This window comes from Cervus elaphus, chromosome 24 (genome assembly GCF_910594005.1).
Source record: "Cervus elaphus chromosome 24, mCerEla1.1, whole genome shotgun sequence".
NCBI classification, from domain to species: Eukaryota; Metazoa; Chordata; class Mammalia; order Artiodactyla; family Cervidae; genus Cervus; species Cervus elaphus.
The window spans coordinates 20,016,280-20,139,531 of NC_057838.1; the positions used below are offsets into that span (position 1 = coordinate 20,016,280).

A 123,252-nucleotide genomic window follows, 5' to 3' on the forward strand; every position below is an offset into this window, starting at 1 on the left:
AAGTGAAGATTAAAAAAAGATGGCCAAGCAATATGGACCATGGTAGAATGTCTTGTAAAAACTGGAATATCTGATATTCAGTACAATTAAGCTTATGCTATTACTCTGTAGACCGCCCCCACCCCTGTCTCTTTAAGCTTCTGTAAAGTTCTAAAGATGAAAGGGCCAATGTGGGTGAGGTTTTTGTGAAACTCAAGGGACTCAGTTCCACATTTGAGTCAAGATACTGCAAGAAAGTATGTGGGACGGTGAGCTCCTTCATGACTTGAACTCATTCAGCGGAGGCACAATGTCTAGCCAGAGGAAATGATGAGAAGGAAGCCCTCCAGGGGTTCACAGAAATCCTGGGAAGGTTTTAAAAACAAATTTTTCTAGATTTTCAAAGAGAAGGAAACCTCAGCTGACATCTGGTAGACATGGCTAAAGGAGTGCTAAAAACACATGGACCCACTCCCAATCTGTGAGTATAGACATAGAAGTTTTTTGGGGTTTTTTTTTTTGCATTCAGGAAACATTGATGGACAACTTACTTTGGGCTAGATGTGCTGAACTGGGTACCAAGGACACAAGAATGAAAATCACATGGTAGTTGTCACGAAGGCTCTCTGGTCAGTGGCGAACAAATAACTACAGTTTTATGAGCTAAGTGCCATAGAGGGGAATGTGACCTGAGAAAGGGTTAACAGTCCCTCCACTGACAAATATCAGGGGAACCTGGCTCTTCCATTTCCTCATCTGCTCCCGAGGCTCACAGAATGTTTTGCCAAACTGGCCCTAATCCACATGTTTGAATTTCTGACACAGTGCCCTGGATATTTGCTTATGTGTCCTTTGCCTAATTAAATGATGGAAGTTTCTCTTCTTTTTTGATTGTTATCATCATTCACTGCTGGTTCATGAGTATAGAACAACTGCAGAATCTCCATGGTGATCCCATGTTGTAGTTGAGCTGATGGGAGAACAAGTGTCACCAAAACAGGAAATTGCCCATCATCTCAAAAGCCTTTGGGTGAGATAATTGCCTTGATGTCCATAGTTAGCATGGGGTTGGGGGAGGCATTTGTCCCAAAGAGACTGATGAGATTCTTAGCACATTTAGCTTGAAGACGGAGAGATTTTATGAGACATGCTAGAGAGGGAGGGATTGTGTGGGACATGCTTTCTTTAGGTGGGAATGGAAAAGAAGAATTCTCCCCTCCCATTTTCCATAATAACACCAATCAAAAAAAGGAAGAAAGAAAGAAAATAAATTTTCTAAGTGTCAAGAGTTGAGGAGGAAAGTAAGTTCTTGTATTCCAGACTCTGCAACAGAGGGATTCATGGGACCCTGATAGAAACATGTTAACTAAAATTTTAGAAACCAATGCCTGATTGAAATAAAAAGGTGTCTATTTGGGGTTTGTTAGGTCTGTAGCCTGGGAGACACAGACTCGAGAAACACCAGAGTTTGTTCTGCTGGACTACAAAATGAGAGAGGCTGATAAAGGCAAAACCCACAGGGTTACAGTCAGTTTCAGGAGGTATTTATCAAGCCTTAGAACTGGAGCTGGGGAGAAGCAAGGGAACTCGTTGAGGAGGACTGGCTGGGGTCTGAATATTTCTGGAATTCTCTGTTGTCTTTCTGGATCTCTGCAGTTGCTGCGTCCTCCCCGAGGTGCCTTCTGTTCTCGTCATTCCTGTTCCTCCCTCCTTCTCTTATTCTCCATGTGTCTCACTCCAGGAGGGTCACCCTGACCAGCCCTGCTCTGCGTCAGGTCCAGGTCTACAGCCTGGCATGCTCACAGCATACTGTTCTTCTCCTTGAAATGGCCTTCCCCACAAACACTGCCTCATCCATTCGCATACAACTGTGATCCTCGAGGGGCAAGAAACATGTCCTACTCAGTCACATGGGCTTCAGAGTAAGTACTGAATGAATGTCTATTGTGTAGGTGAAGACACTCTGCTCATAGTTAAAGGTGAGGGGCACACCGACCCTCAAAGGGACAGGATCTGATCGCCCCCAGGAGTCCTCTCTGGCACTTCTTGGAACACTTAATGTCTTTAAAGGTGTGGAAAAGAGGACAGGTGAGCCAGAATGGCCTAATTACCTGGATAAAGATCCTATTGCCTAGTAAAAATTAAAGCCAAGGTGAAGTAAATTGGACAGACTGCACATCTTGCCTTATGGCACCACCCATATGGCAGAAAGCGAAGAGGAACTAAAGAGCCTCTTGATGAAAGTGAAAGAGGAGAGTGCAAAGGCTGGCTTAAAACTCAGCGTTCAAAAAACTAAGATCATGGCATCTGGTCCATCACTTCATGGCAACTAGATGGGGAAACAATGGAAATTGTGAGAGACTTTATTTTCTTGGGCTCCAAAACCACTGCAGATGGTGACTGCAGCCATGAAATTAAAAGATGCTTGCTCCTTGGAAGAAAAGCTATGACAAACCTATATAGCATATTGAAAAGCAGAGACATTACTTTGCTGACAAAGGTCCATCTAGTCAAAGCTATGGTTTTTCCAGTAGTCATGTATGGATGTGAGAGTTGAACCATAAAGAAAGCCGAGCATCAAAGAATTGATGCTTTTTGAACTGTGGGATTGGAGAAGACTCTTGAGAGTCCCTTGGACAACAAGGAGATCAAACCAGTCAATCCTAAAGGAAATCAGTCCTGAATATTCATTGGAAGGACTGATGCTGAAGCTGAAACTCCAATACTTTGGCCACCTGATGCGAAGAACTGACTCATTGGAAAAGACCCTGATGCTGGGAAAGATTGATGACAGGAGGAGAAGGGGACGACAGAGGATGAGATGGTTGGATGGCATCACTGACTTGATGGACATGAGTTTGAGCAAGCTCTGGGAGTTGGTGATGGACAGGGAAGCCCTGGCGTGCTGCAGTCCATGGGGTCGCAAAGAGTTAGACACGACTGAGCGACTGAATTGAACTGAACTGAACATCTTGCTCAGAAATCTAAATCCAAAGGTTTTGCCAAAGATAAAACAGGAAACCAAACTGAGTTTTAAGTGCAGGACGCACTCCTGTCATCTGACCTCACTATATACTCTGCCTGGTGAGGCCTGTGTTCAGAGTCACAATTCCCATGTGGTTAATACCTGGCAGGACCACCAAAGGCCAGTAATCTGCAAAAGTGACAAAGGAATCCAGCTCATTAACACAGGCGAAACATACCTACTATGGAACAAGCACAGTGCTCTGCCAACGAAACCTTGCGCCAAGGGTGAAAGGACCCGATTCATGCTCACCAGGTTCTCAGACTTGAGTGGGAAGAATGGAAATACATATAACACTCCAGAATTTCCTCCTGGAACACACCCTCTGGAACCTGGCTACCAGGCTGTAAGAAGTCCTAGTCCCAGCAAAGGCCATGGGTGGAAGCTTTGGTTGACAATCCCAGCTGAGCTCAGCCTTCAGACACACCAGCCCAAAGGCCATCTGGAGTGAAGGAACCGCCAGGCGATTCTAGGACCCGGCAGAGGTCGCGGTGTCATGACACCGACAAGCCGTCCTGCAGAGTCTGAATTCCTGATCCATGGAATCACACGCATCACAAGATAGTTTTTTTAGGCCACTTATGCAAATGTATTGAAGTGCTTGGATGTGTAGCAACAGCCTAGGAGCAGCAGGCACATAGTGATGAGAAGTGCCCTTCGGATTAGTAATTCAGGTGTTGGCACCAGAGAGTTGCTTAAGTTTTGAGAACAGGTGAACAGAGGCTTTATAGGAATGGAGGACCGTTTAGTCCTCCTGAGGTTTCTGACGTCCACGCTGGATTTCAAGTGTTTCCTGTCGGCATAGGTGGCCCCCCAGCAAGGTCAGGCTAGTGCTGGAGGGTCCTGAGGGATGAAGCACCTCCCCCTTCTGTGCAGCCTCTGCCCTCCCCTTTTCTGGTCTGTGTCCATATTCGAAACCAAACTGTCTCCTTGGCTTTGCGTCCTTCAGTCAAGCACGGTGTCCAGTCAGAAGAGCCCAGTTGTTGAACTGAACACAAGGGGTTAAAGGAAAGGACAGTGTCTCCTGGTGGTTTTTCTCCTCAGTCTGTCCCTCAGGTTTCCAGATGACCCTTTACCTGCTTCTGTGGGGGAATGTGATGGGAAAGCACCCAAGTAGCCTTCAGGAAAGCCTTTCTCCATGGCAAGTGACCTGGGAGGTACTTTTATGATTATTGCCTTTGATGTAAAAACTCCACAAGTGGAGGCCCCCTTAGGAGAAATGAGGGCTTCATCAGTGAATTACTTGCTTAAGATCATATCGATGGTGAGTGATGAGCGGGGAGCACCCACCCTGTGTTTTCGCACCACCCCTCCGCCCCCAGCCTGTCCTATTTCACCGGGGAGACAGTGGTGCTGGCCTGGGGGCTTACGAGCCTGGGGCTCCTAGGGGACTTCCTTACACATGGAAAGCCCCTGGGGGTACAAAGAGAGCAGCTGTCTGCTGGGGAATCAGTTGAGATTCATCACAGATGGCTGTTGGGTGTCTAGTTAGCAAACCTCAGGACCCAAAGGCTGGAAGGCAGGGGACAACCCGGGAGCACGTTCAGTTAGGTCAAGAGCAGAGGCTGGGCTGAACCCAGAACCCCTCACCCTGAGCATCTGGACCCTGACCAGACTCTCCCCACAGCCCACGAGTGGCTGGGCCACACCAGCCGTCTCCTCTACCACAGACCAGACAGAATCCCTCAGAGTACGGACTGAAAAAGCAATTTCAGGAAATGACTTTTTTTTTATGATCATAAGGCAAGAAACAAAGACCACACGAGATTATTTCCTATGTGTGTCATCCGCCAGAAGACCTAGCGCTTGGTGGGGAAACAGTGAAAAAAAACCCAAACTCAGATGAACACGAAACAATTTCATTCTGAATAAACTGGATTTGCTGAGAAATAACAACGGACAGGCTGACAGATAAAAAAGAGAGAGAGACAGTGACTGGCCTGACACAGAGCAAGGCAAAGAGACAGAGGGAGGTGGGAGGGGCGTGAGTACTCTTCTTCATTCCCTCCTCGGCTCAAGTAAGATCTTCTGAAATTGTCTGGTAGTTTATTAAAAAGTTAAACATACACTTGTCATATGACTAAAGAATTCCACTCCTAGGTGCCTACTCAAGGGAAAGGAAAACTGTTGATCACACAAAGAATTGTGCACAGATGTTCAGATCAGCATTATTTGTAAGAGTCCCAAGCTGGAAACAGTCTGATTGCCCATCAACTGACAAATGGATGTTCACACTGGGAACACTCCTCAGCAGGAAAACGGAGAACATTCCGCATCGTGCTGCGGCACGAATGAACCTCAAACACATGATGCTGAGTGAAAGAAGTCAGACACAGAAGACTTCATATTCCTAGGCCTACGAAATCCCAACAGAAGGCAAAACTACAGAGATGGAAAATGTTAGTGGTCACCCGATGTGGGGTGGAAATGAAGACTTCCTGATCGAGAGAGTCTTCTGAGTGAAAACCGTGTCCTAAAACTGGATTGTGGTGGTGGATTTACACCTGAATAAATTTAGTAATGGACTTCCCCAGTGGCTCAGCTGGTAAAGAACTCATCCACCAATGCGGGAGACAAAAAGAGATGCTGGTTTGATCCCTGGGTCAGGAAGATCCCCTGAAGGGAATGGCTACCCACTCCAGTGTTCTTGCCTGGAAAATCCCATGGACAGAGGAGCCTGGCAGGCTACAGTCCATGGGATTGCAAATGGTCAGACATGACTGAGCACCACACCCCTCCCCCCACACACACGTTTAGTAAAACCCATCAAAGTGTACCCTAATATGAGTGAATTTTATGGTATGTATATTATACTTCAACAACACTTTTCCAAATAAGATGATCTGCTGGTTGTGCAAATCTAGGCCAAGGATGCCAAGGGAAAAGCCCTGCTGTTGACAAGGATGGCAGAAAATACAGTAATGTTCTGGGAACATCAGTGTTACGGATGGGTTAGTTCAGGCCTGCTCAGAAAGCTTTGACATATTAAAAAAAATTATTTATTTGGCTGCACCAGGTCTTCATTGCAGCACATGGGATCTTTAGTTGCAACATGTGGGATCTAGTTCCCTGACCAGGGATCAAACCCAGGCCCCTTGCATTGGCAATGTGTAGTCTTAGGCACTGGACAACCAGGGAAGTCCCCATAAAGCTTTGACATATTAAAAATCAGCTTAAGATAAATTTAATATAAAAGGTTTGCACATCAGTCAATAAAGGTGTTGTCCCTATTATTTCCAGAGGCTCATCGAGTTTTATGAATGACATTGTAGAAGGTGAAATGTATGCCCCTGAGAGACAACCAAAGAGTTGGATGAGTTTGGGTAGAGTCCAGGGTAGGGTAACTTGTGTATTAAGTTACTGTTTTCCACAGTATGGAAGTTCCTTAAAAAACTAAAAACAGAACTACCATATGACTCTTGTAATCCCACTCTCGGGCATATACCTGGAAAAAACCATAATTCAAAAAGATATGTGTTTCTCAATATTCATTGCAGCACTGTTTACAATAGCCAAGACAAGGAAGCAACCTAAATATCCATTAACAAATGAATGGATAAAGATATACTACATAAATACAATGGACTACTTACTCAGTCATCAAAAGAAATGAAATCATGCAATTTGCAGTGACTTTGATGGACCTATGGCAACCCACTCCAGTACTCTTGCCTGGAAAATTCTATGGATGGAGGAGCCTGGTGGGCTGCAGTCCATGGGGTCGCGAAGAGTCTGACACGACTGAGCGACTTCACTTTCAATTTTCGCTTTCATGCATTGGAGAAGGAAATGGCAACCCATTTCAGTGTTCTTGCCTGGAGAATCCCGGGGATGGGGGAGCCTGGTGAGCTGCCGTCTATGGGGTCGCGCAGAGTCAGACACAACTGACACGACTTAGCAGCAGTAGCAGCAGCAGAGACTGTCATTCGGAGTGAAGTAAGTCAGAAAAACAAATGTAGTATAATGTTGCTTATTTGTGGAATCTAGAAAAAATGGTACAGATGAACCTATTGGCAAAGCAGAAATAGAGACACAGATATAGAGAACAGACGTTTGGATACCAGAGGTAAGGGGGAAGGAAGGCAGTGGGATGAATTGGGAGATTGGGATTGACATATATATTTTTGATACTATGTATGAAATACTTAAGTAATGAGAATCTACGTACAGCACAGGGAAGTCTAGTCAAAGCTCTCAGTTCAGTCAGTTCAGTTCAGTCGCTCAGTCGTGTCTGACTCTTTGCGACCCCATGAACTGCAGCACGCTAGGCCTCCCTGTCCATCACCAACTCCCGGAGTTTACTCAAACCCATGTCCATTGAGTCGGTGATGCCATCCAGCCATCTCATCCTCTGTCGTCCCCTTCTCCTCCTGCCCGCAATCCCTCCCAGCATCAGGGTCTTTTCCAATGAGTCAACTCTTCGCATGAGATGGCCAAAGTACTGAAGTTTCAGCTTCAGCATCAGTCCTTCCAGTGAACACCCAGGACTGATCTCCTTTAGGATGGACTGGTTGGATCTCCTTGCAGTCCAAGGGACTCTCAAGAGTCTTCTCCAACACCACAGTTCAAAAGCATCAATTCTTCAGCACTCAGCTTTCTTCATAGTCCAACTCTCACATCCATACATGACTGCTGGAAAAACCATAGCCTTGACTAGATGGACCTTTGTTGGCAAAGTAATGTCTCTGCTTTTTAATATGCTATCTAGGTTGGTCATAACTTTTCTTCCAAGGAGCAAGAGTCTTTTAATTTCATGGCTGCAATCACCATCTGCAGTGATTTTGGAGCCCCCCAAAAATAAAGTCTGACACTGTTTACACTGTCTCCCCATCTATTTCCCAAAGCTCTAGGGTGACCTAAATGGGACAGAAATCTGAAAAAGAGGGGATATATGTACAGCTAATTCACTTTACAGCAGAAACTAACACAGCATTGTAAAGCAACTATACTCCAATAAAAATTAATTTAAAATTATAAAAAGACTTTTCCAGAATATAGCACCCTGGACGAGGGGGAGAACCCCAAAAGACTCCCTCACACAAACAAAGAAAACACTCTGACTTTGGGTGGAGACAGACCAGGCTGGAATCCAGTTCCACCCCTCCCTGAGGTTGAAACGTTTTCATCTGTGAAGCGGGCTCACCACTGCCACTTGTGGGGTGCAGTTCTGAAGGCTGAATGGGTGGATCCAGGGAAGGCAATGGAGGGGGAACACTCTGCCGAGGCAGTTTCACTCCAGGGCCTGAGCCTCTGGCGATGCCCCAACAGGAATCCCTGGGACAGGGGATGTGCAGTGGACCAACGCACGTAAGGCTTTAGTCTCTCATCTTCCCAGAGCATATCACAAGGCACAGCTCTTGAGTATCATTTTCTCAATTTTCAGGAACTTAGTGGAAGAAAGAGTGATGCACTGAGACTTAGGTGCAGGGAGCACCTAAGCCTTCACCCCGTGGTCTGCCCAACACCCAAAGGATGCAGGACATCCAGCAGAAGATGCTACGGAAGACGTTCCTCAGTCCAGTTCGGGTCTATTTATTTCCGCACGTACATGCCTCCTGCAGAGTTTCCAGACTCCCAGTCATCACTGATGTCTAGGAGACAGAGAAACACACTCCTGTAAAAAGATGCTGTCAATCAGCAACAGACATCTTTCTTCCTCTCTTAAGAAAATGTACATCATCTCTGCACAGAATCTAAAATACAGGTAAGCAAAAAAGAAACTGTAAACAACCTCTCAAACACCCACCACCCAGATATGTGCATATATTTTTAAAATTTTTTATTCATTTATTTGATTTTTGGCTGTGCTGGTCTTCGTTGCTGGGTCTTCGTTGCTGCGCGCAGGCTCTCTTCAGTTGTGAGCGGGGTCTCCTCTCTAGTGTGGTGGACGGGCTTCTCACTGCAGCAGCTTCTCTTGACGTGGAGCACAGGCTCTAGGCTGTGTGGGCTTCAGCACTTGTGCGTGAGCTCAGTAGTCGCTCCGTGGCATGTGGAATCTTCCCAGACAGGGATCTAACCTGTGTCCCCTGCCCCAGATATGCTCATGTCAACATTTCCGTTCATGTCACTGTAGTCCTCTCCTCTGGGAACATGGGCACGTGTCAATATGTGACAGAAGCCGCACCAGAGCCAGAGGACTGGGGTTCAAACCACGTCTCATGACGTGAACGTGTTAATCGCTCAGTCACGTCCAACTCTTTGAGAGCCCATGAACTGTAGCCTGCCAGGCTCCTCCATCTATGGGATTGTCCAGACAAGAATACTGGAGTGGGTTGCCATTTGCTTCTCCAGAGGATTTTCCCTACCCGGGAATCAAACCTGGCTCTCCCACATTGCAGGCAGACTCTTTACCGCCTGAGCTACCAGGGAAGCCCAACGTGTAGACTTGTGGCCCGGAAAATCAGGGAAGATGACAGGATGTTCCTCTGAGTTCTGGTGAAGGACGAGTGGGTTAAATACACAGTATGCTCAAAACTGGACATGGCGGAGGACAGTGCTTACGGTGTGAGATCAGGACGCCTGAGGCAGGAAGGGCATCTCCCACAGTTGCTGGGGTCTGCATGTCCACGTGTGTGCACCTGTCTGTTGATGGGTGAACAGGCCTGGACTGACTGTGTGCACATGTGCAGCTCTTATGTCCAAACCGACAACACAGGATCCAACTTAAGGCAACATGCTTTTTTCACACCACTTACCATGAAAATATTTTAAGTAAATAAACACAGACCTGCATCTGCATCTTAGTGGCTCTGGTGCCTCCCACTGTATAGATGCACCATCCTATCTGTGCTCTCCAACTGCTGATGGTCTGCATAATCATTTGGAGTTGTGTTTATGAGCTCTCCTGGTAGGCATCACAGAAATTCAAAAGGAAGTCAAAGATCAGAAAAGCAATGGTCCACTAGATCAAAACAAGACAATTTTCCACTCCTTTGAACCAACCTCAACTTAGTGAAGTGGCTTATTCAGCCCACTCAAGTCTAGTTATGATTTAAATCAGAAGCTATAATTTAATACCTGCTCAACATTAAAAACAGTAAGGTCATTTGAATACAAATTTTATTTAATAAAAAGTCTACATGATTCTTAACAGAAGAAAAATCAGAAAAACTTCAAACGCTTCCCTTCCAACCCTGTGGATGCCTCTGTGTTGCTGGGCTACCAGCCCCACCCCATGACCACGCAGCCTGGACGGGTGCGTCAGGCACCGCCGGGCACCAGGGAAACCTAGGTTAGAAGACGCCTAACCCATCTTCCAACCAGAAGTGAACGCTGGCCTTCCGAGCGGCAGGTGAGGTATGTGCAAGGCTAGAATTCTGAAGGGTCACAGTCTTCCTCACAGGGAGTCAGCCATGAGTCCTGCTCCTAGTTTGCATGTCTGTCGGCCTGAACTGTGCGAAAAACCGGCTTGTCCACGAACTCCACGGTGCACAGCTCCGGGCCACTGTCCTGGCAGGGAGCACGCTCCAGCTCCAGCACCACGACGGTGTTCGGGGTCGAGGTCACCAGGATGTGCAGAGGCACGAACAGGGTCATCTGGGGGCCCCGAACTGGCCAGTAGCGGCCGAGGTTAAAGCCGTTGATCCACACCTGACCCTGGAGAGAGAGAAAACCATCAACCGAGCGTGCTGACCCTGCTGAGGGGCGTGAGAACCTTGGTGCGGGGGGGTGGGGTGGGAGGCAGGCGGTGTCCCCAGGAAGACGCTCAAGTCAGGGAGGAGCTGGGTGGGAGAAGCCACTCATCCCGGGACCCACCCTGCTTCAGGAGGAGACATGTTTGGTCCCTCCTGTGGCTTCAGCAGGTCAGCTCTGGATGACGCTGCAGCACATTCACCAAATTTCTGAATTTTGTCCTGGGTCCGGCGCGACGTGGGGGTGGGGTGCCTGTCTGCACACACCCGCCTCTGCCCGAGGTAAGCAGGAGCCCAGCAGCCCAGACACACGTGCCCTCTAGAAGGATGGGGGGGGGGCGTCGAGGAGTGAGAGGCTGGCTGCCCAGGTGGGCGTCTACCTTCTTGCTGCCTTTTGATGGTTTTCACACCAGCATAAGAGTGAGAGGTGGGGACTTGCTTCAAGGAGCACAGAGGATCCTATAAGCTGCGAGGACTTCTAGGAGTAGGAAAAGCTGCTTCCACCACAAAACCCAGAAGCAGGAAAAAAGTTCTCAGGAATGGGGCCCAGGCCCCGGTGTGTCTGCACAGCATGACCACAGGAGCTAGAATCTGCTGTCAGGTGGGACTTAGCAGTTGATGGAATAGGTGGAACATTCTGTCACAGAGAAAGCAAGGGAGCGAAGGAGAGGAGGTCACACACAAGAGGGAGACAGAATACCTGGGAGAGGATGGGAGGAAAGAAGAAGGGAGGAGGAGGGGTGGGAGGAAGAAGCACCAAAACTGGCCCCACCGTGGCCCTGATGTGTTGGGGGAACATCCTGTAGAGGGCCCGCCCTGGTTGCCCCCTGCAGCCCTGACCCTGAACCCAGCTCTGGGTGCTCACCCTGGAGCTAGCTCCTCAGTTCTCACCTTTGGGTAATTTTCAGCCCCCAGGGGGCCCCTGGATGTGAGCTTCCCAGCTGGCTTCAAACCTTATTCCTGTCGCCTCCTGCCTGTGTGACTCTGGGCAGGTCCCCACTCCCACTGGTACCTGGGGACGGGGCAGGAGGAGGAAGCCGTGCGTGGCCAGCATGGCGTGGCTGCACCCCTCACGCCACCCAGTGAAAAGACCTTGGCCTCCACGGCCCCGTGAAAAGAAGCCAGTGATGGAAAGCCACCTGTCTGTTGGGATAAGTCATTTAGAAAAAGGGTGACAGTTTCAGACTTCTCAGAATTATTTTACTCTTGTTTTTACCACGGGATATGCTATCTTGATCCATCCTGAAGGTACACACAACGACAGCTTCACCAGGGTTTATCACATTGAAGATCTGGTGGCGCCCCGTTTCCGCAGTATTAGAGAACAGCAGAGCCCGTCTCTCTGCGGTCGGCGGGGGGAGACGGGCTCCAAGGGGAAGAGAGGGAGAGCGCTGTGAGCAGCACGTGTGGGCGACCCCGGCTCCACACTGTGTCCGGGCCACACTGAGGACCAGTCCCTCCCGAGATGCTGCCCCTCCAATACCTCTCCAGCTGCACGAAGCAGGTCTCCTGTGTTGGTTATTGGGACTGGGGACCTGGGTGAGAAAAGGCTCGCCCCAGCTCCTTCCAGGGTTAGGGGGTGCAATTCACCTGGCGAAGGAGATGGGGTGCGGCGGGCTGGGGCCCCAGAGCATCTTGCTTGACACTGGAAGGTGGCAGCCCCCACAGAGCTGGGCCACTGTCGGGGGCTTGCCCGGGTAGACGAGGGGCTGGCACCTATGGGCTCAGCTCGCCGCTGGTCCCCCCACAACTCCAGGCCTAGCTTGTCCTCCTAAATGCTGCCCTGCTCACAAATAGTGTGGTAGCTGCATGAGACAATAGCCGTAAAGACCGCCCCCCCCGTCATGAGCCTCCAGGGGTACCTCTTGCTCCTGGGAGCCCCTCGAGGTGCCGACTGGACCAGCCCGAGAGGAAGATGAGCATTTCCACCTTTGATTTTCCAGTCCCTCTTCCAACTTTTGCTTCCCCAGCTGCCCCCACATTTCTGGAAGGTTTAGCTCCCGCCAGTGAACACCCAGGTGGCCCCTTCCCAGACTGCTCTGTGACTGACAGACGTAACCCCTAACAGTTGCTCCTGCTTGCTCATCAAAGTAGATGTAATTTTTCTTCTGACCCTCCTGGCTTTGCATCCTCTGTTTGTTATCTTTTCTCTCCCCAGTTATCACCTGTTTGGAGCCTTCAGCTCCCATCTGGATTCTGCCTCCTAACTCACCTAAATGACTCTAATATGTAGATATCGTGCCTGGCACCTTCTCTCCAACCTTCCCCAAACTCAGGATTACGGTATCTCTGTTGCTGATGGTTAGTCGCTAAGTCGTGTCCAACTGTTTTGTGACCCCACGCTGTAGGGGTCATTCTGTAGCCCACCAGGCTTCTCCATGGAATTCTCCAGGCAAGAAGACTGCAGTGGATTACCATTTCCTTCTCCAGGGGATCTTCCTGACCCAGGAATCGAACCTGTGTCTCCTACATTGCAGGCGAGTTCTTTGATTTTGGTTAATTCTCAAAAGCAAGGAAAGTCGCCAGGCCAGTTTCCCTCCACTCTCCGTCCCGGGGCGTTCAGTGATGCCTCTGACAGTTGGGTTGCCCTTCCAGCCCAGAGGAATGAAGGATTCCGAGAGCAAGGTCATGGTACCTAGTTCTGAGGCCCTGCTGGTCAAGAGAACTGTCCACAGAGATGAGGGCTTGGCGCTGCCCCACAGGATAGCTACCTGCACTTACCAGCGGCTGGTGGGCTGGTGGGAGGGAGGAACTAAATTTTCACTTTGAATCAGTTCAAAGGTGAATGTAAAACAGCCAGGTGGCCGGTGACTGTTGAGCTCAGCAGAGGTGTGGTGAATGCCCACCACTCCATCATCGGACCAATCTCCCTGCTCCTCTCTACTTTTATACCCAGTTCTTCAGACACATTCCGGCAGTGTTGGCTCAGGCGTCTGGAGCCACCCCCCGCCCCAACCCGGGCAGGTCCCCCTAGTTCCTCTAGCTCTAGATCCCAGGCTCCACACAGCAGCTGCATGAACATCAGACAGTTCTCATGAGGTCCTGCTTCTAAGCCCCGTATGTGGCCCATGGGCACACACCTTGGTCCTCTTGCCCTTGTGGTCAGCTCCCCGCTTTCCTCCTGCCCACACCAAGCTCGCTCACCTGTGCACCATGCTTCACCCCGAGCCTGCAGGGCTATCCCCCACACTCCAAGCCTTCAGATCCCTCAAGTGTCCACCCCATCACCACCTCCACAGAGAGAAGGTCATGTCACCCTCCTCAGTCCTGGGCCTTCCATCCCAAGTCACTCGCTTGCCCTTTAATATCGTTCTTCTCGTTATTGTCATTGTTTGCACACGTAGTCACTTGTTTCACTACTGGTTTATCAGCTATTTCCAGCAGAGGCTCCATGAAGAGGAAGGCTGAGTCCATCTTGTTGAGGGAGAGCTTCTCAGCACCCAGCAGAGAGACATACGATATACACCCACGGCACCCAGGAGGTAAGACTGGTGGACAATTCTGCCCGGGCAAATACCCAGCCCTGCTTCAAGAATACTCCTGTCCCTCGCATCCCAGCTTAAGAATTTTAGGGACTACTGTTCACTGGAAGAACAATGCAGCATTTGCCTACTCCCTTGATTAACACTGTGATTTTTTAAAACACAATTTTTTAAGGCACTAAAAAAATCAGTTTAGGACTTCCCTGGTGGTCCAGTGATTAAGAATCTGCCTGCCAATGCAGAAGGCATGGGTTCAATCCCGGGTCCAGGAAGATCCCGCATGCTGTGAGCAACTAAGCCCGTGTACCACAGCTTCTGAAGCCCACGCTCTAGAGCCTGTGCTCTTCAACAAGAGGAGTCACCGCAATGAGAAGCCGGCGCAGTGAGTGGCCCTCGATTGCGCAACTAGAGAAAGCCTACGCATGGTAACTAAGACCCAGCGCAGCCAAAAAAAAAAAAAAAGAAAAATCACTTTAAAAGAGTCAAACTGAAAAAAAAAATCTATTACAAAAATATATATACATTCTGATTCTTGTTTCTCTTTAAAAAAAATTATCCTGAAATTATTGGTGGGGGGACAGTAGGCCCATGTGATCTAAAAACAGACATATAACTCTTTTTTTTCCCTTTTGTTCTAGCCATGTGGCCTGTGGATCTTAGTTCCCCGCCCAGGGATAGAACCTGTGCCCCCTGAGGCGCAAGCTCGGAGTCCCAACCATTGGACCTCCAGGAAAGTTCCTAAAAGTAGACACACTCTTATTAATCAACACAGTTAAGTATTAATACATACTAAGGCCGAGCATCTGTAGAGCGAACACCGATGGCTTCAGAGTTTCCCTGGGTTGTCCCAGCTGAAACATCTCCATGACAAATGCTGACTTTCTCTGACTGTGGCTTGACCCCTGACAGACTCCCCGCTCTCCGCTAAATATTACCACCAAGATGGTAATAGTTCCAGAGAAGGACAGGTTCCTGGCAGTGACTGACTTGCTTCTGTGTTAATCAGACAGACATGTGTCTGTCTGTTTTCAATTCTCCAGATAAATAGAACTCTCTGAGAAGAATGTAAAGCAAAAGATTCAATCCTGGTTTAACTCATAGCTTCAACATTTTCAAATATGGTCAGGAGTTCCTTTAACAACACCAAACTTGGGTTGAACGTTGACTCTGTTCTACTCTGGAAGAAGACATTTAGACACTTGGAGGACTTAAAGGTCCATTTCTCAAGGTTAAACGGTTCTCACATACATGATTCATGAGTATTTATCGGGCTAACTTGGGAGGAAAAAGCAAAGAAAGAAAAAGTAAAACAGTGAGAGATAAGATGTTAAATAAACCTCCACACAGGAGAAAACCAAAATCTCCCCTTCCTTCAGACCCTAAATCTGTAGCTGATGCAAATCCTTTCCTTCCTCCTTTGTCTTAGAGTAAAAAGTTTACGATTCTCTGTATTTTAGGACAGACCCAGATAGAATCGAAGCCACGAAAACGCAGAATATTAACATAAAAGATGAGTCACTTCCTGCTCTCAGCAAACCCCAAAAGATAAATTCCTTCCTTTTCAACTCCCCCAGGGTGCCACCATTGCTTGATCTTTTTATGGAGCATCTCCCTTATGACTGTCTTCATGTGTCCTCACACTCCTGGAATGAAGCTAAGAACTGGTAAGTGAAAACCACCTCTAGGCAGCCATATATTATTTGTTGCAGAGTCCATGCACTAAAATTTGTAGGAGATTCTCCTTTACTCAGAGCCCATTTACTCCTGTTGGCATACAATTCTTACAAGCCTTGTTACTACATTAATATACATTTGGGCAAAGGTGTCTGTCTAGTTTCCAAGTTCACAGGACTTGTGATTAGGAACAATGAATGAAGTGGAAATAGTAAACTTTGTTGGGGGTAGGATAACTGTAAATCAGGCCAAAAAGAGTTGAAAAAGCATATCAAATTCAGAATGAAAGTAGGGTCACACAGGGCTAAGACTTCACGGCAGGCTGCAGAAATGCCCAGTTCTTCACAGCATATGCACTCAGGAAGTAGAATCTTGGATGGGGCTGGTCGAGTGTTGGGCAAAGAACATGGAAGAAGTGACATGTGAATTCTGACTTGGGTCTTAAGAATCCTTGCACATCTGCAGTTTTTTCTTTGAACACTGCCAGTCATCATATGAGCAAGCCCAGGTTGGCTTGCTAGATGATGACAGAGACATAGACTGATCTGTATGGTCTCAGCCAAACCCCAGGAGGAGGGCCTCCTCGCCTACTGGAAGGGCTTACCCGGCCAAGACCAGCAGAACCACAACCCAGTCTGCCAACACTCTAAATCAGGAGCTAAATACAGGTTTGCTGTTTGAAACCACTAAGTTTGGGGTGGCTTTTTAGACAGTGAAAGCTAACTGATACACCACTCCATGGCATCAATGTACAGCAGAATGCTACTTTTCAGTAAAGTAAATGATGTCATTGAACCCAATTTCACAAGAGTAGGGTTATCCTCTACTAGTCAGTTCCTCTTTCACTAATTAGCCTCTAAACGCCATCTTCAAGTCCCCACCTCTGTCGTATCTGTACCTCTCCCAGGGTGGTTGTAAGAAAGTGAGAGGGCTCAGGTGAGCACTCTGCTGGTGGCTGGTGTGCAAGGAGCTCTCCACGACAAGACTGCTGGTATTGTTTCCCATAGCTGGGCCCCTTTTTCATCCTCTCTGCTGCACTAAAGGCCAGCTTCCTCCCTTGTCCCTGTCTTCTCCTGCAGAAGAGCAAGCTTTGGGGGAATGAGGAGGAATGGTCTGTCTTATACGTATCAGACGAGAGGTGCCTCTGAGGCATCCAGTGGTCAGTCCACCCTGGTTCTGATGTGGTATTCCCCGCTCTCAAAAATGACGCGCTGGAGCTGGAAACCGGGGTGTTACATCTGTGGGGATGAGCGCCCCTAAAAGTGTAAGCAGCGGGCCCTGAATCAAGTCCCAAGAACTGAAACACAGAGAAAGCAAAGCCGGAGAAGGAATGAAGACAGGGCAGGAAACCAGAAGTTGGGTCACAGGCATCAGGAGAGCTTCAAGGGAGGGAGTGGCTACCTGTGTCAGACATTACTTGCCAAGGAGTTAAGTGAGAAATGTCTGGGGAGCATGTCACCAGGGGGGTGCTGGTGGTCTCAACAGGGACAGCTTCCAAGGAGCATGGGAGCAGAGTTCCTCCGCATCGCCCTCCACTCTACAGACTGAGTCCGTGCCTGACAGGCGCCTTTCTGCTGCATTCCCATAAATGCTGAAGTCTCCCCTTTAACTTGCATCATACAGCCCAGCCCCCGCAACCTGCACAGAATTATCCATACAGACTCAAGACTGACAGGCCATCTAGAAGACGGCCATCAGGTCTGGAAACAGAGATGACACAATTTCATTATGCTGAATGCAGTTTTCCTTTTTTTGCTGTGTTCCAGACTTCATGGCCACCCCCTGTGATGACCAAGAGTGGACAGCTCTTCCTGAATGAGCAGGAAGTACCTGAGTGGCCTCTGGCCCCCACCGTACTCCTGGGTCATCCCCCTCAGAGGCTGACAACACCATACCTCCAGTTGTGTAGGCTCCAAACTCTGGAGTCCTAGTTCTGAACAACCAGTTGGGAGTTGGGGATTCCCAAGAGCCCCTCCTCAGATTCAATAATATCCTAGAATGGCTCACAGAATGCAGAAAAACACTGTACTGATATTTATGGGGTTATTATAAAGGACATAACTCAGAAATGGCCAGATGAAAAAGAGTCACAGGTCAAGGTATTAGGGGTGCAGGGCTGAGCTGCTGGCCGTCTCCATGTGCACCTCCTGCCCAGGTGTAAGCTCTCAGCATCTGGAAGTGTTCACCAACCCAAAAGCTCCTTGAATCTTGTTGTTCTAAAGTTTTTTTTTTATAGAATTCCATTTCCAGGCCCTGACCCTAACTCCAGAGGTTGAGGAGGGATGGGCTGGAAGTTCCAACGTCTAATCACATTGTCTTTCTGGTGACTAGGCCTCAGTATAGGACTGATCACCAGAAAGACCAAATGATTAGAGAGCTGGAAATTTCAAAAGCAAGATTCAAAAAAAGAGTCTCCAAATAGAAGATATTTATCAACGCTTCATTATAAATTCTTTTATCCATGGTTCTTTTACAGCTTCTTGCTTTTCCTCTGTATTCAATGTTGATTTTTTTTGGTCACCAGCATGTGGGATCCTAGTTCCCTGACCAGGGATCGAACCTGTGTCCCTGGCAGTAAAGCTTGGAGTTCTAACCACTGGACCACCAGGGAGGTCCCTCTATGTTGCTTCTTAATGTTCAAAGCTTAATTCTGGTAGAGGAAAAGCCGAAGTTATCCCACCCCTCTCACCCCCATGCTCTGCTAGGCACCCAGACCAACTCAAAGTGGTAAAAAATGCAGGAAGTCTACAGAGGATATTCATGTGGTGTCATCCACATGCATCTGAAGGAGAGATAAACAGCACATTCGTCACTGCAGACAGAGTAAGGGTTTTAGGTCTGGCCCATATGACAAGCTGGAGCACTGAAGAACAATGCTCACTGTGGTGAGTTTGTGGTTGGACGAGAGTTCTACACAGACAAAGCGCTGGCCTGTGTCTCTTGGATGAAGCAAAACATGTCAGACAACTTCCCAAAGAAATCCCAGTTGACGTTTGGGCATTTAACCAGAAAGCCACATCCGGCTCAAGTACGGCCGATTAATCAGAAGTGACTTTTTTTTTTAATCTCCTGAATCTCCTTATCAGTGACTTCATTCACCCCATCAAGGTAGTTTCTCTATAACAAGTGAATGGCAGAAGTCAAAGGGTCAGAACAGGGGCCTGGATGGGGCCTCCCGGCTGGAGGATAGAGCAGGTTTGGTGCCCAGGGCAGAGTCTTAGAAATCACCCACGCTTTGGGTGGTCCATCCCCTCTGCATCCCCCTGAACTGCTAAGTGCGCATCCTCCCACACTCAGAACTCGGTGCCCTGCGGGGGGAGGTGTGTGATCTGTCTGCAGTGCATCTGCCCATCACTCAGAACCTCAGGAGCTGGCCTGGACGGTCCACGGCAACAGGGACCACCATTCGCAGGAACAGAATAGAAAACGCGCATGCTCTGTCCTAGGCATGATAAACGTGTGTTCTCTGACCTTCAGACCTAGGCAACCCAGGCTCGCAAATCTCATGTGTGTGTGTGTGTGTGTGTGTGTGTGTGTGTGTAAAGCTTTACTGAGATGTAATTCACATACTACACAACTCCCTCATTTCAAGTATACAACTCAGTGGTTATTAGTTTACTAATGAGAAATCCAACCATCACCCCAAAGAAAAACTCTTCAGTCTTTAGTATCTGCAACCCCCCCCCCCCGCCGGCATTTTCCCTCAATACCCCCTTTTCCCTGCTCTAGGCAACCACTAATTTTCCTGTGTCTATAGATCTGCCTGTTCCAGACATTTCACATACATGGTATCACATGGTATATATGGTTTGTGACTAGTGTCTTTCATGGAACATGTTTTCAAGGTTCATCCATGTCGTTCATTTATCTTTTTTTTTTTTAAAGATTTTTATTTATAAACTTAGTTTTGGCTGTGCTGGGTCTTCATTGCTGTGTGGACTGTTCTCTAGTTGTGGTGAGCAGGGGCTACTTTCCAGCTGTGGTGTGTAGGCTTCTCACTGTGGTGACTTCTCTTGTGGAGCAAAGGGCTCGAGGGCGCACAGGCTTCAGTAATCGTGGTGCATGGGCTTAGCTGCTCTGAAGCATGTGGGATCTTCCCGGATCAGGGATCGAACCCGTGTCTCTTGCACTGGCAGGTGGATTCTTTACCACTGAACCACCAGGAAAGTCCTGTTCGTTTGTTTATACTGCCAAATAATTTTCCATTAAACGGGCAGACCATAGTTTGTTTATTCACTATTAGTTGAGGGGCACTTGGGTTTTTTGACCTTTTAGTTGATTTTGGATAATTCTGGGTAATGCTGCTGTGTAGATTTGTGTACCAGTTTTTACATTTATTTTTGGCTGAACCATGCAGCATGTGGGATCTTAGTTCCCCTGCATGCTAGTTTTTGATCAGACATATGAATTAGATGAGTTTCTTGGGTTCTAAACACCCTGACACATTCATAAATATTGTGTGCACATGTACTTTAACATTAATTTCTTTTTTTTTTTTTTACTTTTGACTGTGCTGGCTCCTGGTTGCTTTGTGCGGGCTTTCTCTAGTTGTGGCGAGGGGGGCTGTGGGGGCTACTTTTAGTTACTGTCCAGGAGCTTCTCACTGTAGTGGCTTCTCTTGCTTTGGAGCACAGAGGCCTCTAGAGTGCAGGCTCAGTAGTTGTGGCTCACAGGCTTAGTTGCTCCATGGCACACAGAATCTTCCCAGGGATGAAACACGTGTCCCCTGCATTGGCAAGAGGATTCTTACCCACTGCACCACCAGTTGAGTCCTGTACATGAACTTTTCAAGCATAAAGGTGCAGAAAACCCATCAGACTAAGTGAAGAGCTTTTGCCTGGATCATTAGTACAAGCTCCCCCTGGCCTTCGAGGCCCTGTACGTGCTGCTGGCCTTTTCACTTGGGCCTCCAAGTCAGACAGACCTAGGGCTGGGGAGCCTTTCCACCAGCATGTCTGTACCTCACACCAGATACTCAGGTCTCTGAGCCTCTATCTGCTCATCTGCAAACTGGAGACACTACCAGGACATCCTACCACACGGGGCTCCTTTGATGATTATAAAGATAGTGTCTCTTAAGTGCTGAGCAAAATGCCTGGGTCAGTAACTTTTGGGTGTGACATTTCCATGACCTGGCCAAGGTGAACCCTTTTGACCTCCCAAAACATGTTATGCTTTTCCATTTACTTTTTCCTTTGTATCTAGTATTCTTTCACTTGAAGCTCCCTCCCTGACATAACCTCTGATTCTGATGAAGGACTATCCATCCTTTGCGTGTATGTCAAGCTCCATCTGAACCCCCAGCCCTGCTCATAACTCCTGGGAAAGATAATGCTGTCTTTATGCCTTGCATCTCTTGAAAGTTCTTTCTCCAAGCCACGGAACTGATACCACCTGGTAAGCCACCGTTTGTGTTGGGTCTTCTCGTGGGCCTTGGTCCCATACCCCCAGCAACAGCCAAGCCTCTCTTCACCAACGGGACCCTCGCAAGGCCTGCACTCCACTCACCTCCAAACTCACCTCCAAGAGGTTTCTTGCAAGGGACCCAGCAACATAAGCAATTTCCCTCTTCCACCTGAAGGCAGTAACAGAGCAACCAGGCCCAGGGAGGAGGCCAAATAAACCAGGCACTTAAAAAAAATGCCCCTGCTGAAACTTATGGCTCAGCAGGTGAAACTGGGGAGACAGCTTGAGTGATGAAGTGTCACGGGTGCCGAGTCCAGACTAGGCTCTAGGGGGATCAAGGGGGACAGAGGGTCTAGGAAGGTTTCAGAGAGGAGTTAATGCCAGTCTTGAAGTTGTGAAGACCCAGTGGGCACAGAGAGAGAATGAAAAAGTGTGAACAGAGGACACCAAGAGGGAGAAGAGGAGGACCGGGTGGAAGGGCGGGGTCAGGAAGAGGGAGGGAGAGAAGAATGAGCATGCGCAATCCACTGGGAAGATCCGGGGAAGGCTATAGTTTGTTTCCGGGTCAGGCTATACTTTCTTTCCGGGTCCCAGCGTCCCTAGATATTGTTTCTGGGCTGCATGCAACAGGGAGTTGGAGAGAAGACGGAAAAGCTGACAAAATGCTGGAGGAGGAAGAGAGAGAAGAGGATCTCGGCCTGGAGGAAGACGGTGGGGAGGGGTTTGGAGCTTACACTTCCTTCTAGAGGCCACTGGGCAGGAAGTGAGGGTGGAGGCAGAGAGATAAGTCTGACAGGAAGCTGAGGAACAAAGGATCTCACTTGATAGCGTCAAGTAGGGTGAGTCCTCAGTGGAGGAGGTGGGGAGGAGGTAGGTGGTTTAGGGGAGGTGGTTAGAGTTACAGGCCAGCTGGGGATAGGGAAGACAGAGGCCAAGGACTGCTGGGCAGCTTGGGGACCTCCAGAGTTTGGAGACATGAAGGGACGAATATGCCGGAGAGGCCACACCAGGGGTCCTCAGTTACCGATGAACTAGCAGAGGCCAGTGGTGAACCCAGTCCCAGGGAGGGTGAACAAGGAGTGGAAGGGCAAGGGGGCCAGTGGATTGACGGCTCCTAAGGGGGAAAAAAAATGGTGATGTCGTCTAGGCAGGATAGGGAAGAACTGTGGCCCTGATGGTGGAGTTTCAAGTCATCCACAAGATCCAAGAGTAGACCTGGGAGCCTTGAGAGTTTTGACGGACAGAAACATATGGCCAGAGAGAGGATCATAGAGCTTAAAATTATAGAAGTATGTTCACCAGGAAATATATGCTTGGGCGATAAACCAAGTCTCAATAAATTTAAGAAGATTTTGCAACCATCACCACAATTTAATCTGGGGACAATTCCATCACCCCAAAAAGAAACCCCATACCCATTTGCAGTCACTCTGTATTCCCACCCTAAGTCCTAGTTAGCCATTCATTTACTTTCTGGCTGTATAGATTGGCCTTTTCTGGATAATTCAGACAAATGGGATCACACAATATGTGGTCTTTTATGACTGGCTGCTTTTACTTAGCATAATGTTTTTCAGATTTATCCATGTTGTAGCCTGTATCAGTAGTCTGCCCTTTTTTATTGTAGAATATCATTCCATTGCATGGATATTCCATAGTTTCTCTCTCCATTTATCAGTTGATGGACATTTTGAATTATTTCCAACTCTTGGTTACTTTGATAATGCTACTATGGATATTTGCATGTAAGTCTTTGTGTAGACACATGTTTTCATTTCTCTTGGAAACAGCTGGGAGTAGAATTGAAGAATCCTATGGTAATTTTAGGAGAAATTGAAGAAACTGCCCAACTGTGTTCCAAGGTGTTTGTATCATTTTACATTTCCACTAGCAATGTAGGAGGGTTCCCATTTCTCCACATCCTTGCCAACATTTGTTCTTGTCCATCTTTTAATATTACAGCCATTCTAGTGGGTGTGAAGTGGTATTTCATTGTGGTTGATTTGCACTTCCTTAATGATGTTGAGCATTAAGCATCTTTTCATGTACTTATCTTCTTTGGTGAAATGTCCATGCAAGTCCTTTGCCCATTTTTTGAGTGGGTTGGTTATCTTTCTATTACTGAGTTATAAGAATTCTTTATATATTCTAGAACCAAGTCCTTTGTCAGATATATGAGTTGAAAACATTTTCTGCCAATCTGTAGTTTGGATATTCATTTTCTTAATAATGTCTTTTGAAGGGAAAATATTTTCAATTTTGATAAAGTCTAATTCATCAATTTTTTCCTTTAAGGATTATGTATTAGGTGTCAAGTCTAAGAAGTCTTTGCCTAACCCAAGATCAGGAAGATTTTTCTCCTTCTTCCATAAGTTTTATAGAAGAATTAAGTTAGAAATAAAAAAAAATAAATGCTTCTAAAACAAAAACAAAAACACAGAGAATTCCTTGGTGATCCAGTTCTTAGGACTGTGTGCTTTCAATGCTGAGGGGCTGGGTTCAGTCCCTGGTCAGGGAACTAAGATCCCACAAGCTGTGCAGTATGGCCAAAAAAAAAAAAAAAAATGAAAATTAAACAATGCATATTTAAATAACTTATGGTTCAAAGAAGAGATATTAAGGGAAATTAGAAAATATTTCAGACAGAATGATAATGAAAACATATTTCCATAAACATGTAAAAATCAAACATTATAAAAGGGCACTTATTAAACACATGCCACGTGCATCTTCGGCTTCCCTGGTAGCTCAGCTGGTAAATAATCTGCCTGCAATGCAGGAGACCTGGGTTGGATCCCTGGGTTGGGACGATCCCTTGGAGAAGGGAATGGCTACCCACTTCAGTATTCTGGCAAAGAGTTGGACATGACTGAGCAACATTCACTTTCACTTTCACATGTGCATCTTCTCTTGCAGCTTTTTTCCTGGTATTTTTTGCCTCTTCTCCTTCAGATTCAAACTTCTCAAGAAGAATGTTTATCTTCAAGTATCTGTATTTTTCATGTGTTCATCTCCTCCCCCTACAGTCCTCAATAGAAGGCTGTTTGGCTTGCAGTGTTCGCTCCACTGGCTTAGCCCTTACTGAGGGTCTCTGTGACCCCTGGTGCTAAATCCAGCAGAGATGCTTCAGTCTTCATCTCACTTGCCTCTTGGCAGCACAAATGCTGTTCTCTTCCCATTTGTTTGGTCTCTCCTCACTCTCCATCATGTTTGTGTCTCTCAAAGATCAGCTCAATGTCTTCCTTTCTTCCTTCTGCATCCCCTCTCCTTAGAGGAACTTGTCTACTCCATGTCTTCAATGACAATCCGTATACAAATGATCTCTTACATATATTCCCAGCCCAGATCCCTCCAACTCTGAATACCCACCCATAAATCTAACAGCCTCCTCGAGAACCTTCTCTCCGCTATTCCCCATGGCCTAACTCAACTGTCCACATCCAAACTCATGATCATGCTCTTCTAGCACAAATCCTCTTTTGAAATTCCTTCTTTCAGTAAATGGTGTCATCTTCCTAGCAGCAAGCCTAGAACCTGAGAGTCACCTGATATGTCCTTCTCTTTAAATACCTATATCCAATCTATCACTACCTCTTTATGGATTTAACTACAAACATCTCTCAAATAGTGTGTCATTACCATCTTGTCTCCCACCAACCCAGTCTGGTCCAGCCTCCCAGACAGTTTCCCTGAGCCCAGTCCATCCTGGGGTCACAGAAACTCATTACATCACGACCCATACCATGTCACTCTGTTTTGGTGGCTCTCCAAAGAAAGATAAAACTGTAATGTGGTTTAATACCCTGTCCCGATCTAATCTCTACCCACTTTCTAGCTTCTTCTCTGAAGCACACTCCCTCCTCTCTGTGTTCCATACAGTTGAGTTCTCTCTAAGTGTCTCATTCTGGCCACTTTTCCCTCTAACCACATAACTTTTGCATATGCTTTCTCCTCTGCCTGGCGTATGTTTCCCTCCCCTTTCTGCCATGTTAAGTCCTATTCAACCCCTCTATCTCTGTCAAGCATCATGTCCACATGTCCATCATGTTCCCTGACCTCCTTAACATGGTCAAATGCCCAATTGTCAGCTTCCATATCTCTTAGCATCCATTGCATCTGCAATTTTATCAATTTAATTTGAACAATGATATGATTTGGGTATGCCAGACTTTAAGTTCCATGAGAGCCAGAGGGCTTCCCTTGTGGCTCAGATGGTAAAGAATCTGCCTGCAATGCAGGAGACCTGGGTTTGATCCCTCGGTTGGGAAGATCCCCCGAAGAAGGGAATGGCAACCCACTCCAGTATTCTTGCCTGGAGAATCCCATGGAGAAGACCCTGGTGGTCTACAGTCTGTGGGGTCACAGAGTTGGACACAACTGAGTGACTAGCACACACCCAGACTTTTAAGTTCCAAGACAGCAAGAACCATATCCTGTTCTCTTCATTTTTGGATCCTTAGTGCCTGGCACAAAGTTTGGGCACATAGTAGTGAAAAGGAGCAGGACCCTATAGTCCTTCCCCCCACCATGTTCCCTGCCTGCCTTTTGTCTGTAGAAAACCTTTAGCCAAAGGATAAGTTTAATCAGAGAACTGAGAAAATACAGAAGCAAAGGAAAACAATCAAATAGGATAAAATAATAATAACTTAAGTCAGTAAGCAAAGTTAAGGATCTTTAGTTTCTTTTCAAGGACTTTAGATAATATTCGAGTCATATCCTTGGAGCTGTCTTGTAGATACTGAAACCTGTAGATACAGGTGGAAGAAGTTAACTACATGAAGACCAGACTGTAGCCATGACATAAGGTGCCACAATTCCAAGAACTGGCCCCAGGGAAATGGGAGCAAATTGACCCCGGATCTGAAGATTAATTGTACTTAAAATAATCAAGATGGCACTGGTCAGGGACTTCTTGGCGGCCCAGTGGTTAGGACTCCACACTTCCACTACAGGGAACCCATGCTCAATCGCTGGTCAGGGAACTAAGATCCCAAAAGCTGTGCAGTGCAGCAAAACAAACACCCAAAATGCTGCATGATCAATTTCAAGGTGACTGTGAGAGCTGACTGTAGCCCCCTCCCTAATACCTGTACAACCCTGAAGATCCCCTTTAAAAGCTCTTGCTCACTGCTTGTCAGTGGGAGGAGGATAAGTTGGCCTTTGGACAGGAGTCTGCCCTCCCTTTGGTTGCATACATCTGAAAAAAAGCCAACTTTCCTTTCCACTGACCTTGCCTCTTATTGGGCTTGAGCTCCGAGCACCTGGACCCACTTTCGCTAACAGATTTTGATGCAACGTGAGACTGAGCTCTCGCGATACCTGCCTGCTGGGGGTTTTCCTGAAAGGAAGCCGCCACCATGAAGACGCGCCAGGAAGGCTTCAAGGAGCCATTGCTCATGGCTCTCAGGCCCTGGGAGGTTTGGGGGACATTCCTACCAGCTGCCGAAACCATTTGTTTCGGGGATCCTCCCTGTTTCTTCCCTGGTCGGCACTGGCCGCCAACATGTGCTTTCTTGGTGGAACGGAAGGACGCCTCAGGACGAGTTGAGGAGCTCCCAGACCCAGTAAGTCCACGGGTGTGCACCCAGATAACTTCTCTTTTGAGCTTGAAGTGCTATTTGGGCATTTTTGCCAACTGGTTCTGATGTATGTATGATGTTGAGGACTGTTTGTGTTGGAAAGTGTTTCTTTGGGACTCCATATCCGTCATCCTTTCAGGGGATTTATGACAGTTCTTTCTTCTGGTGTGTGAGTGTGTATTCTGTTTGTGTGATTGGTATTCTTGTCTTTTGTAAAGTGGAAAATTCAGGTTCAATTCATTAGAAAGATTTTAGCTATGAAACTATGACTACAGAAAAAAAAAATTTTTTTGAACACTGGGTGGCCACCAAGTGTTCTTCAAACTCCAAAAAAATTGGTTATGATGACAGTCATTTATTTTTGCATATGCAGTTAGAGAAAACATACTTTTTTTTTTTTTTTTCCCTTCACAATTCTGACCCTGAGAGAAACAAAAATATGCTTAGGAGAAAGCTTGAAGTTAACTCTTGTCCTTGATATACAAACACAGCTCACAATGAGACTTCAGACTTGGGTTATTCAGTACAATTTTAAACAAAAAGAGAAAAGGAAAGAGGGCTTAGGTTTAAACACAATAAATGCATATTATTAAATACACATATTGTACCACATTAAAGAGAAATTGTGCTATGAAAAAAATGTATGTTTTTAGAGGTTATGGAATATGTTCTTAAGTTTGCCAATCAGAAATGCTGGTATAACAGTTCAACTACTTGTTTCTTGGTTTTGTTAAGGCTTTAAAAGGGTTGAAAATTGTAATATGTAAAAACGATAAGGGATACATTTTAGTATATAAAGCAAGTAGGATATGTGTTGTCTGCCAGAGAAAATATAAAGGATGGAGATTTTGTTTTTTTTTCCTTTGGCCCCACCGTGTGGCATGCGGGATCTTAGTTTTCACCAAGGACCAACCCTGTGCCCCTGCAGTGGAAGCTCGAAGTCCTAACCACTGCACCTCCAGGGAATTCCCTGGAGATATTTTTGTTGAAGGATAAAAGGAGAATAACTTTTGGGTGGGAAAAAATTAGTGAGAAACTAAAATGGATATAGAAAGTATCCTTTTTTGTAAAGAAAAACAAAGTACTATGAGAAAGGAATTTTGGACACTTAAGATTGATTAAAATTAGATTGAATTTAATAAGGTAAATGAATTTTAATGGTAAGCTGATACAGGGCAGCAATTTGGTTTTCTCTCTGTTACGAGACCATTTTTTGGAATATTGTGCTGCTTTTGATAACAGATTATAAGTTTCTTTATCTAGGTAACTTTGAGTTTTCCAGAGGGCCCCTGAGGAATCTCAGAGAAAAATACTGTTAAGAAATTGACAGAATTCTAATGGAAAGCTGTTGTGTTTCTTCTAATCATACTTTTGACCCCAATGTTCAGAATGGAAAAAATTGTTTAATGAAGTTATCACAGAGTATAACTACTCATGATGTGTATCATTGCTGCCTTTAAGTTTACTACTTAAAACACATGTATAATGTGTAAAGATTGGGTATAATCAATAAAATGTATGACCTATAAAATGCTTCCCTGTCAGCATACTTTGCTATGCTTGTTATGTTTAATTAATTTTCTCCCAGTGTGGATGACTAGATAAATATATAAACAAGAAGTCGGCCTAGCACCGACGGACATTAATGGATCCAGAGCAGGCAAAAACTGAGCCACTCTGGCAACAGTGGAAAAACATGTTGATTATCAGTGCTTTTTATGGGAAGATTTACAATTGAAAGGGGAAAATGGTAGAAGAAGTTTTCACATAATGAGGTATGGGGGTCATTCTGGCTTATACATGATTTAATTTGAACTTTAGGCTAACCAGGGCTTCCCTGGTGTCTCAGATGGTAAAGAATCCACCTGCAATGTGGGAGACCTGGGTTCGATCCCTGGGTGGGAGGATCTCTTGGGGAAGGAAATGGCAGCCCACTCCAGTATTCCAAATAGCCGGCTTATGGCCTATTAGATATACATTGTACATCTGCTTTAACCCTTAAGAAGAAAATACATTCAGGGAATAATTCAAAGATGCATTTTGATTTTTATCCTCATCCGTAATATGTCTGCTAATTTTTAAGCATTTATCCAGGTGCTGTGACAAGACAATCAGACAGAGGTCATGTTTTCACTATACAAAATACTGATGCTAAACTTGAGACTTGAGATTATTTCCAACTCTGTGTCCATTCCCCAAATTAGGCAGGACTGCACCCCATTTCAGCAAAAAGGAACCAGAGAAGTCAGCACCCCACTGCCTCAAAGAATTGGGGAATACTGGAAGAGAAATGGAACTAAAACCAAGTTCCTCTGCCAACTTTATTATTAACTTTATTCTCTATTCAAAACTTTTATTCCGTTTCTTGCTCTGTATCTGTCTCTCCTTAATCTTGAAGAGTGTCAAAAAGGGGTGGATTGAAAGGGAACAAGACCCTATGGTCCCCAACCCCACACGTCCTCTGCCTGCCTTTTGTCTGTAGAAAACTTTAACCAGTTTAATCAGAGAATTGGGACAATACAGAAGCAAAGGAAAACAATCAAACAGGACAAAATGATAATGGTTTAGCCAGTAAGCAAAGTTAAAGACCTTTAGTTTCTTCTCAATGGTTATAGGTAGTATTCTGAGCCACATCCTTGGAGCTGTGCTGTAGACACTGAAACTCCCACCAGATGGAAGAATTTAATTACATGAGGACCAGACTGCAGCCATGACATAAGGCGCCACAATTCTGAGAACTGGCCCCAGGGAAATGGGAACAAACCGACCCTGGAGCTGAAGATTAACTGTACTTAAGACAATCAAGATGACACTGCTCAGACCACTGCATGACCAATTTCAAGAGGACTGTCAGAGCTGACTGTGCTGTTTCTGCATGTAGCTCCTCCCTCCACCTAGAAAAGCTCTTGCCCACTGATTGTCAGTGGTGGGGGAGTCGGCCTGTGGACAGGACTCTGCCCTCCCCCAGTGTTGCCAGCCTCTGAAATAAATAAAGCAAACTTGCCTTTCCAGCAACCTGACCTCTTTATTGGCTTTAGGGTGGCGAGCAGCTGGACCCAGTCTCAGTAACAGAAACCACTAAAATATTTGTTGAATGAATAACTTGAGTCATGATAAGGTCGTCTAGGATGAAAATAGGACTTGAAGTAGAGAAGACAATGGTGAAAGAATAAAGGAGAATGAACAGGCAGTAAAGTGGCCAGGGGGAAGCTGAGGATCCCACAGACAGGGGTGGATGCACCCCGGGCATGGGAGCATCCCCATACAGAGGTGGGGTGGTCTGGAGAGTATAGAGTTAGGTGTGAACAAGAGAAAACAGACTTCCCAGAGATCTGCCCCTTTGCCTGGGTCAGATTTTCTTCAGTATGAACAAGAAATGCTCTTCCTAGTCAGTTTTCAAAGAAGGTATGATTTTTCTTAGGGGAAGGAGGAAGTTGCTAAAGAAAGTTGTCAATGAAAATGGGCTAGATGGTGTACCTTCAGGCTGACCACAGCATTTTTGAAGATCTGCTATGGCCCTGCTCCTGAGAAATGGATAAATTTCCACAGAAAACCCTCCACTCCCCTGAGTCTCATGCAGCACACCGTTAGCAGTCTTTTTGATGCTGTGTCAGACACAGAAAAGAAGACATCTGAGGCCTAAATGCAAATACTTTCCATGAAGACACATACCTTGGTCCATCCAGGAAACTGGATGAAGGTGTCCTGAGGCAAGTCTGAGATCCCGCTGGGAATAGTGAAGTTACCCACATAAAAGGTCGGGAGTGTGTAGGTAGGTGGGCTGTGTGCACGGGCTTTAGTGTGGTAGCCGCTGTCACGGCCATCCCAGGTCCCCAGGTGACTGCGTACTGCGTCCTCCATGTCCAGCGGGAAGATCTCCCAGTCGGTGAGGATTTCGGAATCAAGGGTCAGGTTAGAAACAAGACCCTGTAGAAGAGAAACAGAGTGATGAGCTGGCGGGTAAAGATGGGGGTGGAGAGAGGCTTCACGTGACTCTGTGTTCCAGCCCTGAATTCCTGGGAAAAGCACACTGGGATATGAAACACCAACAGCACATGAAACTCAAACTGTGTGTACATCAGAGTGACACAGATCTGGCTCGAGGCCAGAGCTTTAGACCCCAAATCCCCAGTCTTCAGTGTTTGGTTCAGAGACATGGCCAGAAGAGAGGAAATGATGGTTTTGAGGATGGGAGAGTGAATGGAGGTGGGGGGAGAATGCAAAGGAACACTTGGCCCACTGTGAAAGGATAGAAGGGTCTGTGACAATGATGGGGAGCCTGAGACCCACATTCTGAAGTGCTCTATTTGTCCGGTGGGGGCAAGGGCTTGGGGTGTCCGTGGCACCAGACACTGCATGGAAGCCTTTGTCCATGGCTCATCTGGCTTCCTCTTCACAGCCTTTCATGAGGGGAACTTTTTCATCCCAGTGGGATCCCACATTTGTTCTCCGACACCTCTCAATACCATGCCTCAGTGGCTCAATCAGTAATTCAATAAGCGTTAACCACACAGCTGTGTGCCAGGCTCTTTGCTGGGTCCTGGGGACCAAGACACTTCCCAAGAGTCCCTGTCACTCTGTGGGTCAGTGTGGCCTATGATAGCCAAGCAGGACGGCCATTAATTAGTCTGACCACAGGACGGTAACAGGGACATTTCTTTTATACTGGAGACAAAAGTGGCCCCTGCATGACTGTTCTCTACGAGTGTCACTGCTTTGCTTCAGAGAGGCCACCAGGAGGGTCAGGAGATAGCCCCAGACACCTGTCCTGTCGTGGGTGTTGCCGTCATTCCTGAGGTGCAGCCTTCCCTCCTCTAGCACGTGGTGAGCTACCCGAGAGGCAGCCTGTATCTCAACATCCTTGCCTTCCCCCAAAAGCACCGCATGGAGCACACACACACAGTATGAGCATAACAAACATTTACTGAACAGTGCTCTCAAAATGTACATCAGAAAAACATATTTGGACTAGACGCCTAGGCACAGACTAACCAAGAGAGGTGAGAGCAGTGCGCAGAGGGAAAGGCTTTCTAAAATTCAAGAGTTTGTCCACACCCAGAAAACAGCAGAACAAATGCTAAGTTGGCTTTGTTAGCAAAGGAGTGCCTTTTGCAGGCTCGGTGGGTTTTTTAAGCAAAGGAAAAGCATGGTGCGGTGGCTTCCTCCTCCTGTTTCTTGCTAAAGGATGACTGAACTCAAATGCAAGGGTTCTGTTTGCAAAGCTCAACTTTCTCATCATCTACAGAGGAAAACAGATCTTCAAAATAACCCAACTTCTAGGTTGCAAAACAAATCAGGTAAATTTACTCATCAAATTTGGCAAAGGGGGGGGTGGGCTTTTAAAAATTACTTCTATGTGGATTCCCTGGTGGTACAGTGGATATGAATCAGCCTGCCAGTGCCGGGGACACGGGTTCAATCCCTGGTCCAGGAAGATTCCACAAGCCTCGGAGCAACCAAGCCCATGAGCCACGACTTCTGGAGCCCCTGTACTCTAGAGCCCACAAGCTGCAACTACTGAAGCTCATAATTCTTAGAGCCTGTGGCTCCACCAACAAGAGAAGCCACCGCAACGAGAAGCCCATGCGCTGCAACAAGAGCGTTGTCCCAACTAGAGAAAGCCTGTGCGCAGCAGCAAAGGCCCAGCACAACCAAAACAGAAAATTACTTCTATGTGAACAGGGCTGGAAGGAAAGAGTGTATGCAGGAGAGTCTTTATGTGGATTTACAGAAACTTCCCCAGTGACTTAGGCACAGTTCTGTCACCCTTTGAGTCTTACTCCCAACAGGGAGGCTGGGCCTACCTTGAAATCGTTGATAGACGGGCCATAGTTCACACGCCCCATATTCTCCACCAGGAGGTCCAAGGTGGCTCCAGCTTTCCCTGTTATGTTCAGGGTGAGCACAGATTCTCGTTCAAGGACTCCCTGGGCGACCTGTGAGTTCAATACCAGATGAGAATTAACCAGGGTGGGAGGGTCAGCAGAGGCAGCCTGCTCAGTCAGTTCCACACTCATTTTCCTACCCTGAAGTGTCAGCAGACTTGGGACAGAAATGCTCTGATGGCTCCTTTGCCCAAGTCCTCAGCCAGATGCCCAGGCTCCTGCAACCACTGCGTTCTACATAGGTGGATTGCCAGACTCAGCTCCCAGCAGGGAAGGGCTGAGGCTGATTTCCTTAGCTCTGGGATATTTTCCTGTATGTCTATTTCAATTTTTTTTAATTTTGTATTTATTATTATTTAAATGTTATTCATTAATTTTTAATTTTTGGCCATGCCTCAGAGTACACAAGATCTTAGTTCCCCAGCCAGGCATTAAACCTGCACTCCTTGCAGTGGAGTCACAGAGTATTAAACACTGAACTTCCAGGGAAGTCCCTTAGTTTTTAAATTTAATTTTTATTTTATATTGGGGTATAGTTGATTTACAATGTGTTCATTACAGGTGTACAGCTAAGTGGTCCAGTTATATGTATACATATCAATATATGAATTCTTTTTCAGATTCCTTTCCCATATAGGTTATTACAGAGTACTGAGTAGGCTGTGCATCTATATTTAATAGGGGATGGAGGCAGAAATTCCAGGGGAAGATTTCTAATACAGGAATGTCTTCGTGTGCTCATAGCAAAAAAAAGGTAGTAATAAAAAATAGCTTTTAAACAGCATGGAGACGGGACAAAATAAGACAAACGAGATAAAATCAGAGAGTTAGGTGGAGTAGTTTTACTTCAAAATACCTGATATGATACATTAACCACAAAGATGAAATAATAGAATGAGGGGAAATAGCAGGTATTTTAGCAGCAACATATTCCTAACTTTTTAAAATGCAAGATTCTTTAAAAAAAAAAAAAAAAAAGACTGTAAATCACTAAAATAACCCTCAAATTGGAATTTTAGAAATCGTTGCCATCAGTATACATACTCATAGTATTTTAGACATTTGCTGCCACTCAAATTAAAACCACTCATGACAAGAGAATGGAAATATTTTCATTTAAAATTGTCTCTCACCTGAAACTACCACAACATTGTTAACTGGCTAGACCCCAATACAAAGTAAAAAGTTTGGGAGACATGGGAGATTGCTGTGGAGAAATAGAAGAAGCAGAGATACAAAGTAAAAAGTTTGGGAGACATGGGAGATTGCTGTGGAGAAATAGAAGAAGCAGAGAACTAGTTCTGATACTTACTTGAATAACCTTGGGTGAATCAGTTCACTTCTCTGACCCTCAATTTCTTTCCTTTTGTGTTGTTTTTGAAGCATAGTCGATTTACAATGTTGTGTTAGCTTAAGGTGTCCAGCAAAGTGATTTCATTTTACATATTCTTTTCCATTATAGGTTATTGTAAGATATTGAATATAGTTCCCTGTGCTATAGAGTAGGACCTTGTTTGCCCATTTCATCTATTAAAATCACTTCATCCTTTTTAAGAAAAATTAAAAAAAAATTTTTTTTTCTCAACAAACTTTCTTGGTTAGGAAAAATCTTTCACGTGTTTATTTCACATGATTGTTTCAGTGAGAGGAATGGAAATCCTATAACTTTATGTTTACTTTGTATGAAACCAAAGCGTTTGTATCTCTTAGCTCTAATTATCATGAACAGCCCTTCAGAATATAACTTCTCATGTAGGATGAAGACCCTAAGTTAAATGACTCATCTGGTGTGTACGAAACAGACCCTGCCATCCAGGAGCAAAGAAGACATGAATGACACGCAGTGTCAGTCAAAGGGGATGGCCCTGGACTAGGGGGGTGGCCAGGAAGTTCGGACGGATGAGGGGGTGTATACCTCAGGTGGGTGGCATGCAGGTGAGGCTACATCAGCCAGCAAGGGGAACAGCTCAGGAGCATCGCGAGGAGGGTGGAGGCTGAGGATGGGAAGGCAGCAATGGCCCTGACTGTCATGTTACTGAGGTAGGAGATAGATGGGCCCTTGGGTTGGACATCTGGTGTTTGTCAAGTGGGGTCAAACTGAAGACACTCCGAGGACAAAGCTAGTGGCAGAAGCCGACCTCTGCTGAAGAGAAGAGATAAGGTGGCCACTCTTGAGGTCAGGGAGAACCTCCCTGTCAGTACCTGTAAAGGCAGGCTCCTTGGGGGCCACAACATGCCCCACCATGACAAGTGAGGACGTGCACCCAGAGGCCTCTGCAGTGGGATCCATTTTAGCAAAAAGTTAGCATGCATGTTGGGGAAGGCCCGAGGACAGGTCAAGTGTGAAAAATGAAACAATAATCACCTCTTTACTACACCCCTCATTCAGGACACCTGCTGTCCTCTCCAGGTGTGTATTTCTGCCTCGCTTCAGTCTTCTATTTGTGTTTGTTTGTTTATTTTTGTATTTTGGTCCTGCTGTGTGGCATGCAAGACAGTTCCTGGATCAGGGCTCAGACCCAGGCCCTGGCAGTGAAATGCTGACTCCTAACCACCAGGCAACCAGGGAACTTGGATAAACATGCTGTTTCTCTGTGTGCTGTCCCACTTGCTGTGCTATGTCCCTAAGAATAAATTTGCTACCTGTTTTTACAGTTTTTGCCCCCTTGAAACATTCTTGCTTTCAAACAGGGGAAAGAGCCAGGAGAACTTTGCCCGTAGCCCCTGGTGGCCTAGCGGCTAAGATTTCTGCTTTTCATCCAGGCTACCCAGGTCCAGTTCCTGTGCAAGGAATAAGATCTCTCCTCAGGACTGCTTACTGCTGTCTCTCTGAGATCATTACCAAGTGCAACCCACAACTCTCCTCCCCCGTAGGGGCCGATACACAAGTTCAGAGAGAATTCTTACCCCATTCACAGAGACATAGGCCCGGTCATGGACGCCATTGGATGGTGAAGAGAGGGGTGTAGGGTTGCTGCAGTCTTCAGGGAGTGTTGTTCGGTACAGCACAAATCCAAAGTACTGGTTAGAGAAGGATGCACAAAAAAGACATCACTCTTGCAGTTCATCTTAGGAGAACTGGGTCACCCTCCATTTGCGTGAAAGCAATGTTTCTAAAACTACAAGAATGAAATGCTTCCCCAGCCTCGGCAAATATTCTGTCTGAAAGAAGAGAACTGGCTTCAGTTTTCAGATCACAGAATAACCATCACAGCAGCAAACTGCAAGGAAGCCTGGAGGCCTTTGTCAAACATCCCCTCCCCTCCCACAAGAAGGAACCAGACTCTGGAACACATTAGGTGATGTGCCAGAATCACCTGGGCGGGGGGGGTCCCGTCACAGATCAAAAGGTTACTGCTGTTGTTACCTCAAACCAAAACCAAAGACAACAAAAACAAACGGTAAACAGCAACAGAGTGCTCCGTAAAACATTCTCCAGCTTCTTGGGCTAAATCTGCTCTAACATACAAAACAAGAGTCAATCAGAAACTATTTCAAGTGGAGGCGAAGGGGAAACAGGCGGCGAGAGACAGATGGAGGTGGGGGTGAAATGTGTCTCTAAATGTGCCTCAGAAAGTACTTTGAGATGCTGGGACCCCTGGTCGGAAAGGAAGCCTCCAAACACCAGCCTGGGTGAATGGCTTCCTGGGTAGTCATTAGCTGGGAGAGCTGGACAAATCAAGTCATACAGGAGAATCCAAATGGAAACCCAGCAGAAAACAAAGTTTCCCACTCCTCAGCCCTGAATGCAAGAAAGTGCAGCCCAGCAAAGGGGAGAGGTGATATGCAGGAGCGGAAGGAAAACACTAACCCATGTTCCTGTGTTGCAGGAAAGTGCTGAACTCAAGAAATGCCACTGTCATCACCCAAACCTTCAAGCACAAGGATGCCTCCCTTCCAGACCCCCAAATCCCCATCTCTTGTTTCTTTTTTTCTTTTGAATGGAGCAGAGTGGTGAGTCCTAGCTCAGAGACTCGGGGTTTCCAGGAGGGGAGCAGAAGGTGAGATGCTCCCTGCAATGGCAAAGTAGAGGACTCCAGGGATGGGGCGGATGGGGGAGGCAGCTGCAAGGGTACCAAAGCTGCACCCCATGCCCTGCATCTGTGCCCGCCGAGAGGTTTGCTGGAAGTAAATCTACGGCCTGTCCCAGATCTGAAGCAGTCAGGGCCCAGGAGCCACGCCTCATCTGAGAGCACTGCCTTGGCCAAAGGTGAGACAGCAGAAAGGGTCTGAGAGAAAGCAAGGACACTAACCTGGGATCCACTTCCCAGCTTCCCACTGCTCTGAGTTGTGTCTTACTTGATGCCCTCCGACCCTACTCGGAGAGGACAGGTAGATGGAGACATGGATGTACAACCAGTGTGTGTTAGAGCCAGAGAAAGAACACTACCCAACGCTCTTAAAAAAGCGACGGGGAGCTGAATTAAGCACTTTTATTTATCACAAAGCAGTACTGCTGGAGTGAAATCACAAACATAACAACAGTAACTGGAAGCAAAATAAGCTAAAGCAAGATCAAATGTGCTATTATTATATCACCCTCCAGAAGGTGATCTCCTCAGACAGTCAGAAAGGAGCCCCTAGATAATTTTCCATTTCAAAACCCAGAGCTGAGATCTTAACTAAGTGATCAAACAGAACGCTGAACTAAAGGCACCAAGTGATCCTACGACAGTACCCCGAGAAGAACACACCACTGCTGTTGTGCATGCGCCAAAAATGTTTCACTGAATCTAACCAGTGAGGCGTGGGCTACAAAACTCAGAAACTGTCTGAACTCTTCAGACATGACCATGTCACTAGAGAGAGAGGGAAAACAGACTCAGGAACTGTTGCAGATGAAAGCAGACTAAATGCATTGTGTGATCATGGACTGGCAACTGGACTGAAAAGAGATAAGCTAAAAAGGACATTACTGGAATAAACTGGGATACCTGATTGCAGAATGTATATTAGATAATAGGACTGTATCCCTGCGAGATTTCTTAAGGGTGATCATTATTTGTGATCATGTAGGATAATGTCCTTCTTAAAAATATATGCTCTAATATTTAAGAGTGGAAGTGTCATGATGTTGACAACTACCTCAAATGCTTAAAAAAAAAACAAAAAGCAGCTGATTCTGAACCATACACACGAGAAAGAGAACGCAAATGAAGCAGCTGTTAACACTTGATGGATCTAGGTTAAAGCTCTATGGGTGCTGCACTATTCTTGCAAGTTTTCTAACATAAAAAGTTGGGGAAATTTTACAATAAAGATGGAGCTGTGCCTGGAGATTACACACACACACACACAACCATGCACTCTGTTCTTTTTCTCTGCAAAGGCAGGAAAAAGAATCTCTAATAACCTAATTAATCTATCAAGAACACAGTCCCTATATCTTGGAACTGAGAACAAACAACTGTCTTTTTTTGAGTAATAAAACAGTGGTTTTACTCTGATACCTAATCAGATGAATTATATCAGACTTATACTCCATGTATAACCTGCAGAGAATTGTGCTAAAGCAGGTTATTACCTGTCTGATAAGAAATGGGGGTGGGGAGAACAGGAAAGGTCAGCCACTTGCAGCAGGCAGAGCTAGAGCCTGGAGGTCCGAGGTGACTTCACGTGGTGTCTGATGTATCTGCCTACCATTTTGGTCCCTGTGTTCAGAACAGGCAGTGTAGAAAGCACGTATTTTTGAGGGTAGAAAAAAGGTTAAAGCATTACCTCTGAAGCCCTACCTGTTTCACATCGATGAATGTCAAGGGATAAACACTTTTTATGGGTCCAGAGGGACACAGGATATTGAGAGCATCCTCCACTGTCTTTAACTGAAAAGAAACAAAAACAGCATTCACTCACTGTCACCCCTCACTTAATCACAGTAGAAATAATGTCATCATCAGAGACAGCAGATTTGACCAAGCCCCTAAATAAAATGAAATGGTTTGAATTCCACCCAGGGCTGTCCCACAGTCACCTTCAATCAGTTCTATCCAGTCCCTAACTCTGGATGAAAAATAACAGATGACATTGTAAAAAGAGTTTCAAACATACCTATTCACAATCACAACCTCCTGTATAGAAAAGGCCCATAAGATGCATGAAAACCAAGACTCTGTAAAGCCTTCCCACCACCTCCAAGTAAAGCAGCCCCAACTGTGCCCTCCTCTGAGCTTGTCAGCAGCACATTGCCCACGCATGTATCACCTCCCACTTGTTTACCCCACTGCACTCCTTGTGGACCATCAGCTTCTTTTTTTTTTTTTTTCCAGTACTTTATTTCTGTACGTGCTCACCGCCAATGTCCAGCATATAGTAGACACCCAATTAACACTTTTTATATTCAGCCTAAATGACTGTGTTTTCTTGTAGCCCATGATGTTTACTCTGATGCACAGAACAACCCTGGGTGCCTCGCCAAACTCTCGGAGAGACCTCCCTGTACCCACACACCTCACTGAGTCCTCACAAAACCGGGCAAGGAAGGCAATACTGTCCCTTGTTAGGGAGGAGGGACTGGGGACTCAGAGGAGTCCACTGGAGTCACGGCCCAGACGGGATTTGTAGTTAGGTTTGGCTTCAAACCCAGGGCTTTCCCCAACATGAAACTGGTTAGGAATTTTATAAACGCTTTTTAGGGCTACCTCACCGATAGGTAGCATGGAAGAAAAAAAAAACCCACTCGGACAACTCAAGGAGCTCATGGTGAAAGCTTTTATCCTATATAACTATGATCTACATAAACATCATTCACTATTTTAAAAAATTAATTATTCATTTATTTGGCTGCACTGGGTCTTAGTTGCAGCATGTGGGATCTAGTTCCCTGACCAGGGATCAAACCTTGGGCCCCCCACATTGGAAGCATAGAGTCTTAGACACTGGACCACAAGGGAACTCCCAAACTTTACAGTTTTATGTCAATTTGCTGTCTTCAATTGTATATATTTAGTTTCTGGTCTCACAATTCTTCCTGGTAAACAGAATGTGCTTTGGTACTAAGGTGGCTTTGTTTTAGCAATACTGTTTAAAACATTTGCAGTTATTTTCTGTTGCATAAAAATAAACTTTTCACAGCTTAAAAAGACACAAACCAAACTCTTCCTTAAGTAGCAGTAGCAATGAACGAGTAGAAGGTACTCCCTTTACAAATGTGATTAAAGTCTGATTAATCTAAAGCAAGATTCCTATCAGGCAGAGAAACCGCATTCTTTGTAGAATGTAACACACATATCTGACACTAGGTGGAAAATGTTACAAGAGCTCAACCAAACATCAAAGGGCTTCACGAGTGGAAACATTATACAATCATGTTTGGCATTTTGCTTAAAGATAAAAACTTATGATGCTATTTTAGCATATCAAGATTCTTAAGAAACGTGTAATTTTTTTTTCTTGTTAGTTAACCCAGGTAGGAGTTAGGGATTATCAGAGGGGAAAACCTGAAGATGGTCAAAACAAATTGCCTTGGGCTTACGTCACTCCTGACTATCAAATGAAGCCTCTCCTCTTTTTCTCTTTCCCTAGAAGAAAAAGTTCTTCGCTAATATTTATGAATCATTTCTAGCTTTCCCACTCGATGTCCCAATTACCATACAAGCCACAAGCCATGAGGACATGATTTTTCTTTTTTTCCTGAAGACGTGGTTTTGAGATGGAGGGGAGTGTATCATTTAGAGTTAATGTTTGTGGCTTTTGAGAACTCCTTTTAGAAAGGGAGAATTACAGAAATGAATGTCACTAGCCATAACAATAAGGTTGCCTGTTATTCCTGCAAGGGTTCCTAACACTGGTTTTGACACTGATGATGGAAACAAAATGATCTACGAATGCCCGCTCACACCTGATGCACTCACCCTGTCAGCATCACACACGGCATTTCACGGCCTGTGTCCCCGTTTTCCCAGAAACATCACCCACCCCATCAGTCTCACAGAAAACAAGTTCACAAAAAAATAAGGAACCGATTGCCGGCCTAACACTTTGACTCATGACTGCTGAATTCCACTTCCTTACTCTCAATGTTTCTGTCAGTTTTTTTTCTTACCTTTTTCAGAGCAACTTTTCCATATGCAAACTTTGGTGTGGATGGGGGGATAGGACCTTCCGGTATTTTTGCAAACTATAAACCACAGTGGAAAAAAGAAAAGAAAAACGGCTGTTAAACTCTCAGAAACACATCTCTACAATTCATGTTTCAAAAGAATGATCAAAGGTTCAAACAGTGCCAGTGATTTTTGGAAAGGCAAAGGAACCAAAAACTCCCTCCAAAACAGAATTCTAAGCATGCGTCTGTGTATGTCTGTGCTTTAAGCTCCAGGAATCATTCAAATAATTATAGAACAAAACACCTGAAAACAGAAAGTGGAAACAAGTAGACTAACATGACATTGTAAATCAACTATCAGTTCAGTTCATTCGCTCAGTGGTGTCTGACTCTTTGCGACCCCATGGACTGCAGCACGCCACGCCTCCATGTCCATCACCAACTCCTAGAGCTTACTCAAACTCATGTCCATTGAGTCGGTGATGCCATCCAACCACCTAATCCTCTGTTGTCCCCTTCTCCTCCCGCCTTCATTCTTTCCCAGCATCAGGGTCTTTTCCAATGAGTCAGCTCTTCACCTCAGGTGGCCAAAGTATTGGAGTTTCAGCTTCAGCGTCAGTCCTTCCAATGAATATTCAGGACTGATCTCCTTTAGGATGGACTGGTTGGATCTCCTTGCAGTCCAAGGGATTCTCAAGAGTCTTCTTCAACACCACAGTTCAAAAGCATCAATTCCTCGGCTCTCAGCTTTCTTTATGGTCCAGTTCTCACATCCATCTATGACTACTGGAAAAACCATAGCTTTAACTAGATAGATCTTTGTTGGCAAAGTAATATCTCTGCCTTTTAATATGCTAAGTTGGTCATAACTTTTCTTCCAAGGAGCAAGCATCTTAATTTCATGGCTGCAGTCACCATCTGCAGTGATTTTGCAGCCCCCCAAAATAAAGTCTGTCACTCTTTTCATTGCTTCCCCATCTATTTGCCATGAAGTGATGGGACCAGATGCCATGATCTTAGTTTTCTGAATGTTGAGTTTTAAGCCAACACTTTCACTCTCCTCTTTCACTTTCATCAAGAGGCTCTTTAGTTCTTCGATTTCTCCATAAGGGTGGTGTCACATCCTGGAATGCGAAGTTAAGTGGGCCTTAGGAAGCATCACTACAAACAAAGCTAGTGGAGGTGATGGAATTCCAGTTGAGCTGGAATTCCTAAAAGATGCTGCTGCAAAAGTGCTGCACGCAATATGCCAATGAATTTGGAAAACTCAGCAGTGGCCAAAGGACGGGAAAAGGTCAGTTTTCATTCCAATCCCAAAGAAAGGCAAGGCCAAAGAATGCTCAAACTACTGCACAATTGCACTTGTCTCACACACTAGCAAAGTAATGCTCAAAATTCTCCAAGCCAGGCTTCAACAGTACGTGAACTGTGAACTTGCAGATGTTCAAGCTGGATTTAGAAAAGGCAAAGGAACCAGAGCTCAAATTGCTAACATCCATTGGAACATCAAAAAAGCAAGTGAGTTCCAGAAAAACAACTACTTCTGCTTTATTGACTATGCCAAAGCCTTTGACTGTGTGGATCACAACAAACTGTGGAAAATTCTTCAAGAGATGGGAATACCAGACCACCTGACCTGAGAAATCTGTATGCAGGTCAGGAAGCAACAGTTAGAACTGGACACAGAACAGACTGGTTCCAAATCGGGAAAGGAGTACGTCAAGGCTGTATATTGTCACCCTGCTTATTTAACTTATATGCAGAGTACATCATGAGAAACGCAGGGCTGGATGAGGCAAAAGGTAGAATCAAGACTGCCAGGAGAAATAAACTATACACCAATGAAAAAAATTTTTAAATGCTACCATTAAAAACAACGACAACGGGGGCTTCCCTCGTGGTCCAGTGGTAAGGAATCTGCCTGCCAATGCAGGAGACAATGGGTTTGATCCCTGTGGTCTGGGAGGGTCCCACATGTCGCAAAGCAAACAAGCCCATGCACCCCAGGTATTTGAGCCAGTGCTCTAGAGCCCAGGAGCCACAACTACTGAACCCACGTGCTGCAACTACTGAGGACCATGCTCCCGAGAACAAGTCTCCGTGAGAGAAGCCCACATACCACAACTACAGGATCGCCCCTGCTCTAGAGAAAAGCCCATGCAGCAAAGAGGATCCAGCACAGCCAAAAATAGATAAGATTATTTTTAAAAACAACGACAAAAACTGAGACCTGAATTAGGAAGGGGGTGAAACAAAAAAGCAAAAGCAAGTAGAGAGGATGAAAGTGGCAGCAGAAGACTGGGGTGGGGAGGGGAAAAAAAAGGTACATGGCAAAACTGACTCTGAAGGGAGGGAGTCTACGGTAGGAAAAGATGCTGTTTGCAAATTAAATCTTATGCGTAGATTAAAGTTTGTGTCAATGTTAAATTTGCTGTGGTTATATAAGAGCATATTCTTGCCTATTCTTAAACAATATACACTGAAGTATGTAGGGGTCAAGGGTCTTGATGTCTAAAACCCTCCAGAGGTTTAGAGAACGTATGGGCTCGGCGAGGGGCAGATGGTGATACAACTGTAGTGAAATATTCACACGGGTGAATCTGGGTGTAGAATACACAAGTGTTTGTCCTGCTATTCTTATTCTTGAAACATTTCTGTAAGTTTGAAATTATTTTTAAATAAAAACAAAACCTTATTAAATACATACACACATAATTTATATTAATGTCAGAAGATATGGGTGTAATTCCCAGGTCTTAAAAAAAGTCTATGTCCATCTGGAATCTCCAAGTATTAATAGGTTGTATTATGATCTGTCAGGGCTCTTAGCTCTTTCCTTCTTTCCCCGCCTGCCCCCCACCCCCTGCTGCCTCTCAGCTTCCCTTTTTAAAAGTAATTTTAAAAAGCATAGTAAAAAGCAGTGGTTTCCTGCAATATTCTTTTAGTTCTGTTCTTCAGAGGAAACCATTTTAAAATCATTTCACTGTTTCGATTTTTGCTTCTTTTAGTCTCTAAATTTATCTGCTACTTCTTGTTTGAGCAACTTAAAGCATGATCATTTATTTCTTTAATACATGGGATTTAGCTCAGTTGTGCTCTTCAGATATCACCCTTTCTTGCCAAAGTGGTTACGTCACCATTTTTACTTTCTCTACTGGTTATCTTTGTAGCTTTAAATAATACCCTATACCTTTATTTCTTAGTTCTTACAGACTAGGACACTATCCGTTGTCTCCACACATTTAAAGATAAGGCTGTCTGCATCCTTCCCCTTAGCTCTCCTCTCCACTCTCATCTCCAAACCATCAGCTGTGCTTTTTACAATGTCAAGGTTAAAAGTCTATCCTATAGTCACAAGTCCTCCCTTCAAGTGTGCATTGACATTAAATTAAAAATTAATCACTTGTGCTCACATTATTACAATTATATAAATATTGCTCTCTGCACAGCTAAATGGTGGATATGTATCAGGATGGCATATTCTCTCTCCTTGCAGACGTTATTTTTCTTTTCTCTTCCCTAGGGTTTCTAATTGCCTTTCTTTTTTCCTCTCTGCTGTTCGGTTAACATGGTGGTTAGATGGTTCCAAACTTCCAAAGACAGTATCAAGTTTCTTCCAACACTCTTTTCTCTCCTAGAAAACTTCCTACTGGGACTCTCAGTCTTCTGCTCCAAGGGTTGAGAGTCCATGATTATTTTAGAAAAACTTTCGTATTTCCTTTATTTATGGCCCTGCTGCACCGCTGGTGGGATCCCCATTCCCTGACAGGGATCAAACTCATGCTCCCTGCATCGGGAGTGTGGAGTCTTAACTGCCTGACCATCAGGAAAGTCCCCAGGCTTTATCATTATTCTGGCTTTTCCCTCCTGTTTCTAGAATCTCGTGATTTCATTTCACTAGAGCAATCTCAAGTAACTTCCTAAGAACTGGTACATGGGAGGGAAACTTCCTGAATCTTTGCATGTCTGAGTATGTCATATTTAGTTAGCAATTTGAATAGGTATAGAATTCTATGTTGAAATTTCATCTTCAGGACTTCCCTGGTGGTCCAGAGGCTAAGACTCCCAATGCAGGGGCCCCAGGTTCAATCCGTAGCCAGGGAACCAGATCCCACATGCCTCAACTAAGAGTTTACATGCTGCAACTAAGACCCAATGCAGCCAAATAAATATTTTTTTTAAAAAAACATCTTCCCTCAGAATGACCAGGGTGCTGTTTAGTGTCCTCTGTCCCCTGGTGTGGCTCATGCCAAGCACATTCCTGAAAAAGGTGACCAGCTTTTTCTCTCTAGAAGCTTGTAGGTTCTTTATTCCCAATATCCTAAATTTATGTAAAGATTCATCTGGACACACATGGTTTTTACATTCATTGTTCTAGGCAACTCAGATATTCTTTTCTATTTTGGAAAAAGTTCTGTGTTATTTCTTTGATGTTTTCTTTTGCTCCATTTCTTCCCTTCCTTTTAAGTAACCTGCACCTCCCAGATTATTCTTCTATGTGTCTCATCTTTTCTCTCCTGTTTCCATCTGTCTTCTCACTCTAATTTCTAGGAAATTTTTTAAATTTCCAATAACTCTTTCTTGGTTTCCTTTATCAAAGTATTCTGTTCATATTTTATCAATGCAGTATCTTCTCAAATATCTCTGAAGGATATAAATTTGAGAAGGTTTGCTTTGTTTAAGATCTGTCCTCTTGCCTTTAGGGTTATCTTTTTGTTTATTTCATCTTGGTCTTTCTCCTCCTGGTTGCAGTTTTTATGGGTTTGCACAAACATCTGGCCATCATCCTTAGTTGTCTATTCACATCTAATGGTAATGCAGACGAATGCACTAGCATTTGCACACTCAGCTTCTATGTGCCAGTCCTGTTATGTGTACAGGAGCCAGGCTTGTCCAGTGGGGAGCTTTGTTTTAGGATAACTTTGCAGGAAATCAGATATAATATGTGGGGTCTTTGCTCTGGGGCTATGCACTTTCTGTTTTTTTTAAATCCTCCAATTTTCTGGCTGCTAGAGAGATGCTTCCCTGATGGACAGTTTATTGGAAAGTGGGGTGAAGGAGTGAAGGATCTGACGGGAAATACGTAGAGTTTCATCAGCCTTCCCACCCTGCCACCCCTGCTTTTTAAAAACCTTTTGGCCAGGATACACAGCATGTGGGATCTTGGATCTTTGTTCCCTGACTAGGGATCGAACACCTACTCCCTGCATAAGAAGTGCAGAATCTTAACCACTGGACCACCCAGATCTTCCATTTTCAGCTTTCATTTCCATCCTTTGTCTTACTTGCATTTCCAAGACCCCAGCTCTTCTTGATTCTGTAAGGTCAGTATACTCCCTGTTCCCTGTTCCTATAACCCTCTTCCATGCTCACTGGGAACCTAGATTTCCTTATCTTACTTTTTCAGTCACCACTGTTCCATCTCTTTTTGTTTCCCAGAAATTGGCTGGAATCTCTCATGCATGGACAGCTCCCTTCTTGTTGGCTTCATTTAGAAAAAAATCTTTTTTTTTTTTTTTTTATTATTAGTCACATTTTGGAAGGAAGAAGAGATAGATACTTAGACACGCAGCCATCTGGAAGTGGGAGTCCTTGGTATTTCTAATATTCTATGAGTCTATATTTCTGTGAAATTTAAAAGATCATGTTAAAATGAACTTTATGACTCACAGTAACACAAAGGAGGCCAGAGTTACTCCTGATCTTAAATCAAGATGCAAGGTCTCTCTTCCCAACTTTCCCTGAAGTCTAGATCACATTCTTTCTCTTTTGCCAGGAGACATACCCCATTCTCCCCCCAACCCCCAACATTCTGGCCAATAACAGCAGTCAGCACAGATCCACAGAGGAGACCTTACAGCAGTCTGTAAATGGGGGAGATCCCCCATTTACTTGTACGTGGGAGGGGGCCACGACCCACCTAATTTCTAAAGTCAAGGTGTGGCCAGGACTGCAACCTCTCTACCACACTGGATGAAAAAGTCAACTGCACAGACACCTTTATTCAACCTACACTCAGCTAACTTTGATGTGCCAGTTCTGTCATCTTATTTACTCCTTACATAGGCCCTCAGAGCTGGTTATTATATTTCCTCTTTAGAGATGAGACCAAGGAACGTGCTCAAGATTTTGAAAAGGGGCAAGGGTGGGAGCTGGGACTTTGACTCCAAGTTTAGTGTTGTTCCTCTGGCTCTGTCTTTTTTGTTTTGGCTATTTTAATTTATTTATTTATTTGGCTGCACTGGGTCTTAGTGGTGGCACACAAGAATCTTTGTTGAGGCTTTCAGAACCTTTAGTTGCAGCACGTGGGATCCAGCTTCCTGGCCAGGGATCAAACCCAGGCTCCTTGCATTGGGAGCTCCGAGTCTTAGCCACTGGACCACCAGGTAAGTCCCATCTGCAGCTCCATCTTGCCTCCTTTTTTGCCAATTGCAATAATTTTGCCAATTATTGCCAATAATAATACAGTAGAAGGTATCTTCCCCACCCCACAAAACCATCTCTCTCGCGTAGTTTTCCTCCTATACCCCCTCTATTTATGCACACGTAAAGACGAGATAATTTTATAATTTACTCCTGCCACTTACCAAAAGCACTTTTGGCATGGACCAAATAGTAACAACAATTTTACTTACTTGCATATTATATTCAAACAGATATAACAGAATTTATATAACCATCACTTTTCAATATTAGGCATTGAATCATTTCCAGTTTTTGATACTATAAATACTATTGCAATGAACACTTCTTGTCTATAACATTCTCCATGTTCAGAATTTTTAAAATAAAGTTACAAGTGAGGGGAGTGCATGTGAAGCCACTTCATTCATGTCCGACTGTTTGCGACTCCGGGTACTGTAGCCTCTGTCCATGGGATTCTCCAGGCAAGAATACTGGAGTGGGTTGCCGTGCCCTCCTCCAGTCAAGTGAGGGGTCATTAGGTCAAATGATATAAGCATTTTATATGATTCTTAATATAAGGTATGCCAAAGTTTTCACTAGAGGTCTATACTTGTTTATGTCTTTCACCCAGTTATCTATTTGGATCTTGATTTTTTAAATCAGTAGTATGAGCTCATTATATTCTCCATATTAAGCCTCCATCTGTCTATCACATTTGCCATAACCTTTAAAAAAATTATTATAGTGAGTTTTCAGGGTTTGATCCCTGGGTCGGGAAGATCCCCTGGAGAAGGAAATGGCAACCCACTCCAGTACTCTTGCCTGGAAAATCCCATGGACTGAGGATCCTGGTAGGCTACAGTCCATGGGGTCGTAAAGAGTCGGACACGACTGAGCGACTTCACTTCACTTCACTTCACTGATTATCATATAGCAAAATTCTAATCTTCTGTCCAAGTAACCAATGTGTCAGAAAAGAAATAGGCAAACATAGCAAAATAAACTTCTGAACCTTTATGTCTCCATAGTAATTTGTACTTTAATCATAGTTTTCAGACTTGTCATTGCTTCTTATCCTACTTATTTAGAGGGACAAACTCAATGTGGGAAGCTGCTCTTTTCCTAGTAGAATCCAACAGATACAACGGTGACCAACTATTCTCTCCCCAAGACCTCTAACGTTTTTGTTCATTTATCTAATAAACTCTTATTAAGAAAGCAATTGGGGAATCCACTGGTAGTCCAGTGTTTAGGACTCTGCACTTTTACTTATGGGGCCAGGTTCAATTCCTGGCCAGGAAACTAAGATCTGGCAAGCCACGTGGCACAGAAAAAAAAAATAGAAGAAAGTACTTTGTGTCAGGTCCTGTGCTTGGTACTAAGGATAATAACAGCCCCAAGTCTAGAGTGACAGTGTGTATAAACAAGTTATATTAACACTAGGAGAAGTTGTGTATTCAAGATTTCCACAGTATAACATAGTGGCAGAAAGCAAAGTGTGAGTAAATCTGCAGAGAGATGACTCAAAGATGACTCCCCAGAGAAGGTCATGAGGCATGTCCTCATTTTCCAGATGGATAAAGGTAGAGGGGCCACTCTGTGCAGAGGCCAGGGGGTAGAAGCGGCACCTCCTGTAGGACGTGAGGAATTTTATGTACCTTTATCTTACGGCTAGACAATCATGTACAAGAAAGGGAGAACTGAATAGCACAGCGAACTATATTCAGTACCTGTAATATAGGAAAAGAATCTGAAAAAGAGTGCAAAGAACTGAATCATCTTGTCATACACCTGAACCTAACACAGGATTGTAAATTACACTTTAATTTTTAAAAAATGCTTTACATAAAAGGGAGAATTAAAAGATGAGGCTTGATGAAAATAGGGGTGGAGTCATGGAAGGCAACCTGACCAGATCAGTGTTTCAGAGAAATCACTTTGAAAGATAGACTAAAAAAGCCAGGTATGCAGGAAATGAATGGACTAATGCCACAGGAGTTTAGGTGATGCTTTAAAAGACTGTCTGTTTGGATTAGAGCGGATGCAGACTATTATATGTGGAGTGGATAAACAACAAGTGCTGCTGTGTACCACTGGGAACGATAATCAGTACCCTCCGATAAACCTTCATGGAAATGAATATGAAAAAGAATGTATCTATATGTATAACTGAGTCACTTTGTTGTACAGCAGAAATTAACACAACACTGTAAATCAACTGTGCCTCAATAGATTTTTTAAAAAAGACTAACGTTCATTAAGCAATATTCACATTGTCATCCTTAATTATCTGACATAAACACTGTGTTTCCACCAGCACCATGGATCATTAGGAGACAGCTGGTTCACCCACTGAACTAATGTCATTCTAGCCATAAACCAAGAGGACATTCAGCCAGTGTGGACTGGTCCTTTGTCAAGGTTCAAATGTCATTAAGCTTCTGAAATACTGAAAATCATGTTGGCCATTCTCCCATGCCCTGTCACCGCCCAGCCCCAATGCCACCCTCAAGGAATTCCAAGATCCACTCCAGTCATCAAGGTCATCAACTACAACTTGATTAATTTCTACAGAACAACCCATCTTCAAAAAGTCAGCTGGACTTATCTTTGATAGAAGCCCTATTAAGAACTGGAACAAAACTCTCATTCAAAAGCATACAAAAATAAACTCACCACTGCCCCTCTCAGGAATTGGTAATGAGTAGGAGGGCGCTACCCTACAGTCTTATGGTTCATCCTCGAGGTCAAAGTGTTAACCAGGTTGGTTGAGTTTTACCCACAGCAAAGAGAATAGCTTAAAAAATGCAAATATCGAGAGCACGGTCATGCCTTAAAAGAGTCCTGCGCTGCCTGGAGGGCTGCCGGGAGCCTTCACCACTGAGCACAGGCTTGTGCAGCCTGCTGGGAAATTCCCATCCCTGGGAGTCCATGTCAGTGAAAGAGACTGTCCATCTCCACCCAGCTTAGTCTTGAGATAGACTAAAGAAGAGACCCATTCAACTTTTTAAGTCTTTGGTGAAGGACAGAGGCAGGAAGAGGTGTATATGGGGATATTTATGATCCCATTTCTTTTCCTCCATGCAAACAAATACTCTGAACACCATCTAACAAACCAGCTAGCTGAACATCTACAAAGTCTCCTAAGAAAGAGCCCACTTTTGAAGTTGTTCTTTTTTCTCTTCCTATACCTAAAATATCAACACAGAGAACGAGGGAAAAGACAACTACATGCTATATTGCAATCTGTCATAAGATGCTGAATCACATAAATTTCTGAAGATTCTGTCTCCTTCATAAGTTCATCTTACTGTGGCCACTGGTTAAACACCTGGGATCCCCTGGATTTGTCCTTTGCGTGGCCCACTGCCCTTCTTGATCAGCTCTGCATGTGCAATCTCAGCCTCTCCTGAACTTCACCCTCCGCCTCCACAACGACTGTGGAATCCATGTCTGTCCTAACGACTTCTTCCTGGAACTTTTCACTCTTAAATGAGGTGCCTGCCAGACAGAAACCTCCCCCAGATGTCCCCAGAGGCATCCTGAGCATACCTGGCTTCTCTCCCCCTCCCCACTTCCCACCTGTGTTTTCCTCGCAGCGCTCTGTCTGAGCTGCTAACCCCAATACCCATCCAGTTATCCAGTTAATGTAACATGGACCAATCAATGACTCCTCATTCTTCCTCACACCTGCATTCAGCCAGTTGCTAAATCCTACCAACTTTGGGCTTCCCTGGTGGCTCAGATGGTAAAGAATCTGCCTGCAATGCAGGAGACCCAGGGTTGATCCCTGGGTCAGGAAGATTCCCGGGAGAAGGGAATGGCAACTCACTCCAGTATTCTTGCCTGGAGAATCCCAAGGGCAGAGGAGCCTGGTGGGCTACAGTCCACGAGTTTGCAAAGAGTCACACATGACTGAGCCACTAACACTCTCACTTCCCTTTGTCACCAATTTTACCTCCCAAATATTTTTCAAATCAATTGCTGTCTCTCCACTCCCTGCTGCCCGTGCCGTCATCTCATTCCTTGGTTACTTCAGCAGCCTCTGAACTCATCTCCTGCACCCAGAAATGCCCCCAAGGGTCACTCCCTCCCCAAGGGGGAGGGGGTCCTAGCAGTGCGTGCTCAGAGGTTTCTGTAAAATTTGCAAAGTTTCACAATTTAACCACAAAAGCCTAAAACACTCATCTCTTTCTGCTCCAGCTTTCCTCTGTCAAGCATGCTCTTAGGTGAAGGGGCTTTAGAGTGGCTACAGGCCTTGATTCAACCAGAGGAGAGTTGAGGTGAGGATTTATTTAATTTGGGTGGAAAATATATTTACAAGCTGCACTGTCAGTCCCATGAGTAGGTAAACTATTGCTAACAGATTATGCTGACTTGCAACATGACTGTGCTCTAAGGCATCCAGCCCCAGAAATATGTGGGTTGTGGAGGGGGAACAGGGTTTGAAATGTTATGCAGCCAGAACCTGTCTGTAATTTCTTCCAAATATTATAGCTCATGCATGCAAGAACTTGAAAGACATCTCCCCAATTTGCATGACAATACTAAATAGTCATATAACACCATCGGTAACAAAATGTGAAGCTTTTCTGTTTTTCTAAACTGTCAATACTGAAAAACAAATTTCTATCAACTACACTCAAGAGCCAGTCTCATTAGAGAAGATTACAAACACTGCTCTCATTTGAAGAGACAATAAAGCAGCATGAAGCCAAAAGAACACAGGGAAAGAAGGATGGCAGAGGTGTTTCTAGCAGTGAATAAATCAAAATACATTTTTAAGTTTTGTGTTGTTTCCAATTAATCTTTAAAAAATTTTAACTTGCAGTGATTAAAATTTTTTTCATTGAAGTATAATTGATTTACATTGTTGTGTTAGTTTCTGGTATACAGTAAAGTGAATCAGTAATGTTGTTATTCTGTCACTAAGTCGTGTCTGACTCTTTGTGACCCCATGAACTGCAGCACACCAGGCTCCTCTGTCTTTCACTATTTCCCAGAGTTTGCTCAAATGACGTCCACTGAGTTGGTGATGCCATCTAACCATCTCATTCTCTGCTGCTTTCTTCTTCTTTTGCCTTAAATCTTTCCCAGCATCAGAGTCTTCTCCAGTGAGTCAGCTCTTCACATCAGGTGGCCAAAGTATTCGATCTTCAGCTTTAGCATCAGTCCTACCAATGAGTGTTCAGAGTTAACTTCTTTTAGGATTGACTGGTTTGATCTCCTTGCTATCCAAGGGACTCTCAAGAATCTTCCCCAGCACCACAATTTGAAAGCGTCAATTTGGCGCTTGGCTTTCTTTATGGTTAAACTCTCGTATCCTTGCGTGACTACTAGAAAAGCCGTAGCTTTGATTATACAGATCTTTGTCAGCAAAGTGATGTCTCTGCTTTTTTTTTTTTTTGTCTCTGCTTTTTAATATGCTGTCTAGGTTGGTCATAGATTTCCTTCCAAGGAGCAAGTGTCTTTTAATTTCATGGTTGCAGTCACCGTCCACAGTGACATTGTAGCTTAAGAAAATAAAATCTGTCTTGCTTCCACTCTTTTGACTTCTATTTGCCATGAAGTGATGGGACCAGATGCCATGATCTTAGTTTTTTGAATGCTGAGTTTAAGCCAGCTTCTTCACTCTCCTCTTTCATTCTCATCAAGAGGCTCTTTAGTTCCTCTTTACTTTCTGCCATGAGACTGATATCATCTGCATATCTGAGGTTTTGTTATTTCTCCTGGCAACCTTGATTCCAGCTTGTGATTCATCCAGCCCAGCGTTTCTCATGATGTACTCTGCATATAAGTTAAATAAGCAGGGTGACAGTATACAGCCTTGTTGTGCTCCTTTGCCAACTTTGAACCAGTCAGTTGCTCCATGTTTGGTTCCAACTGTTGCTTCTTGACACCTGCATACAGGTTTCTGAGGAGACAGGTAAGGTGGTCTGGTATTCCCATCTCTTTAAGAATTGATCTACACAGTCAAAGTCTTTGGTGTAGTCAGTGAAACAGAAGTAGAGTTTTTCTGGAACTCCCTTGCTATCTCCATGATCCAATGAATGTTGACAATTTGATTTCTGGTTTCTCTGTCTCTTTGCTCGTACATCTGGGGGTTCTCAGTTCATGAGCTGCTGAAGCTGAGTTTGAAGGATTTTGAGCATCACCTTGCTAGCAATTGTGTGGTAGCTTGAACATTCTAAGGCATTGCCCTTCTTTGGGACTGGAATGAAAACTGACCTTTTCCAGTCCTGTGGCCACTGCTGAGTTTTCCAAATTTGCTGACATAATGCAGCACTTTAACAGCATCGTCTTTTAGGATTTGAAATACCTCAGCTGAAATTCCATCACTTCCACTAGCTTTGTTTGTAGTAATGCTTCCTAAGGTTCACCTGACCTCACATTCTAGCATATCTGGCTGTAAGAGAGTAACCACAATATAGTGGTTATCCAAGTCATTAAGACCTTTTTTTATATAGTTCTTCTGTATATTCTTGCCACCTCTTCTTTTTTTTTTTTTTTGATAGTTTTTTTTTCCATTTATTTTTATTAGTTGGAGGCTAATTACTTTACAATACTGTAGTGGTTTTTGCCATACATTGACATGAATCAGCCATGGATTTACATGTGTTCCCCATCCTGAACCCCCCTCCCACCCCCCCCCCATCCCATCCCTCTGAGTCATCCCAGTGCACCAGCCCTGAGCACTTGTCTCATGCATCCAACCTGGGCTGGTGATCTGTTTCACACTTGATAATATACATGTTTCGATGCTGTTCTCTCAGATCATCCCACCCTCGCCTTCTCCCATTGAGTCCAAAAGTCTGTTCTATGCATCTGTGTCTCTTTTTCTGTCTTGCATATAGGGTTATCGTTACCATCTTTCTAAATTCCATATACATGCATTAGTATACTGTATTGGTGTTTATCTTTCTGGCTTACTTCACTCTGTATAATGGGCTCCAGTTTTATCCATCTCATTAAAACTGATTCAAATATATTCTTTTTAATGGCTGAGTAATATTCCATTGTGTATATGTACCGCAGCTTTCTTATCCGTTCGTCTGCTGATGGGCATCTAGGTTGCTTCCATGTCCTGGCAATTATAAACAGTGCTGCGATGAACATTGGGGTACACGTGTCTCTTTCAGATCTGGTTTCCTGGGTGTGTATGCCCAGGAGTGGGATTGCTGGGTCATATGGCAGTTCTATTTCCAGTTTTTTAAGGAATCTCCACACTGTTCTCAATAGTTGCCACCTCTTCTTAATTTCTTCTGCTTCTGTTAGGTCCTTATCATATTTGTCCTTTATTGTGCCCATCCTTACATGAAATGTTCCCTTGATATCTCTGATTTGCTTGTAAATGTCTCTAGTCTTTCCCACTCTGTTGTTTTCCTCTGTTTCTTTGCATTGTTCATTTAAGAAGGCCTTCTTGTCTCTCCTTGCTCTTCTCTGGAACTCTGCAGTTGGGTATATCTTTCCCTCTCTCCCTTGCCGTTCACTTCTCTTCTTTCCTCAGCTGTTAGTGAAGCCTCCTCAGACCACCACTTTGCCTTCTTGCATTCTTTTTCTTTGGGATGGTTTTGGTCACTGCCTCCTGCACAGTGTTACGAACCTCCATCCATAGTTCTTTGGGCACTCTATCAGATCTAATCCCTTGAATCTATGTCACCTCCACTGTATAATCATAAGAGATTTTATTTAGGTCGAATCTGCGTGGCCTAATGGTTTGCCCTACTTTCTTCAATTTTAGCCCAAATTTTTCAATAAGGAGTTCACGATCTGAGCCACAGTCAGCTCCACATCTTGTTTTTGCTGATTGTACTGAGCTTCTCCATCTTTGGCTACAAATAACATAATCAGTCTGATTTCAGTACTGACCATCTGATGATGTCCATGTGTAGAGTCATCTCTCGGGTTGTTGGAAAAGTGTGTTTGACATGACCAGCATGTTCTCTTCCCCTTGCCCTGCGTCATTTTGTACTCCAATGCCAAACTTGCCTGTTATTCCAAGTATCTTTTGACTTTCTACTTTTGCATTCCAATCCCCTATGATGAGAAGGACATCTTTTTTTAGTGTTAGTTGTAGATAGTGTTGTACATCTTCATAGAACCTGTCAACTTCAGCTTCTTTGGCATCAGTGGTTGGGGCATAGACTTGGATCACAGTGAGGCTGAATGGTTTGCCTTGGAAACGAACTGAGATCATTCTGTATTTGAGGTTGCACCCAGGTACTGCATTTTGGACTCTTGTTGACTGTGAGGGCTACTTCATTTCTTCTAAGGGATTCTTGCCCATAGTAGTAGACATAATGGTCGTCTGAATTAAACTGGCCCATTCCTGTCCATTTTCGTTCACTGATTCTTAAGATTTCGATGCTCAATCTTGCCATCTCCTGCTTGACCATGTCCACTTTACCTTGACACATGAACCTAAAATTCCAGGTTCCTATGCAATGTTGTTCTTTACAGCATCAGATTTTAGTTTTACCACCAGATACATCCACACCTGAGCATCGTTTTCACTTTGACCCAGCCGCTTCATTCTTTCTGGAGCTATTAGTAATTGCCCTCTGCTCTTCCCCAGTAGCATATTGGACACCTTCTGACCTGAGGGACTCATTTTCCAGTGTTATATCTTTTTGCCTTTTCATACTGTTCATGGGGTTCTCCAGGTGAGACTCTGGGAGTGGGTTGCCATTTCCTCCTCCAGTGGACCATGTTTTGTCAAAACTCTTCAGTATGACCTGTCCATCTTGGGTGGCGCTGCATGGCATGACTCATAGGCTGTGATCTGTGAAGTGGGATCAGTTAAGCATATACATATATCCACTCTTTTTTTGTTTAGATTCTTTTCTCATTGCTGAGTATTAAGTAGAGTTCCCTGTGCTATACAGCCAGTTCTTATTAGTTGTCTATTTATATATAGCAGTGTGTATACCTTAATCCCAATCTCCCAATTTATTCCTCCCCCCTTACTCCCTGGTACCCGTAAATTTGTAATGATTTGTTTTTACTCATTTAAATATACGTTCGTTTTTCGTGCCTCATGTGATACCCTCTCTGAAATGTATATCTATGTCACCTGGCTTTTTCAGCAGCATTAATGTTCTTGATGAAGGAGGAGATAGCATCACCTGTACATTATGGAAAAAGTGTGGCGGTGATGGTTCACACTGGACGGGGAGAAGAATGAGTGTGGAAACAGAGAAGTGCAGATAGTTAAAGGTCCAGTGGAGGCTGGAAGTACAAGTCCCTGTTCCAGCCAGTTGACACTGAAGCTCACAATCCTCCTGCCTGTTTCCAGGGCCAGAGTGTGACAGCAGAAGGGCCCGGGCTGGTGTATGGAGCACGGACCCTAAACAGCAGCAGAGAGAGCCATGGAGGGTGACAGTGATTCTTAACAGCCAGCCATCATAAGAGCCAGGGAAGGTCAAGAAAATGTGAGGGGCCGCAGGAGTGGGGAAGAGGCAGAAAGAAGCCGCTAAATGTATAGGAGAAGAAGAGTGTGAGGTTGTGATGAGGCCAAAGATAAGACGATGTTCTGTCCAAGAAAGCACATGTAAATATCTGTTTTTAAGTTGACTTGCATTTTTTTTTCTTGTCAGGCATAGAAAAGTTCATTATTTCAGAAAGAAAAGTATTCTAAAAATAAGCCTCCCCAGCAATACCACTGCAAGGTATATAGCCAAAAGAATGGAAAGCAGGACTTGAACAGATATTTGTGCCCTGACGTTTAATATAGTGTTATTCAAAATAGCCAAAAGAGTGTCACACAATTCGAAGTGTCCATCAAGAGATGAGTGAAATGAATAAACTGGTACACAAGTTGTCCCTTCGGATCTGCAGGGTTCTGCCACCAGGACTCCTGCAGATGCCAAAACTCCAGGATGCTCAAGAAATTTGAGTATACCTGCATGTGTCCTGTGCACATTCTCCCACATACCTTTTTTAATAATTAAAACTGCTTTGGCTATGCTGTGCGTGCTCTTCTCTCACTGTGAGCGGGGGCTACTGCTCCCTGCAGCACACAGGCTTCTCCTGTTGCAGAGCAGAGGCTCAGCCCTTGTGCCAAGCAGGCTCCGCAGTTGCCACTCCGAGGCCCTAGAGCGAGGCTCCATGGTTGTGGCACACGAGCTTAGCTGCTCCAAGGTATGAGGGGTCTCCCCAAACCAGGGATCATACCTGTGTCTCCTGCTTTGGCAAGTGGGTTCTTTACCACTGAGCCACCAGGGAAGCCCTCCCATGTACTTTCAATCATCTCTAGATTACTTACAATACCTAATACAGTGTAAATGCTATGTAAACAGTTGTAAATACAATGTAAATGTCATGTAAAAACTTGGTGCTATGCAACCACCTCAAGTTTTGCTTTATGGAACTTTCTGTTTTTGTTTTTTTTCCCCTTAATCTGTGGTTGGTTGAGTCTGCAGATGTGGAACCCACAGATATGGAGCACTGACTGTATATATACCATAAAGTATTATTCAGCATAAGAAGAAATGAAATTCTGACACATGCTATAACATGGCTGAATCTTGAAAAGATGCTAAGTGAAATAAGTCAGTCACAAAAGGAAAATACTGTATGGTTCCACTTCTGTGAAACATCTAGAATATGCAAATTCACAGAGGCAGAAAGTAGACTAGAGCTTCCCAGACTAGGCTGAAAGGAGGCTGTAATGGGGAGTTATTGCATAATAGCGTTTCTGTCTGAGCGAATGAAAAGATTTCGTGAATAGATAATGGCCATGGTTACACAACATTACGAATGTAATTTATGCCACTGAATTTTTAACCACTTAAAAATGGTCAAAATGTCAAATTTAATGTTACATATATTTTACCACAATTAAAAAAATTAATGTACAGAAACCATTGAATTGTGTACTTTAAATGGGTGAAGTCCACAGTATGTGATTTATATCTAAATAAATCTGTTAAAAAATAAATAAATAAATCTGAAATGGTTTGTGAGATGAAGCAACAGAAATAAGTCCACAGGCACTATAACATTAATAAAATCATAGAAATCAGTCAATAATTTAAAAAGGAAAGTACAATGGAATATTCATGTACAATTTAAAGAGACTAAATAAATTAAATATAGTATATGTGGGTGCATGCATTTGTGGTAAAATCACAAAATGTATGTAAGGATAAATACCATTCCCTCCTCCTCCATCTGAGGGGGGGAGGGCAAGAAACAGGAGATGGACCCAGCTTTATCTGCATTGTATTATTTTCTTAAACAATTAGAAGCAAAGATTTCATAATAACCTATGTTATATCTAGGTATTGGGTACATGAGTGTCTGCAACATTATTCTATATATTAAAAAAATTTCAAGATGTTATATTTTGAAGACAAATATATATCATAATATTTCTCATGAAGAAATAAAAGACTCCATTTGTAATGATATCAGAATTAGGAACATAGAATACTTGAGGATAAACATATTCAGAAATGGACAGTGACTATTTTTTTAAGAAAACTTTAAAACAAGGACATCAAAGAAGACTTGAATAGATACAAAACCATTTTCTTGGCTAAGTCTCAATACAGTAAATATCACCCCTAATTTGATGTATAAATTTAATACGAAACTAATTAAAACATCAACAGGTATCTTGAGTTTTTGTTTTGAAGTTGATAGAATAATATGAAAGTTTATAATATCTGGGGAAATTCTGAAAGACTATAGATGGAAGACTAGGACTTTCCAGTGACTAAGACTCTGGGCTTCCACTGCAGGGGGTGCCCAGGTTCGATCCTTGGTCGGGAAACTAGATCCCACATGCCGTAACTAAAGATTCCACAGGCTGCAACTAAGACCCGGTGAAGCCACATTAATTTAAAAATTTTTAAATAAGTAAAATAAAAGTTCAAAATAATCTAAATGCCCATCAGTTAGAAATGGTTTAAGTAAATGGCAGTAGATCTAAATAGTATAATAGCATGTAGCTGAGTACATGCTACATGTACAATAGCATGTGATGATCTCATTACAGAGAATGAGATCATTTAGGTTAAGAAGGCTCACTAAACAGAACATCTGATGTCATTCTTGCCCAAAACACCAGTAAAATTTCAGTGAACAGATTTTTGTTTATGACATAAAAACACAGAACTGAAGAACTGGAGAGGAGACAACAGCAAGAAAATTTTGAAAGCTGGAAAACGGACAAATGAATGGCAAATCAGTAATAAGAAAGGCAAAGAGAATGGGAGGAAACTAAGAACCAATTCAATTTGGTTCTGAAGAATTACTAAAAGGCTGGAAACTGGTAGCACCAGGTACTTCCGAACCTGGGAGGTACAGGTGCTTAATTAAATAAGGAGCATGATCCACAGATTTCTTCTTCTCCAAGCTAAGGGTTCTCAAACTCTAATGCATGTCAGAGTCTCCTCTGACCGTAAAATCCTAGATTGCTGGCCCTACCACAGAGTTTCTGATTCAGTGGAATTAGAATTTCCATCGGTGGTTCTGATGTGCTGGTATTTGAGAAACACTGCTCTTTGTATGCAATACCCTCTCCCACCTGGGACTAGAGATTTATTTTCTGGGGAGGAGAAAACATGGTCTTTGAGTTCTTGGTTAACCTGCAGAGTTCTTGGTTAACCTGCAGAGTTAAGGACACGTGGAGCATTTTAAAAGGGGAGACTGTGATCATGTACAGAGTAAAAAGGAACTACCACCATCCCAGCCCTGCTCCAGGGTGCAGAATGCTGGCAGCCAGCCGCTTACTCCAGGCAGAAAATCAGAAGATATCTTTCTTGGAAATCTTAACAGTCATATAGGAAACATTTAAAGATACTGATACTTTGTAATTTCATATAATTAAACAAAATTAGGTCAAAAAGGAAAAAAGCAACCTCTACAAATAAAAAAAAAAAACCCTTAAAGGAAATAAATGAACCTGCTGGATTAGCAGCATAACCAAAAGTTACCTGTGGTTACAGTGAGTGTTGACTGTGACAAATCTGGCCCTGACTGTAGGGGGATGCGATGGTTTTAACAATATGCCCACAAATTCTCTGATCCTCTTCCCCTCAATAAGTGGAACTTAGCCCCCATGAAGATGGCCCAGACTTAGTAACTGGCTTCTGGAGGAAAGAATGTGGAAAAGGGATGGGATGTCATTCTTTGTTTAGGTAATTAAAAGACTGCAACTTTGGCAATTCAGTGATTCAGTGACTTCCTGGGAGTTCAGTGATTCCCTGGGAGTCCAGTGGTTAAGACTCCATGCTTCCACTGCAGAGGGCATGGGTTCAATCCCTGGTTAAGAAATAAGATCCCACGTGTCATAAATAAATTAAAAAAAAATTTTTTTTTAAAAAGGTTGCAACTTTCATCTGGAGGTGCCCGCTCTCTCACAGATCTTTCACTGTGGGGGAAGCTGCATTGTGAGCCACCTCGTGGAGAGTCCTACATGGCAAGGAACTTCAGTGACCTGCCCTTAGCCATGTGAGACGGACCTTTCAAAGGGGAGCTGGTGGGAATGGAAGTTGTTGCAGCCACTATGTCTCCATGGAGGTTCCTCAAAAAACTAAAGATAGAGCTGCTATATGATCCTGCAATCCCACTCCTAAGAATATATCTGGACAAAAGTGTAATTCAAAAACTGTAATTCAAAATGTTTGTAGCAGCACTGTTCACAGTAGCCAAGACATGGAAACAGCCTAAATGTCCACTAAGAGATGAATGGGTAAAGAAGATGTGGTACAGATATACAATGGAATATTACTAAGCCATAAGAAAGAATAAAATTATGCCATTTTGTAGGATGGACCTACGGATTATCATTCTACATGAAGTAGAAAGAGAAGGAGAAATACCATATAATATCACTTATATGTGAGATCTAAAAATTGGTACAGATGAACTAATTTACGAAACAGAAACAGACTCACTGACATAGAAAACAAACTTATGGGGACTTCCCTGGTGGTCTAGTAGTTAAGAATCTGCTGGCCAATGCAGAGGACATGGGTTTGGTACCTGGTCCAGGAAGATCCCACATGCCTTGCAGCAGCTAAGCTCAGGCGCCACAACTACTGAGCCCATTCTCTAGAGCCCAAGAGTCGCAACTACTGAAGCCTGTGCTCCACAACCAGAGAAGCCGCCACAAGCAGAAGCCTGCGCGCCACAGTGGAAGAGCAGTCCCCGCTCGCCACAACCAGAGAAAGCCCTCACGCAGCCAAAAAGCCCAGTGCAGCCAAAAATAAATTATTAACAAAATTAAAAAAAAAACAAATATGTATGGTTACCAAAGGGGAAAAAGGGGAAAAAAGGTGGGGGAGGGAGAAATTAGGAGTTTGGGATTACATACAGACACTACTATATATATAAAATAGATAACCAACAAGACCTACTGCATAGCACCGGGAACTATGTTCAGTATCCTGTAATAAACCATAATGGAAAAGAATATGTATATGTATGTATAACTGAATCACTTTGCTGTACATGGGAAACTAACATAACACTGTAAATCAACTATACTTCAATTTAAAAAAGAACGAAAGCAAGAAATGGATCCTTTAGCCCCACGCAAGTCTTTAGAGTCCACGGCTTGGCCAACAGCTTTCACTGCAGCCTCAGGAGAATTCATGAGCTAGAACATACAGCTAAGCCACCCGATATTCTTCACCGTCAGAAACTGTGTGAGATCATATATGTATATGTTTGGCCATGCCACGAAGCTTGTGGGATTCACCAACTTGGGACTGAACCTGGGCCGTGACAGTGGAAGCCCAGAATCCTAACCAGCAGGCCACCAGGGAACTCCTAACATCTATTGTTTTAAGCTACTAAGTTTGTGGGTAATTTGTTGCACAGCGATAAACTGGGGAGAAGACAAATCTCTCTTGAAGATTCACATCCACAACTAGCCCACTACTAAAATACGCACTATTCAGAACATGCAAGTCAGGAGGGATGTAATTGAAGTTAATGTGAGATAAAGTTCTGGTTGTAGGAAAGAAGTAAAGATATAGATTAATTTTAAATTATTATAAATTAAAACTGAATGTTAAAGCTTTTTGAAAGCCAGGTATAAAGGAGTGCATATTGTATGAATCCATCTATATAAAGTCAAAAAACAAGCACTTGTGGTGATCAAGGTCAGTGGAAAGTCAGTAATTAGAAGGAACATGAGGGAAGCTGCTGAGGGGTTGTGTGCTGGTTCCAGGAGTTTGTGTTTTATAAATTCACTGAGTTCTACACTAATGAGCTGTGCTTTTGTGGGAGGGTGGGGTGTACATACTTTACGCTTCAACTGGTAACCCCTGAAGAAGTGAAAATGTAGAGGACAACATTCAAATTAGGGTGTGGAGGGGGCAGTGATACAAGAGAACAAAAATAAACAGCTCAGAAGACAGTAAGAAAGGAAGACAAAGCAGAAAAGGTAGGCAAGTAGATAATTACAAGATGGCAGAAATGAATCGATGTGTATCAAGAGTTATAATGAGTGATGACACGTAGGTGCACCAGTTAAAAGACAAAATGTTCAAACGAGATTTTTAAAAAATCTAGCTATGTCCTGTTTACAAAGGATGTATGTTTTTATTTTTTATTTTATTTTGACTGAAGTAAAGTTGATTTACAGTGTTGTGTTAATTTCTGCTGTACAATGAAGTCAGTTATACACTTATACACTATTTTTCATTATGGTTTATTACAAAGATATTGAATATAGCTCCCTGTGCCCTACAGTAGGACCTTGTTGTTCATCCATCCTACGTATAATAGTTTCTATCTGTCAACCCCAAGCTCCCAATCCATCCCTCTCTCCCTTGCCAGCCACAAGTCTGTTCTCTATGTCTGTGAGTTTGTTTCTGTTTTGGGACAGAGTTTTGGGGGATGATTTTTAAGAAAGGATATAGAAAGCTTGAAATTAAAGCACTGTGAAAGATACACCAGGTAAAAGAATGCAGGTAAGTATATTAGTATCAGATATAATAGATTCTAAGGCAAAAATCATTATCAGAGATAGTTTCCATATAATGATACAAAAAGATTTAATTCTCAATTTGCATTCTTAATAATATGGCCTCAAAAACTGACAGAACTACAAGGAGAAATGCATAAACACAACTCTCTCAATAACTAATAGAATAAACTAACAAAAATTAGGAAGGCTATAAAAGATATCAATAGCACCATTAATAAGCTTAATCAAATGAACACATATACAGATTATAGCCAACAATTATAAAACATGCAGTCTTTTTAAGAATATGTGGAATATTTGTTCATATTGGTATAAGTCAGGCTGTATGAGGAGGTTCAATAAATTTCAAGGATTGGTATTATACTCAAAACATTCTCTAACCAGAATGCAACTATGTGAGAAACCATCAGACTAGAAAAATACTTGTGTTTAATATTTTAAAAACTCACTTCTGAACATTTGACGGGTCAAAGAGAAATCAAAATAAGCGTGTTTAAAAGCAAATAATAATAAATACATTACATATCAAGACAGGAGATGGAGCCATAGCAGTACCTGAAGGAAAGGTACAGACTTGAGTATTTATATTAGAAAAGAACAAAGTCTGGTTTAAAAAGCTAAGCTTCAAATAAAGGAAGGAAACAATATAGATAGGAACAGAGAGCTTTGAAACAGAGAACAAATGTACAAGAGAGAACTTGGGAGTCATTACTCTAAATTCTAGAGATTAAACCCACAATGAAAATCACACGCGCAACATTTTAACCACACATCTGAAAATGCAGATGAAATGAACAAACTCTGAGTAGTTAGGTATCAACTCTACTTTTTAACAGGTTTAAAGTATTTCATAACATTAACGTTAACACTTAGGCTTAAATTGAGACTATGTTGAAAACAAAAAAAAAAGTTTATACCATTTATAGGCAGAAAACCTTTGTTTTTTAACTTCAAAACTCAGGTGACTGAGCAGAAAAACTGTGGGTTTTTTTTTTAAAGCCACACAGAGACAGGAAACCCCACCTGAGTGCGGTAGATGCCTCAAAAGGTCACAACGCTAGCAGGACTAAGTGTTCAGGTGTCAGGCCAGGAGGAAATAGCAATCACTTGCTCCAAAGCAGAAAAATGAAGCATTGCTGACAGCTCACACTTGCCCTGTGTTCACAATGCCCATAGATTTTCTCTCCCGCACACTTCAGCTATTTATGTGGACACACACTTATACCTTTAGTATAAAAAATAGTAACGGCTAACACTTATTGGACAGCGTATGTGCAAGGACTATTCCCGAGGCTTTACCTATGTTCTTTCTAATCTTTACAACACAACCACGTGCTATGGCCTCACTTGCTGACAGGCTCACTCTTAACTGGGTGGGGCCAAGACTTGGGGTCAAGTCTAGCTGATGCCTCCCTTCATCCATCCTCCTGCACACAAAGGCTGCAGGAAGATGTCTACAGAGCATCGTGAGTCCCAGGCAGGCTTGGTCCAAGACCAGCCCCTGGAGCATGTACAAAGCACTCACCTTCTGAATAATATCCCGCAGAGCAAAATACTTCTCAGTGAGGTCCCCGGCCTCGCTCAGGGGGGCATCATAGTCATAGCTGGTGGGCTGTGGTTGGTAGGGCGTGTTGGCTCCTGGAAGACAAAACCATGCCACTAGTTACTACAGAAGGCCTTCTCCTGTGACAAGCTCGTATGGATTTGTGGAGGGGGTGAAGAAGGAAACACATTAGAGCCAACTGTTAAGTGACACAGAGGTGGCCCTCCAGATGCGAGGTTTCTTCCTGCAGATGGCCCTCACTAAGCACTAAGCACGTGACTTTCCCCATTTACTCTCTCGGCAACCCCAGCAGATATCCCCACACTGGATCAGCAGGGCATCTGAGGCTCCCCAAAAGCCCCAGACATCTCATAGCCAGCAGTGGCCAGGCCTGTGGCATGACTCACATGTCTGACTGTTAACCTTGCAGCTGTGATCTTGTTTATGATCTCCTCTGTGGCTGAAAAAAGGTCCACGGGAGACACACAGGTTTCTGGGCCCAGGATCAGCAGCAAACCACTAAGGGGTCATCAGACCAAATAAACTGGGAGAATTTTATCATAATTTTTCCTACCCACAAAAAAAGACCATAGGGACTTCCCTGGTGGTCCAGTGGTTAAGACTCTGTGCTTCCACTGCAGGGGGCGAGGGTTCAATCCCTGGTCAGGGAACTAAGATCCCACATGCCAAGTGGTGTGGCCAAAAAAAAAAAAATAAAAGAGAGAGACCATAGAGGAAATATAGGAATGGTGCATTTGCTTTGGAAAATACTGTGGCAGTTCCTCTAAGTCTAAAAACAGAGTTAGTTACCATGAGAACCAGCAATTCCAATCCTAGGTGTGCAGTCAAAAGAACTGAAACAGAGGTTCAAACAAATACTTACACATCCATGTTCATAGCAACATTATTCATAATTGCCAAAAGAGGTGAAACAACCCAAATGTCCATCATTGATGAATGGAGAAACACAATGCAGTATATCCACATAATAGAATATTATTCCTCTATGAAAAAGAATGAAGTATGATACACACTATAATATGGATGAACCTTGAGAAGATTATGCTAAATGAAAGAAATTAAACACAAAAGACCACATACTGTGTGGTTCTACTTGTACTAAATGTCCAGAATAGGCACACCCATAAAGACAAAGAGTGGTGGCCAAGAGCTGGGAGAAGGGGCAGTGGGGCATTTCTTGGGCATGAGGTTCTTTTGGGGGTAATGAAAATGTTTTGGAATTAGATGGTGGTAACGACTGCACAAGTTTGTGCTAAACACCATTAGGTCATATATTTTAAAAATCATCAGTTTTAGGGTATGTGAATTATGCCTCAACAAAATGTTTTTTAAAAAAGAAAGAGAAAAAAAGACCAGAATATATGAACAAGTAAGTTATAGCCAGAGACTATGACTTGCCCAGTTAGCTTGATTTTAAACAATAGTTTCTAAATATACAACTTACAGCCCTTAAAATTTTTTTAAAGAAAAATGATTTTGTAGGAATTCTCTGGCAGTCCAGCGGTTAAGACTCCATGCTTCCAATGCATGGGGTATGTGTTTGATCCCCGGTCAAGGAACTAAGATCTCACATGCCGTAAAGTGTGACCAAATAAAAGAAAAATGATTTTTTGACCTATTGTATAGCCAGAGAACTCGATATTTTATAGTAACCTATTAGGGAAAAGAATTTGAAAAAGAAATATATATATCTGTATCTATGTCTATCTATCTATATATCTGAATCATTTTGCTGTATATCTGAAATACAACTATTTGTAAATACTGTAAAGCAACTATACTTCAATAAAATTAAAATAAAGAAAACCTAGAATAATTCAAATTTACATAGGGAAAAAAATTCCACTTCTATGATTCTTACACATTTGTAAATTAAATTGAAATGTTGAATTGTAAAAAATAACTTCTGAACATCTAAAACAAGTATAGAAGGGTAATTCATTAGCATCCTAATGCTACTCATTCATATAACACTGATTATTTCATAACACCTGCATATTCAATTTTAAAAAATCATTCTCAATAGAAAAGTAAATTTCTCTCTTCCTAATAAATAAAAAATAAGTGATTTTTTAATGTTATACAGGCAAGCTTACATATTAGGAAATTTAGCAGAAGACAAACCAAAACAGAAGAATCACAGATGGCCATAGGCATGGACAAAATCAAGCACCAGAAACATTCTACCATTAGATTCTACAAACAAATGTTAAATTGCTCTTACCATTCCAATAGGCAAAATTGGTGCCACCTATAAACATGTACCTACAAAGAAACAAGAGAACAGATGAGCCCACAGCTCATCATGAACCCACTGCTTCACCATGAGCCCACAGCTAGAGGACAGCCTTCCCTCCAAAAATTAACACTCACATGTTCACATTTGCCCCGAGAGCAAGCATATCATGAAGGGTGAAAGCCACCGCTTTAGGGTTGACTGTTGAATGACGTTGGCCCCAATGATCTAACCATCCAGTGTAGAATTCAGAATTGATCTAAAAAGAAAGGGATATGGAACTTAGGACAGACGTAAACCTTCCCACGCTGGGCGTCCCAGTAACTACTGCCCTAGGTTATCCACTGAAGAACAGGTAGAGGGGGCAGCTGACATCCACTGCTTTACTGGGAACTGGGGACCAATGAGGACATTTCATAATAGCATTGCCTAAACTCAGGTCTCAGGTTTGGACAATGCAGGTGTTCCTGAAAAGCTGTACGTGCATCAAAATCTTGTTAACCAATCCCCAGTTTGAATAAGGGAGGAAAGTTTGTTGGGCAAAAGAATCAGATGACAAAACATGTTTATGAAATAATTAGCTCCAAATTCACCCTGTGTGTGAATCCAGATTTTCAGATCTCAGATTGACTTATTTTAATTGTAGAATAATTTAATTTATTGAAGAATAGTTGATTTACAATGTTGTGCCAATCTCTGCTGTGAGCCAAGTAACATGTCGACATTCTTTAGATCTCAGACTGACTTAGTGTGGTAGAAATATTGTCCAAATATTCTAGCGCTTGGTGTTTCTGTTGGGCATGACCCTGCCAAGCCCTTGTCTACAAAAGGAAAGAGAAATCTGGCTGTGTTCTGGGGACTTCCTGTCTCAGGCTGCAGGAAACAGCTCCACTCAGAGTCTGTGAACATGGGTTCTGCATGACTCAGAAAGCAGAGACCAGGCTCAGAAAAGGCTGCTTTGTACAAAGGTGGGTACACAGTCAGGGCAGCCTGACCTGCTGCGGGGAAGACACCCCTCACGTGGGGCCAGGTAACAACAACAACTGCGTGGAAACGGGAGGCGGGGAGAGGGACACATTCACGATGGGCTGAGCACGCCTGCCAGGACCTCACTGGCGTCTCTGCCTCCCAGCCGGCCACGAAGCATGCCACAGAGCCCTGCAACTCCCGGAGCGGCTGGCACCCTACATCCCGACATCTCCTGGCTGCTTGTCGGAAGCTCAGTGCCCCCCTCCCCAGACCCAGTACATCAATGTCTGCATTTTCATAAGACTCCTATGTGATTTCTAAGCAGATTAAAGGCGGGGCAGCTCAGTCACAAAGAACTCTCAAGAAACACAGACCCGACCTCAGGTCCTGGCCCTGCCACTCACCAGGTGTACAAGCAGGGGCACGCGACAGAGTCTCTGAGCCTCACTGAAAAAGGAGCTCTCATAACACCACTTGTGAGAGCCACCGCGAGGACCAAAGGCGACGAGCTATGCCAGGGTGCAGAGCCTGGGACTTCCCTGGTGCTCCAGTGCTTAAGAATCTGCCTTGCAATCCATGGGATGTGGGTTTGATCCCTGGTAGGAGAACTAGGATCCATTCCGGAGGGGACAGAATGGGGACCACAGTGAACATCCCCCCTCACTAAGCTCTGCTTCTTTTTTTCGTTTGCATTAGAAAAAATAAATTGTATTTATTTTTCTTTCTTTCTTTAATGATTTGACCGCACTGGGTCTTCACTGGGGCGAGCAGGTTTCTCTAGTTGCAGCACATGGGCTTAGTTGCCCCCCCCAGTGCAGGGCCTTAGTGTTGAGCAGGAGCACTGCTTTCTGGACACACTGTTTCCCATGTGTCCAGAAGGCGGTCTCCACAGCCCCATCAGTTCTGACCCCAGACCCAGGGAAACCAAGGATCCACTCCCACCCTTCACAGCACCTCATCACTCTCCCCCAACAGCAGAAAAGAAGTCTGTACGACCAAGTGGTCTCCCCATGCCTCACCCCTGACTCTTACCAGGGGTCCTCTGGGCTCAAGGCTTCTCTGGAGCATGAAAGCAGCTGTGAGGTTGGTACCTGAACAATGAGAAAGAGGAGAGAGGTCAGCTCTGGGAGTGACAAGTTCAAGAAAAAAGACTCCTTTGGAGACTTTCCAAAGGAAGTGGGTCCAGTGGTTAAGAATCTGCCTTGCAGGGACTTCCACCTGCCAATGCAGGGGACACGGGTTTGATCCCTCGTTGGGGAACTAAGATCCCACGTGCAGGAGAGCAGCTAAGCCCAAGCACACCACAGAGAAACTGTGCTCCACAGCGAGAGATCCTGAGTGCTGCAGCTAAGACCTGGCGTGGCCAAGTGTATAATAAATTCACTTCTTAAAAAAGAGGACTTTCCCTGGTGGCACACTGGGTAAGAATCCACCTGCTGATACAGGGGACACGAGTTCGATCCCAGGTCTGGGCAGATCCCACATGAGGCGGAGCAACCAAGTCCATGTGCCACATCTACCGCGCCCACGGGCTGCCACTCCTGAAGCTCACGCACCGAGAGCCCGCAACAAGAGAAGCCAGCTCAGGGAGAAGCCCGCGTACCACAACGAGCAGTCGCCCCCGCCCCCTGCAACCAGAGAAAGCCCGTGTGCAGCCACGAAGGCCCAGCACAGTTGAAAATAAATTAAAAAAAAAAAAAGATTCCTTTGCAGGAATTGAGCCTCCGGCTCCCTGCCCTCCCTCATACCCCCATGGGCCTGCACACCTCCAAGCCAGCTTTAGGTGAGGACTGCTTTAGGTGGGGATTCAGACCATACATTCAATAGAGGTGGGGACCACAGAATGATGTTTCGTTTGTGAACAGTGTCTGGGCCTCTCCTCATTCCTTTGGGAGATCATGACACAGGCCTTGCGCTTCCTCTGTGTCCCCAGAGCCTAGACACGTGGCTGGTGTGCATCTCTCTTCACTCAGGTATCTGGTTGACCGAGCTGCTCCTTACATGATGACCCTGCTTTGAACATACTTCCTGGTGCCTCCACAGCACCGTATGAATCACAGTGCCACAGATTAGAACCAGACATGGGAAAACAGAGTGGTTCCAAATAGGAAAAGAAGCATGTCAAGGCTGTATATTGTCACCCTGCTTATTTAACTTATATGCAGAGTACATCATGAGAAACGCTGGGCTGGAAGAAGCACAAGCTGGAATCAAGATTGCTGGGAGAAATATCAATAACCTCAGATATGCAGATGACACCACCCTTATGGCAGAAAGTGAAGAGGAACTAAAGAGCCTCTTGATCAAAGTGAAAGAGGAGAGTGAAAAAGCTGGCTTAAAACTCAGCATTCAAAAAAACTGAGATCATGGCATCTGGTCCCATCACTTCATGGCAAATAGATGGGGAAACAGTAGAAACAGTGTCAGACTTTATTTTGGGGGCTTCAAAATCACTGCACATAGTGACTGCCGCCATGAAATGAAAAGATGTTTGATCCTTGGAAGAAAAATTGACAAACCTAGATAGCATATTAAAAAGCAGAGACATTACTTTGCCAAAAAAGGTCCATCCAGTCAAGGCTATGGTTTTTCCAGTAGTCATGTATGGATGTGAGAGTTGGACCATAAAGAAAACTGAGCACCAAAGAATTGATGCTTTTGAACTGTGGTGTTGGAGAAGACTCTTGAGAGTCCCTTGGACTGCAAGGAGATCCAACCAGTCCATCCTAAAGGAGATCAGTCCTGGGTGTTCATTGGAAGGACTGATGTTGAAGCTGAAACTCTAATACTTTGGCCACTGATGCAAAAAACTGACTCATTGGAAAAGACCCTGATGCTGGGAAAGATTGAGGGCAGGAGGAGAAGGGGACGACAGAGGATGAGATGGTTGGATGGCATCACCGACTCAATGGACATACGCTTGAGCAAGGTTCGGGAGATGGTGAAGGATAGGGAGGCCTGGCGTGCTGCAGTCCATGGGGTCACAAAGAGTCAGACATGACTGAGCAACTGAACAACAACAAATAATTAACAAATCAAAGGGACAAATCGTTCTCTAATTACATTTATCCTGAATCACAGAGTATACTCTGTATTTCAATTTGTACATCTCAAGCCATTCCAGACCACTTGTGCTCAATTTTTGTCTTCTGAAGTGTCCCATTAGGATGTCTATGTCTCATCTTGCTTCCCACATCTTCTGTTCTCCCCCCGCTCTTCTAAAAAGAGAAAGGGTTTCTCCACAGAGAAGTAATGTGCACGAACAGTGTCTCTGCAGCCAGAGTCGAGGACACCCTGGCCCACACTGTTCTGTCCAGTTCCTGCAGCAGGTGTCCTGGAGTGAAGGGACACCAGCCAAGTCTCCAAATAACCCCTTGCCGTCGGACAAGTCTTGGGCTTCTCTGTGAGGCTAGCTCTCAGAAGAGAAAGTGATGATCAAGAAAGAGTGGAATTTCATTTACTTTATGGCTGTAAATTTCTCACTATTAACTAAGCATTAGGTGGTTTCTAGATCTTTTTTTAAAATTTTTATTGGAGTAGAGTTGATTTACAATGTTGTGATAGTTTCAGGGGTACAGCAAAGTGAATCAGTTATACATATACATACATCTACTCTCATTTTTTTTTAGGTTCTTTTCTCATATAGGTTATTACAGACTACTAAGTAGAGTTCCCTGAGCCATACAGCAGATTTTATACGTTATCTATTTAGCACATAGTAGATCCAACCAGTCCATCCTAAAGGAGATCAGTCCTGGGTGTTCACTGGAAGGACTGATGTTGAAGCTGAAACTCCAATACTTTGGCCACCTGATGCAAGGAGCTGACTCATTGGAAAAGATCCTGATGCTGGGAATGATTGGGGGCGGGAGGAGAAGGGGACGACGGAGGATGAGATGGCTGAATGGCATCACCGCCTCGATGGACATGGGTCTGGGCGGACTCTGGGAGTTGGTGATGGACAGGGAGGCCTGGCGTGCTGCGGTTCATGGGGTCACAAAGAGTCAGACACGACTGAGCGACTTAACTGAAGCGAACAATCTCCCAATTTATCCCTCCTCCTGCCTTATCCCCTGATAACCATATTTGTTTTCTACATCTGTGACTCTATTCCTATTTCATAAGTTCATTTACACCTCCCCTTTTTTCTAGATTCTACATATAAGTGATATCATGTGACATTTGTCTTTCTGTATCTGACTGACGTCACTCAGTATGACAATCTCTAGGTTCATCCATGTTGCTGCAAATGGCATTATTTTGCTCTTTTATGGCTAATATTCCTCTGCATGTGTGCACTACATCTACTTTATCCATTCCTCTGCTGATGGACATTTAGCTTGCTTCTATGTCCTGGCTATTGTAGACAGTGCTGCACTTAATGCTGGGGGTGCATGTATCTTTTTGAATTCTGGTTTTCTTCTGCTCTACCCTCAGGAGTGGGATTGCTGGATCATATGGTAGTTTTAGTTTTTAAGGAATCTCTATACTGTTCTCCATAGTGGCTGTTACCAACTTACATTCCCACCAACAGAGTAAGAGGATTCCCTTTGCTCCACACCTTCTCTGGCATTTACTGTTTGTAAATTTTTAGATGATGGCCACTCTGATCGGTGTGAGGTGATACTTCATGGTAGTTTTGGTTTACATTTCTATAATTATTAATATTAGTGATGTTGAACCTCTTTTCATGTGCTTTTTGACCATTTGTATGTCCTCTTTGGAAAGATGTCTACTTAGATCTTTTCTCCATCTCTTGATTGGGTTATTTGGTGTTTTTAGTTTTTGGCTTCCAGATCTTGAAACCTGCTCTCAAGAGCCTCTCCTAGGATCTGACCCCAGGCATTGCCCCTTTCACACTCCAATAAATGAAGTCACCACCGTCCCACCTGCCCCAGGCACACTGGCCTTGAGTGCGTCCTTGAACCCACAGCGGTAGCAACCATGCTGTCACCCCACATACAAATAACACTTATAACTAACTTGTGATAATCCTCAATTTGTTCCTCCCAACAGAAAAACACTGTGCTTCTTCATCACCGTGTTAGGAAATGTGCCAAAGCAGGAGGAAACCATCGTGCCACTTCCTGTGCAGCTCTGCGTAGGTGACTGACTTCATCACCAAGCGCTCTGAGCAATGTGCGTGTTTCTAGAAACACTCAGCTCGCTGGGAGCCAGTTACCTCTTTCTTTGTAGTGGAGAAGAATTTCTTTAAAAATGCAACTTCAGTCTGAACACCCTTCTCTACAGAAGGCAGTGCTGGACATGTCTCCTCCCTCAGACAGGACAAGAGTGGGGTCTTTATGCTACTTGAAGAGATGGTCTTTTGGGCGAGTGGGGTAACGTTTTATTTTGAAATCATTCCAAATTTATAGGAAAACTGTGAGAATAATACAAAGAACTTATTTTCCCTTCACCCAGGTTCCCCAATTGTTAACATTTTACCACATCCATTGGTTTTTTTCCTCTCTATATAAATATGCACATTTTTTTTTCTGAGCTGTTTGAGAATAAATTGTAGACAGTATGGTCCTTTACCCCTAAATACTTCAGCATATATTCCCTAAGAGCAAGAGCATTCTTTAAATAAATACAATGCAATGATAAAAAAAAAAAATAGGAAATTAACATGTATAGAATACCATTATCTAAAGGCTTTATTCAAAGATTTCAATTGTCTCAATATTGTCCTTCATAATAACAACAACTAAAACAAACAGAGAAAAAAGTCGAGGACCCTTTTCAGGATCACATTGCACTTAGCCATGATGCCTTTTATAAAAGCCGCTCTCAACCCACATGAAGATCTCTTAATGTCATTTCAGCCCGAGCACCCCAGCCACGGTGTGGCTTACACAGCACGAATGCGTCAGGAAAGACGATTCTTTGCAGCATCTTCCAAACCACCTCCGGCCCATCACAGTTCCCAGTGATATGAGTTACACAGAAAGAAGACGGAAGTGCCAGGTATGTTCTCTGCACTCCAGAGCTGACCTCAGAGTTCACAGTGGCCTCAACCCAGCCCAAGCATCCAGCCACACCTTGGGGGCACGGGGGGCGGGGGGGCGGGCAGGTGCAGAGAAGAACAGCATATCCCAGACACAGCCTGAAAGGTGGAGCTCCTCCAGCTGGGGGAACCCCTGGCAGCAGCCCCTAAGAAAACAGGACTCCAGGCTGCAGCCAGCTCCGCCAGGGCTGGAAACAGAGCCTGTGTCCTAAGGGCCAACTCAGCTGACATCAAACCATCTCTGCCACCAAGGGGTGCTTTATCAAGTATTCTATTTTACCGTTACAGATAAAGGAAAATTTGGGAAATCCTACTCAATATGCCCAAGCCACTTAAACAATAGCTGCCTAGAGCAACTGACCAAGTAAAAGGCCCACATCCGCCGGCTGAGCTGGGTTTCTGCAGATACCAACCTGCGTTGAAGTCCACGGTGGCATAGAGCCCCTGGAGCGCCCCGCACTGCAGGAACCTCTCATTCAGCCCGTCCGTGGTGAACAGAAGCACGTCCTCACCCAGGTGGTCGTGGAAACGCTTCTGCAGGAAACGCAAGTAGTCGTAATCACAGGAATAGTAGCTGCCATATTCATTTTCAACCTGCAAGTTTAAAAAAGGAAGAAAGTGAAGTCGCTCAGTCGTGTCCGACTCATTGCGACCCCATGGACTGTAGCCCACCAGGCTCCACCATCCATGGAATTTTCTAGGCAAGAATACTGGAGTGGGTTGCCATTTCCTTCTCCAGGGGATTTTCCCAACCTACGGATCGAACCCGGGTCTCTCGCGTTGCGGGCAGACGCTTTACCGTCTGAGCCACCAGGGAATCCCATAGTTTAAAAAAATTTAAAAAAGAGGAGGGGAAAGAAATCAGAAGACTCCAGTATTCTAAGGCAAACTGTTGTTTGGAGAAACTCCCCGAGCCTCTCTGAGATGATGAGGCTTAGTGGTCCCCTCCCCCTAAGTATCTCCTACACTTGATCCTCAAAACTCATTTTCCAAAGAGCAACTCAGCACAAAAACCTAAGCCTGTGAGTCACAAGTAAGACCCATTGCAGCCAAATGAATAAATAAATATTTTTTAAAAAAATCTTAGAGGTATAGAGTTTAATGAAGGAAGCATGACACTAAAAGAATACACATAATACAACTTCCCTAACAGAAAATCCAAACCAGTTAAAACCAAACTATAAGTGTGGGTGTGCGGATAGTTGGTTGGTAGAAGTGTAAAAAAAAGCAAAAAGCTGATGGTCGTGAAAGTCAGGACAGTGAGAAAAAGTAGAGCATGATCAGGAAGCTTCTAGGGTCCTGGCCGCATACCATTTCCCATCTTGGGTGGCCATTCTGTGGCTGTTCTCTCCACAGTGCTTCATTCACTGCACATTAATGTGTGTGTGTTACAGCTCACAATTTTACAAAAATTTAAAAGTTGCCCAAACATAAAAATTTCAACTGGCACACAATACAAAACAAGCTTCTGTGATACGAGGGATATGTTGTCTTTGAACATGAGCATAAGAAACCAAGAGCCCCCAAGAAGGGATAGTTAGGGAGTGTGGGATCAGCACGTCTGCACCGCTATATTTAAAATGGATAACCAAGAAAAACCTACTGTAGAGCGCAGGAACCCTGCTCAATGTTATGTGGCAGCCTGGATGGGAGGGGAGGATGGGGGAGAACGGATCCGTGTATATCTGAGTCCCTTTGCTCTGCACCTGAAACTATCACGGCATTGTTAGTAATTGTTAAATCCAACACAAAATAAAAAGTTAAAAGAAAAAGAAACCGTGAGCCCCCAGAAAACAGGTGTCCAGCCTGAGGGGAGCCGGGAGCGGAGGTTAACGGAGCTTCCCCAGAGGGGTCACCCGAGGCAGCTCTAGACAGAAAGGCACTGGTCAAGGAAGCGAGACAGGTGGAGAGCGCTCCCCAGAGAGCAGGCTGTTTGCAGAATTGCCAGTAGCTCCAGGAGGCCTGTGGACACAGTCGGGGTGTGGGGAGGGTGGGGAGTGATGCAGAGGAACCAAATACCACCGTCACTGTCTAAAAGCACTACCTTCCAAATGGCTTAATGCATGATGGTTTTCTCAGCAAGAATCCCTCTGACTATACTGTCAAGGTATGGGTTCAAAAGGCAGAATGGGGACCTCCCGGGTGGTCCAGTGATTAAGACTCCATGCTTCCAACACAGGGGACACAGGTTCAAGCCCTAGTCCCTTTGAAAATAAATAAAGGAAAGCTTCGTAAATACTGGCAAGGTACATTCCCCCTCATTTTCTTTTTCCTCCTTTTAATTAAGAGCTATTTATAGGGACTTCCCTGGTGGTCCTATGCTGAAGACTCTGTGCTCCCAATGCAGGGGGCATAGGTTCAATCCCTGGTTGGGGAACTAAGATCCCACAGGCTGCACGACACAGCCAAAAAGAAGAAAACAGGTACTTAAATGACTGTGTCTTCCTTCATCGTATGGCTGCCAAGGAGTTCAGAGCTAATTTTAAGGTCAGCTCTAGCAACAAAGTGGGTTCACAGCCTCTGCACCCCGAGTTCTTTTCTGGCCATGCCCAAGCTGACATCGTCGATCTTCACTTACTTTTTCAAGCCTTGTTTATCCATTAACATCATTATATTACAGTAAAATGTAGGAGTGTATTTTAAACAGGATTGTAGTTAATGCACACACATAATTTGGTTCGCTTTTTAGAGAAAGAAAAGCTCCACATTGGCAAGACAGCTGAGCGCTGCGGTCACAGGCACAGACATCAAAGGCCCAAGAGTCCTCGTGCAAATCTCAGCTCTGCCTCTTCTCATCCATGTGGCTCCACCTGTAAAACGTCTGTCTGTCTGTAAGAGGTGAGTGTGCCTTCCCCACTGGGCTGCATGAGGAGTCCCTGAGCACAATACCCGGCACCTTGTGGAGGCTCAGAATGCTGGCAACAAGGCGTATATTCAAGTTCTCTATCACTGCCAAGGAGGGGGAAGGAGAGGCGGGGCAGGGGAAAGGAGAAACACACAGAAAAGGGCTTGAAAGACACACAGAAGAAGTCGAAGTGAGATTCCGAGGAACACTGATTGTTCCAGAGCAGGAGTTTGCTAACTTTTTCAGTTAAGGGCCAGAGAGCAAACACTAGGGCTTTTGGGCCATAAGTCTCCGTCTCAGCTACTCGAGTACGTTACTGGGGTGCGCGAGCGCCGTAGACGATGCATAAATGGCCGTGTGCCAGTGGCACTGATTTACCACAACGGCAGAGGGCCCCTATTGCAGGTTGCAGATACTTGCTCTAGGATAATCATCTCACCCTGTAAGCTCCTAAGTACCCTACACACGAACCTTCAAGTTGTGAACTATCAAAGATGTGAATGTGCTCAGAGAAAGGATGAAGAGAAACAAGAGGAAGGTGAAGAAACTGAAGAACTGAAAAGATTCACGATGCAGGGAAATGGCAAGGGGATTTTCTTGACTTGAGGAACCACTGTTTGTTAGTTTTCTAGGCACGGGACCCAAGTGTAGAACAGTTCACAAAGACTGCAGGAGCTATTCAGAATGCAGTCCAGTGCTACCACTGTCATCTATGATGACAAAAAAAGAGCTACGGCCTAGATATCACTGGGTCACTTTCCAAGAGAGTAGACAGAATTGTTTGTCTATGACAAACCTAGACAGTGTATTGAAAAGCAGAGATATTACTTTGCTGACAAAGGTTTGTAGAGTCAAAGTTATGGTTTTTTCCAGTATCCATGTACAGATGTGAGAGTTGGATGATAAAGAAGGCTGAGCACCAAAGAATTGATGCTTTCAAACTATGGTCCTGAAGAAGACTCTTGAGAATCCCTTGGACAAGAAGAAGATCAAACCAGTCAATCCTAAAGGAAATCAACCCAGAATATTCATTGGAAGGACTGATGCTGAAACTGGAGCTCCAACACTTTGGCCACCTGATGCAGAGAGCCAACTCACTGGAAAAGATCCTGATGCTGGAAAAGATTGAAGGCAGGAGGAGAAAGAAGCGACAGAGGAGGAGATTGTGGGTGGCATCACCAACACAATGGACATGAGTTAGAGCAAATTCCGAGAGATGGTGAAGGACAGGGAACCTGGAGTGCTGCAGTCCATGGGGTCACAGAGAGTCGGACACGACTGAGCAAATGAATAACACACAGAATTGATCCAGCAAGGAACCAGAACCTGCACCATCAGCATTAGGCGTGAATGAAATCAAAGCTTGTCCTCCGTCCCCTATCGCTGACGACCCTTCAGCTCTGCCATCTCCCACCTCGTCTCCCTTCTCCAGTCAGTCGCTCTTCTTGCCTGTTCGCTTGATGCCAGCCCCCGTGTGCCAGTTGTTGAACTGTCCTACTATACTTTTCAAGGTACTGTACTGTAAGATTGAAAATGTTTTCTTTTTTGTGTTTGTTTTTTAATGTATTATTTGTGTGGAAAGTATTATAAGCTTATTATAGTACAGTACCATATAGCCGATTGTGTTAGTTGGGTACTTGGGCTAACTTTGTTGGACTTAGGAACAAATTAGACTTAGGAACGTGCTCTTGGAATGAAACTCATTCATACATAGGGGATTTACCGTAAAGCAACAAAGACATTTTCAGTTGTTGACCTTCCAAAACAACAGGTATAAACAGAGGGAGTCCCTCATGACGAGCGCCCCACAAGTTAGGTTGTAGGGTAGAAGGCCCCCATTCCTGATTACCAAGGGGCAAAAGGACTAGGTGGGCTTTGAGCAGGCAGAGAGATGTGGGGAGGAAAAAGAGGAGGAAACTGAGTCCCCTGGCAGGATCCACAGTGAAGTTCATGTCACCTGGGGTTGCCAGGGATGGATACAGGAGGAAACATGCCCACCGTCCACCCCTCTAAATCAGCCAACTTTGCTCTCCCCTGCAGAGTTCGTATCTGATGACACTTTGAAAGTGAAAGTGAAAGTGTTAGTCACTCAGTCGTGTCCAACTCTGCGCTACCCCATGGCCTGTAGCCTGCCAGGCTCCTCTGTCCATGGAATTCTCCAGGCAAGAATACTGGAATGGATTGCCATTCCATTCTCCAGGGATGACATTTTAGTGCCTTTCAATAACCAAAAGATACAGAAAACTTGTGAGCAAAAATTGAAAGTGATTTAGGGGAGACTTCCCTGGGTGTCCAGTGGCTAAGACTCCTTGCTTCCAATGCAGGGGGCCTGGGTGTGATCCCTGGTCAGGGAACTAGATCCCACATGCCCCAACTAAGAGTTAGCATGCTGCAACTGAAGATCCTGCATGCTGCAACTAAGACCCAACACAACCAAGTAAATAAATAAAATTTTTTTTAAAAAAGTGACTTAGAAGCAAAGGGCTTTCCAGGTGGCTCAATGGTAAAGAGTCTGCCTGTCAATGCTGGAGATGCAAGAGACGTGGGTTTGGTCTCTCGGTTGGGAAGATCCCCTGGAGGAGGAGATGGCTACCCGCTCCAGTGTTCTTGCCTGGAGAATCCCATGAACAGAGGAACCTGGTGGACTACGGTCCATGGGGTCACAAAGAGTTGAATGTGACTAAGCAACTCAACAACAACAAAAAAGGAAAAAACAGTGGGAACTGAGGAAAACCTGGGATCAAGAGGAAGGAAGAAGACCCAGCTAGGCAGACACATCCAGTTTCAGCCTTGAAATCTTCATGTAGGAAAATGGGCTCCTATCAGCTTAACTAGTACAGACTCAGGACAGGTGGGGGGCAGTGAAAGCTACCAGTAGGCTATCTCTCTGGGAACAGCAGCCTGGCCTTTCTCTACCACGCAGTGTCAGAACAGGCACCCTGGTCAGCCCAACCCTCTTGCTGCAACCTGCATATTCGTTTGTTAGGTTTTTTTTTGGTGGGGGTGCTGCCCCACACAGCTTGTGGGATCTTAATTCCCTGACCAGGGGGTGAACCCAGGTCACAGCAGTGACAGGGCAGAGTCCTAACAACTGGACGCCACGGAACCCCCTACAGCCTGTATCTTAAGCGCACAGAAATGGCCAAGCTCCCTCCCCACCATGACCATCCCTACAAACAGTGAACAGTGCTGGTCCCAAGTGCTGGCCCACATTCCCCTAGGGAGCGCTGCACACACCCCATGCTGGTCCGGGACACAGCCAGTTTTACCTAACATACTCTCTGCAATAAGAGAACCCTTGCAAAATGACCAACAAATGTGGTTTTGTCTGATCTAAGTCATTTTACAAACACCGAAAATCACAAGTGAACCGATCTTTCTCTTGGAACACTCTTGCCACATGACATACTCCTCGATCTACCAGTCACTGCAAAGAGAAAAACATATGGAAGAAGGAAGGTGAGGGCAGGAAGTGGGAGAAAAAACACAGTGGCCCCAGCTCACCGCATCCTCTTTCCACACCCACAGGAGCTGATGACCAAGGTGATACAGACACCAAAGTGGGTCGGTCCGGGGTGCATCCCTGCAGCCAGAAGGCTCGTGGGAGCAGAGGGGAGCCAGGCTGCAATCCTTACTGCCACCGGCCAGCTGCGTGACCTTGGCCAAGTCACTTAACCTCTTTGGCGACGGTGGCCAGGATAACTGACTGGCATCCGTAGGGCAGCCAGCACAGTCTCACAGAGGGCATTCAAAAATGGTAAAGCCCTCTCAAAACGCAATTTAAATCAAGTACTGTCTGCGGCACTGCCTCTTAGAGATAGACACAGGAGGATAAACTGCAAGGACCTTACTGTAGAGCCCAGGGAACTATATTCAACATCCTGTAATAACCTATAATGGAAAAGAATCTGTATCTGTATATAAAACCGAATGACGTCGCTGGACACCTGCAACTCACACAACATAGCAAATCAACTACACTTCAATTCTAAAAATTAAAAAGAAAAAAGAAAGAAAGAAATAGTCACATGAGGCTCCCGTCTGCTTCACTCCCATATACTGTGTGGATAAATGGAAACCTCCCCCTACCCACCCGAGCTCCATGATTACCTGCACTGTGATAATTGGGCCTCCATTCTTATAGAGGAGGGGCCTCATCTTGGGCAGAAGGACCCCCAACCACTTGTCCACAGCCGCAAGGTAATCTGGAAAACAACCAGGTTTAACACCATCACACACCTTGTGTCTACAAAGAGGCACCATGCAGTCTATTATCCTGGAGCTGGCAGCGGAGATCAAACAGACTGGATTCAACCACTACCTTCTGAAACGGGGGTATCACGTGCACTCCAAGTCTGATAAAAGTTGTCCTGCCTGGAGCTGTCTGCTCAGCGGAGCCTTTGGAGGACCAGTGTGCCTGGTATCGGCCCCTGCTGCTAGGACCACAAGACTGCAGCACAGAAGGCATCTGCCAATGTTTGTTGAATGACTGAGTGACGGGTCCTTCTCTGTCACAGCTGAGTTCTTTAAAACTTAAGTTCTAATCAACTATACATTTACACTGTCAAATGGGGATAAGTACACAGTTCATAAAGCTGCTGTAAGTATTAAATGAGATAGTACGTGGGAAAACACTAATAATACACTAAAAATGTAAAACGTGAGGGTAGTACGCTAAAAAGAAAAGGCACGCAGAGCGTAATGTACTAGCCTTTTTTTTTTTTTTTAATGTACTAGCCTTTTATACAGCAGATTTAATCATTGTTAGCTGCTCTTATGACCAGCTTCATCCCCAAGAGAAATGAAGTCTTCAGAAGACAGAAATTCAGCTAAGAACTCTACTGAGTACTCCGCAATGACCTACGTGGAGAAAGAATCTCAAAAATACGCATAGCTGATTCACTGTGCCGTAAAGCAGAAAGTAACACCACATTGTAAGTCAGCTACACGCCAGCAACAATAAATGCAGCTAATCGGGACCTGCAGACTGATCAGGGTTTATAGCTAGATAAGGGAAAAACCTATCACTCACAGATCACTCTGTAGAAGCAGATGAAGAGACATCCAGTGATGCCACCACAGAAACTACGTCTGCCCTTCTGGTTAGCTGGGGGTCACCCCCCATCAAGTCACAGACTGAATGGAGGCAGAGAAGGCATTCAAGTCAGTCAGTCAACCGCAGATAGGGCCCAGTGCCAATTCAAAGAGTTACCAAGGCATCGACGAGATCTGGTCGGGTTGTTCAAACAATCCTTCTTTCCTACACACTCAGTGTCTGGTAGAGAATGATGGACACCCACACTTTTGCTAAACTTTCAGAAGCATTCACCCAGGAGTACCCCAGCCTTTGAAATATTGTATCTGACCCTTTGGAAATAAAGTATCTGAACTTTCTTAAATTCTCTTACAACATCTCTAACAACTCACCTGGATCCGAAGAACGCAGAACAATAGATTTTTTCTCCAATAGCCAAGCAGGTAATCCTCCCTAGGATGGGAAAACAAGCAAACAAATAAAAAAAAGAAACCATTTTAAGGTCTTAGGGGAGATAGAAATTATTAATACTACTAGCAGTGAGAGTAAAGAAGAAATGTGTCATGCAGAACAGGTATTTAAGCTAGGCTTTCTGGTTTGTAACTTTCAGGGCAATGAGAAATTGTAAACATAATAAAAAATAAGATCACTCTGCATGAATGCAACGTTTTGAGAATCAAAGATTTTTCCATAGATTGCTCCCCTGAACCTCACATGTACCCTGTGGGGCAGACAGAGGCCACTTCATGAACTCCTCTTAACAGATGAGGAAACTGACTTCTGTCTGTGACCACCAGGAGGACCCATGCCTTCTCACCCCTCCCTGCTCCTCTCTGCCTGGCCACCTCCTAAGGTGAAAGACACTGGGCTTTCTTAGCTACAGGCCAGTGCTATCTGGGAGGAGATTCATCCACAGCGCTTTCATTCCCTTTCCCCCAGAGCCCCGTCTGCCCACGCACCAGGCAGACGAGGCCAGGTCAGCCGCACTCACCATGTCCCACTCTGCACAGATGTAGGGTCCAGGCCTCAGGATGACCAGCAGTCCCAGCTCGTGTGCCAGCTGAATGAAATGCTCCACATCGTGGTCCCCAGAGAAATTGTACTGTCCAGGCTGCAGCTCGTGGAAGTTCCAGGCCACGTACCTGCCAAGACGCACACAGCTCCTTCCTGAAAATAGCTCAAAAGTCCAGGTATTCCATACAAATTTCTAAACCACTCAGCAGAACTATAAACCCACAGGACACACACAGACATCTTCCTAAGGCAGCTCTTGAGAAAAAACTCTTGCTTTGAGCTTTCACGGCAGCTACCCAGATAATCAAACTTGTGGGGACACTTTTAAGTGTATGCTCCACAAAGGATGCCCATTCCTATTTAATGCTTGATTTAAAAAAAAAAAAATATGTATATATATATATATATATATATATATATATATATATATATATATATACGGAGTTCCCTGGTGGCCTAGTGGTTAGGATTCCGGGCTTTCATTGACAGGGCCGGAGTTCAGTATCTGGTTGGGGAACTGAGATCTTGCAAGCCACAAGGCATGGCCAAAAAACAAAAAATACATAGTTACATGGACACAAACTTCTACTGTGTAAAAATTACATATGCCTGTGTAAGGCTTAGGAAAAATGAAAGTTACCTGTGTTAAGGTCATAAGCGATATACTTACTTTTTGAAAAATGTTTTTCAATAAAAACGGAAAAGCCTCCAAACCCTGTGTCCTCCTAATCAAAAATTTTATCAGGAATACCCTGAAGGAGGTAAAGTAACAAAAACTCTGACCAGTTCCCCTGACTGCCTGCAGCACAGGACACAAATTTAAATACGAAGCTACCCATTGCCATCACAAAGGTCTCTCTGATGACCCCTGACTTATGGTTTCAGGGTTTCAGGGTTCCCTGGAACCATTTTGGTCTCCGAGAACTTAGTTTAGTTTTAAAAGTTTAGTTTTAGGGCTAAAACTACAGACAGGCCCCAGTGGTCCTACAACCAGGAGAATGAGTGGGACTCTCCCTAACCATCTGTCCCAGGAATCTGCTGCTGGATTTTCTCATACTTTATCTTTGAAAAGTTATCAGCAATCCACATCAGCAACACAAAAACCAGAGTGGCCAGCCACCCCAACTTCCTTCTCAATTAGTCACTTTGAAACAAACAGAAGAGATGAGGAGAGATAGTTATTGGGGGTGATTCTGTAATCCTGGGCCATAGAACCACAAAGACAAACTAGGTTTCAGGGATCTACCCAACAAGGCATGTTCCCCTAGGAGCTGAGAGGAGCTATGGCCGCCTACAAACACACTTCAAATCTCAGCCGGATTTCCGTCCAAAAGCACATGCCTCGGCAAATTTCAGATTTATCAGTTACATTCGGTAATAGTGAACTTGGAGAAATGGCATCATCCATGTCGTATGTCCTGCACACAGCAAATCCTCAATCATTGTTACTTCCCTTTGCCTTTTTAAGCTGATATTCATTTTATGATTTCTACTGACAAAGTTCAAGGTTGGAAGAAGTAGTTAACTGTCTAAAGAAGTGACACCCAAGCCCACGACAAACCTCTCCCAGGAGACTGTGCATGCTAAGTCACTTCGTGTCTGACTCTCTGCAACACTATGGACTGTGGCCTGCCAGGCTCCTCTGTCCATGGGATTTCCCAGGCCAGAATACTGGAGTGGGACACCAGACCATGTTATTCCTGTTCTGAGCAACGAAACCTCTGCACAGAGAGATGCAGCTGGCCCCCCACTCCAGGCGTGGGTGTCTCTGCCTTGGAGGGGAGCCCAGCGCCCTCCTACTTACGTCTGGATGGCGTTCAGCCCAGCCATCTTCATCTTCAGCAGCCGGTCCTTCCAGTAGAAGCGGGGCACACGGAAATAGTGAATGCTTCCTGAGATGTAGCGGAAGGGCTGGCCATCCTTGAGGAAGCGGTTATGGTGGTAGTCGATCTGGAATGTTCTCTGGGTGGCGTTCTACAGAGCAAGGATTGGACCAGATGAGAACTTCCACCCTCAGAAAGCAGATGTTTGGACGGTGCTGAGGGACTCCCTACCCGTTTAGTTTGTGTACATGCCTGGTCCTGGGCTATAAAACAAACCACTGCTGAGTTAGAGCGAGGAGGACCTACATGCAAAGTTCCAGAGGCTGGCACTAATGTGACAATCAGTGGCTGAGATGCTGAAGTTACATTACCAAAGAGTCCCCCTGCTACAGGGGACTCCTCTCAAACCCAGTGTGCTGGGGCGGCAAGACACACGCACATGCACACACACACATGCACACATACTGCCTCCCCCTCTGCCCCCTGTGGCCATGCCCTGCTGGAGCCCTGCACTTCCCTCAGCAGGAATGTCACTATGCTGAGAGCAACAGGCCAGAAACCTCCAAAGCCCTGAAACCTTTTCCTAGCTGCTGCTCTGAGTCCCACCATGACCGAGCACCCTTCTCTAACCCTGTGTCTCTTCATCCATAAAAATGCAGGATGCCAGACTAAATGAACTCGAAGGCAATATCTGCCACCCAGTTTGTGAATCGTGAACTCAATCTGGGTGATCAGAACTTTTTTAAATGAAAGAGAATGGAAAAAAGAAAAAAATCAGTGTTACACATAGTAAAGACAAGTGTTATTTAAAAAATTGTATTTTATTGAAGTAGTTGATTTACAATGTTGTATTAATCTTTGCTGTAGAGCAAAGTGATTCAGTTGTACCTATATATACATCTTTTTTCATATTCTTTTCCATTACGATTTATCACAGGATATTGAACATAGTTCTCTGTGCTACACAGTAGGACCTTGTTGTCTCTGCACTCCCTATATGATAGTTTGTATCTGCTGACCCCAAACTCCCAATCCATCCATCCCTCCCCCAACCCCCTTCTCCCTGGCAACCACAAGTCTGTTCTCTACAAAGATAAGTGTTATTTTATGAAACTTTAGTTATATAGGCATATATAGATTTGCATATGGATGTATATCTGTGGTGTTGCAGTGTAAGTTGTATTTCTAGAATCAAATCAAATTTCAAGAAACACTGGTGATCACTTCAGAAGGCAAAATGATAGGAGTTGAAAGAGAAGACCTCAAAGGGGAGGCCGACTTTTAGGTAGAATAGAACACTGCCCTCTGGTGGATGGAAAAAGGCAGGAACAGACCTCAAGTAGCAACAGGACCAGGGTTACAAATTGTTGTTGTTGTTTAGTCGCTAAGTCACGTCCAACTCTTTTTCGATGCTCTGGACCTTACAACCCACCAGGCTCCTCTATCCATGGGATCTTCCCAGGCAAGAATATTGGAGTGGGCTACCACTTCCTCTCCAGGGGACCTTCCCGACCCAGGGTTACAAGAAACCATTTAATTAGTGTCCTCCATTGTTAACAATGGTTATGGTTTTTCCAGTAGTCATGTACAGATGTGAGAGTTGGACCATAAAGAAAGCTGAGCAACAAAGAACTGATGTTGTTGAACTGTGGAACTGGAGAAGACTCTTGAGAGTCCCTTGGGCAGCAGAGAGATCAAATCAGTCTATCCTAAAGGAAATCAACCCTGAATATTCACTGGAAAGACTGATGCTGAAGCTGAAGCTCCAATACTTCAGTCACTTGATTTGAAGAACCAACTCATTGGAAAGGAGACCCTGACACTGGGAAAGATTGAGGGCAGGAAGAGAAGGGGGCGACAGAGGATGAGATGGTTGGATGGCATCACCGACTCAATGGGCATGAGTTTGAGCAAACTCAGGGAGACAGTGAAGGACAGGGAAGCCTGGCGTGCTACAGTGCATGAGGTTGCAAAGAGTCAGACACAACTTAGCGACTGAACAATTGTTGGTAAAACTTCTTGTGCATCTTTAGGCATTTTTTAAAAATCTTTTTTTCATAGCAGCATAACAGTCCATGAAACTTTTGAGTGTTGCCCTTGAAGCCATATCTGGAAACAACCATGAGAGCAAGGGTCCTAGATCACACTTGGCTTGAAATCCAACTAGAGAGTTAAAGTACTATGACTGTGGGACTTCCCTGGGGGTCCAGTGGTGACGACTCTGCACTTCCACCACAGGGGCATGGATTTGATCCCTGGTTGGGGAACTAAGATCCCGCTTGCTGCAGGTATGGCAAAAAAAAAAAAAAAGCATTGTGATTAAAAGTTAAACAATTCAGAGACTGCTAAGGGACAGCTGGAAAGCTTTACTAACCAAAAATAAACAAAAAACTAGTTTAAGAATCATTTTTTCAAATGCCAGAGTGTCAATATCCCTTTATTCTTCCAGTAAGCAATGCTTTAATCGCCATTCAAAAATCAGAAATTAACAAAAATATAAAAATTATTTCTTATACCTTGTGGCCCAATGGATGATTTTGGAAACATCTCACAGCATGTATACGACTAAATATCAAATAAGGGTTTCCCACAAGTTCTAGGAGTTCAAAGGCAGCTCAGAGGTTGGGGAAATTCTTTAGATAGAAGGGGAGGGAGCGACTTCGGGTAGAACTGGGAAGAGGAAAGGGCTGTCTAAAGTCTGCTTGTTGGGGATTTCCTGGCTGTCCAGTGATTAGGAATCTGCACTGTCATGGCTGAGGATGCAGATTCAATCTCTGGTCAAGGAACTAAGATCCCACAAATCTCCTTGTCTAAGAGAAGCAGTTCAGAAAAGTAGGAAATGAGCTTAGAGAGGAGTGATGCGGCAGAAGGTGAAATCCGGCTTAATCCCACAGAACAGAGCACCACCACCGTCTCTGCATTCAAACAACCTCAAAATACAGCCCAAACACCAGCTTAATAACTACTTATAAAAATTACAAACCCCTACTATGTGCTGAATAATAACAGGGGAACCACGTGAAGCTTCTGTCTAGTAAGGAAGAAACCCAAGAATCAACACAGTGAGTCCTAGATGATTAAATGAGGATAAAACCACTGGGGTGTACACCTTAAACATATACAGTCATCCAATTATATCGAGTACAGCTGGGGGACAGGACAAGAGCAGAAGATGGCAACAGAAATAAACGGCTTGTAACCCAGGTCTGGGGGGCAAAGACGAATTTCCCAGAGGAAGGAACACCTCAAATTGTGATTCTCAACCTTGGCTGCACATCAGAATCACCTGCCCAAGCTTTTAAATATAGCAAAGTCAAGCCTTATCACCCAGACATACAGATGTTAATTGATCTTGGGTGGAGCCCAGGCCTTGGTATTTCGTAAAACTGCCCAGATGATGCAATGTACAGTCAGCGTTGAGAATGCCTGGTTTAAGCTGAGCCCCGGGATGAAGAACAGTTAGCCAAGGAGAGGTGAAGGCAGGCAGCAGAAACTGGGAGCCCTGATGGAGAGGGTGCGGCACTCGGGCAGGGAGTGGTGGAACAACCCAAATAAAGCACAGTGACAGCCGAAACTGGGGAGACGGGAGAGGCCAGAAGGAATGGGCTCTGACGTCCACATCCAAGGGCCTGGACTTTATGCCAAGAGCTATAGAGAGCTACTTAAACAGAAGACTGATAGGATCAGGCGTGTGTTTTCAAATATTTGGCACTCTGCTCTTTTCCTGAAATGGCAATCAAGGCAGCAGAGTTGTGGACCCTGGTGGAGGTAGCGAGGGGTCAGGTGGGCAGGAAGTGGACCCCACAGAACTCATGGGTTGCTTAGCTGCAGGATGAACACAGGGCCTCAGCCAGAGGCTCCCACTGGCCCTGGGCAGAAAAAAAATGAGCTTTTTCTTTAAAAAAGAGAGAGGGACTTCCCTGGTGGTCCAGTGGTTAAAACTCCACACTGCCAATGCAGGGTCCAATCCCTGGTCAGGGAACTAAGATCCCACATGCCATGCAAAGCAGCCAAGAGATTAAAAAATATTTTTAAAAGAGAGAAACTTAAATTAGGGTATCCTCTGGAAAAAGAAGACTGCAAGGATATTAACACCTATGAGTTCATAATGATACACACAGGGGATAAAAGCATTCACCAGTCACCTTTAGAGACTGCCAGAGTACCAACTCATTACTCCAAAAATGACAAGCAAAGGGAAAAAAACAAGCAGGTTATTTCCCTTTTCACTGAAAAAATATATTTCAGGGTAACCAAGAAGTTGACAAAGGAGAATTCTTTACAGAATTCGAGCTAATAAATGGCAAAAGAGTAACAGAATCTGAAAAACATCCTTTCCTAGCCTTTAGCGAAATAATAGACTTAAGCTGTAATCATCAGTTCAGTTCAGTCGCTCATTCGTGTCTGACTCTTTGCGACCCCGTGAATCGCGGCACATCAGGCCTCCCTGTCCAACACCAACTCTCGGAGTTTACTCAAACTCATCTCCACTGAGTCGGTGATGCCATCCAGCCATCTCATCCTCTGTCGTCCCCTTCTCCTCCTGCCTTCTATCTTTCCCAGAATCAGGGTCTTTTCCAATGAATCAGCTCTTCGCATCAGGTGGCCAAAGTGTTGGAGTTTCAGCTTCAACATCAGTCCTTCCAATGAACACCCAGGAGTTATCTCCTTTAGGATGGACTGGTTGGCTCTCCTTGCAGTCCAAGGGACTCTCAAGAGTCTTCTCCAACACCACAGTTCAAAAACATAAATTCTTCCACCCTCAGCTTTCTTTATAGTCCAGCTCTGATATCCATACATGACCACTGGAAAAACCATAGCCTTGACTAGACGGACCTCTGTTGGTAATCATCAATGTATGCTAAAACTATCAGCAAGGTTGAAGGAATCTTATAAAGGAGGGATCAGGCAGATGTGACCCCTCTGTTCATGCTGACCTCATAAAAGTGGAACAAGCAGACGTGACTGTCATGTTGTGATTCAGGAAGATGTACACAGCCCCACCTCGAAGCAGTGCTCATTGTTGAACTTTAATCTCAACTGAACCTGAATCTAACTCTAACACAAGGAAGTAATAAGCCAAATCTAACATGTGGGACATTTTAAAGTCCAGTGATAGAGTTACTCTGAAAAGTTGACAGTATTAAAACAAAATAAAATATTTTTGAAAATAGCAATGCTTGGGAAGGAACACTGGGGAATTTTCTGGGGCAATGGTAACATCCTAGAGCTGAATCAGGGTTTGGGATTATCAGGTGTATGCATTTATCAAAACTCATCAAGCGGTGGGCTTCCCTGGTGGTCTAGTGGTTAAGAATCCTGTAGCCAATGCAGGGGACGCGGGTTCAATCCCTGCTCCGAGAAGATCCCACATGCCTCATGGCAACTAAGGCAGGGCGTCACACCTGCTGAAGCCTGGGTGCCCTAGAGCCTGTGCTTCCAGAAGAGAAGCCACCACACTGCTTCACAGCCCATGCACCACAACCAGAGAGAGCCCGCACGCAGCAAAGAAGACCCGGCACAGCCAAAATTAAAGAAATCTTTAAAAAACCCAAACACTGTTACGTTACAAAATCTCTCGTGTATTTCACTGTATGTAAAGTCTGTAGTAGTAAAAGTCGCTCAGTCGTGTCGGACTCTTTGTAATCCCATGAACCGTAGCCCGCCAGGTTCCTCTGTCTGTGGAATCCTCGAGGCAAGAATACTGGAGTGGATAGCCATTCCCTTCTCCAGGGGATCTTTCTGACCTATGGATAGAACCCAGGTCTCCTGGGTTTCCTTTCTTTCCTTTTTATTGTATCAATATGAGAAGAGGGGTATTACCACCTACTGTGGTAATCATTTCACAATATGTAAATCAGTCAATCATGTTGTTTACCTTAAACTTATCCAGGGATGTATGCCAATTATTTCTCAACAAAACTGGGAAAAAATTAAGCTTAAAGTGTGAACTGAGGGGACCTCCCTGGCAGTCCAGTGGTTAAGACTCTGTGCTCCCAATGCATGGGTTGTGAGTTCAATCTCCGGTCAGGGAACTAGACCCCACAGGCCGCAACTAAAGATCCCAAGTACCGCAACTAAGAGTTGGCATAGTCAAATAAATAAATATTTTTAATTAAAAAAAAACACATTCTATATCAGCTCCTGTGGAGAGTCCCTTGGGAACTCATTGTACTGTATGCTGACAGGGTCTCATCTCAAACTCATCCCTCAAGTCTTTGTGATTTCTCACCCCAAAGTCACTGTAGACAGTGACTGCAGCCATGAAATCAAAAGACGCCTGCTCCTTGAAAGAAAAGCAATGACAAACTTAGACAGCGCATTAAAAAGCAGAGACATCACTTTGCTGACAAAGGTCTGTCTAGTCAAAACTATGGTTTTTCCAGTAGTCTTGTATGGATGTGAGAGTTGAACCATAAAGAAGGCTGAGCACCAATGAATTGATGCTTTCGAATTGTGGTGCTGGAGAAGACTCTTGAGAGTCCCTTGCACTGCAACGAGGTCCGACCAGTCAATCCTAAAGGAAATCAACTCTAAATATTCATTGGAAGGACTGATGCTGAAGCTGAAGCTCCAATACTTTGGCCACCTGATGCAAAGAGCTCACTCATTGCAAAAGATCCTGATGCTGGGAAAGATTGAAGGCAGGAGGAGAATGGAGAGGATGAGATTGCTGCCTGGCATCATTGACTCAATGGAGCAAACTATCTCCATTTGAGCAAACTCCAGGAGATAGTGAAGGACAGGGCCCAGGAGTGAGGTGGAGTCCACACCCCTGGGGGCAGCCCTGGTGGAAGGGGGATAATTACACTCTCTTCTTTCAGGCAGACAATTCAGGAGACATTCTGTGGACTCTCCAGGAGTCTTTGGCAGAATCACAGTCCTGTCGCCCAGAGTGAGAATTATGATATACATCCTCATGTAGGCTTTTGCCTCTTTCCACCTGTCCAATTTGGACAGCTTCTCAGATCACATGCACTGAAGCCCTTGTTTCATGTTTTACTTTGAAAAGTATAACTGCTAGTTGCTCCAACTGTTAGTCATGTCTGACTCTTTGCAACCCCATGGACTGTACCCCGTTTTAGGTCCTACAGAAATGTTAGGTCCATGAAAAGTAGGAAGTAAAGAGATAACCTGGAGTAAAAGGCAAATTTGGCCTTGCAGTACATAATGAAGCACGGCAAAGGCTAACAGAGTTTCTCCAAGAGAACTCACTGGTCATAACAAACACCCTCTTCCAACAACACAAGAGAAGACTCTACACATGGACGTCACCAGATGGTCAATACCGAAACTGATTGACTACATTCTCTGCAGCCAAAGATGGAGAAGCTCTATACAGTCGGCCAAACAAGACCAGGAGCTGACTGTGGCTCAGATCATGAACTCCTTATTGCCAAATTCAGACTTAAATTGAAGAAAGTAGGGAAAACCACTAGACCATTCAGGTATGACCTAAATCAAATCCCTTATGACTATACAGTGGAAGTGAGAAATATATTCAAGGGATTAGATCTGATAGACAGAGTGCCTGAAGAACTATGGATGGAGGTACATGACATTGTATAGGAGGCAGTGATCAAGAGCATCCCCAAGAAAAAGAAATGCAAAAAGGCAAAATGGTTGTCTGAGGAGGCCTTACAAATAGGTGAGAAAAGAAGAGAAGTGAAAGGCAAAGGAGAAAAAAAGACATAAGCATCTGAATGCAGAGTTCCAAAGAATAGCAAGGAGAGATAAGAAAGCCTTTCTCAGTGTTCAGTGCAAAGAGATAGAGGAAAACAACAGAATGGGAAAGACTAGAGATCTTTTCAAGAAAATCAGTGATACCAAGGGAACATTTCATGCAAAGATGGGCACAGTAAAGGACAGAAATGGTATGGACTTAATAGAAGCAGAAGATATTAAGAAGAGGTGGCAAGAATACACAGAAGAACAATCAAAAAAGATCTTCATGACCCAGATAACCATGATGGTGTGATCAGTCACCTAGAGCCAGACATCCTGGAATGCAAAGTTCAGTGGGCCTTAGGAAGCATCACTACGAACAAAACTAGTGGATGTGATGGAATTCCAGTTGAGCTATTTCAAATCCTAAAAGCTGTGAAAGTGCTGCACTCAATATGCCAGCAAATTTGGAAAACTCAGCAGTGGCCACAGGACTGGAAATGGTCAGTTTTCATTCCAATCCCAAAGAAAGGCAATGCCAAAGAATGCTCAAACTATTGCACAATTGCACTCATCTCACATACTAGAAAAATCATGCTCAAAATTCTCCAAGCCAGGCTTTGACAGTATGTGAACTGTGAACTTGCAGATGTTTAAGCTGGATTTAGAAAAGGCAGAGGAACCAGAGATCAAATTGCCAACATCTCCTGGATCATTGAAAAAGCAAGAGAGTTCCAGAAAAACATTTGCTTCTGCTTTATTGACTATGCCAAAGCCTTTGACTGTGTGGATCACAAAAATTGTGGAAAATTCTTAAACAGATGGGAATACCAGACCACCATACCTGCCTCATGAGAAATTCATGGACCTAACATTCCAAGTTCATTGACCTAACATTCCAGGTTCCTATGCAATATTGTTCTTTACAGCATCAGACTTTACTTCCATCACCAGTCACATCCACAACTGGGCATTGTTTTCTCTTTGGCTCTGTCTCTTCATTTTTTCTGAATTTATTTCTCTACTCTTCTCCAGTAGCATATTGGGTACCTGCAGACCTGGGGAGTTCATCTTTCAGTGTTATACCTTTTTGCCTGTTCATGCTGTTCATGGGGTTCTCAAGGCAAGAACACTGAAGTGGTTTGCCATTCCCTTCTCCAGCAGGCCACGTTTTGTCAGAACTCTCCACCATGACCCGTCCATCTTCAGTGGCCCTACACAGCATGACTCATAGTTTCCTTGAGTTAGACAAAGCTGTGGTCCATGTGATCTGTTTGATTAGTTTTCTGTGATTGTGGTTTTTATCCTTTCTGCCCCCTGATAAGGATAAGAGGCTTATGGAAGCTTCCTAATGGAAGAGACTGACTGTGGGGGAAAATGGGTCTTGTTCTGATGAGTGGGGCCATGCTCAATAAATCTTTAATCCAATTTTCTGTGAGAGACTTAATATTTTTGGGATCCGAAATTATTGCAGATGGTGACTGCAGCCTTGAAATTAAAAGACCCTTGCTCCTTGGAAGAAAAGCTATGACCAACTAGACAACATATTAAAAAGCAGAGACTACTTTGCTGAAAAAGGTCCATCTAGTCAAAGCTATGGTTTTTCAGTAGTCATGTATGAATGTGAGAGTTGGACTGTAAAGAAAGCCGAGTGCTGAAGAACTGATGCTTTTGAACTGTGGTGCTGGAGAAGACTCTTGAGAGTCCCTTGGACTGCACGGAAATCAAACCAGTCCATCCTAAAGGAAATCAGTCCTGAATATTCATTGGAAGGACTGATGCTGAAGCTGAAACTCCAAAACTTTGGCCACGTGATGTGAAGAACTGACTCACTGGAAAAGACCCTGATGCTGGGAAAGATTGAGGGCAGGAGGAGAAGGGGACAACAGAGGGTGAGATGGTTGGATGGCATCACCGACTCAATAGACATGAGTCTGAGTAAGCTTCAGGAGTTGGTGATGGACAGGGAAGCCTGGCATGCTGCAGTCCATGGGGTCGCAAAGAGTTGGACATGACTGAATGACTGAACTGAACTGAACTGGACTGTAGCTCGCTAGGCTCCTCTGTCCGTGGGATTCTCCAGGCAAGAATATTGGAGTGAGTTGTCATTCCCTTCTCTGTAGAACCTTCTCAACCCAGGGATCAAACCTAGGTCTCCTGCATTGCAGGCAGACCCTTTACTGTCTGAGACACCAAAGAAGCCTGTTTCACTTCTAGAGGAACCCAAATTAAGACAGTTTGTTCCAGAAGTGGCCTAAACAGCAGATCCTCATGATGTTGAGTCTGTACCTGGATTTCTCATTTCCTGTACGTCAAGACAGCAGTGAGAACCCTAAAGTAGTGCTCAGTGGGGGGGCGACAGCCTCTGGTTTGCAAACACAGGCACTGAGGCCCCACCAGTACAGGCCTGGGAGGAGACACAGGCAGACAGGAGCTGGCATCTGCCCTAGCTCTCCCTGTGGGTCGGGGCTGAAGGACGGGGTGCTGGTAACTGTAAGGACCCTGAGCTTGGCTGGCTTTTATTAACGGATTGGCAGCTTTGAAGAAAGACTGGCTGACAGGCTCATATCATGCGTCCACGCAGGGCATTCTGTGTATGCTAGAGGCTTCCGTGGCAATGTTGAAAGAGACCTACATCTCCTGCCAGAAAGATAAGGCCAGGACCTAATGGGGTGGAAGGGAACCCTGGGAGCGGATCTCAAGGGGACAGAACACGAGGAGGGAGGGGGGTGCATGGACATGGCTCATTCTCCCAAGATTCGTGAGCTTTCATCTTGGTAAAGGCATTCAATCCATCCCTGTGCGGCTGGAACCCGGACTTGATGTTGACCTATGGGAAATGAAGTGAGGTGCCAGGACTGCAGTGCAATCCTAAGGAAGGTGTGAGACAGCTCTAAGAGACAAGAAGGTAAAGCTGGTGACCAGACACCCCACCATCTGCCTACACTCCCTCAGCCTGGCCAGATAACGCGCCCTTCTGTCAGGAAGGCGGAAGCGAGGAGGGCCCTGGAGACCTCACGCACCCTGAGGGCTGCGCTCTGTGGGCAGGGAATGGCAGAAGACACTGCTTCGTGTCTTCGAGGGTGATGAAATCCTGGCATACCCAAAGAGGGGCCACCTAACTGCCAGTGGCCGGTGGACATAATCACCACCACTATGACTGTGGTGGCAACCGGGGCGTGTTGACCTCAGAGGTGACCTCGGGCAAGGGCTGGGAAACCATAGCGTTCCCAGAGGGTGAGACAGCTGGGCAGCCAGTGGGGCTCCAGATTGATGTGTCTCATAAAAGACAAAAAAATCAGTCACTCGTGAACAAACGGCTGAGGTCAGCCACGACCATGAGAAATCACGCCTCCTTCATCCAGGCCCCAGCTCTGAGGCGGGATCCAACTGAGGGAGGGTCCCCTTGCGGAAGGGCCCTGTGATGCCACCCAAGTACACATGATAAAAATTCCTTCCCCAATGGGACTTAGGGCACCTTTGTCCTAAGGGAAGGGCACCCCTAGGCCTTGTGAGGACTGTCAAATGCAGTCTAGGCTGACACTGATACCAGGACTTCTGAAATGCTGTCATCCCCACCTTGTTGCTCTTTGGGAGGCCACGGGAAAAGGGCGACGTCCTTTTCACAACAAGTCAGAGGACCTACTCGATGGCAATGTCCCCAGTCAGGAGTGTAAATTGGGATGGTTTCCCCAATGGCTCAGCAGTAAAGAATCCACCTGCAATGCAGGAGATGCGGGTTTGATCGCTGGACTGGGAAGATCCCCTGGAGAAGGGCATGGCAACCCACTCCAGTATTCTTGCCTGGAGAATCCCATGGACTGAGGAGCCTGGTGGGTTACAGTCCATGGGGTCACAAAGAGTCAGACACGACTGAGCGTGCACTCAACTCAACTTACTTAACAACCTCCAGAACCTTCCACCTGAGTTAGAGCCTACGGTTGGGGGAAGGGCCAGAAGATTGTCCTGGAGCTACCCACTGCCCACCTCCATCCAAGAGAAATCTGAACAAGCCCACAGTTCCTCCTGAAACTGCAGATTCCTGGTGCCTCTTCCACAAGAGACTCAGTGGACACCCTCACCACATCCGCAGTCAGATCACCTGTGAGCCCTGGCAGAAGCAGGCTGATGCTGGGAGACCACTTGTTTAACCGAGCACCAGCCCCAGGGGAGGCTGTGGAACACCAACACCATTTTAATCCTTTCAAAACTGTCACTAAAAAGCATCAAAAGCAGTCTGTGAGTGGGCGTGACAGCAGGACACCTTCTTTCTCTTGCTCCAGGGATCTGGTACCCGACCTGCTCTGTCCCCGGGACCTTGACTGCCAGGACACTCTGAGCTGTCACGGTAGTCAAACAACAGTGTGTGATTCAGACCTGGAGCAGTGGCAAGTCTCTGAAAGAAAGCTTAGAAAAGCAGCAAGTGGGGGGACTTCTCTGGTGGTCCAGTGGCAGAATCCACCTTCCAATGCAGGGGACATGGATTCAGTCCCTGGCCCCCGGAGTAGGATGCCGCAGGGCAACAAAGCCCGTGTCACAGCTAGAGAAGATAATGTGCTACAAGGAAGACCTGAGTGCGCAACTAAGACCCAACTCAGCCAAACAAATAAATCAAAAAATGTTTTTTAAAGGGGGATAATATGGACAGATGCAGAAGCAAGAGACGTCACCTAAGAGACTGCCTCTAACTGGTGCCTGCCACAGCCAAAGTCAACAGGGAACATCCACCTCACGGCTCCAAAGCGACCCCTCTCCAAGCTGAAGGACCTGAAAGGATCCAGCTTACTGGAGCCAGCTTCCTTAATCTCTGGGCTGTGGCACTACAAATGGAAGTAAGACAATCAAGGAGTGGGGACAGGAGGAACGAAAGCTGTCTTCAGAGTTTACTCCCCCAAAATATATGCAACGGAAAACCAGCCTTCTGTGCCAATTCCACCCCTTTTCAATAATTAGCACCGGAACCAAAGACTGAAGACTCACAGTTTTATTTCACACGTGCTCGGGTGCGGGAGCGTCAGTATTTACAATACATGAAGTCACAGCACTCAAAAAAAGTAATTCCAAGCAAGTCAAAGCCCAGGCTTTTCCAAGCCACCCCCACCACCCCAACCAATGAGCACAGTGTATACAATAACTGGAGAAAAAGGCCAGAGCACAAGTGACCCCAGACCAATACGTATCAGGTAACTCATACTGTCCAGTACAGCAGTTTTAAAGTTACTGACAATGTTTAAGATTATTTCAGTGGTAAATAAGCCTTTCTTTTAAAAAATTAAACATAACATCAGTATTTACATCACCAGGTAATGCGAACATGCCTCAAGTTTCTTAATCCTCAGGACTAAAAATGATTATATTTGCATTATTCCTGCACACTCCTCCACGTGAATAAAGAAATAAAAGGAGATCAGTGCTATCACAGTTATGGGTCATGCTGATTATGTGAAGATAGTTAAGTTGCTCACTCTAATTCAGTTAAGCACCTCTGCATGGACCTCCATCCCTAGGCCCTACATACCCTCTCAACTCACCCCACAGGCTCCACAGCCTGGAGAATCCCTGACATGAGCTGCTCAGCTCCAGGGTGACAGAGACACAACCCTCCTAGGCTGATAGTACCCTAGGGGTGAGCAAAATGGGATTAAGAGAAGGGGGGAAGACAAGGGTGGAGAGGTGTTTACACTCATGGGCTTCCCAGACCCCTCAGTTCACAGAACAAGGGGAAAGAGAAGCAGTATTGCAGTCACCTATAAAACACACTTTCATTGTGCCAGAGCAGGAGCCCTTTCAAACATGAAACATCATGGAAGCATCATTACATCAGACAGAATGGAGAAGCAAAACCGCCACAGTGAATGAACAGTGATAACCAATATGGATCTGCAGGAATTTGTGAATGATCTGCTATAGCTTATGTATTTACTCATTTTATTTATTTATGCTTGTCTTATTCCAAACAGATTTTTGTTCAGCATTCCAAATGACCGTGGATGGAAAGAATACATTTCAGTGGAAGAGGAAGGAAAGATGGTAGAATAGAAAAGACGTGAGCACAGTTGAGGATCAGTTCCCTATCCTCCAGGACTCACAGACATTTACAGATTTAATTCTATCCGCTCCTCTCAGAGAAGAGGTAAGTGCACATTTCATTAATTTAAAATAAAATTAAAAATATAAAATAAAATTTTAAAGGTTAAAAACAGTTAAGAAAGTTAAGACCTAACTTTCCACAGAGAAAAGAATCAAGTCAATTTGAAATAGTATTTTAACTAAGGATAAAAATATATCTTGAGCTGCATTAAAACAAATAAACCTGCATCCAGTAGATTTCATCCTATTAATATTTCATAACTATTTTGAATTCATAAAATACACAGTAGGATACATATGTAATTATACTGGGTTGTTAGGAACCAAAATTTTCAATGTAAAACAGAAGCAAATATAAAATCAAAGAAAGTTAATTAAAAATCCTATAATCATAAAATCTCTATACCTTCCACTCAATTTTGCTATGAACATAAAACTGCTCTAATAAATAATATAACTTAAAGTTTTCCTTTTTCTAAAAAAATATTTATTTCCCAGCAATAGCCATAGAAACAGCTTAGAAATGACAACAGCTCATCTAGTCCCTTAAAGTATAGTCTCTAAATACTTCCCATCAAAAGAAACCAGCGCTCCTTAAGAAATTAGTTAATCCAAGTCTGGGTAGAATATATACAAAATAGGCCTAAAACAATCAATAACTATTATCAACAACAAAATTACATAGAAGCAAGTTTGAAAGGGCTCCTACTGGCTGAAGAGGGGTTATTTTGAGCATCAAAAGATTTAACATTTCACTGGATTGAAACACATCAGACATGTAAAAACAGTCAAATTCAGAAAACTCCTTCCCATGCAAAAGAAAAGCTTTTTGGTCATCCTTGAAGTTTGCTGGGGTATCAGTTCATTATCCTGAAAACTCAAGAGTAAAGGGGAAGAATCAGCATCGCTCTTGCCTTTGCTACAGACTTTTCCAGAATAACCAAAAAACTGATGAAGAGAATTCTTTGTAGAAAAACCATAGCTAGTAAATACAGAAGAAATGATGTGATTAAAAATCCTCATTTTGGGGGCTGATGGCCGAATTATACCTTTTTTTGGTCACACTGTATTGCTTGTGGGATCTTAGTTCCCCAATCAGGGATTGAACCTGGGCCCTCAGGAGCAAGAGCTCAGAGTCTTAACCACTGGACTGCCAGGGAATTCACAGGATTATATTTCTCAGTGCCACGAAAATTCCTTCAAAATACAAAACTGAGGTAAAAGAAGCTTCCGTTGTCTCTTGAATACATTAAAGCCAACTAATTATTCCTAGGAAGTCTACTTGGTATTCTGGCCTACTAAATACATTCTGTATTAAATGTATCAAACTTAAAAAACCACCATTTTACAATCCCTACTAATGACTTCAGGCAACAATCATCAATGATTCCTGAAACCTTAGATGAAAAGATGATGTGGAACTTTCTAGTCGTGGGGCCAAGCTGACAACACCTGATCAGCCTCAGCATCCCTGAAAACAGTGGAGTCTTCCTACCAAAAAGGGCAAAAGTTGAACATGAATCTGTCCAACTTCTAGCTCTAACTTTAATAGATGTCCACCTCTATCAGTTTACAGAAAATATGAAGGACAGTATATGTCAAACACCACCACAAATCCAAAATGCAGGAAAATACCAAGATATAAATCCAGATAACTTGAACAAATAAATAACACAGCATAAGAAGAGAAGATATCTTAAAGACTTAGAGAGACTTATGAAATATATATAATATATGGACCTTGTTTTTAGATCCTGATTCAAACAAAAGAACTATAAAGTGACACAATTCCTCAAGAAATCAAAGGAAAAAACTAAACCTAAAGCTAACAGGAGGGAGGAAATAATACAAATTAATGCAGGGATAAGTGGCTCAGGCAGTAAAAGATCTGCCTGCCAAGCAGAAGACCCAGGTTTGATCCCTGGGTCAAGAAGATCCCCTGGAGAAGGAAATGGCAACCCACTGCAGTATTCTTGCTTGGAGAATTCCATGGACAGGGGAGCCTGGCAGGCTATAGTCCATTAGGGTCTCAAAGAGTCAGACATGACTGAGCAGCTAACACTTTCCCTTTTCAAGTGAAATAGAGAATAGAAAAAAAATCAATGAAAGAAAGAGTTCATCTTTTAAAAAGATCAACAAAATGGACAAATCTTTAGCTAGATTAAGAAAAAACAGATAAAACTCAAAATTAGAAATGAAAGAAAAATGCTACAGCTGATGCTACAGAAATAAAAAGGATTATGAGACTATTATGAACAACTGTATGCCTACAAATTGTGTAACATGCAACCTACCAAGAAACATACAACCTACATAGACTGAATCATGAAGAAATAAAAAATCTGAACAGACCAATAACTAGTAAAAAGACTGAATCAGTATTGAAAATCTCAAAGAAAAACCAAGAAACTGATGCTTTGAAACTGATAGTCGCTTAGTCATGTCCCACTCTTTGGGACCCCATGAACTATATAGTCCATGGAATTCTCCAGACCAGAATACTGGAGTGGGTAGCCTTTCCCTTCTCCAGGGGAATCTTCCCAACCCAGGAATCGAACCCAGGTCTCTCACATTGCAGACAGATTCTTTACCAGCTGAGCCACAAGAGAAACTGAAGTATACTAGAATGGGTAGCCTGTCCCTTCTCCAGGGTATCTTCCTGACCCAGACATTGAACCGGGATCTCCTGCATTGCAGGTGGATTCTTCACCAACTGAGCTAGGGAATTCTACCAAACATTTAAAGAACAGTTAATGCCAATCCTCCTGAAACTATTTGAATAATTAAAGAGGAGGGAACACTTTTAAGTTCATCCTATGAGAACAACATAATCCTGACATCAGTGCTAGATAGGACATAACAGAAGAGAACTACAGGCCAATATCCACATCCTTGGTTAATACTGATGCAAAAATCCTCAACAAGTATCAGCAAACTAAATTCAACAACACTTTTTCTTTCTCTTTGGCTGCACCACTTGGCTTGTGGGATCTTAGTGGCCTGATAAGGGATTGAACTGGCACCCTCAGAAGTGAAAGCGCTAAGTCCTAATAACTAGACTGCGAGGGGTTTCCCTTAGCAACTCTTTCTATCAGTACATCATGACCAAATGGGACTCAGAACACAAGAGTGATTCAACATATGAAAATCAATGGGTTGCACCTCTTAACAGGTTGAAGAACAAAAACACGATTGCTTCAATTGAGGCAGAAATCTATTGGTAAGATTCTATACCTTTTTATGATAAAACACTTCAACTATGAATAGAAAAAAATTACCTCAACACAATAAAGGCCATATATGAAAATCAACAGCTAACATCATACTCAGTATGACAGACTGCAAGTTTTTCTTTCATGATCAGGATGCTCATTCTCACCACTTCTAGTCAAGATACTAATGGAAGTCCTAGCCAGAGCAACAAGGCAAGAAAAAGAAAGAAAAGACATTCAACTGGAAAGGAAAAAGTAAAATTATCTCTGTTCACAGAGGACATGATCTTACATGTAGAACACCCTAGAGAGTCTCCCCCAACCCCCATACACAAACAGTTATTAGAACTAATGAATGAATTCAACAAAGTTGCAGGATATAAAATCAACATACAAAAATCAGCTGCGTTTCTATACATTGACAAGAACAATCCAAAAAGGAAATTAAGCAATTCCAATCAAAATGGGATCGAAAAGAATAAAATGCTTGGGAATAAACCTAACGAAAGAGGTGAAAGACTCACACACTGAAAACTACAAAACACTACTGAGATTTAAAAAGACTCAAATAAATGGAAAGACATCCCACGTTAATGGACCAGGAGACTTAGAATTGTTAAGATGTCCGTATTACCCGGTGTGATCTACAGAGTCAGCGTAATCTCTATCAAAACATCAAGAGGATTCTTTGCAGAAATGGAAAAATTCATCCTCAAGTTCATATGGAATTTCAAGGAACCCCAAAGAGCTAAAAACAACTTTGGAAAAGAAGAACAACATTGGAAGACTCATACTTGCTAATTTCAAAAGATATTACAAAACTATAATAATAAAAACAATGTTACTGATATAAAGACAGACAAGTAGACCACTGGAATAGACGGGCCTGAAATAAACTGTCACGTATATGTTCACCTGATCATCAACAAAGGAGCCAAGACCACCCTGGAGAAAGGACAATCTCTTAAACAATGTTTTGGGGAAACTGGATATCTGCAAGCAGAAGAATAAAATTGGATCCTTACTTTACACCATATACAAAAATAACTCAAAACAGATTAAAGACTTAAACATAAAACCTAACGTTTAAAACTCCTCAAAAAAAAAAAAAAAAAACGTGGGGGAAAACTTCATGATATTGGGATTGGCAGTGACTGCTTGAATATGATACCAAAAGCATGGGCAACAAAATCAAAATAGACAAATAGAATATCAAACTTAAAAACATTTTCACTTCAAGGGATACAATCAATACAGTTAAAAGTGAGTCTATGGGAGATAATACTTGCAAATCATATATCTGATAAGCAGTTAATATCCAGAATATATAAAGACCTACAACTCAAAAACGAACAAACAAACAAAATCAAATACTATGACTAAAGTGGGCAAAAGACCTGAATAGACATTTCTCTAAAGATGCTATACAAATAGCTAACAAGCATATGAAAACATGCTCAACATTACGAGTCATCAGAGAAAGGCGAATCAACACCCACAGTAAGTTCTCATCTCACACTACTATCAGAAACAAACACAGATGATAAATTTAGGTGAGGATGCAGAGAAACTGGACCATTGTACTGCTGGTGGGGCTGTAAAGTGGTCCAGCTGCTATGGAAAGCAGTACAGAACTTCTTCAAAATGGGAAAAACAGAAACTACTATATGACCCAGCAATTCCATTCCTGGGTATATACCCAAAAGAAGAGAGAGCAGTGTCTCAAAGAGATATCTGCACACCCATGTTCAAGCAGCACTGTTCATAACAGGCAAGGGGTGAAAGTAATCCAGGTGTCCACTGATGGATGATCAATAAACAAAATGGGGTAGATACATGTAATGCGGTATTATTCAGCCTTAGGAAGGAAGTCTTGTCAGATGCTACAATATGGATGTACAGGGAGGACATTATGCCAAGTGATACAAAAGACAAATAATGTATCATTCTGCTTATATGAGGTACCCAGAGTAGTCAAATTCATAGAAACAGAATGTGAAGTGGGAGTTACCAGGAGCTGGGGGTGGGTAGGGGCATTGTTGTTTAATAGGTACAAAGTTTTAGATCTGCAAGATGAAAAAGCTCTGAAGAGCTGTTGTACATCGATGTGAATATACTTAATACCACTGAACTGTACACTTAAAAAATCACTAAGATGATAAATTTTACGTTATGTGTTTTTTTTAAATCACACACACAAAAGACAATTGAAATAATAATAAAAAAAAAAACCCTGAAAACTAATCCTTATCCAGTTAACTGCATTTGAATCCTATACTTACCTATAATAGATATAGCTACTTAATCCTCAGACAGTGGAAAAAACACTCTTATTAAGAGGTAGAAGACCTATTACAGCTTCTAGCCCCCAGTCTCCTAACTAGGTATTAGATGATATTAAAGAATTACTGTGAATTTCGTCGGATACAATAGCATTATGGATATACTTGTTAAAAATTGATTCATACTGAAGTATTTTAGGGTGAAATCATATTTTCTAAGATTTGTCTTAATATGCTCCAGACAAAAACAAAGAGTGTGGGGCTGGTGTAGATGAGAAAGAACAGTGGAATAGTCAGTCATAAATGTTGAAGCTGGGTGACGGGCACATGGGAGCTCAGTTGCTGTTTTCTCTACTTCATGAATACTTTCAAATTTTCCCAGTAAAAGGCTTTAAAGAGAATAAACAAAGTAAGACGGGAAAAGGATGGATGGATGGATGGATGTCTGGAATGAACAGCAGAAGGATAAATGTAAGGGGATTTTCTAACAATAGTATCATACTACACATGCTACTGTTAATTTTTAGAAAGTTTTTTGTTTAACTTGCATTTAACAGATAAAAAAAAAAAAAAACTAGAATGCAATTGAAAGCATTTTCAAGCTTCAAGTAAATGTTTCTCACCACCTCCCCTGGCAACAAATAAATCAAAGACAGTAAATGAGCAAAGAACGGGGGAATATAGGCGCCCGGGGGCCATGGAGAGCAAACCACACATGCCCCTCCGACCATATCTGAAGAGAAATGGAGAAATCCCTGCTCGGAAAACTTCCACCATAAAATCAAGGAACACAAACCAAGCGTGAGAGGGTGTTGCTGACTATTCCTTGGGCACAGAAGATGCACCTGCCCTGTTTCTGTTAAGACAGGAATCCATCAACCAAGGACCCCAGAATAAGGATGACAGGGCACAAGATCAAAAAATACTGGCACTCAAGCAGAGGAGAAGAGACAAAGATGCAAGATGAAAACAGGACTGACGCAAGTAAATCCCATCCAGCTCAGGCGCCGGAAAGATACCCAGTGAAGAAATCAGTGAAATAACAATTGTTGCAGCAAGAGAGACACACACGGCCTGTTGCACCATAAGGTGGAAGACAAATGGCAGAACTGACATAGACTGGGGGGATCCAAACAAGCGAGTCAGAGAGCCAGGGGTCCCAGCTGGGGTCAGGTACGAGAGTGAGGGGGTTTGGGAGAGCGACCTTTCTGAGACGGGGAGAGGCGGGGAGCTTGAGTGATGCCACGGAGAAGGGAGTCAGAGAACTGGAGCTGAGCTGGGCGCTGCCCAGGGCAAAACACTTCCCCCTCCCACGACCCCACCATCTGCAAAATGTGTTCAAAGGAAGGCTCTCCAGGGTCCCTTCCTTGCTTCTAGATAAGTTTTTCTCCAAACATAATCCTGACTGTAAGGACGATTAAATACAGGGGGTAAACAGGAAGGAAACCACTGAAATCTCCACACAAAGATGCATTTTAAACTTGCCTGGAAGGCCGGCTGTCAACATATTGGCTGCCTGGAAACAAGGGAGGTGGTCTCCAGGATCCCCCAGGGTTCCACTGACCAAGAAGAGAAGCAAATGACACTTGCCTGGGGAAATGGAGAAATGCCCTGGCCAGGCGGAGTGTACACAGGGAGACAAAAGCAGGCAGAGAGGCAGAGGAAAGCAACGCCAGCAGCTGCCGCTCTGACAAGCCCCTGGGCATGGCACCCACTCCCATTCCCTAGGAGTGGCTGCTCCACAATTTCTCTGGGCACCTGGGACCAACAGCACCACTGCACGCCCCATGGGATGCTTTAAAATTAGCAACATCGAGTGCTTCCTTGTGACCGAGCCCTGGCAACTGTTGCAGCACGTGTTTTGTGTTTTTGTTTTCACCGTGTTTTAATACCCTCCCCTCAAAACAATCTTGAGGTACACACAGTAATTATCCTCATTTCAGGGTGAGGGAAACTGAGGCTCAGTTACGTCAAGTTTGCCCAGTGCTGCCTGACAAGTGAGCAGGAAGGTGAGGAGCGCCCCCCCCCCCCCCGCCTGCCCCCGGGGCAGAGATCACAGAAAGATTCCCACTGAGGCCTTTTCTATCAGGATTTACTGCTAGCCCACGGTCACAGGGTCCCCTGTCTCTGGCACAGAGGCCAGCCAGTGGGGTCAGGGCTGCTCCAGACATATTGACCCCTGCCTCTTTTTCTGTGGATCCAGCAGAGGGATGGCCTTCTGGTTCCATGACCAAAGCGCAAGGGTAACTCTGATGGGTTCAGCTGGAGAGGAAAGATAGCCCAGCATCCCAAAGCCAGGACCCCCAGGGAGGAAAGGCCCTGGCCACTCCCGATGCAAGCCTTAACCTCGCATTGGGAGAGCGCGAACCTCCAACCTGGGGTGGAGGGTGTGGTCCTCAGTTTCCTGGCTGTCCCTCCCATATAACAGTTGCCCTGAATTGAAACTGTCTAACCCCGTTCCAGGGCCGGCCCATGTAGTTATGATGGACTGAAATCAGCCTCAAGGAGAGCACTTGGAAAGGACATCAGGTTCCAGGCCCTTCTCGATACTGTTACTTGTGTTTGAATCCCGTTCTCACCTGTAAGGATTCAGGCAGTGGGAAGAACACTTCTGTTGGGAGGCGGAAACCTGGCTCTCAGCCCAGAATCTCCCACAACCCTTGCAATGTTGCCAGTGCCCTAACTTCCCTTTGCCTTAGTTTCCTCATCGCTCAGCAAGGGCAAGTTGTCTGTCCCGAATCACTCCATCCAAGTGTTGTAATACAAATGGAGTCAAGGTTGGCAAACACCCTCTGAATTCTAGGCAGCAGCACCATGACCTTCATCTTGTGGTGCTCACATCCCTCCACTCCACCCCCAATCCCAAAGGTCCAGCAGCCAGTTAGAGAGCATCAATCAGGGCCCAGAGGAACAGGAGGGACCCCGTATTCCAGACGGTTTGGCTGGTGCTCTCAGTAAAGGTGACTCTGATAGAATCAAGAGGGAAAAGTAAACCTTTCCAGCAGCCAGAGGGGCCTCCATCTTGCCTGTTCTCCCAGATTACCTAGCCCCACTGCCCCTTCCCCAGAAAGCTCAGGATCACTGATTTCTGGAAACTGCTTAGGCTCGAAAGAAGATTTTTAGAACACCAAGAGTCCCTTCGCTGTTCCACTTGCCAGAGGCATCGCTATTCAGCAACCCCTGTTTTCAGGACATCCTTGTGAGTTCTGCAGAGAAGGGCTTACTTCACATCATTTGGAAAATAGATGCCCGTCCTTACACATGTTACTTGAGTGGCCTCACAAATGCATATGAAAAAGCAGGTGGTCATCTGCAGAGTTAACCTCCCTGGACTTGCCAGGCAGCCTCAGCACAGATCACGGTGCCAGCCAGTCTTGTGACAAGTGTGGGTTGGCAGGGGAGGCTGGAGGGGGTAGATGGGCGGCCTGCCCTGCAGAGGGATGGGGACAGAGGACAAGGGCAATGAGGAGGCAGGTGGACAGGGGGCAGGCAGGGGTGGGGTCAGGGGGCGGGCCGCAGGATGAGCTGGGTAATTTCTGCCCGGCTGCCCAGACGCATGGGTATCCCATAATAGGCCGTGCCTGGGCTCACATATACAAATGTAGACTTGGCCACCTGGTAGAGACCAGCAAAGAAGGGGTTCAGGAGATAGGCTGCCACGTTCAAGGGGAAGATCTGCCCAGCATGCGTGTGCCCAGAAAGGATCAGGTTAATATCTGGCCGGGCCTGGAGGGCTCTCTTGGCAGCCAGGGGCTGGTGAGCTAGCAGGATGGTGGGGTGGTCCGGGCTGCAGCCCTCCAGGGCCTTCTCCAGATCCATGCCATGGCCAGTGTAGTGCAGGATGTTCGCTTCGATGTCGTCCACCCCAGCCAGGCAGATCCAGTCGTCATCCTCACTGTGGGCCCCGGTGGCAGAAATCCTCACGTTCTCATTGTGGAGGGGCTGGACGTTCAGGGACATCAGCAGTGCAAACCAGTTGCTGACATCTGACGTGTAGTACTCGTGATTGCCCGTGACGAAGTAGGTGCCCAGGCGTGAACGCAGCTGGCCCAGAGGAGCCACAGCGGTGCGCAGGACAGAGGCTTCGGAATCGCACAGGTCGCCCACGATCACCGTGACGTCCGGCTCCAGCGTGTTCACCATCCTCACAAACATGTCCATCTTGGTCCTGCCCACCGTGGGGCCCAGGTGGATGTCCGAGAGGAGCACGATCTTGAGGGTGTTCATGGAGGGGTGCAGCCGATGCATGGGCACCTCCACAGTGGTCACCGCTGGGGGCTGGGCGGCGTTCAGCAGCCCCACCACGCTGAGCACCGTGGTTACCACCACCACCAGTGCCGGCCGGAGGGCCAGCTTCCTGGTCTTGTCAAGGCTGCCCACCGCCCTGCCGGCGCGCCAGGCCAGGAGCTGGTAGGCCTGCTCCATGCCGCTGAGGACACAGAGGAAGCAGAGCATGATGACATACGCCCCAAGGCAGGTGTAGGCAACCAGGGAAAAGAGATAGGGCTCCTCGGCCACTAGAAAGATCATGGTGAAGAAGCTGGAATGCGCCAGGGCCAGGAAGGCCGCGACGATCATCTTCCAGAGCTGGAAGCAGGCTGACTCTGCAGCCGGGGAATGCCTGAGATTGCTGACGGTGCTACGCCAGATGTAGATGGAGCCGAGGAGCATGAGCGAGTTGGCAAACAGGGCGAGCTGCAGGCGGAACAGGCATCTCCAGGCCCTGAACTCCAGGCTCTCCGCCAGGTAGGACCGGGAGACAACCATGGACACGAAGACAGTGCCGGCAGCCAGGGCGGCCTTTGCGCCCAGGGACAGCTGCCTGAAGATCGCCATTGCCTCTGCTCCTAAGCGGACACCCCGCCAGCTCTGTGCGGGCGAGCTCTGGAAGGTGAGTTCCTTAGATAGGACAGTGGCCAAGGACAGGTTTCCAGGTCAGCTCCGCCTGCAACCAGGAACCGGCGTCAGCTTTGTGATATGAGAGTTTTCTTGTCCCCTGTCAAAACCTAAAGGCCACTTACATCTGCCCAACCAGCCTTGAATCCAAGCCACTCAAGTACCAGTCAGTTGCTAGACTTTATTAGTGAACTACAAACGCACCCGATTGTAACAGGATGGGCAGTTTCCCTCTCTTACAGTTTTCTGCGTGTTTCAAGTATTTCCACAATATGTATATGTACTTTTATAATAAGAAAAACATTATTCTAAATCAGCGGTTCTCAAAGTGTGGTCCAGGGAGACCCTTTGGCTGTTGGCGTTGGGAGGAAAGGGGCGGGGGGGTGTCCACTGACTGTTTTCAAAAACAGTACTAGGCCATAACCATTCTCTCATGAGTGTACAGTGAAGTTTCCAGAGGTTACACGACATGTGATATGGCAAAACTGAATGCAGAAGTAGCTATGAGCATTCAACAGTCATCTATTAAGACAGACATGAATGGATCCATGTATATGTACAGCTGAGTCCCTTGGCTGTTCCCCTAAAACTACCACAACATTGTTAATCGGCTATACCTCAATACAAAATAAAAAGTCAAGTTTGAAAAAAACAAAGTCTAATCTCTAAAAACAAAAAAGACATGAAAGAGATTTGCAAAAATGTACAATGTCACTTTGTGCCCTAAAAACTGGAGAGAACAACTTACTTTTAAAAAATATATATTGTTTCTTAACATATAGTTTTAAATGGTCTAACTGCTAAGACAGTTACAGTTTGAGAACCGCTGTTCTAAAGTGTAAACCAGGAAGCCATGGAAAGCTAGTCTGCTGGTATTTTTTTTCAGCTGTAGGCCAAGGAGGGGAACTGAGGCAACTGACATAAAGATTCCTGGGGTGGCGCCAGTCTCCTGGTTGGTCCTCCTAGCTGGCTGGCTCCCCAAAAAAACTGTGCAAGGGAACTACAGACCTGGATAGACAAAGGTTAGGAAATATTCATTTGAGGTGACCTTTTCCCAATAAGACCCAAAATGAAAATATTTTCAGCAGTTGTTTTCCAAGTAAGATTCTCAATCTTGCTTTTAGATAAATGTAGGCCTTTTTTTTCCTGTTTCTGTTCTAGGCACTTTATTAAAAAGCCTCTTATCAGAGGGTGTAATTTGCGAGTCAAGTTCACCAGCTTCTACTTATAAAAGAAGCCCCAGACTCAGCCCACCGGAACTCTGGAGGAACCAAAATTAGTTCCCAGAAAGTGTAGAGAGAAAGGCGCCCGTTTCAGGTCCCCACTCTCATCTCCCAGCTCAGATCTCCCCACCCCCACCTTTCCAAGGCCAGGATGCTGACCTGCACAGGAGCGACCCCGAGTTCCCTCGGCCCCTACCTTAGCTCTGCCGGACTGAGGCTGTCCTCCCGCAATAGTGCACGACTCCCCCCTTCCCCGCCCCGCCCCAGCGCACACCTCGCCCGGCCAGACCTCCCTACAGCAGCGCTGGCGGCCACCTGCAGCCTGCCCCTTGCCCACCGTCAAACGCTGAAGCTTTGAAAAACCCAAGCTTTAAAAGTAGGCGGAGGGAAGTGGCGACACGGGCAAGAGACGTCCTCAAAGAGAACACCCCGAAGGTAATTAATCCAATGTTCCCACTGCTGGGGCCTCTCCTGACCCCACTATTCTCCTTCCGGAGCGCACCGCAGAGCGCAGGCAAGCGAGGCGCGCCAAGCCCGAGCCTCCGGCGCCCTCCAAGAACGCGCGCTGCTCAGAATCCCACTCCCGGAAACCCGCAAAGCTGGAAAGCACCTCATCTCAGCCCTCGGTTGCACCGATAAGGAAGTGGCTCTCGGCGACAGAGGCGGCAGGAGCGGAACTCACGAGCGACAGAGCTGCTGGTAAGGACGCGCGCCCCGCCCCGCCCGCCCGCGACGGGAAGGCCGGCCCACTGCCTGAGCTTCCCCGGGAGCCGGGCGTGCCTCGGGGTCCCAGGACCTCCGCCCCGGGGGGCCCCAGGTGGCCGCAGCCCCAGCCCGCTTCCCCGCCAGCGTTCCCCCGATTCATCATTTGTGCGCGGGGGTCCTGTGGACTTACGTGCAAACGATGCGCAGAGCCCAGCAGCAGCGGCACCAGCAGCAGGGCGAGGAGGCGAACGACCCCCGGCATGTCCACTCTCGGGCCTCTCGGCTCCGCAGTCAGCCCGGGCAGCCGGTCGGCGTCACTTGACCGAGGACCGGGGCCTGGCCCCGCCCCGCGCCGGCTCCGCCCCGCGCCCGGCCCGGCCCGCCGCCGCAGCCGCGGAGCCCGGAGCCGGGGCAGGCGAGAGCCTGGGGCCACACGCGGCCGCGTGACTCCAGGGCAGTGTTATCTGACCCCGGCCGGCCTCCGCCGGAGGGAGGAACCTTTTGCATAGACACTCGGGAGTACTCGCTGTCAGCAGCTTGATAACGCACCTCGGGTTTGGACCTTAACAAGGGTCTCCTTGCTTCCCGGCTCCCTGGACACGACAGAAACGGGCCAGATAGACCTAAGTGGACTAGATGGATCCTCAGCCCTTCATAGGGGCAGTCTGAAAAACATCCAGGGGTCCGCCAAGTGTGGTCCCTGAACCAGTCTTCTATCTGGTACGTGTTAGAATTGGAAAGAACAAGGCCTTGCCCAAGAAACCCTAGGGATAGGGTCCAGAAATCTATTTTTACAACCCTCCAGGTCGTTCTGACAGCACGCAAAGCTTGAGAACCATAATTCCAGGTTACTGATACATTAAAAGGCGTGGTTCAACTGTGGCAAAATCTTCAGGAATGCCTACCCTCAAGGCACCCGGGTCTGCGGAATTTTTATTTCATGCTGGATTTTGAGAGATAAGAATACCAACGGCTCCCATCTTTCAGTTTTGCTCTTAAGCCACTCAACATCCCTGTAATGCAAATAGGTCTGTCAAGTAGAATAAAATATCTAGTATGATCTCTTTTTTACACTTGGGGAAAGGGAGACTCTACTGTGAGCTAACCAGTCCAGGACTGCTGGTTACCCCTAGATCTGAACCTGAAGTTCTTTTCCTACCTGGTTGCCAAAACTCTCTGCAAATCCCCCCTTTGCATTTCTGCACTTTAATCAACTTTAATCAAAACTGAGTCTCAGAGGAAGGTGTGTTTAGGGAAATCGCTTTCAAATATATATATATGTATATATATTTTCCTGCTTTATTGAGTTACGTTAACATTCTACTGTTGTGGAATCCGCAATCACGAAACACACCTCAAAGGACACAAGACAATGTGGAGTGCCATTTATTACGCCAGCAGGTCCAAGGGGAATCAGTTCCCAACAAGGACCTTGATGTTTCCCAGAGGCCCAGTTTTATAACCCTCCCCACACCCACCCCCACCCCCCCACCACGGGAGTGGTTACATGTTAGCAACCTCTTTGTTGTGTATGAGGAGTTTTACAACAAGTAGGTGCTAGAAGAACAAACAATTAAGGTTAAAGGTGGGGAACAATGATTATACATCAACGGGGGATATAATCCCATGGTTAATCTAACAGGGGCAGCCTGAGTCAACTACAGTCTCCCTTTGCCATCTGTAGGGAGGGAAGTCTCCAGGAGACCTGGTTTTCATTAGCAATGGTTTTCTCATTCTTGGGCAGGATTCAGGCCCAGTTTACATCCTGTCTTTAAGACGGATGACAGGCTTCAAGGTGGAGTCTCTCCTGCTTTCCTCACACTGGCCCCAACACTACAAAATGCACTCATATTAAATATATTCACTTGCTGATGGTTTAGTTGCTAAGTTGTGTCTGACTCTTTGTGACTGCAGGGACTGTAGTCCACCAGGCTTCTCTGTCCTTGGGATTTCCCAGGCAAGGAACCTGGGCTGGGTTGCCATTTCCCGCTCCAGGGAATCTTCCCCACCCAGGGATGGAACCCAAATCTCCTACATTGCAGGCAGATTCTTTAACACTGAACCGCTAGGGAAGCCCATGTTGTTAACTTGAAGACTTGAGGTTAACAGTAACAGTATAGGGTTAGGGGATTCCCTGGTGGTCCCAGGATTCGATCCCTGGTAGGGGAACTAAGATCCCACAAGCCAAACTGCGAGCACCAACCCCCCCAAAAAATTAGTTTATTGATAGACTCCTTGAATAAACTTTAACTAGGCTTCTCTGACTAGAGAGACTCTTCTAGACTCTTCTAGACCTGGATCTTGGCCTTCTGTGCATGACCTGTCCTTGCCTGCCCCGAATTGTCCAGTCTTAGCAAATTAGCAAAAAAAAAAAAAAAAATCTTAGCAAAGAATCCTGCTAAATCAGTTTGGGAATAACCCCCCAGATCTTGTTATCTGATCAAGTTACTTATCCCCATCCCACCTCTTCTTGACATCTAACTCTTTGACCGACCCTTAGCAAGAATCCCTTGAGACCTCCTCTTACAATTTTCCACCCACAAGCCCCTAACTCTGCTGGTTATAAATCCCCAGCTCTCTTTGCTGTAGTTAGAATTGAGACCCATCCCTCTCCACCTGTGGTAGTAGAATTGAGCGTTATTACAAAAATCTTGAAGAAAATCTTCCTTACCACTTTAGCAAATATCCAATTTTTTTTCTTTAGCACTGTTTTTTCTTTTTTTTTTTTACAATTTGCAGACCTTTTTCAAACTAGTCTGGTTTTTAACAATGAGAGTGATGGTTATCAAAGACAAGATTAGTGGTTATGAGACTTCTCTGGTGGTCCAGAGGCTAAGACTCTGAGCTTCCAATGCAGGGGGCCAGGGTTCGATCCCTGGTCAGGGAACTAGCTCCCACAGCAGAACATGCTGCAACTAAGAGCTTGCATGCCACAACTAAGACCCGGCACAGCCAAGTAAATAAATAAAGTAATAATAATAAAGAATAGTGATTACTTATGAGAGTGAGGGCCTGAAATGGGAAGGGCCCCCCAAATTTTGTATCTTGAACTCGAGTGTGGTTACAGGAGTACTCGCCGCTTAGTCATTCATGTTTTGTGTCACTTCCTGTATCTTCTTCTTCTTTTTTTTTTTTTTGACCTCGCCTCACGGCATGTGTGATCTTAGTTCCCCAATGAGGGACCGAACCTGTGCCGCCTGCAGTGGAAACACAGAATTCTAACCACTGGACTGCCAGGGAATTCCCTGTAATTGCTTTTAAAATTAGTTTAAAAGTTATTTGGGGGGCTTCCCTGGTGGCTCAGCGGTAACGAATCCACCTGATAATGGAGGAGACATGGGCTCAATCCCTTTTCTGGGAAGATCCCACATGCTGCAGAGCAATTAAGCCTGTGTGGAGGACCTGCGTGCTGCAAGTACTGAAGCTCGTGTGCCTAACGCCTGTGCTCCACAAGAGAAGCCACTGCAGTGGGAAGCCCATGTACCGAAACTACAGAGTAGCCCCCACTCTCTGCAGCTAGAGAAAGCCCACCCAGCAACGAAGACCCAGCACAACCAAAAATAAAAATAAAGAAACCTTAAAAAAAAAAAAAAAAGATGCGGGGGACTTCCCTGGCTGTACAGTGGTAGAACTCCATACTTTCACTGCAGGGGGAGAGGGTTCAATCCTTTGTCTGCTAAGAACTAAGACCCCACAAGCCTTGAGGCATGGCCAAAAAAAAAAGATATGAGATCTAAATGTTAGCATCCATGAGTAAAGTTGTATTAGACTACTACCCCTTCTGACCCACTTCGTCCTGCATGGGACCGCTTTGGAATCACAATGGCAGTCGAGCAGCTGAAACAGAGCCTTTGTTGTTCTTGTTTAGTCCCTAAATTGTGTCCAGCTCTTTGCAACCCCACTGACTGCAGCATGCTAGACTCCTCTGTCCTCCACTATCTACCGGAATCTGCTCAAATTCATGTCCACTGAGTCAGTGATGCTATCCAGCCCTCTCACCCTCTGCCTCCCTCGTCTCCTTTTGCCTTCAGTCTTTCCTAGGATCAGAGTCTTTTCCAATGAATCCACTTTTGCATCAGGTGCCCAAAGTACTGGAGTTTCAGCTTCAGCATCTATCCTTCCAATGAATATTCAGGGTTAATTTTCTTAAGGAATGACTGGCTTGATCTCCCTAACGTCCAAGGGACTCTCAAGAGTCTTCTTCGGCACTCAGCTTTCTTGATGGTCCAACTCTCATATCCATACATGACTACTAGAAAAAACATAGCTTTGTACCGACCTTTGTTGGCAAAGTGATGTCTCTGCATTTTAATTCACTGGCTAGGTTTGTCATAGCTTTCCTTTATGAGCCACAAAACCTAAAATGGATCGTATCTGGCCCTTTACAGTAGAAGCTTGCCCAGAGAGTATAGATGGCAGTTTGTTTCTGAGATTTTAGCGCCAGACTCTGTGTTACAGTTGAACTGGAAGTGATAATAGCCGTGGTTGTGCTAAAGGCTTTACCAGCAGTGAGTCAGTCTGCGTCAAAACCTAGTTGCGTGTTATTATCCACATTTCACGGATGAGAAAACCGAGTCAGAGAAGAGGTACGTGCCAGGAGCCACAGAGCCAGGAAGTAATGGGATCTCTAGTCTCATTACCTGACTGTAAACACCAAGTTATTTTTTATCTTTATTTTTTTATTGAGGTATAGTTGATTTACAATGTTATGTTATTAATAGTTTCTGGAGTATAGCAAAGTGGTTCCAGTTTATTTATATGCATATATATATATAAATGTTCTTTTTCATATTTTTTTCATTATGGTTTATTGGAGCCTGGGTTATCTTCACAAGGCCATGATGCTTCTGTGCCTGCTTTATTTGTAGTTTCTGTCTAGGTGTGCACACACAGTATGTGCTGCTATTTTGTGCAATGTTCAGTTGTGTGCAGCTGACTCTGCGACCCCATGGACTGCACCCCACCAGGCTCCTCTGTCCATGGAATTTTCCAGTCCAGATTCCTGGAGTGGGTTGCCATTTCCTTCTCCAGGGCATCTTCCCAACCCAGGGTGAAACCCACATTTCTTGTGTCTCCTGCATCGGCAGGCAGATTCTTGACCACTGTGCCATCTGGGAAGCCTCATGTGTATGTATCATATATATAATTATACATTAAAATAAATATACATTTATTACATGTATATATATAATTATACATGATATACATATTATTACATGTATAGGATGAGAACAAATTATGGAGCAAATAAGGCAGAATGTTAACAATCGATGAATTGGGCAAAGGGCATATAGAAATTCTTATATCAAAATAAAAAGGTTATTTTAAAAATATAAAATAAAGCCTCCTGCCTACAGCTTCAGACAGTTCTGCTGTGTAGCAATCCCTCACGCTTCTCACAAGTCTTTAAATTTTCTGATGAAGAAAGTCATAAGACCTGTATCCTGGGGTTAAATTGTGCAACCAACCAATGGGTATGATTATGAAACAATCAGTCAGTTCATTTCAGTCTCTCAGTCGTATCCGACTGTTTGCGACCCTGTGGACTGCAGCACACCAGGCCTCCCTGTCCATCACCAACTCCCAGAGCTTACTCAAACTCATGTATCTCGAGTTGGTGATGCCATCCAGTCATCTCATCCTCTGTCGTCCCCATCTCCTGCCTTCAATCTTTCCCAGCATCAGGGTCTTTTCCAATGAGTCAGTTCTTTGCATCAGGTGGCCAAAGTATTGGAGTTTCAGCTTCAGCATCAGTCCTTCCAATGAATATTTGGGACTGATTTCCTTTAGGATGGACTAGTTTGATTTCCTTGCAGTCCAATGGACTCTCAAGAGTCTTCTCCAGCACCACAGTTCAAAAGCATCAATTCTTCGGCGCTGAGCTTTCTTTATAGTCCAACTCTCACATCCATACGTGACTACTGGAAAAACCATAGCTTTGACTAGACAGACCTTTGTCGGCAAAGTAATGTCTCTGCATTTTAATATGCTGTCTAGGATTGTCATAGCTTTTCTTCCAAGGAGCAAGTGTCTTTTAATTTCATGGCTGCAGTCACCATCTTCAGTGATTTTGGAGCCCAAAATATAAAGTCTTTCACTGTTTCCATTGTTTCCCCATCTATTTGCCATAAAAAGATGAAACTGTGAAATCATCAGCTTGCAATTTCCTCACAATCTCAATAAAACTTGGCAGCTGTGCCCTAGGACTGGCCCACCTTTCATGACTCTCGTGAGGTTAGGATGCCTTGGTCTGCATGTCCTCAAACTCCCTTTCAGGAGTCTAAGATCTAAAACCAAAAATACCCCAAGTGAGGCCCTTCTTAATGGGGGAGGGGGATGGGAGGTGGAATGACTTTGTTTTCAACACACACACTCTCTCTTTCTCTGAGACTTCCCTGGCGGTCCCAGTGGTTAGGACTTCATACTTCCACTGCAGTGGGCGAGGGTTGGATCCCTGGTCATGACGCTAAGATCCCACATGTTGCATAGTTCAACCAAAAGAAGAGAGAAAAAATGATCAGAAAGTCTAGCCACAGAAGGCCCAAGGTCCTTTGTGGTAATGGTAGATCATGTATTGCATTGGGACATTCTTTAGGCAGGTAGGTTATTTCAGTTTGCAACATCTCCTTCTGGCCTGTTATACCTTTGCTATGGTGCAACCTTTGCAGGCCCCAGCAGACATGAAAATTTGCAACTTCTGGGCCAGAGAGTATCCATGGTAATTTGATTACAACCTCTCTGATTGCTATATCAAACATATTGATGTGACCCATCAGATTCCCTAGTTACCTGTCTCTAGAGCCCTCAGCTGCCTGCTCCATCCAGCCAGCCTGGCTGCACATCTATCACCCCAAACCAACCACCTGGAGTTTCTGGCTCCTCCAGATACCTGTGTGCTCATTGGAACAGAGCACCACGCTCCCTCTGTGGCTGCCAGAGGCTGGGTGGTGCAACCCAGAGGGGCAGGCAAGTTCACTCTCTCACGGAGAACCACAGTGCAGTGGGGATCAGAGCAGGAAATGAGCCAGTAAATAAATGTCCTCCTCCCCCTTCTTCGCTGGGATCAACTGTTTCAAGGAGTGGTTTCTCTGTATAGCTTGTCCAGAGACATTCCACATGGTCTGGTAGGTGCAGGTGCCAAGGCCCGCATGTCTTCAAGCTGTTCTGAAGTTGTAGCCAGTGTGGGAACACGTTACTTTGTGTCTTTGTGTTGCATCTCAGGGGCTTCCCAGGTGCCTCTAGTGGTAAAGAACTGGCCTGCTACTGCAGGAGATGTAACAAATACAGGTTAGATCCCTGGGTCAGGAAGATCCCCTGGAGGAGGGCATGGCAATCCATTCCAGTATTCTTGCCTGGAGAATCCCATGGACAGAGGAGCCTGGCAGGCTGTGGTTCACAGGGTCATGAAGAATCGGACATGACTGAAGCAACTTAGCAGACACGCATGCACTTTGCATCTCATCTTTTCTTTCCTTTTTCTTTCCTTTCCTCTCTCCCAGTCATGCATTCTACCTTCCACATAAAGTCTGAGTGCTTAATTTTTGCCTCAGTCTCTGTCTTCTAGTCCACCCAGCATGAGACCATTATTTGTTGAATGCGGAGAAACTGCTCTGCAGCCTCCTATTGCCTGTGTGTATTTCTTAAGCTTTCTCTATCGGTGGGTTCTGGGGATGTCCTCTTAGATTTTGCTTTTAGGACCACAGATCACAATTCATTCCCAATTCAAATTCTAGATTTAATGCCTCTTTTGTAGTGAAGTAATTAGTGCTTGCACTAGCTAAAAGAGTTCTTTCCTTCCCACAGTTTCCACATTGCCCTACATACATCTGACTTATGACATGTATCTTTCTCTGTGTTATGGCTCTTTATGTTCTGTGCCTTAACTCAGACCCTCATCTTCTTTTAATTATGAATGAATTAATTATTTTTGGTCACACTGTGAGGCTTGTAGGATCTTAGTTCCCCGACCAGGGACTGAACCTGGGGTCCCCAGCCATGGAAGCGCAAAGTCTTAACCACTGGACCACCAAGGAATTCCCACGGCTTCATCTTTCTGATAGGATCACATTTGGGGTCTTTATGCTGATTTTTGGCCTCCAGTCCCATCACCTCTCTTCTCCTTTGTAACTGTTATTTCTTTTGCCAAGAATCTTCTTCCTTTTTCCCTTCTTGCCTCCAGCAAACTTCTGTTTCTTTTGTTCAGGCCCTTCAAGACTTAAAGAATGATCTCTTGCAAGAAACTTTCCCAGACTCACCTTCAGACTAGGTTAGTGCTACAGACTGAAGGTTTGTGCACCTCCCCAAATTTATATGTTGACAGCTAATCCCCAAAGTGATGGTGTTTGGAAATGAGGTCTTTGAAGTCTTCGGGGTGATTAGCTCATGAGGACAGGGCCTTCAGGGATGGGATTAGTGCCCTCGAAAAAGAGACCCCAGGGACTTCACTGATGGGCTGCCTTTTCAATGCAGAAAACGTGGTTTCAGTTCCAGGTTGGGGAACTAAGATCCCACATGCCATGAGGTATGGCCAAACATTTATTAAAAGAGAGAGAAAATCCAGTGGTTAGGACCAGGTGCTTTCACTGCAGTGGCCCAGGGTTCAATCGCTGGTCAGGCAACTAAGATCCAGCAAGCCATACAGCCAAATAAAAAAAGAGAGACTCCTTGAGGACTTAGGTCAGCCCCAGGTGTGGAGGTGGCACAGCTGCTTGGATCGCAGGGACACTGGCACATGTGTGTACCCATGGCTGATTCATGTTGCTGCATGGCAGAAACCCACACAATATTGTAAAGCAATTATCCTTCAATTAAAAATAGGTAATTAAAAAAAAATAGGGAGGGATACCAGAAAGTTCCCTTGCCCCTTCCATCCATGAACCAGAGAGCAGGTTCTAACCTAACACCAAACCTGCCAACACCTTGATCTTGGTGGTTCTCAGCCTCCAGACCATGAGAAATAAATCTCTGTCTACGAACCATCCATTGGGCCTGTGATAGCAGCCGGAAATCACTAAGATAGTTACCCAGCCTTCTTTGGGGTCCACAAACACTCTCTCCAGCTCTAATGGTGGGTAATTAAAGGTTTGCTTATCCGTCTTCTCAAGACTTTGAGGGAACAAGTTGATATTTCTTTAATACAGTGCCTGTCACACAATAGTTTACTATAGGTTAATGGAACAAATGCAAAAAAATATAGATGCCTTATCTCTACTGAACTGGAAGTTCCTTGCAGTCAAGGATGTATGTCTGATTCATCTTTGCATTCCGTGCCAAGGGCAGGACCTGGTCTAAGGTAGGTGCTGAACAGTGTAGTGAAAGAATGAATCAATTCATGATACTAAAGAGAATTTGTCACTTAAGTCACCTGAGGGGCCTTCTACTTTATAGGAAATCATGATCCAAAAGTTTTGTTTATGGTTCCTTTTTCATTATAGTTTTATTTTGTATGTTTGTATGTTGCTGTTCAGTCTCTCAGTTATGTCTGACTCTTTGCGACCCCATGGACTGCAGTACACCAGGCTGTCTTATCCTTTCTCCTGGAGTTTGCTTAAACTCTTGTCCATTGAATTGGTGATGCTATCTAACCATCTCATCCTCTGTTGCCCCCTTCTCCTCCTGCCCTCAATCTTTCTCAGCATCAGGGTCTGTTCCAATGAGTCGACTCTTTGCATCAGGTGGCCAAAGTATTGGAGTTTCAGGTTCAGCATCAGTCCTTCCAATGCAGAGTCAGGGTTGATTTCCTTTAGGATTGACTGGTTTGATCTTTGCCATCCAAACGACTCTCAAGAGTCTTCTCCAGCACCACAGTTCAAAAGCACCCTGATAGTTCAGTTGGTAAAGAATCTGCCTGCAATGTAGAGACCCTGATTCGATTCCGGGTCAGGAAGATCCGCTGGAGAAGGGATAGGCTACCCATTCCGGTATTCTTGGGCTTCCCTTGTGGCTCAGCTGGTAAAGAATCCGCCTGCAATGCAGGAGATCTGGGTTTGATCCCTGGGTTGGGAAGATCCCCTGGAGAAGGGAAAGTCTACCCACTCCAGTATCCCCGCTGGAGAATCCCATGGACTATAGCAAAGAGTTGGACACTACTGAGCAACTTTCACTTTCAGCCTTCTTTATAGTCTAACTCTCACATCCATACATGACTGCTGGGAAAACCATATTTGTTTGTATGAGGTAAGACTCTGTTACTTGCATTCCTAAATAATATTTTGTGTGCCTTAGGATTCTTTTAAACTTTAAACAAGTGGAATTGTTCTTTTTAAGGCTAAACTGTGTTGTTATGCATAGCTGTAATTCTTTTATTATTCCCTGCTGTAAAATTTTCTCCTACGTGAGCATCTTCTCTCTAAAAAAACAAACAAACAAAAAATCCACTTTTGTTTTTACACAGGTTATTTCTGCTTTCTGCCATTAGGAACTGTGCTGCTGTATCATACCAAAAACACTTATTAAATACAAAAGAAAAAAATGACGTGGAGAAAATGGATACAACCTTAACAAGGTAATCACAATTAACATCAACGATAAGGGGCTGACAGTGGGTTCCTCCAGTGACATCTGAGAAGGACTGTATTCTAGTCCAGCGGTCCCCAACCTTTTTGGCACCAGGGACCAGATTCATGGAAGACAATTTTTCCATGGACTGGGGCGTGGGAGGGTGGGTGGGGGGAATGGTTTTGGGATGATTCAAGTGCATTACATTTACTGTGCACTTTATTTCTATTATTATTACATTGTGATAGACAATGAAATAATTCTACAACTCACCATAATGCAGAATCAGTGGGAGCACTGAGCTTGTTTTCCTGCAACTAGACGGTCCCATCTAGGGGTGATGGGAGAGTGATGGGGAGTGGCTACAAATACAGATGAAGCTTCGCTCACCTCCTGTTGTGGCCGGGTTCCTAAGAGACCACAGACCGGTATCAGTCTGCTGCCTGGGCGCTGTTCTAGTCCAGAGACCTTAGTCTGAGTCTAATCACGAAGAAACAGCAGAGAAACCTCAATGGAGGACTTTTTATAAAATAACTGGCCTGTATTCTTAAAAATAATCTTATTTATTTTTGACTGTGCTAGGTCTTCCATGCTGTGCAGGCTTTTCTTGTCACAGAGGCTACTCTCTAGTGGCAGTGTTCAGACTTTTGTTGCAGAGCATGGGCTCTAGGTGCATGGGGTGTAGGCGGCCATAGGCGCAATAGTTGCAGCTCCCAGATTCTAAAGCACAGGCTCAGTAGTTGTGGTGCCTGGGCTTAGTTGCTCTGAGGCATATGGGAACTTCTGGGACCAGGAATTGAACCCGTGTCTCCTGCATTGGCAGGCGGATTCTTTACCACTGAGCCACCAGGGAAGACCCCTGTATTCTTTTTAAAAATAGACTAGAGCAGTTTTAGGTTTGCAGCAACGTTGAATGAAAGGCACAGAGGTTTTCCATCTACCCTCCACCACTGCATACACACAGCCTCTCTCATTATCAGAATCCCACACCGGACAGGTACACCTAGTACAACCAATGAAGCTACTTTGATTCAATATAATCACCCAAAGCCCATGACTTACATTAGAGTTCACTCTTGATACTGCATGTTCTTTGGGTTTTGAGAAATGTATGATATCCATCCACTATTATAGTATCACACAAAATACTTTCGCTGCCCTAAAATCCTCTGTGCTGTGCCTGTTTATCCCTCTCTCCCCATAACACCTGGCAATCAGTGATCCTTTTACTGTTCTCAAAGTTTTGCCTTTTCCAGAATGTCATGTAGTTGGGGGAATTCTCTGCTGGTCCATTGGTTAGGACTCCACATTCTCACTGCCAAGGGCCCAGGTTCAATCCCTGGTTGGGGAGCTAAGATCTCACAAGCAGTGTGGTGCAGCCGACAACAACAACAACAAAAACAAATAATAAAACCCCCAAACATAACGTCATATATAGTTGGAATCATACAGTATATAACCTTTTCATATGTAACCTTCTTTTATGTAGTAAAATGTATTTAAGTTTCCTCCATGTCTTTTTGTGGCGTGATAGCTCATTTCATTAGTGCTGAGTAATATTCCATTGTCCGGATGTGAATGTACCACAGTTCATTCATTCACCCGTTGAAGGACATCTTGTTTGCTTCCAAGTTTTAGTCATTATGTAAAAAGCTGCTATAAACATTCATGTGTAGGTTTCTGTATGGATAGACGTTTTCACCTTATTTCAGTCAATACCAGTGAATCTAAGTTTGCTGGGTGGTATGGCAGGGTATGTTTAGTTTGGTAGAAACTGCCAGACTGTCTTTCCAAAGTGACTGTACCATTTCACATTCCCACCAGCGATGAACAGAGTTCTTGTTGCTCTGCATCCTTGTCAGCATTTGCTGCTGTCAGTATTTTGAGTTTTGGCCATTCAATAGGCGTGTGGTGGATCTCACTGTTGTTTCGACCCGTACTCTTAGCGTCAATAGCATAACAATAAAATCTGAAGGTTCAGATTCTGGAACATTAGATAGAAGAAACAACTAGATACAATACATGATATTGGACTGTTTCCTGCCCAGGGGGAGAACGTGCTATACTTGCTATACAAGACATTGTTGTTATTGTTTAGTCGAAACAACAACAGTTGGGATTGAATCCGCCTCCCTT

At 44.7% G+C, this 123,252-nt stretch overlaps 2 protein-coding genes across 3 annotated transcripts; both read right to left on the bottom strand.

The window, feature by feature from the left end:
* Positions 1-10,046: 10,046 nt before the first annotated feature.
* On the bottom strand, positions 10,047-110,981 carry GLB1 (galactosidase beta 1). The gene is made up of 16 exons (XM_043886598.1): positions 110,810-110,981; positions 84,528-84,697; positions 82,701-82,851; positions 82,102-82,162; positions 80,785-80,879; positions 74,243-74,423; positions 68,855-68,913; positions 66,991-67,112; positions 66,842-66,882; positions 64,579-64,691; positions 40,703-40,777; positions 38,394-38,483; positions 35,569-35,682; positions 32,581-32,712; positions 30,449-30,703; positions 10,047-10,600 (listed from the first exon to the last, which is right to left on the bottom strand). The coding sequence occupies exons 1-16, from the start codon at positions 110,879-110,881 to the stop codon at positions 10,370-10,372; spliced, it is 1,962 nt and encodes a 653-aa protein (XP_043742533.1). The 5' UTR covers positions 110,882-110,981; the 3' UTR covers positions 10,047-10,369.
* TMPPE (transmembrane protein with metallophosphoesterase domain) lies at positions 103,677-110,716 on the bottom strand. 2 transcript variants are annotated; one of them, XM_043886599.1, is made up of 2 exons: positions 110,525-110,716; positions 103,677-108,740 (listed from the first exon to the last, which is right to left on the bottom strand). In XM_043886599.1, the coding sequence occupies exon 2, from the start codon at positions 108,629-108,631 to the stop codon at positions 107,297-107,299; it is 1,335 nt and encodes a 444-aa protein (XP_043742534.1). In that variant the 5' UTR covers positions 108,632-108,740; positions 110,525-110,716; the 3' UTR covers positions 103,677-107,296. The 2 variants fall into 2 exon arrangements, with proteins under 2 accessions (XP_043742534.1, XP_043742535.1); XM_043886600.1 differs by having other exon boundaries at positions 110,111-110,716.
* Positions 110,982-123,252: the final 12,271 nt, after the last annotated feature.

Bases quoted from the DNA above. Each gene is read 5' to 3' on its own strand.
- TMPPE (XM_043886599.1), bottom strand. From the start codon at position 108,631: ATGGCGATCTTCAGGCAGCTGTCCCTGGGCGCAAAGGCCGCCCTGGCT.
- GLB1 (XM_043886598.1), bottom strand. From the start codon at position 110,881: ATGCCGGGGGTCGTTCGCCTCCTCGCCCTGCTGCTGGTGCCGCTGCTG. The intron at 40,778-64,578 runs GTGAGTGCTTTG...TGTGGTTTATAG, and splicing joins TGCGGGATATTATTCAGAAG to TTTGCAAAAATACCGGAAGG. The intron at 35,683-38,393 runs GTAGGGCTTCAG...TTCTCTAACCAG, and splicing joins CATTCATCGATGTGAAACAG to TACTTTGGATTTGTGCTGTA.